Source organism: Balaenoptera borealis, assembly GCF_965194805.1.
Source record: "Balaenoptera borealis genome assembly, chromosome: 9".
NCBI classification, from domain to species: Eukaryota; Metazoa; Chordata; class Mammalia; order Artiodactyla; family Balaenopteridae; genus Balaenoptera; species Balaenoptera borealis.
This window is the reverse complement of record NC_138873.1, coordinates 4,155,266-4,299,444: the sequence shown is the minus strand read 5'-3', so window position 1 is coordinate 4,299,444 and position 144,179 is coordinate 4,155,266. Positions and strand designations below refer to the sequence as shown.

Below are 144,179 nucleotides of genomic sequence, written 5' to 3'. Positions count from 1 at the left end.
CTCAGCAGCAGCACAGAGAAGGTTGCAAAGAATGGGCTTATACGGCAGTGATAGAGTCAAGATTTAGAGTGAGATTTACAGGACAAAACAATTGCTAGAAACCAGAAGGGCTACATGGATGTCTTGAATATAGGTTGAAACATCAAATGATATAATCATAAAGATAGACCTATCTATAGTTCAAGGGAAACAGACATGGCTTAAGAATCTGTGAATGATACCTCTCACTGGATATGAGAAATACAAGTGATTTTATTTTCTATTTTATTCATTTCTTAGTTTTTCCCCAAGATTTTCTCCAAGGACAAAATATTTGGATTTTATATTCGGAAAAACTAACTAATCCTGTAAGAGCTCAATGCCAGCTGTAACATTATGCATGGAGGTGTTAAAAGACAATTGAAAGCTACACTACACAGGAAACTTTTTTTAAATCCAATACAGATACACAAATTGGGTGATTCTTGGCAGTGATGAGTTCCCAGATCACATTGTGTTAAGCAAACATGAGACACTGACCTACCATGGTTGTTTTACAGGAAATTCTTGCATTCATCCACCTAGCCCTCAGCTCAGACATTGATGGAGGTCCTGCAGTCCGCCATGTATTGTGCTGTCATGGTGATGTGAACACAATTACATAAAGTATCTAGTCTTTTATCTGCTCACACTCTATAGAAGAGACAAAAAACTATGCTCTGTAATCGTGTATAAAATGTGCTGTGATGGCTCAAGGGAGAGACATTTAAAATAAACTTGGGGATTCTTCAAACTTCTAGGTCCTATCATTCTTTCCTTGCAACTTTGGAAAGAACGGTATTGAGGCAGGTTCCAGGGGACATACATAGAGTCAGAGGTTGTCCACCTAATCATGCCAAAGGACTGCTTGTTCTTTGAGAAGAGGCCAGCCAGGATGCCAGAACTCCTCCAGGTAATAAACCATTTGTTATTTGATCTATAACTTATTGATGATTTCCCAAATTATGTGTTAAAATAATCTGAAATTGAATCACACAATCGAGTCTTTTGTGTCTGTCTTCTTTTGCTCAGCTTGATGTTTCTGAGGTTCATCCATGAGTGATGGTGGGTATAAATATTTGTTAGAATTGTCAACCTGTACCCTGACAGTGTGTGCATTTCATTCTTCAGGAATGAAGACTTCAGGAATGTCTTGTTTCCCTTAGAGGGGGAACACCCTTAGCTGGCCTGCTATTTTCAGTCTTCAGCACACTCACCCCATAAACTCAGTTTAGGTCCACAGGAAATAATCGACAGGAAGTGGCTGACCTAATCTGACTGTGGCTCCTCAGGATCCCAATATCCCATCAGCCATGAAACATTCATTGAAAATGTGAATGGTTTCTTCTTACCAACATTTATGGCGAGTCTGCCTCTTTCCACTGCTCTCTCAGAACATCTCTAGGTCAAAAAAGGAAATGCGACACATACTTCAAGTCTTGTTAAAAATTAATTCAAAATGAATCATAGTATTAAATGTAAAATGCAAAACTACACAACCGCTAGAAGAAAACATAAAACATACAAAAAATATTCATGACCTTGGGTTTGGAGAACATTTTTTAGATACTACAACAAAAGCAAAATCCATAAGTGGAAAAAATATATACTGGAGTTTATCAAAATTAAAAATGATTACTGTGTTCAAGACACTGTTAAGAGAATAAAAACACTGGAGAAAATATTTGCAAATCACATTTCTGATAAAGGACTTGTATGAAAAATATAAAAAGTAGTTTAAAACTCAACCATAATCAATCAAGCAACCCATTTAAAAACAAGATAACAGAAACAAAAAATAAAATATCAAACTGAGATCCAAAAAGTGATGACCTTTCATAAAAGAGAAGTTCTGTTTTTAGGTACACACACAGTGGTAATTAGAACAACTGCTTAGGGAACTGCCTCTTTTATCATTATGTAGTATCCCAATAATCCTCCTCGTCTTGAATTTTAGTTTGAAATATCCTCTGGTTAAAGATTTTATGATATGTCCTAATCTATTATTTTACTTTTTTCTTAAAGAAAATAGGTTTCTTTCTTTATACAGTAGACAAACTATGTGTAGGTATTACCTTTTTTATATAATCTGGCAATCTCTGTATTTTAAGTGGTGCGTTTAGACCATTCACATTTACAGTTATGATTGATATAGATGGATTAACTATCTATTTAGCTACTTCCTATTTATTCCATTTGTTCTTTATTTCTTTTCTATTTTGGGCTTTTTTTTGTTTTTAATTGAGCAGTTTTATGACTATATTTTATATATTCTATCAACTTATTATTTGTAAATCTTTTCAAAAAATTCAGCACTTGCCCTAGGGCTTAAAACATACATTTTTAAATAAATGGAGTCCACTATCAAATAATAATATACTGTTTCACATGTAATACAAGGACCTAATAATAAGATATTTCCTATATCTCCCTTTCATCCCTTATGTTACTGTCATTATATTTTTCAGTTTTACATATGGTGTAAATAAGCAACACGTTATATTAATATAGTTTTAAATAGATCTTACATTTTAGAGCAATTAAAATAAAAAAATTATTTTATCTTCATTTAGTTGGTTTATAGTGTTCTTCTTTGTGAAGATCCAAGTTTCTGACATATATTATATTTCCCCTACTTGGAAAACTTCTGCTAACATGTCTTATAGACAAAGTCTGCTGTCTTCAATTTTTGTTTGTCAAAATGTTTCTTGCACCATTTTTAAAGGACATCTTCTCTCGGCATAGAATTCTCAGTTGACAGTGTTTTTGTTGTTGTTGTTGTTAGCACTTTAAAGATGCCCTTCAAGTTGTCTTTCTTGTGTAGTTTCTCACCAAAAGTCTGCTTGTCTTGTGTAGATTGTGTGTCCCCTCCTGCTGCTCCAACCGTCTGGCTTCTTGAAGGTTGTCTCCTTTTCCTTGCTTTTCAGCAGTGTGAATATGATATGCCTATTTGTGAATCTTTTGCTATTTGCCCTGCTTTGTGTTCCCTTAATTTCTTGGATCTACGGTTTGTGGTTTGTCACTAACTTTAGAAAACTCTGGCCGTTACACCTTCACATATTTTCTCCCTTTTTCTTCTTCTGCTTGGATTCTTATTACAGTTGACCCTTGAAAAACGTGGGTTTAAACTGCATGGGTCCACATATCTGTGGATTTTTTTCAATATGCACATACTGCAGTATATGATCTGAGGTTGGTTAATCTGTGGATCCAGAACTGAGAATGTGGAGGGCCAACGGTAAAGTTATATGCAAATTTTCAACTGCGTGGGGGGTCAGTACCCTTAACCCCCTGTTGTCCAAGGGTCAACTGTACATGTGTATGAGTCTGTTTTTCCTTCACAGTCCTGAGAGGTTATGTCTTTTTCTTTTTCTTTTTTTTTTTCTTTGTGAATTTCAGTTTAGGTAATTTCTATTCGCCTGTGTTCAGGTTCACTCATTCTTTCCTAGGCTGTGTGGAATCTACTGAAGAGCCAACTGAAGACAGTCTTCATCTCTGCTCCTCTGTTTTTGATTTCCAGAATTTCAATTTAATTTTATTTTTAGTTTCTATCTCTGCTGAACTTACCCACCTGATGCTGCATTTTGCCTACTTTTTCCATTAGTCTTTAATGTAACAATCATAATTATTTTTTAAATTTCTATTTCTAATTTTGTGCCACTTTTGAGCACACTTCTGGTAACTTTTCTTTTCTGATTGTGATCTATTACTTTTTTGTATTCCACATAATAACTTATTAAAAATTAAGCATGTTGTATATGACAGATGATAATTAAATTAATTTTTTTTAATGCACAAGCATGCCTTTCTTTCTACCATTTTAAAGTCACCAAATATTAATCCTTTTAGCCTTATCTTTATGGTTGTATACTTCACATTCTCCATATTGTAATTCTTTTATTCAGCCTAAAGAATTCCCTTTGGTATTTATTGCAGTATAGTTCTGCTATCAATAAATTCTTCCAGCTTTTGTTTGTCTGATAGTGCCTTTTATTCTTTCAGTTTTGAAAAATACTTTCTCTGGATGTAAAATATTTAAATATACAGTTGATCCTCAGTATTTGTTGATTCAATATTTACAAACTCACTAACTTGCTAAAGTTTGTAACTCAAAATGAATACGTATGGTGCTTTCAAGGTCACCCACAAACACGTGTAGGCTGGCAAAAGCTTCGAGTCACTTGGCATACATAGCTGAAGATGTACAAGACAATGGTCTACTTTTTTGTTTTTAGCTCACATACTGTAAACAAGTGGCCTTTTTGTGGTCTATTTAGTCCCTTTTTTTTTTTTTGCATTTTGTGCACTTTTTTGATGATTTCATTGTTTAAAATAGTGCTGGAGTGCTGGCTAGTATTTCTAAGCACAATAAGACTGTGGTGTGCCTTATAGAGAAAATATATGTTAGAGAAGCTTCTTTCAGAAATGAGTTATAGTTATAGTTGTAATGCTGTTGACCATGAGCTCAGTGCTAATACATCAACAATACCTATTAGATAAGGTGTATTTAAGCAGAAATATACATACAACAAGGTTATGCATTGATCAGCTGACAAAAATATTATGATCAGAGGTTTGAAGGAAACAAACTCTGTGTTTCCCTTAGGAGAAATGGTTTAGTAGTCACTATTTCAGTGCTCATGATGACTTTCTAGAACCTGACTACCATGAATAATGAAAATCAACTGCATATATTAGTGTGTGTGTGTGTGTGTGTGTGTGTGCGTGTTCCAAGCTTTTTTTGTTATTCTCAGTAGCTGTATTGATCTACTTTTCTCTGTTCTTTTACAATCAGAAGCAGAAATTTCCTGTTTAATTTATTTTTGGTTTTTAATGGTTTTTAAGTGAAATAAAGCAGCATAGTATGTCTGTGAAGAGAAGGTGACCAGCATCTGTTACATATCAGTTACTAAGTATTAATTAAGAACATTAGCTTAAAAATAGTATTTTAAAAGATATTTCTGTCTACAGATAGTCTTTATCAATGACTAAATTATGGCTCAAAGATATTAAATAACTTGCTTAAGCCTAGATTTTAACTTAACTCTGTTGGCTTCACAGCCAATACTCTTACATGATTGTCACTTCACTCATTGATTCAATTTTCTTATCTAAAAAATAATTGCTAATAATCCTCCATGCACAAGAATGTCAGGAGCATGAATTAGAGAATGTCACTGTCACAGACACACAGTAATTGCAAAACAGTGCTTGTCACATCAGATCTGTCACAGCTCCTCTCTAAAATACATTTAGCCTAGGAAAATGCCATAGGATTTCAGAAAAAGCATCTACAATGTGTGTTAATGAAGATCCAGTGGTAGCTAAAAAAAAAAAAATCAACATATGACACACTTTTTCATTATGATGTGTTGTGATGGTTCTATTTGAAATGTTTCACAGAGGACAGTTATTTTAGTGTTTATCAGACTTGTTGGAAAGGCCCTTTGGGAGTGTTAATGCTTAAGATTCTTCATTAACTAGAAAGATGAAAATCTGCCACTGGGCAGTAAACATATTTTAACAAATCACTCAAGAGGATAAGGTCACTTCTCCAATATTATTCTCTAACACTTGGATGTTTCAGTGTGATGACAGAGGGAAACATCTACTCCACTCATCAAAACTAGGGACTTGCTGATACAAGTTAGCCCAACAGTCCATCAGAAAATAATAATAATAATAATAATAATAATAATAATAATAATAATAATAATAATAAAAGCCTTACCATTTATCCACAGCCAAAACATGCATGGATCATTGTGCATGGGCCTGAAATGCTTCAAGTCAACCTGTCAAAGTAGCTTGTTATATATTAAACTAATGATCTGCCCTCTAAACCAATGCCTTCTCCTGTTTTTCTGTCATAGCTAGGATTACTATCCCCTTAATCACCCACACTAGAATCTTGGGAGCGACTTTTTTTTTTTTTTAACATCTTTATTGAAGTATAATTGCTTTACAATGGTGTGTTAGTTTCTGCTTTATAACAAAGTGAATCAGTTATACATATACATATGTTCCCATATCTCTTCCTTCTTGCATCTCCCTCCCTCCCACCCTCCCTATCCCACCCCTCTAGGTGGTCACAAAGCACAGAGCTGATCTCCCTGTGCTATGCGGCTGCTTCCCACTAGCTATCTATTTTACATTTGGTAGTGTATATATGTCCATGACACGCTCTCACCCTGTCACATCTCACCCCTCCCCCTCCCCATATCCTCAAGTCCATTCTTTAGTAGGTCTGTGTCTTTATTCCCATCTTGCCACTAGGTTCTTCATGACCTTTTTTTTTTTTTTTTCCCTTAGATTCCATATATATGTGTTAGCATACTGTATTTGTTTTTCTCTTTCTGACTTACTTCACTCTGTATGACAGACTCTAACACCATCCACCTCATTACAAATACCTCCATTTCATTTCTTTTTATGGCTGAGTAATATTCCATTGTATATATGTGCCACAGCTTCTTTATCCATTCATCCGATGATGGACACTTAGGTTGCTTCCATGCCCTGGCTATTGTAAATAGAGCTGCAATGAACATTTTGGTACATGACTCTTTTTGAATTATGGTTTTCTCAGGGTATATGCCCAGTAGTGGGATTGCTGGGTCATATGGTAGTTTTATTTTTAGTTTTTTAAGGAACCTCCATACGGTTCTCCATAGTGGCTGTATCAATTTACATTCCCACCAACAGTGCAAGAGTGTTCCCTTTTCTCCACACCCTCTCCAGCATTTACTGTTTCTAGATTTTTTGATGATGGCCATTCTGACCGGTGTAAGATGATATCTCATTGTAGTTTTGATTTGCATTTCTCTAATGATTAAGGATGTTGAGCATTCTTTCATGTGTCTGTTGGCCATCTGTATATCTTCTTTGGAGAAATGTCTATTTAGGTCTTCTGCCCATTTTTGGATTGGGTTGTTTGTTTTTTTGTTATTGAGCTGCATGAGCTGCTTGTAAATCTTGGAGATTAATCCTTTGTCAGTTGCTTCACTTGCAAATATTTTCTCCCATTCTGAGGGTTGTCTTTTGGTCTTGTTTATGGTTTCCTTTGCTGTGCTAAAGCTTTTAAGTTTCATTAGGTCCCATTTGTTTATTTGTGTTTTTATTTCCATTTCTCTAGGAGCTGGGTCAAAAAGGATCTTGCTGCGATTTATGTCATAGAGTGTTCTGCCTATGTTTTCCTCTAAGAGTTTGATAGTGTCTGGCTTTACACTTAGGTCTTTAATCCATTTTGAGTTTATTTTTGTGTATGGTGTTAGGGAGTGTTCTAATTTCATACTTTTACATGTACCTGTCCAATTTTCCCAGCACCACTTATTGAAGAGGCTGTCTTTTCTCCACTGTATATGCTTGCCTCCTTTATCAAAGATAAGGTGACCATATGTGCGTGGGTTTATCTCTGGGCTTTCTATCCTGTTCCATTGATCTATATTTTTGTTTTTGTGCCAGTACCAAACTGTCTTGATTACTGTAGCTTTGTAATATAGTCTGAAGTCAGGGAGCCTGATTCCCCCAGCTCCATTTTTCTTTCTCAAGATTGCTTTGGCTGTTCGGGGTCTTTTGTGTTTCCATACAAATTGTGAAATTTTTTGTTCTAGTTCTGTGGAAAATGCCAGTGGTAGTTTGATAGGGATTGCATTGAATCTGTAGATTGCTTTGGGTAGTAGAGTCATTTTCACAATGTTGATTCTTCCAATCCAAGAACATGGTATATCTCTCCATCTATTTGTATCATCTTTAATTTCTTTCATCAGTGTCCAATAATTTTCGGCATACAGGTCTTTTGTCTCCTTAGGTAGGTTTATTCCTAGATATTTTACTCTTTTTGTTGCAATGGTAAACGGGAGTGTTTTCTTAATTTCACTTTCAGATTTTTCATCATTAGTATATAGGAATGCAAGAGATTTCTGTGCATTAATTTTGTATCCTGCTACTTTACCAAATTCATTGATTAGCTCTAGTAGTTTTCTAGTGGCAGTTTTAGGATTCTCTATGTATAGTATCATGTCATCTGCAAACAGTGACAGCTTTACTTCTTCCTTTCCGATTTGGATTCCTTTTATTTCTATTTCTTCTCTGATTGCTGTGGCTAACACTTCCAAACTATGTTGAATAATAGTGGTGAGAGTGGGCAACCTTGTCTTGTTCCTGAACTTAGTGGAAATGGTTTCAGTTTTTCACCATTGAGGACAATGTTGGCTGTGGGTTTGTCATATATGGCGTTTATTATGTTGAGGAAAGTTCCCTCTATGCCTACTTTCTGCAGGGCTTTGATCATAAATGGGTGTTGAATTTTGTCGAAAGCTTTCTCTGCATCTATTGAGATGATCATATGGTTTTTCTCCTGCAATTTGTTAATATGGTGTATCACGTTGATTGATTTGTGTATATTGAAGAATCCTTGCATTCCTGGAATAAACCCCACTTGATCATGGTGTATGATCCTTTTAATGTGCTGTTGGATTCTGTTTGCTAGTATTTTGTTGAGGATTTTTGCATCTATGTTCATCAGTGATATTGGCCTGTAGTTTTCTTTCTTTGTGACATCTTTGTCTGGTTTTGGTATCAGGGTGATGGTGGCCTCGTAGAATGAGTTTGGGAGTGTTCCTCCCTCTGCAATATTTTGGAAGAGTTTGAGAAGGATAGTTGTTAGCTCTTCTCTAAATGTTTGATAGAATTCACCTGTGAAGCCATCTGGTCCTGGGCTTTTGTTTGTTGGAAGATTTTTAATCACAGTTTCAATTTCAGTGCTTGTGATTGGTCTGTTCATATTTTCTATTTCTTCCTGGTTCAGTCTCGGTAGGTTGTGCATTTCTAAGAATCTGTCCATTTCTTCCAAGTTGTCCATTTTATTGGCATAGAGTTGCTTGTAGTAATCTATCATGATCGTTTGTATTTCTGCAGCGTCAGTGGTTACTTCTCCTTTTTCATTTCTAATTCTATTGATTTGAGTCTTCTCCCTTTTTCTCTTGATGAGTCTGGCTAATGGTTTATCAATTTTGTTTATCTTCTCGAAGAACTAGCTTTTAGTTTCATTGATTTTTGCTATTGTTTCCTTCATTTCTTTTTCATTTATTTCTGATCTGATCTTTATGATTTCTTTCCTTCTGCTAGCTTTGGGGTTTTTTTGCTCTTCTTTCTCTAATTGCTTTAGGTGCAAGGTTAGGTTGTTTATTCGAGATGTTTCCTGTTTCTTGATGTAGGCTTGTATTGCTATAAACTTCCCTCTTAGAACTGCTTTTGCTGCATCCCATAGGCTTTGGGTCGTCGTGTCTCCATTGTCATTTGTGTCTAGGTATTTTTTGATTTCCCCTTTGATTTCTTCAGTGATCACTTCGTTATTAAATAGTGTATTGTGTAGCCTCCATGTGTTTGTATTTTTTACTGATCTTTTCCTGTAACTGATATCTAGTCTCATAGCAGTGTGGCCAGAAAAGATACTTGATACGATTTCAATTTTCTTAAATTTACCAAGGCTTGATTTGTGACCCAAGATATGATCTATCCTGGAGAATGTTCCATGAGCACTTGAGAAAAATGTGTATTCTGTTGTTTTTGGGTGGAATGTCCTATAAATATCAATTAAGTCCATCTTGTTTAATGTATCATTTAAAGCTTGTGTTTCCTTATTTATTTTCATTTTGGATGATCTGTCCATTGGTGAAAGTGGGGTGTTAAAGTCCCCTACTATGATTGTGTTACTGTCGATTTCCCCTTTTATGGCTGTTAGTATTTGCCTTATATATTGAGGTGCTCCTATGTTGGGTGCATAAATATTTACAATTGTTATACCTTCCTCTTGGATCGATCCCTTGATCATTATATACTGTCCTTCTTTGTCTCTTGTAATAGTCTTTATTTTAAAGTCTATTTTGTCTGATATGAGAATTGCTACTCCAGCTTTCTTTTGATTTCCATTTGCATGGAATATCTTTTTCCATTCCCTCACTTTCAGTCTGTATGTGTCTCTAGGTCTGAAGTGGGTCTCTTGTAGACAGCATATATATGGGTCTTGTTTTTGTATCCATTCAGCCAATCTGTGTTTTTTGGTGGGAGCATTTAATCCATTTACATTTAAGGTAATTATTGATATGTATGTTCCTATTCCCATTTTCTTAAATATTTTGTGTTTGTTATTGTAGGTGTTTTCCTTCTCTTGTGTTTCCTGCCTAGAGAAGTTCCTTTAGCATTTGTTGTAAAGCTGGTTTGGTGGTGCTGAACTCTCTCAGCTTTTGCTTGTCTGTAAAGGTTTTAATTTCTCTGTCAATTCTGAATGAGATCCTTGCTGGGTAGAGTAACCTTGGTTGTAGGTTTTTTTCCTTCATGACTTTAAGTATATCCTGCCACTCCCTTCTGGCTTGCAGGGTTTCTGCTGAAAGATCAGCTGTTAACCTTATGGGGATTCCCTTGTGTGTTATTTGTTGTTTTTCCCTTGCTGCTTTTAATATGTTTTCTTTATATTTAATTTTTGATAGTTTGATTAATATGTGTCTTGGCGTGTTTCTCCTTGGATTTATCCTGTATGGGACCTCTGTGCTTCCAGGACTTGATTAACTATTTCCTTTCCTATAATAGGGAAGTTTTCAACTATAATCTCCTCAAATATTTTCTCAGTCCCTTTCTTTTTCTCTTCTTCTTCTGGGCCCCCTATAATTCAAATATTGGTGCATTTAATGTTGTCCCAGAGGTCTCTGCGACTGTCCTCAGTTCTTTTCATTCTTTTTTCTTTATCCTGCTCTGCAGTAGTTATTTCCACCATTTTATCTTCCAGGTCACTTATCCGTTCTTCTGCCTCAGTTATTCTGCTATTGATCCCGTCTAGAGTATTTTTAATTTCATTTATTGTGTTTTTCATCGTTGCTTGGTTCTTCTTTAGTTCTTCTATGTCCTTGTTAAATGTTTCTTGCATTTTGTCTATTCTATTTCCAAGATTTTGGATCATCTTTACTATCATTATTCTGAATTCTTTTTCAGGTAGACTGCCTATTTCCTCTTCATTTGTTAGGTCTGGTGTGTTTTGACCCTGCTCCTTCACCTGCTGTGTGGTTTTTTGTCTTCTCATTTTGCTTATCTTACTGTGTTTGAGGTCTCCTTTTCACAGGCTGCAGGTTCGTAGTTCCCGTTGTTTTCAGTATCTGTCCCCAGTGGCTAAGGTTGGTTCAGTGGGTTGTGTAGGCTTCCTGTTGGAGGGGGCTAGTGCCTGTGTTCTGGTGGATGAGGTTGGATCTTGTCTTTCTGGCGGGCACGTCCACATCTGGTGGTGTGTTTTGGGGTGTCTGTGGCCTTATTATGGTTTTAGGCAGCCTCTCTGCTAATGGATGGGGCTGTGTTCCTGTCTTGCTAGTTGTTTGGCATAGGGTGTCCAGCACTGTAGCTTGCTGGTCGTTGAGTGAAGCTGGGTCTTGATGTTGAGATGGAGATCTCTGAGAGATGTTCGCCCTTTGGTATTACATGGAGCTGGGAGGTCTCTTGTGGACCAGTGTCCTGAAGTTGGCTCTCCCACCTCAGAGGCAGAGCCCTGATGCCTGGCTGGAGCACCAAGAGCCTTTCATCCACATGGCTCAGAATATAAGGGAGAAAAAAATAGAAAGAAAGAAAGAAAGAGGATAAAATAAAATAAAATAAAGCTATTATAATAAAAAATAAGAAAAAAATTATTAAGAATAAATGTATTCAGAAAAAATTTTTTTTAACTTTGAAAAATAGATTTATTAATTTTTTAAAATAAAAAATAAGAAAAAGTTATTTAAAAATTTCTTTAATTTCTAAAAATAGAAAATAAGGAAAAAATTATTAAGAAAACATTTATTAGGAAAAAAAATTTTTTAAGTAAAAAAAAAAAAAAAAAAGACGGACCTAACCTTAGGACTAATCGTGAAAGCAAAGCTATACAGACAAAATCTCACCCAGAAGCATACACATATACACTCACAAAAAAAACAGGAAAAGGGGAAAAATTAATATATCCTGCTCCCAAAGTCCACCTCTTGAATTTGGGATGATTCGTTGTCTATTCAGGTATTCAGCAGATGCAGGCACATCAAGTTGTTTGTGGAGCTTTAATCCGCTGCTCCTGAGGCTGCTGGGAGAGATTTCCCTTTCTCTTCTCTGTTCGCACAGCTCCCGGGGTTCAGCTTTGGATTTGGACCCGCCTCTGCGTGTAGGTCGCCTGAGGGCGTCTGTTCCCCGCCCAGACAGGAAGGGGTTAAAGGAGCAGCTGCTTCGGGGGCTCTGGCTCACTCAGGCCGGGGGGAGGGAGGGGTACGGAGGAGGCGGGGCGAGCCTGCGGCGTCAGAGGCGTCGTGACGTTGCAGCAGCCCGAGGCGCGCCGTGCGTTCTCCCGGGGACGTTGTCCCCGGATCACGGGAGCCTGGCAGTGGCGGGCTGCACGGGCTCCCGGGAGGGGCGGTGTGGAGAGTGACCTGGGCTCGCACACAGGCTTCTTGGTGGCGGCAGCAGCAGCCTTAGCGTCTCCTGCCTGTCTCTGGGGTCCGTGGTGATCGCCGTGGCTCAAGCCCGTCTCTGGAGCTCGTTTAGGCGGCACTCTGAATCCCCTCTCCTCGCGCACCAGGAAACAAAGAGGTAAGAAAAAGTCTCTTGCCTCTTCGGCAGCTCCAGACTTTTTCCCGGACTCCCTCCCGGCTAGCTGTGGCGCACTAACCCCTTCGGGCTGTGTTCACGCCGCCACCCCCAGTCCTCTCCCTGCGATCCGACCGCAGCTGAGCCTCAGCTCCCAGCCCCGCCCGCCCCGGCGGGGGAGCAGACAAGCCTCTCGGGCTGGTGAGTGCTGGTCAGCGCCGAGCCTCCGTGCGGGAAGTGTGGGATTCTCTCCGCTTTGCCCTCCGCACCCCTGTGGCTGCGCTCTCCTCCGTGGCTCCGAAGCTCCCCCCTCCGCCACCCACAGTCTCCGCCCGCGAAGGGGCTCCTAGTGTGTGGACACCTTTCCTCCTTCACGGCTCCCTCCCACTGGTGCAGGGCCCGTCCCTATTCTTTGTCTCTGTTATTTCTTTTTTCTATTGCCCTACCCAAGTACGTGGGGATTTTCTTGCCTTTTGGGAGGTCTGACGTCTTCTGCCAGCGTTCACTGGGTGTTCTGTAGGAGCAGTTCCACGTGTAGATGTATTTCTACTGTATCTGTGGGAAGGAAGGTGATCTCCGCGTCTTACTCTTCCGCCATCTTCCTGACCATCCCGGAGAGACTTTTAATTTCTCCCTTTGCCTCACCTACATTACTGAACAATAAATCTGTATATTTTATTTTCTGTTTCCCAAATGCAGTTAACTCCACTAAATCCATATTAAGGATGCCATTACTTAGCTGGACCATCATGCCTTCCTTGTATAGCTATGTGTGCCATTTAATGGATGGTCACACCTTTGACTTGGCCCTTAAATTCAACCTCCACAAAGGTATTGAGTGATCTTTCATAGCACAAGTGGCCGTGGCACTCCATTGTTAGGACATTTTATTGCCCACAACAGATTACCTGACACACTGCAGTCACAGAGTAAAGATCTGTACAATAGTGTGTTGAACTGATTGATGTAAATAGATTTCAACCATGCCAACTTTCACAACTTCATTTAGTAATGAAAGTACATATCTATTCCTGAACTTAAGGGAAAACTCAGGGATGGAGATCTGGATTTGACTGTCATCAGTTTAAAGGTGGAAGGTAAGGCCATGGTAGTGAGTGTGTTTGGTTAAGGATCTAGAAGTATTTCGATTAAAAGGAGACATTCACCACCAGACACCAAATTACTTCCTACTTGATTTGGGGATATTATATTACAAGCTTATAATGTTATAATGTTTTATAATTCACAGAGAAATAGTAATATACATATATATATATATATTCACAATTATTACAATTGAGACTTGTAGTAACCTTGTGAGGTAGGGTTCATGTTATAGTTAAATGCAAGGTTGTTCCAGAAAGATTTAGTGAGTTGTCTAGGATATTATGACTAGGAATTTGTAGAACCTATAGTTGATTTCTAGGGTGAAGGACTCTTCCCAATAAACTGCATTGCCTCTTCTGTAAGAGTGCTAACAATCTTGACTTTTATACCAGTTAGCCACACCTGGAGACCCTACTGCGTACCTGGCATTCTGCTTGGCTGTGCACTAAAAGTGAGCATGGCCCTAATCTTCCAGAATTAATGTGAAAAGAGAATACAAAGCTAAATATAAAATGATGTGCCAAGGGCCATTATAAAGGTACAGATAGAAAGTTGCAGAGCCCAGACGGGTGCCAGTGGTGATAAAGAGAGGGAGCAGCATAGCAGGATGTCTCTCCACTTGATGAACTTATGGTCCACGATTTCTTTCTCCTTCCATATTCTTCATTCATACAATAAGCATGGCCTGAGCAAGTGTGAGTCTGGTACTGTCCTAGGTGCTGACAAAATAGCAATAACTAAATAGCATTTCTGCTCTCATGGATATACATAAATTTTAGTGGGATGAGGGAATAAGAGAATAAACAAAATGTCAGAGAGTGATAAGAGAAAAATAAGGCATGAGAATAAGGCGCAGAAGGTAGGAAGGAACACTTGTAATTTTAAATGGAATAGTCACAAAATCTGACTGAGGTTTATGTCTTTTCAACAAATAATTTGTGTTAGTTTCCTATTGCTGCTGGAAGAAGTTAAGACAAACTTTTAGCCTAAAAGGACACAAATTGATTATCTCACAATCCTAAAGTCAGCAGTCCAAAATCAGTTTCACTAGGATAAAATCTCAAGGCCTCAGCAGGCTGGGTCCCTTCTGGAAGCTCCAAGGAAGGAAGAATCCATTTCCTTGCATTTTCCAGAGTCCAGAGGCTGCCTGCATTCCTTGGCACTAGGCCTCTTCTTCCGTCTTCAAGGCCAATAACAGCATCTTCAAACCTCTCTCTGATATCTGCTTCCGTAGTCACACAGCCTCCTCGGATTCCAGCTGCCTCCCTCCTGAAGGGTCCTTGTGATTAAGTTAGGACCATCTAGGCCATCCGGGATAACCTCCCCATTTCTAAATGTTTAACTTAATCATATCTGCAAAGTCCGTTTGCCATGTACAGTAACATATTCACAAATTCCAGCAAGTAGGAAATAGGCATCTTTAGGGCAACTGATTTATCTTTATTTAATTCAAATAAAGTAAAATAAGATGGGACAACTGTAGTAGATTTTAAGTAGTCATCAAATGCCATGCTTAAATGTATGGTTTCTGTTTTTAATTAATTTTTTAGAGCAGTTTAAAGCTCACAGCAAAATTAAGAGAAAAGTGGAGAGATTTCCCATATATCCATAGACTCCTCCACGATCAACACCACCCACCAGAGTCATACATTTGTTACAACTGATGAATCTGCGTTGACATATCATCATTACTGAAAGTCTACAGTTTACATTAAGGTTCACTCTAGGTGTTTTACATTATATGGGTTTGGACAAATATATAATGATAGGCATCCATCATTATGATGTCATAAAAACTATTTTCAGTGTCCTAAAATCTTCTGTGACCAGTGATCTTTTTACCGTCTATATAGTTTTGTCTTTTCCAGAATGTCATATAGTTGGAATCACAGAGTATGTAACCTTTACAGATTGGCTTCTTTTACTTAAGAATATACATTTAAGTTTTCTCCATGTCTATTCATGGCTTGATGACCCATTTCTTTTTAATGCTGAATAATATTCCATTGTCTGGATGTACCACAGCTTGTTTATCCATTCACATGTGGAAGGACATCTTAGTTGCTTCAAGTTTGGGCAGTTATAAACATCTATGTGCAGATTTTTGTATGGACATGAGTATTCAACTCCTTTAAATAAATACCAAGGAGGATGATTGTCAGGTTGTACAATGAGGGTAGGTTTAGTTTTGTAAGAAGCCACCAAACTGTCTTCCAGGGAAGCTGTGCCATTTTGCATTCTCACCAGCAATGAATGAGAGTCCCCGTTACTACACATCCTCACCATCACTTGGTGGTGTCAATGTTCCAGATGTAATCCATCCTAATAGGTATTAGTGGTATCCCACTGTTGATTTATTTGCATTTCCCTGATGACATAGGATGTGAAGCATCTTTTCATATACTTATTTGCCATCTGTCTATATTCTTTGGTGAGGTGTCTGTTAAGGTCTTTGGCCCCTTTTTAAAGAAAGTTGTTTGTTTTTTTTCCTATTGCATTTTAAGTGTTCTTTGCACATTTTGAATGAGAGTAGTTATCAGATGTGTCTTTTAAAAATATTTTCTCCCAGTCTACGACTTTTCTTCTCATTCTCTTGACGTTGTCTTTCACAGAGCAAAAGCTTTTAATTTTAATGAAGTTCAACTTATCAATTATTTCTTTTACGGATCATGCCTTTGGCATTATATCTAAAGCGTCATTGCCTTACCCAAAGTCATATAGGTTTTGTCTTATGGTATATCCTAGGAGTTCCATAGTTTTGCCTTTTACATTTTAAATCTGTGATCCATTGTGAGTTAATTTTTGTAAAGGATGTAAGGTCTGTGTCCAGGTTTATTTTATTTTATTTTTTGCATGTAGATACCTGGCTGTTCCAGCACCATTTGTTGAAAAGACTCTTTGCTTTATTGTATTGTCTTTGCTCCTTAGTCAAAGATCAGCTGACTATATATATGTGGGTCTATTTATGGGGCTCTATTCTGTTCCATTGGCCTATTTGTCCATTCTTTCACCAACACCACACTGCCCTGTTTACTATTGCTTTACAGTAGTAAGTCTTGAAGTCAGAGAATGTCAGTCCTCCAACATTATTCTTCTCCTTCAATACTGTGTTGACTATTCTGGGCCATTGCCTTGCCATAAACTTTAAAATTAATTTGTCAATATCCAAAAAATAACTTGCTGGGATTTTTATTAGAACTGCAGTTAAGCTGTAGATCAGGTTGGGAAGAACTGACATCTTGACAATATTGAGTCTTCCTAGCTACGAAAATGGAAGCTCTCTCCATTTCTTTAGTTCTTTGATTTTGTTTGAGTTTTACAGTTTTCCTGTAAAAGATCTCATACATGGTTTTTAGGTTTATTCCTAAGTATTTCACTTTTGGGGGTGCTAATGTAAATGGTATTGGATTTTTCATTTCAATTCCACTTGTTCATTGCTTGTACTATAAGGAAACAATTGATTCTTGTAGATTAATCTTGCTTCATGCAACCTTGTTATAATCACTTATTAGATCTAGGAGGGTTTTTTTTTTGTCAGTTCTTACAGATTTTCTGCGTAGATGATCATGTCATCTCTATGTGAAGATAGTTTAATTTCTTCCTTCCCAAACTGCATACATTTTATTTCCTTAACTTTTCTTATCCTATTAGCTAGAAATTCCAGTACGATGTTGAAAAGGAATGGTGACAAGGGAATTTTTGCCTTGTACCTGATCTTAGTGGGAAAGCTTTGAGTTTCTCACCACTAAGAATGAGTTAGCTCTAGATATTTTGTGGATAGTCTTTATCAAATTGAGGAAATACTCCTCTCTTCCTAGTTTACTGAGAGTTTTTACCATAAATGAGTGTTGGATTTTTTCAAATGCTTTTTCTGCATCCATTGATATGGTCATTTTTTTTCTGTTGATGTGATGAATTACATTATTTGATGGTCAAATGTTGAACTAGGTTTGAATATCTGGGATAAATCTTACTTGTTTATTGTGTATAATTCTTTTTATCATTGTTGGATTCAATTTCTTCCTATTTTGGGGATTTTTGCATTTATGTTCATGAGAGATATTGGACTGTAGTCTTCTTTCTTGTAATGTCTTTGTCGGGTTTTGGTATTTGCCTAATGCTGGCCTCATAAGTGAGTTGGGGAGTATTTCCTCTCCTTCTATCCTCCGAAAGAGATTGAAGAAAATTGGCATAATTACTTCCTTAAGTATTTGGTAGAATTTACTAGTGAATCCATTTGGGTATGTTGCTTTTTTAAAAACTTATTAATTAAAAAAAAAAACCAAAAAAAACTTATTAATTATTGATTCAAATTCCTTAATAATTATAGGCATATTTAGATTATTTATTGCGTGTGTCTTTCAAAGAATTTGTCATTTGGTTCTCAAATTTGGGGGCATAAAATAGTTTATAGTATTCCTTTATTATCCCTTCAACATCCATAGGGTCTGTACAAACTTATGTTTTAAAATGATAATCTGGATGATGTCATGAAAATAAACTATAAAGGAGCAAGTGGGAAAGCCCGACAGCCAGCTAGGAGATTATTTCTGTAATCTAACTGAGAAATGATGGCAGTTCAGACCAGTGTGCTAATATTGGTGGTGGTAAGAGAAAGACATCAGTAAATTATTACTAAGGTGTATAGTACAAAAATACTAGCAGAATATGCAGAAGCCTGAGGGAGAAATATGTTTTGATATAGGGTATATTAATAGTTCAGTTTTTGATTTGCTAAATTTGAATATCATATTCATATTTCAAGTAGAAATTTTGAAAAGGTAGCTGGAGTTTGGATTTCAATAGAGAGATCCAGATTGGAAACAGAAATTTGGGTGGTATTCACAGATATAAGATTAGATTAAATCATCACATTTTGGTAGAGAAGAGATTGTTACACCAAGCAAGCCCTGGATAACTCCAATGACATAGTTAGAAAGATGAGGCAAAACCTGCAAAGTAGCTGAAAGAGAATAGCCATTGAGGTAAGGACAAAACCGGGAGAATTTGGTGTCATGAAAGTCAAATGCAGAAGGAGTTAAAGAAGATGAAGATTGAACACTAGATTCAAATAATGTCAAATACTATTTGGAACATTAAAATGTCAAATATTAAAATATTAAAAGATCAATATTATATATACATATATGTAAATGTGGCTTCTAAAGATAGATATTAAATATAGGTAGGGCTATGCTATTGCTGTAAAAAAAAAAAAAAGATTAACAAATATACAAGGCATCAATTGATGGAGTACTTTGGCAAAAATTGTATCAGAGTAGGTTCATGGATGAAGAGAGGTGTAGAATCAGAGGGTAACACATATATGCACCCCTTTAGAGGAGCTTAACTGTAAAGCAAAAGGAAGAAATGAAATAATTACTAAGGTAATGGAGTTAAGTAAGGACTCTGTTTATTTGTTTTTAACTTGAGGGAAATAATGTTTGAATGCTATGGGAAACATCCAATGAACCTAGGAAAACTGACCATGCAGGAGAAGATGAGAATATTAGCTGAAGTAATGGCCTTGAGTAAGTGAGAGGGAATGCCCTCAAGTGCACAATCCGAGAATTTGACTGTAGCTTGGAGCAGGGATAGTTCAATCACAGCAAGAGGAGAGAAGGCGGGATAGACGGGCAAAGGCTGTGGAAGTTATCTTCTTTCTTTTTTTTTTTTTTTTCAGTGAATCAGAAAGTAAAGTCATTAGCTGAGGATGAGAGGGTGACAATGTTGACTTTGAAGAGAAGATATGGAATATTGACTGGAGAGAAGGGAAGAGTGAATGAACTAAAATATGTGTAAGTAATAGTCTAGATTAAGGATGCTGTTAGGTCATTGTTTCTTTTTTTATTATTTTTCTACTTTTTTAACATCTTTATTGGAGTATAATTGCTTTACAATTGTGTAATGGTGTGTTAGTTTCTGCTGTATAACAAAGTGAATCAGCTACATGTATACATATATCCCCATATCTCCTCTCTCTTGCATCTCCCTCCAACCCTCCCTATCCCACCCCTCTAGGTGGTCACAAAGCACTGAGCTGATCTCCCTGTGCTATGCGGCTGCTTCCCACTAGCTATCTATTTTACGTTTGGTAGTGTATATATGTCCATGCCACTCTCTTACTTCATCCCAGCTTACCTTTCCCCCTCCCTGTGTCCTCAAGTCCATTCTCTACGTCTGCATCTTTATTCCTGTCCTGCCCCTAGGTTCTTCAGAACCTTTTTTTTTTTTTTTTTTAGATTCCATATATGTGTTAGTATATGGTATTTGTTTTTCTCTTTCAGACTTACTTCACTCTGTATGACAGTCTCTAGGTCCATCTACCTCACTACAAATAACTCAATTTCGTTTCTTTTTATGGCTGAGTAATATTCCATTGTATATATGTGCCACATCTTCTTTATCTATTCATCTGTCAATGGACACTTAGGTTGCTTCATGTCCTGTCTATTGTAAATAGAGCTGCAATGAACATTGTGGTACATGAATCTTTTTGAATTATGGTTTTCTCAGGGTATATGCCCAGTAGTGGGATTGCTGGGTCGTATGGTAGTTCTATTTTCAGTTTTTTAAGGAACCTCCATACTGTTCTCCACAGTGGCTGTATCAGTTTACATTCCCACCAACAGTGCAAGAGGGTTCCCATTTCTCCGCACTCTCTCCAGCATTTATTGTTTGTAGATTTTTTTGATGATTGCCATTCTGACCAGTGTGAGGTGATACCTCATTGTAGTTTTGATGTGCATTTCTCTAATGATTAGTGATGTTGAGCATCCTTTCATGTGTTTGTTGGCAATCTGTATATCTTCTTTGGATAAATGTTTATTTAGGTCTTCTGTCCATTTTTGGATTGGGTTGTTTGGTTTTTTAATATTGAGCTGCATGAGCTGCTTGTATATTTTGGAGATTAATCCTTTTTCAGTTGCTTCATTTGCAAATATTTTCTCCCATTCTAAGGGTTGTCTTTTCGTCTTGTTTATGGTTTCCTTTGCTGTGCAAAGGCTTTGAAGTTTCATTAGGTCCCATTTGTTTATTTTTGTTTCTATTTCCATTTCTCTATGAAGTGGGTCAAAAAGGATCTTGCTGTGATTTATGTCATAGAGTGTTATGCCTATGTTTTCCTCTAAGAGTTTTATAGTGTCTGGCCTTACATGTAGGTCTTTAATACATTTTGAGTTTATTTTTGTGTATGGTGCTCGGGAGTGTTCTAATTTCATTCCTCCCCATGTAGCTGTCCAGATTTCCCAGCACCACTTATTGAAGAGGTTGTCCTTTCTCCACTGTTTCTTAACTTAAAATGGCGCAAGTTCTCAGGGTTGTAAGGTGTTCCCCAAACCAATCATCTCCACATGTACAGGCACAGGAGGGCAGTTGCATTTAAGTGGGTTTGGGTTTGTCGAGCAAGTACAATGTACACTTTCACTCTGGGTCTTTGCACATTTCCTTCTGCCTAATAAAGTATACAATCCCCCAACTTACATTTGTCACAATCTAGAGGTAGTTTAGGGCAAAAAAAAGTCAAGACCATTCAAAATATAGAAAAGCTGATTCTAGAATACCTTGAAACATTTTCATAAAACCCTTGTTAATTTTTAGAACTCAATATCATAGGAAGGGTCTGCACAGATATGATGGGCTATACCTGGGGTGATGGACCAATGATAGGAGAAAATACTGAATAGCAGGCAGAGTGAAGAACCGGATTCATTTTCTAGATTTCTATAATATACTGATTTAAAATTATAGAAAAAGCATATAAGCGACTTACCAGTAATAAGGTATATAAACAATGATATGCTAAGGCACATTTTACCAAAACAAGGTGAACGATAATTAGAAATGATGTCTTTAAAAGGAGAGAGAGAGAGAGTACTTGTTGATACACTTGTAGGCAATAGAAGTGCATAAATATATCTCCTGTTACCCACACCTGCATCTTCCTTGACAATTATGCTGAAAACAATAAGACATTGATTCATGTCTTGTTATTCTATCACCTTACACAATGATCATCTCAATATTTAAATTTATGCTGCGTTTTAATTATCAATAGGGTTTTTAAATAACAACATCCACTTTCTTAAAATAAATATTTTATGAAGCATTGTTTTTAAGCATTTTGACTTTTATGGAGACAAAATAATTATGGTAAGACTATTTCTAATATTGTGTGAGTCTAAAAAATGAAGTATTCACTGTAAAATTTAGAGACACATAACATTTTTAAGCTTAAATCAGTCCCGTATAGAGAAGCAGGCACATATTAGACATTATTGTGGTTTAGTCAATTATATGCAACCAATTAAACATCTGTGATTCCTCTTTGTCAACAGCTTGATTCTATTAAGATTTCTTGCATTATTGCTCCAGACACTGTCATTTTAAGAGTCTAAGTACCTGAGTTGGATTTTAAATATAGGTAGAATTTACGAGTATAGGGCCCCCCATATGACATACTGATCAAACCAGATATAAGTGAGAAGCAAATAAAAGGCGAAGTCACAAAAAATATCAAGAAACTTTAGAATCAAATAAGAAAAAAAAGAAACTATATCTACTTTTTAATATGTAAAATTTGGTTATATCGCTTTGTATTAGAGTTAATACATTTAGGTACCTGCAGCTCCACATCTGGGTAAATTCTAATTTAAATTCTGAAAACGTTGGTTCTCTGGCTAAAGCACTCATATAAAATTGAGTGGTCTTTACACAGTGAATTGTTGCTGGAATCAAGCTGCAGCAGAGCATTTGGTCATACAAATAACTCCATATTGTCCCTTCTAGAATATATGTGTGTCAATTACAGATGCTGCTTTCATATAGTTTCAATGAGCTCCAACACTAATTTCACTGATTTATAAACTGTGATAATTTTACAGCCTGCTTTAAACACTCTGTGCTCGTTGGGGAAAGCAGCGTGTCTTTAAGACTGTGCAACATGCACGAGCATCTTTGTAGATATTCCACAAACCACGTGCATCCGTGTGGTATCCTGAACCTGCCAATGACTCATACATGGAACTAACTCAGATTAATGTCGAGGAATGAGAGGTCGCTGTAAACAGTAACTAAATAAGGCAGTTTCCAATTGGAAATACTTCTCATTGAGAAGCTGAAGTGCCCAGCTATTTCATTTTCTGGCTACCTGCACAGGAGACGATAATCTTTAATTGTGATTTAGGTTTTTGTTTTGCTTTGTTTTGTTTGTTAATGAAAGACTTATTATAAATTGACACAGTGGAAAAGGTGCTGCTGAAAAGACACACAGCTCTTCGTTGAATATCCCGAGTGACCCCTTTCCCTACTGCAGTTCCCACTCACCCCTTTTGGTACCTTACTATCTGATGCCTCCCTTGGAGGACCACTGTTTACGGGCACAAGCCAGGTGAGGCTGAGACTTCTGCCCTTACCTGCGATTATTCTTGCAGGGAATAAATAGCCCTGGAATGGAAGGTTAAAGGGGTGTGGGCCCATCTATCATGCAGCCACAGCACTGGCCAAGGAGGGTTTCCACCTTCATATGACTGGTTTATAACTAAGGAAGACCTTCTCCTGGGTAATGGCATTTATACCAGAATTGTCTCAGCTCCCACAGAAACCAGGGATCTTGTCACAAAGCTCAGGAGCAAAGGAGAAGGTCTGAACAAGGTGCCACGGGAGAGCTCTGCCCTCCTAGTGCTCAGGCAAGCAGAAAGCATTTTCCTAAGGAGCTCTCGTATAAATTTAAAATACGACCTGTCCGACAATTTCAATTTTTTTTTTTTTTTCAATTTCAATTTTTAACAACTAAGTCCTTAAAGAGAAGCAGGGCTAGACTCAAGAAAGAGAAAGGAAGGTAAATTTGGGATGCAAATGAAGGCCAGCTGCAGCAGTGGGAGAAGGAAAACATTAAGATAAATGCGCCGCAGAATTTGTAGTAGGTCATCTCGGGTTATTCACTGATATGGAAGAACCCCCCACAGCAGCGCCTGGGAGTGATGGAGACTCAGTCTGATTGTCAGAGAAGCGTAGGCTAGTGGTTTTCTTTTCAGAATTCATGTCGTTAAGCCCAGGTTTCTTGTTATCACAAAAACCGCAGCTGTCAATTCAGGACAACAGAATACTTGGATTCAGAGCTAATCAGCCTGATTATGGACCCAGGGGATGCTCCGTGGCCAGGGTGTAGGAGGTGGAAAGCATAGTCAGACGGCTGCCCTGTAACTGCAGCTGTGCCTCACGCAGAACTGTGGGTGGCCCGGCTCACACTTCCTCCTAGTATGCTTCCCTTTTGGATCACTGGGTGGTCGGAGCTGTCAGGTACGATTCAGGAAAACAAGAACCATCATGCCTATCCCCAACAAGTCAGACTAGTAGAAGCCTTGAAAAATTGATTTGCTGCCCTCTGAGGCTCAATACAGTACACTACTCAGTAATCTTCAAGGTAAGGCCAGGGTATTCTAAGCAAAGATGCTTTGAACAAAGTGGAAAGCACTTTTCTCTCCAACTTCCTTAGAAACAAAGTTGATCAAGAAAGACAGAAGTTGGCCTGTGCTGTTCTTGAAGTAAGTGGCTATAAATAAACTACGATTCAAGAAATATTCAGTACAATCTACAGAGACCAAAGCTAAAGGAAACCCTATGACATCATAATGCATAAAAAGTATAACTGCTTAGGCAATGCAATGACCATCTCACATCTTTTAGGTGAAAAATGAACATTTGAAATAATTAGAACCATTCTATTTCTAGCGAGACAGACATTTCAGCAGGGCCTGTGATTGGAGTATCTGTGCCTTAGGAACAGCACAGAGAGCATTTCCTCCAAGGTGAGAGGCTGGCTCATTGCAGGACGTCGAGGTCGGTCAGCAAGAGCCTAAGCCACTCCGCAACACTATCTATAACAATTAGACAAGGCAGGCGCTCTCAAACTTGATCAAAGCGGATGGACTTGAGAGGCATTTAGGAGGTAGAATCAACAGGACCCTGGTGACTGATTGGATGTAGAGGGTGAAGGATGGAGAAAAGTTGGGGATGATGCCACACTTTCCAGCTTGGGGAGGCCAGTAGATGGTGGTGCCCTTCACTGAGAAGTGAAACCCAGGAAGAGACTGATTTGGACGAAGGTCACTGGTCCTCATAATGATTGTAATTTTCAGCATCCTGCATTTAAAGTGCTTCTGAGATATGAAAATGGATATAATTGGAAATAAATTATATATACATTCATACTTGTTCATGAAACAGATAAGATAGAACAAAGAATGTAGTATGAAAAAAGAGAAGGGTGTCTTTCCCTAATGATAATTCTATTCCATGTGACTAATTTGTCTCAGACCACCTCTCTACCTGGGGAACTATATCCTCCACTTTTAAAAATTATTTATTTATTTATTTATTTATTTATTTATTTATTTATTTTTGGCTGCATTGGGTCTTTGTTGCTGCTCGTGGGCTTTCTCTAGTTGCGGCGAGTGGGGGCTACTCTTCTTTGCGGTGCACAGGCTTTCATTGTGGTGGCTTCTCTTGTCGCGGAGCATGAGCTCTAGGCACGTGGGCTTCAGTAGTTGTGGCACACGGGCTTAGTTGCTCCGTGGCATGTGGGATCTTCTCAGACCAGGGATCGAACCCATGTCCCCTGCATTGGCAGGCGGATTCTTAACAACTGGACCACCAGGGAAACCGATATCCTCCACTTTTGATTCTCAAGTGAAGGATGATTTCTTGGTGAAACCTTTCCTAAATGCCTTTCCCCTGTAGGGTGGATTACTGTGTACTTTATGTCACAGAAACAAGGATTCTTCCTTGGTGTGTGACTGTGGACACATCACCTATCTTTCTTATTTTCTCATTCTCATTTTCTTCATCGGTAAAATCGGGTTAAATAATAGTAATTACATCACAGAATTGTTATGAGCATTAATTGAGGTAATGTTTAGAGATTTTTTTCAAACAATGTCTGGACCTAATGAGTATTAGGCATCACTCAAGTTCAGAAGAAAGTAAAAGAAAATTATGACATTATTTTGGCCACCATAGTGTTAAGAAGAAATTTACAAGTCATGGTTTAGTTACACGTGGAAAAACAACACCCTTTTCTTTTTTTTTCATGTTACTATTTGTTTTATATTCATCTCATCTTAAAATTTGAGGCAGACTCTTCTAGTATCTTTGTATAACACATATAATATATACACTATTTTTCAGAAAATGGATTTGTTTTTTGCCGACAAACAACTTATAACCTATTAAATCTTTCCCAATTTTGTTATATATCCCTCAAATACATTTTTTAATGACTATTTTCTAGTCCACCATAGAGATAAAATTGAGTAACTAAACATTATTGGAATGTTTGTTTCCACTTTATAAAAATTTTGAATAAAATTATGGTTAACTTATGAGTAGCAAAATATTTGCACAGATCCTTAATATTCCCGTAGGGTAAATTTCAAGATATAGAAATTTATATTAATAATTTTAAAGTTTTCAGTAAATATTAATTGTTCCAAAGGAATTGTACCAATTTATACTGCACACCATCTGCCCCAGAAACTATAAAAATATGTCTTTTCTATATGCCTTCCATATGCTTGGTATTATCACTGAAAACATTCTGATAAATGCTAAAGTGGAATTTTATTCTCTGCTTTTGAAAATTATCCATCTGGTTAAATGTTTTTACATATTTTCAACCATTGTGATATTTCTTTTATATTATGTGTTTGTGCCCTGAAATTTCCCTGTTAAAAATTGTATATATGCACACACATACATATTACATATTATAATAATTTTTGACAATTTATGTTTGCTTTACATTTCTATTCTTTTTAAATGTATAGAACATTAATGTTCATGAAGTTTATTTTTTCAATTTCTCCTTTACATATTTATGTAACAAAATGCATTTTCACTCTTTTATATTTTCACCTTTTACATTTAACTCTTCAATTTAAAAACTTTATTTTTATGTAAAATATATGGTAGAGTTCTTATTTTATCCATCATGAAATAATCAGGCAATTGTCTCAGAAATACTTATCAGATCATACACCTCTTTCTAGTCACTTGACAGTGTAGTTACAGGTTTTTAGAACCCTTTTCTCTGACACCAAACAAAAGGAACAAAAATAAAAATAAAATAGCAAACTATACACCATTAATGCCGATGTTTCTTCCGTGGCACCATCGTCTACCAACCATCTACCCAAGGGGTTCTCCCTTCCTTATCTTCAACATCTATTCCATCATGAAATCCTGGAGTTTCTACCTTAAAGAAATCTCTCAATTCTTTTTACTGTTTTCTATCTCTTACTAACAACAACTTCCTTTACCATTATCTTTCTCTGGACCAATTTCAATTGCCTTCACTAGTCTCCCCTCCTGCCAAGTTTGACCTTATTAAATTTTTAGCAATTATGGCTTCTGCCAATGTGTTTTCGAAAACTATTACTTCATCAAATCAAGCTTTTCCTACATCAAAGTTTGCAGATATAAATTTGTCCAAAAATATCTGACTACCATTAAGTTTTTAAAATGTTTTTACCAAGTCCCATTTGTCTTAGATTAGCTTTTGCTATCTTCAATGTCACAAGTTCCTTTGGCAAAGAACAGTGCCAGTTTAGCTAGCCTTTTTAAAGGGTGAAGGCCCCCCTACTTCTTTCTTTTCAAATGCAACGACCTGGTGACAATACATCAATTTTGTCATATTGACACTCCTCCCAAGCCTTCTCTCCTCCTTCTCTTTTTCTTTCTCCTTCCTCTTCACCCTTCTCTTCCTTCTTCTAAGTCTGAGCCAGCTTCTATTATTGGCTCTAGAGACTAATTAATATTTCCTTTTTATAAAATATATTTAATGCATTATCAAGTATGGATGATATTGATATCAGCCTTTTAGTTTACACATGTTTTCAGGATAGTCATGTTGAATAACTGACAGTAAATTACTGCAGTTTTGGTCACCTGTTTCTATATCAACTTGCATGCAGTGTTACCGTACAAGTTTGAGTGATACAATGTAAATGAATACATTGCATTTTGGGACATGTTGGGGAGAGGAACAGCAAAGGACCAAGTAATACTAGAGGAAATAGAGCAATATGGGCAGACTTGGAATAGAGATTGTAGTGGAAAATGGTAACTTGAAAATATTTTAAGAAAAAAAAATAGACATGACAACAGATGATAATTCAATGGAGATGTTTGGTAACTTAATAAATTAATTTTGCAGTGTATATTTAAACAGTAAAATAAGGGAATTGTAAAAAAAAAAAAAAAGAGAAGTATGGAAAAACTTTCCCTACAATTATTAAAGTGTATTTTAATGCTATAATAGCTCTGTTTTAGTTAATATCAGTCTAGACTACCTCTACACTTCTTGATATCAGAGGATATAAAGTTTACATTTTTTAAACCTTTATCTTCTAATATTTTTTTCTTGTCTCTGTCAGCTAGTTTTTAAGATTCGCTTTTTCTATGTTTCTCATCTTCAAATATTTATGGATTTCTGGCTGTGTGTTCATCTTGGCTACAGGACCCTCTCTTCAATTCTTGGTGAGTGTTTCTATATCCTATAGTATAGGCTGGCTCCCATGATTATGATCTGGGAATAGGTGGCCAGATGGGGCATTAGTGGCTGGTTTTCTGGACATGGGGATGAGCCCCCCATCTTCTGTGGATTTCCTGCTCAAATGCCCACACTCACTACTCAGACCCACAACCCGTCGCCTCATTTGCTTTTGTTTCTATTGCTTGGCCCAACCTGGGTGAAGGGGTTAAGAGAAAGGGGCAGGGGTTGAGTATCTCAGTTTCTCAGCCTGCCTGTGCATGTAGTTTTCTGAACTAGAGCATCGCAGCCCTGCTCACTGTCTGAGTATGGGGCTCTTGTTTTTCTATCAATACATACACTTAGGCACCTGCATCAGAGGAATTTTTGTTTCTATTTCCCTGCTGTGTTAGCTTCCTGGGAATGCAGTAAGAAATTATCATGAACTTGGTAGCTTAAAACAACAGAAATTAATAGTCTCACACTTCTGGAGACCAGAATTCTGAAACCAGCTTCACCAAGTCAAAACTGAGGTTTCCCCAGGGCCACACTCCCTCGGTCAGGAGGTTCCAGGGGAGAAGCCTCCTTTACCTCCTGTAGCATCTGGGGATGAGGGGTTCCTTGGGTCCCGGCCACATGCCTCCCATCTCCACATCCCCTCCATCTTCATGTGTCCTTCTCCTCTTTTGTGTCTGTCTAATCTACCTTCACTCATCACTTATAAGGTCACTGGGATATTATTCATCCATAAAACAAATCTGCCATTTGTGACAACATGGATAAATATGTTAAGATATGTTAAGTAAAATAAGCCAGATACAGAAAGACAAACACTGTGCTATCTAGTCTATATGTAGAGCCTTTAAAAAGCTGAACTAATAGAACCAGAGAGTAGAATGGTGGTTGCCAGGGGTGGGGTTGGGTTGGGAGGTGAGGAATAAGGCAGAGCTGTTGGTCAAAAGATATAATAAGATGAAGAAATTCTGGAGATCTAATGTACAGCATGGTGAATATAGTTAATTATACTGTACTGTGTACTTGAAATTTTCTCAAGGAAGACATTTAAATGTTCTCACTATACACACAAAAAAGAAGTTAACTATGTGAGGTGATGGATGTGTCAGTTAACTTGATTGTGATAATTATTTCATGATATATACATATACATCTTTAAAAACACACCTCATGTTGTGCAATTGAAATATATACAATTTTTACTTGTCAATCATATTTCAATATAGCTGGGAGAAAAAAGGACAATTAAGATTGTAGTTAGGGCCCACCCTGGTAACCCATAATAATATCATCTCAAAATCCTTAATTTAATTACATATACATGGTTTTTACCATATAAGGGAACTGTCACAGGGTGCAGGGATTAGGATCTGACATCTTTGGGAGACACCATTCAGCCCACTATATCTGATGACTCCTTTTTTTGTGTGGTTTTTCAATTTTTTTATGAACTTATTTATTCTCCCCTACCCCTTACTTTTTTATTTTTCATAAGGATTAATTTAAAATTTTATAAAAATATATATGTATGTATGTGATTATATATAATAATATATATTATAATTATACCCATATATCATATAACATATGTTACTATATATTAAATATATGTTTAAAATAATCATAGAACAATATATATCTACTAGTCCTTTATATATATATTCTATCTGCCAACATATCAAATCTTAGTATAAAACACAATAATTAAAACTATATATTAAAGGTACTTGAGTGGAAAGATAGATTTGTAAATCAGAGTAGAAAAACATAAATTCACCCACACATATATAGAAATCTTGGAAGGTGATAAGAAAGATATTCCAAATAATTTTGGAAATCATGGATATTAGATAAGTGTTGTCGTGGCACTTAGCAAGCTATCCGGAGACATTAGAGAACTAGGAATGTATCTTATTCATTTATTTTTACCAAACTCAATTCCTGCTGGATTAAAGATTTAAATGTAAAAATAGAAGATGATAAAGAAAGAAACAAGCAAGAAGGAGAAAAGAAATAATTTGGGTATTTACTGAAGTAATTATATGTTTAAATATATTTAAATAAATTTGGACATATATAATAAATATAATCCATTTATATTTACACATGTATATAATGTACTCCATTAATAATATATATAAGTACTCCACTAGTAATTTAAAAATTACAAATAAAAGCAAAAACTAGGTAAATTTGTTTGATTATCAGATTGCCAAGGATGAAACACACAGACACTACGCAGACTGATCTCGGTTAAGATACTTCAGCTATCAAATGACAGGTACCTGACTAAGAGGAGTTTAGACAATAACGGCCTTTTATTATTTCAACCAGTACAAAGCCCTGAGATCAGTAGATTCAAAGTTGGTACAAATGTTCCATTATGGTATCAAAGACTCAGTCTCTTGGTGTATTTCTGCAATGTTGTCCTTAATTTACTATTTTCATGCTTGTGCTTGTTCTTTAAGTTCCAGGCATCAGTGGGAACAAAATATCCAGCCAAAGTAATACACTTTTTTTTTTTTTTTTTGCGGGGTGGGGGCAACTTTCCTAGAGGCCCCCAGAAAACTCTCTTAAAGGTCTAAATGATCAGAATAGATCACACGCTGATGTCTTGGCTTCTAGAGAGTCCAGAAGTCTAGTACTGCACATATTCAGCCTCTGTAGTAGGAGCCAGAGCCTTCCAGGAGGCCAAAGTGTCCTGAGAACCTTCTGGAAGTGGATGTCGATCACGTGTACTCAGTAGATTATGATCGCCCCCAACAGGCACGATCTTCTCGTGCATTAACAATGTTTCTCGAATTTAGATATCTAAAATCGAAAATAATGATGGAAAACAATATCTTAGTACCTATGGTATAATAAATAATATGAAACTTTCGGAATGGGAAAAAAATAAATTTATAAGCATTTATGTTTTAGAACACAATTTTCTATTACAGACATATTGTTTAATTAAAGAATGGATTAAAATTTGTAACAGTAAAATATACATATAGACCTACCAGTGAGAACAACAGTAAATATTACATATTTAATGATGTAAACATAATGGATACATTTCCATAATATTTGTCCCAATCTTAGAACATAAACTTTATGCATTTACTTAAAAAGATATCATATAATAGTAATAAATACAGATATTTTTATTTACATGAAAGTCTTTAATTATATTCAGGTAATAGTGTGGCAAAAATTATTTCCCAGCAAGATTTCCTTTAAGAATACCTGCAGACAGAGAAAGAAATGGTGGTGATTCCTGAAAAGACCTCTTGGTGTCATCCACTTGCTGTTGAGATGCCATTTGTTCACATTTTTTGTTTCAGTCAATACCTCTGGAGTATCTCCCCATCAATAGTAAATGATCTTTGTTCCATGTAATTTAGGTGATTTTCTCAACATGAAATAACCCTCAAGTGAGCCATTTTCCACCCATCCATTGGTACCTGTAGCCCTCTGTCTGTTTCATGAAATTACCAACAAGAGCAGTCTTAGCTTGTTAGATTACATCATCGCCACATATCAGATGCTGGAAAAAAAGTTCCTTCATTTCTAAAATAACACTTTTAAGAATGAGTCATTTTTTTAAAATCTCTTTTCCTGGGGACTTCCCCGTATTGACGCCTATATATAAATAACATTTTATCATGCATACATTTAAAGAGATAATTTGATAACATGCATCAAAATATAAAAGGAATATAGCCTCTGATCCAGGATTCAATTCCAAGCGTTTACTCTAAAGAGATATTTGTCCCAGTGAACAAATATACGGATTGATGTTTGTATGAGTTGGAACGGACCTGGTTGAAGAAACTGTGGTGCAGTAACAGACAGCAAACATCTTAGTGTCTTAAAAATGACAAAGTTTACACTTTGCCCATTTTGTATGAGCATTGCTGGTAGATGGGGACTCTGCTTCATATGTTCACACTCCAACACCCTAATCTCAAATGTCCTTGTCTCCACAGCAGGAGAAAAGGCTACTCTTGAGGAATGCAAACTGGCTGTAAGTGTAAAAGCCTAAAACGCTGTAGCCTAAAAGTGACAGCATTTCCACTAATGGCTCACCCGCCGACCCTACCATTGGAGCCAGGCAATGACATTCTACTCTGTGCTTAGAATGAGGAAGATCTCAGAGAATTTTGGTGAACAATATCACTGATTACCATCATCGCATCCCTGAGTTGTCTTGTTCGGTTAAAATCTGACAACTTTCAAAACAACTATCAACGAGGGTTGGTTAAATAAGTTATTGTATATCCACACATTGGAATCCTCCTCACCATTTGTGAGGTGATCAAAATTTACTGCCATAAAGGTAAATACTGTTGGAGGAATGAAGCACTGTTAGTTTGTATATGAGCTTTGTTCTCATTTAATTGAACTTATAAGTAGAAATACATGAGGGTTTGGAAATATCCACAGAAGGAGGCTGCAAAAAAGAAGGTGACTGACTCAAATATTGATTTCTTTATTCAATTTTCTCAACTATTTTCCTATTTTCTCTAAAAAAGCTTATATTATTTTTGTAAACAAATACTCCACAGTGGCTGGGATTGGATGGTATTTAATTTAGACTTCCCATTGTGACTGTGAATGGCTCATCTTAATTAACACTATATTTCCAGATGTTCTTTGCTTGCATATGGGAAGCCTATTAATTTTGTATACTTATTTTGTAATCAGTCAATTAAAAATATTCTATTAGCATTTTAGTAGACTTTTTTGATTTATGGACAAAACAATCTTACTATTCCAAATTAATAGTAATTGTATTAATTTCTTCTTATAATCATTCTTTTTACTTCTACTTACTATCCTGTTGAAATAATGGGTTTATGGGATACAAAAATAATAATGAGGATGGGACAGAGATTGGTCTAGCCCTCCCACCAAAAATTAGACTGTAGCTGTACAAAACGCATGAGGCAACAATTTCCATCACTGGACATAGGCAATATATGAGTAAGATTCCATGAAATAAAGGGAAACTCTTGTGGCGAGCCTCCCCATTAGCCCGTCTCTCTGCCTGAGGACACTTTCCCATACATAATGCAATGAGCTGGAGTCCAGGCAAAGCCACAGGGCTTGCGGAGGCAGATCAGAGTCTGAGAAGAGGGAAGTGGAAAGACTGGGGACCCACAAGTTCTTGCTGTGTGTGAGTCCTTCTGAAATCTTTTCTTACACGTGTACAGGGCAAAATAACAGAGGCTTACCAGAGCGTGGCTGCTGCAGGCAGATATAGAACAGAAACACCAGAGTTCAGACAGCACTAAAGAATGTTGGTCTTCTGGGGCTTCCCTGGCGGCGCAGTGGCTAAGAATCCGCCTGCCAATGCAGGGGACACGGGTTCGAGCCCTGGTCCGGGAAGATCCCACATGCCATGGAGCAACTAAGCCCGTGCGCCACAACTACTGAGCTTGCACTCTAGAGCCCACGAGCCACAACTACTAAAGCCCGTGCGCCTAGAGCCCGTGCTCCACAACAAGAGAAGCCACTGCAATGAGAAGCCCGCGGCACCGCAACGAAGAGTAGCCCCCACTCACCGCAGCTAGAGAAAGCCCATGCGCAGCAACAGAGACCCAACGCAGCCATAAATAAATAAATAAATAAATAAAAGAATGTTGGCCTTCAGGCCTCATCAGAGTGGACAGAAGTCACTAACCCCTCAATAGTACCAGAGTGAAATGCCAGCTGAAATACCACTCAGGCCATGTCTTCGGAGCAAGAACCTCACCTGAAGTAAGACCTATTCTAGACCCACCTCAAAAATGTAAAGATCTAGAGGGAAGAGGGAAGTAGGGGGTGATATTTTACCACACTAAATGGGTTAGCAGTACTCTGGGTCTTCCATGGACGCTCCCTCACAAAGTATAAAAGAGATCCCACACAAGTTCAAGGAGAGCAGTTAGTAACTGAACTACCCACTAAGGCAAAAAAGCAACACTCTTCAGAGGAAGATAACAAACTCCAGGGTCTTTAAAATACCATCCACAATGTCCAGCAAACAACAAGATACTACTAGACATCATATACGTGTGTTTGTTTATAATATAGATATATTCCAAGTGAAGAATGAAAGCAGAGGACAAAAGCAAAAGCAACCACGAGATGAGTTAGGCAAAGATTATAAAGCAACTACTATAAATATACTCAGAGAATTAAAGAAAGATATAGTCTTAAGGAGTAAATGAGAAATGTCATCAGATACATGAAAAATTTTCAAAGAATCAAATGCCAAATCTAAAAATTAAGAGGTCAATAAGTATAGTGAAAAATCACTGAATGAGCTTAATACTAGGCTGGAGATGGCTGAAGAATTAGTCATGTACTTTGAAGACTGATCTATAGACATTTTCTAAGCTAAAGAAATGAGAGAAAAAGATCGAGAAAAAATGAAGAGAGCCTCAGAGGCTTGTGGGGTAATCTCAAACATTCTAGTGTAGATGCCATTCAAGGTCCAGAAGAAGATGGTGAGAGTGGAGCAGAAAAAGTATTTAAAGGTATAATGGATGAACATTTCCAAAAACTGATTAAAAAAAAAAAAAATTCTCCTAGAGTTCCAAAACCTCACAACCCCAAGCAGGGAGAGAAAGAGAAAACCACCTGGGTCCTTCCTACTCCAACTGCTGAAAACCAAAACAAAGTGGAAATTTGAAACTAGCAAGAGAGAAAAGAAGCCCTGCATCTAGAGAAACAGCGATATCATTTTAAAGTGCTAGAAACAACGACAAAAACTACCATCCCAGAATTCTATGTCCAAATATACCCTTCAAAAGGAGGGTGAGAAAACAGTTTCAGATAAGTGAAAGCTGAGTGGTTTCTTTGCTAGCAGGTACACACACAAACAAATGCTGGAGCCTGCCCTTCTGCTGAAGGGACAGGACACCAGGTGGAAACGTGGACCCATGGGAAGAACAAAGAACAAGATCTAGAATTGCTGGACAGCATGCCCTAGGGACCAGTCACAGGTGAAAAGGATGCATGCAGAGGCGGAAAGGAAGCCCAGGGCTCCCCATCCCTGGCCAAGTTCCTGCCATACAGAGCGTCCTGAGGAGGAAACCTACCGAACTGTTTGCATGCCCTAAATTCCTGGGCCCAGAGAGTTCCTGCTCTTTGCCAATAGACCCAGAATTACACACAGGAGGAAATGTCTCCGCTGGCTGTGAGCTCTGGGAATACTGGTCCCAAATCTGGTCCCCTGGTTCAGACATTTAAACCACCATCTATTCTTTAAAAATAAGAGCAAACAAGCTTGTAGTGAGAGCCCTGACAATTGGCTTTTCTTTCTGTAATGCAAGTGCCTGACTTAAGCTTTGATTGATGAGGAATCCACTTCAAAGAGGCATTCTCTTCGAAGAAAACAATCTCAAATAAATACCTTACCAGCCACACCACCATACTACTGAGAATTCTTTGTTTTAGAGATCTAGGTTGATTTTGATAGCTGACTATTTGGGCCACTTGTTTTTTCTGTTCTTGGGCTTCAAAGTCTCACTTTTTTGTTTTAAAGTCACCAATAAAGAGTGAGCCCATGAAACCCTAGACCCTCACCCTTGACCCCCAATAAAAGCAGAACCCCGGGTCTGTGTTTCCTCTCTCTCTCTCTCCTCTCTCTCTCTCTCTCTCTCTCTCTCTCTCTCTCTCTCTCTCTCTCTCTCTCTCTCTCTCTCTCTCTCTCTCTCTCTCTCTCTCTCTCTCCCTACAACCTCTTTGTGTGGCCCCTGGTGTGCTGTGTAATTTCCAGGTCCTATAAGTAATAAAACTACTTTTTCAAAGTGTCCTGATGGTGATTGCTGAAAGACGGCTTGCAGTCATAATAAGAACCACGAGGGTTGCCCCGTGGTAACACTAGTTTGGAGATGTCTGTGGAAATCTCAGGGGGCCCGGGTGAGTGCCCACAGGCATTTCAAGCCATGGAATTAATTACCTTGATAGTCTGAGAGTAGCACAAACTACCGCTCCTCTCTCCTGACCCCACAAATTTTTACTGTAACTACTTAAATTTATAATTCCTCCAAAAGCTACAAAAAGTACCTAAACTAGGAGCTTGGGAAATTGCAGAACAAATAGTAGAGCACCTAGCAACCCGTAATCTCTGTCCTTCAAGTTTGGGGACTTCTTTAAAACACAGTAAGTCAACTGTAATTACCTTCGAAGAGTTAAAGAAATGCAGCAAAACCAATAATAGTAGTGAGTAGGCACATTTCTCTTTTTTTTTTTTATCTTTTTTTTTTTTTTTGGCCGCTCTGCGTGGCTTGGAGGATCTTAGCTTCCCAATCAGGGACTGAACCCAGGCCCTTGGCAGTGAGAGAGTGGAGTCCTAACCACTGGACCACCAAGGAATTCCCTATCTTGTTTTTTACTTTAATGGTAAAGCTACTATTATAAATAATGAGGGCAGTTGATTTCAGAAGAATATTCGTCAAATTTTGAAAATGTGCTTCTCTCTCCAGGTTATTATGTACTTTATTGAGAGTTTCAGAAACATGTCCAATTTAAGCTAATGTTAACTAATGTCTCACCTCCAACCTCTGCCAGCACAAACATGAAAATGCAGAAGATATTGTACAAATGTTACATATGTGTAAATATACATATCTGATGTTTGACAAAGATCACATTTACACATCAGGTGTCAGTGAAGAAAGGAGAAACTATTTAATAAGAGGTGCTTGAATCAGTGGTTATCTGTATTGGGAGAAAAGTTAAATTAGATCCCTACCATATCATGCACAAATATTTCTAGGTAAGTTAAAATTTAAATATAGAAAGCAAACAATCCTGTTAAAAATAATAATGAATATCTCTTTTACTTCTGGGTGAGGGGAAAATTGCTGAATAATACAGAACAAGCAGAAACCAAAACAGAGAAGATTAATAACTTGATTGCCTTGAAATTTAGAACTTTTCTTTATTAAAAGACAACTTAAAAAGGCGAAGAAACGTTCAAAAACAGGGAGAATGTATTTGCCACAGACAAAATTAATAACGATTGATTTGTATCCAGAATACATAAAAACATATTATTAATTTAATAAACAGACAATAACAAAGTAGCCATAGAAAAATGGGCCAAAAAAATGAAGAAGCATGTCACAAAGAAATATATAACATTGGCAAATATACATGTGAAAACAAGGCCAACTTCATTGGTTAAAAAAAAAAAATTCAATTTCAATTATGGAGACAGTATTTTCTGTCTACATAGTAGATAAAAATTTAAAAATTGGAAATCTCAAATGTTGATGAGGTCTCAAAGCAAGAGGCACATTTATAAACTGATACTGGGGATAGAAATTGGTATAAACACTTTGGGAAAAAATGGTATTATGTAATAAATTCAAAAACTAAAATACCCTATTATTATATTTTTAGCAAGAAATATATTTAAGCATAATTTGGTTATTTTTTAAAAAGACCAAATGATTTAAAAATTTGAAAGTATGTAAATGAAAAAAAATCTAGAAAAGTAGTAACCAAAACAAAGTTAGTGCAGTAGTATTAAAATCTGAATAGTTTTAAGCCAAAAACGTTGTTAAGTATAATCATCCCTTAATAAAAGGAGCAATTCATTGGGAAGATATAAAAATTTTACACTTGTTTCAGACTAGCAAAACAAAAGTAGAAATTAAAATTTTAAGTAAAATTGACAAATTTGGATCATAATTAAAGAAGGTATCATATTAATGTTAAAGTGATCCATCAAGCTGGCAAAACATAAAAATTTTAAAAGAGTGAAATAAGATGATAGGCAAGCCTTTTGTAATTGATATTTTCCATCCTTTACCCAATGATTAGAGAGTTTGCACTTTTTTTCAAAAATAGATAGGGAATTTGCCAACTGGTAGGCTCAAAGGACTCTACTATGAATATATTAATGACAAGCAGAATCCGTTCTCTTATTACTAGGTAATTGAGTTAAAATTCAATAAGAAAAAGATAGCCCAAAAATCCTAGTATACTTAGGAAATAAGAGTTTTAACAGTATGTCAATTTTTTCTTCTAACTTTTGACATCTATCTTTTGACAAACAGTCATTGATCTTTTGACTTATGGAAGTAGATTTTCTAGCATTTTAGCATTATAGTGTTCATAAGATAAAGCCTGCCTGACCACAGTGCATATTTCTCTTTATAATACAGGATTCAGTTTGCTTCTATCTTATTTAGGATTTTACTTTTATTATCTTCATGTGCTTAGTTTGCAAAAAATAAATAAACTAACAAATATTTGGTGGCTTTTGCATCAGGTTTAAACTAACATCATACAAGAAATTTAAATTACTTCCCCTTGAACTGTTTATGTAGCATGTGGGTTACTTGATTCTTGAATTCTTTGAGAAGCTAACATTTTTAGCTTAGTCAAGTCTACTAATCTTCCAGTCACTCCCCCACTTTTCTAGTTGACTACTTCATACCTTTCTCTTCTCCTCAGTCCTTCAACACAACCTCATTCTCTTCTCAGTTTATGACCTTTTTCTTTTTCACTGAGAGATTAGGAGAGAATGTCCATGAACTCACATCACCTTATCTCCAACCAATCAGCATCCTGCCCATGTCCATGGTTCTGACTCCTGTTACTGTGATGAACTGAAGCCACAGCAAACCTTCCTCCTGTGATTCTTGTGCTTTGTGAGGGATTCCTCAACATGGTAATCACTCCCTCCCTGTCCTTCACCATCGATGGTTATGCAGTTCTGCTCATCTTATAGAAACAAACAGAAACAATCCCTTGCTTCATCTCAGGTTCTTTCCCACCTACTGCCTCATTTATCAGTAGGTGGAGTGCTCCTGCTGTAAGTCACCATTATCTTTTCTGTCATTCTCTCCAATCAGACTTTCTCCCCACTGCTCCACTGAAACAGGTCTTGTTGAGAAGAGCCCTGTCTTCCTTGTGGCCAAAATGTACCAGATCTTGAAGGGAGGACTTCCTAATCCATCTCTTTACCCTCAGCTCTTGATGATCTCATCTTATCCCATGGTTTCAATATTATCTGTAAACTGACAACCCTAAAATTTATATTTTTATTCTCAGTATCTCCCCAGGGCTCCAGGCCTGCATATCCAATTATGAATATTTCATTTCCATTAGATCTAGAGAAGATGGCACTACTTTGCATGTTCAAAATCAAACTCCAGAAGTTCTTCCCACTTCAGACCTTATCCTCTTAAAAACTATCAGTACGTAGAAATTCCTTATTTGAGGTACTCAGATCCCAAACTCAGAGTCTTCCTTGACTCCTCTCTTGCCTCATATCCCACATCCAACCCATCAGCAAATCTTCTCAGCTTCTTCTTTGAATCAGATTACTGTCACCACCTTGAGTCAGTCATCTTCCTCCTGAACTGTTACAATAGTTGCCTGTGGAAACTAAGCTTCCTTCATTTTACACACAGTTTATGCTTTACACAGAAAAACCAGAGTGGTCCATAATGCTGTTATCAGTTTGTGTTTATCCTCTGCTCAGAACCCTTCAGTGACTTCCTATCTCCCTAGGATTAAAAGTCATGGGACATGCATTATTTGGTCCCACTATATGTCTGCTTGATATGGACTGAATTGTGTTCCCCCAAAATTCATCTGTCGAAGCCCTAATACCTCATGTGACCATACTTGGAGATACGGCCTAAAAGAAGGTAATAAATAAGTGAGGTCCCAAGGGTGGGGTCTTAATCCTATATGAGTGGTGTCCTTATAAAAAGAGGACGATACACCAGGACTTTCACTTTCTCGCTGCACAGAGGAGAGGTCCTGTGAGGACACAGAGAAAACGTGGTCATCTGTACCAGGAAGAAAGCTCTCCTCGGAAACCAACCCTGAAGGTACCCAGTTGGATTTCCAGCCTCCAGGACTGGGAGAAAATGAATTTCTGTTGTTTAAGTCCCCCAGTTTAATATTGTCACGAAAGCCCAAGACGATTAGTATTCTGACTTAATTCTTATTTTGTTCTCCTGCCCTCATGCAGCTCCATCCACACCTCTATGGGCCTCAGCTTACCAGGCACACTCCTGTCTCTTGACTTCTACTTGCCGTCCTCCCTTTCTGAAAACTTTCCCTCCAGATACGTACCTGTCCTGGAAGAGTGCCTGACCAATCACCTGTGATCCATCGATATTTTTTAAGGGAAAGATCTTTTCACATCCTTTTTTAAAAAAAGTCTGTCACAACAAGTGAGGTCTTCATTCCACAATTATCCCACCAGCTTTGTGGTAGTGAGAATGCCTGCCACCACATTCACACCCCCTGCCCACTAGGGAGACGAGAGAGGCTACTTCCTCTTGTAGGAGCTTAATCAAGGATTTACAGTTATTTTCACTTTAGCTCTTGTTTGGGTAGAGGAGGAACCATTTGTTGTTTAGGTATAATTAATGGACTCAATTTTTAGGGAACTCAATTTGCAAGTTTAAGGAGAGGTAAGGTTGAGAATTTAAAAAGGAAATGAAAGTGTTCCATCTTAATAATGAACGAGAATTTGATGGTGGGTCCAGAAAAAGAGGAGAGGGAGAAGCCAAAGGGGAGGAGACAAGGACTCAAAACTCTTGACAGAGGGCTGCAAAGCGTTAGCACAAAAAAGCAAAAAAAGCAAAAAACAAAAAAAAGCTAAAACCAAAAATTTTATATGCAATTTTAAGTTGTTGACCAGATGTTTCTCTAGCAAAGATGGGTTTATTTGGGACCACCAGAGAACTGATGTTCAGGGTCTGCAACCATGGTGTGAGCCACATGCAGTCCCTGCACAGCAAGGGATGATGAATGCTTTTATAGAGGGAAAAGGAAGTGGGAGGGGGGAGCTACAGTAAACAAAGAGTCCATGGCTTTTCACTGGCTGAGTCCTTGCGGGAAGAAGATGCCTCTTTCTCTTCCTGTGGGGCTCTGCCATCAACCATCACAGGGAGTGAGAGCTCCTCCTTCTGGTCTCCCAACCCTAGTTAATTGAAGTTTTTATTTATTCATTTGTTTGTAGACTGTGGTATAAGATCTCTGACCCCTCTCCCCCCCCCCCCCCGCCCAATTTTTAGATAAATCTGCTCTCTTCACATACACAGGAAAGTTTTGTTTGTTTATTTGTGTTTAGTTATATGGGAATGAAAGAAAGTGGTGATTTCTATCTGTTTTAACATAAGAACAGGGCCAATGCCCAAAGCGCTTGAGGAAATCCACAAACTGCACTCTGGAAACTAGAGCCAGGAGCCAGAGGTGACCAGGAGAGGTCAAGCACCTGGAAGTGTAAACAGTTATAGGAATACCATTGGTTTGCTCCCAGGTGTAGAGTATGGGCATATATGAATTTCATCTTTACCTCTAGGGGCAGAATTGACATTCAGATTACAGAGTGAATAGGCAACACAGACAAACTTTAATTAAATAAAGAGTGAAAAGGGAGATACAGATCTATTCTTTTCCTTTGACTTTATCAAAATACAAAATTCACTGTATATTACTTATACAGTGTAGGGAATGTCCACACATGTTTTCCCAAAACAAGCACTGTGCATATGTAATACACAGCTATTAACTCCAAAAAGCAGCCACGCCCTGAATAGAGGCAGTTCACAATACAAAAGCAATCAAATTTGGAAATGTTGAGTAATTCCTGACAGTATTTTTTTCCTAAACAGTGAAGAAAGAAAGTTATTTGAATTGTAAATGAAATCCAAAGGCACCTTTTTATAATCGTTTGAATGTTAATAGTGATAATGGTATTACTATTTTAGAGAACAGAACATTCAAATTTCTGAAAGTCAAGAAGGAAAAGCACATTTTAATTATTCATAAGCTGCACGTATTTATATTGTTAGGCTGCACATATTTTCTTCCACAAATCTGTTATTTTAAACGGTTTTTTGTTATATCAATATTTTCAGTTAAAAATTAAGAAACATTTTTTCAAAAAATGTGAGCTATCTTATCCAAAAATATTACCCACATCTGCCTTTCTAAATGACTTCATGTATTCTAATCTCTTATCTGGCATAAGGAAGAAAAACATGCTAACAGAGGATGCATTTTGACTGTTGTAGGTTTATAGTTTCATGTTAAGCAGTTAAGCACCTTCTTTTTCACCTAGTCAGTGGTCAAGTGGAAAGGACGCTGGCTGAGGATCTTTGCTGCTCTCACTGCCCTAGATTTGTAATGAGGTAGAGACTGCTAGTTGCCCATAAAATCCATGTTTTTCTCTCTTTTTTATAGTAATACATGCTGATAAGAATGAATGTTTGGCGCTCCATGAAATGAGCCTTTAGGAGTATGAAATCTTAATGGTTTCTATTAAGACTGCAGTGAATTTTGTTTTGCTTTTTCTTTGTTCATTAGATTTGTTTTTTTTGCATTCCATATATAAGTGAATTCATACACTATTTGTCTTTGTCTGGCTTATTTCACTTAGCATAAAGGAAGGGGAACTAGGAGGTGGGCAAAATGGGTGAAGGGGATCAAAAGTACAAACTTCTAGTTATTAAATGAATATCATGGGGATGTAATGTACAGCGTGATGACTACAGTCAAAAATACTGTATTGCATGCTTGAAAGTTGCTGAAAGAGCAGGTCTGTAAGGTCCTCATCATAGGCAAAAATAAAAGCTTTGTAACTTTGTAATGTGATGAATAGTAACAACTTATTGTGGTGATCCTTTTGCAAAGCATGCAAGTATCAAGTCATTATGTGTACACCTGAAACTAATATGCCAATTATGTTTCAATTAAAAAAAGAAGACTGCAGTGACCTGGATAAACAGAGGTATTTATACTACTTATTTATAGTAATAATAATTGTGGTAATCTCTATTATCTAAGAATACACCAGGCAAATTTAAATGATTTATCTCCTCTTAGTTTCTAAACAACTTCGTAAGATGTACATAGCTGTTTTTACTATCCCCATTTTAAGATAAATGATTCCTTGAAGCAGATTTATGATTAAAGTAAGGAGACAAAGAACATTTTAGACCATAATATTTGAAAGATTAGAATTACAAATGTAAATTGACTAGGGAGGAAAACGATGATAGTGTTGATGATAATGGAAAAATAATAATAGTAATAGTCATGAAGATAGTAATGATATTCATTATGTCATAGTCATATTGGAAAGTAAGAAACATGATACTCATTTCCCATTTTAGGGATGAGTAAAGTGAGACTCCAGCATTTAAATAGCTTGTCAAGCTCCTGCAGTTATAGGTGAGTGTTGAGGCTTTCAGTAGCATCAAATACGAGAGAGGGCATAGAGTGGATGGAGAGATAAGGTATGGATGAAGGTGAATGAGTGCTCTGGTCGAAATTTGGTGATTGAAGCAAGAAAGAATTTCACAAGCATAGAGATTGTTGAATGATGTTTATAAATTAAATCCTAGAGTGGCAGTGGGTGGGATAAAGCATGCCTGTCCATTCCTGCCCAAGGAAGTCAAGGGAAGTCAGGTAAGTAGAAAGCAGAAGAAGAAGAAGTTAGTGAAGTTTAAGCAGGGGAAGTCATCAGTAGATTTTATTTTACTGTCATTTATTTGCATAATGTTATATTAAAAATGTTATATTATTGAATCTTTGCCATTCTTCTGATGCCCTCTCCTAACCTGTCTCATGCAAAGGAAGGCAAAATGAACTAGTCAAATCAAGTCCACAGTACTAGAGAAGATAATAAAGCACTATGATAAAAATGAGTAATTAGGAAGTCTTTTCCTCAATGTTTTTTTCCTTTTTCTATGCTTAGGTAAGAAAGAACGCTAAGAGCATACCAGAGGAGACTGAGTTCCTTCCAGACCAATCTGGAAAACACCAATGTTTTAGATAATACGTGTATTCTAATTCCAATGCCTCAGGACATATCGCAAATAGCAGCCAATGCTCTATCATTAAGGGTCTAATTAATTTTCTACTCTTTACACCATTAGGTCCCTTCATTTTCTTCTGGGAGCCTGGATCTTGACATCACTCTGATAGCACCTTCCATAGTGGGAGAGAGAGATGATAAGTGGTATATTTTGCATTTTGTGGAAACTTCCTGTAAGTAGCCTGGTGGATGTTTGGGGTTGGAAAGCACCTAGGGTTCCACTGCGTGGAACGTGGTAGCCCTGCGTCCGTCCTCACAGTCTTGCACTGTGGATGCTGGATCACCCACCAGATGGGAGCAGGAGGCAAGGCCGTCCTCTCCCAGCCTGCTTGCAGCCCCAGGCCCCCAGGTCTGAGGCCCTTTAGCCCTTCTAGTCACACCAGGAAGGCACTCGTGACAAAAGAGCACAGAAATAGACACAAAGCGTCAGAGCCCTATCCCGATGAGGTGGAAGAGACAGCTGGACCCTAAGGGCCCTTTCAAACATCTCTTCCTCCAGAATGGTGACGAAAATTGCCATTTCCTTTGTGATGGCAGAAGGGGCTTTCTGGGAGTGAGTGCCGCAGCTGCTGCTTCTTGCGGGGAGGACTGAGGCCTCAGCGCTCGGTACAAGCAGCCTGCCTCTCCGGGTACCCGGCGCCTGGTTACTGCCGTCTCTCTCCGCCACGGAGGATCTCCCTCCCGCCTCCCGCAGAACTGATCTTCAGAGCAGGGCGAGCACAGAGGTTCCTTCCGTGTGGCCAGGCTCCTCTGAACAGACCCCTGCTCTGCTCCCCGCCACGGTTACCACCCTCACGTATTCGCTATTGGCTCCAGCAGCTCTGTTCTCTGAGTTCTCCACTTCAACTCTGCACAGTTAAGTGTCAGATGCAGCTTGTTCGTCCTCAAAGCTCCTGACATTGTCAGGTCATGAAGCCTGAGATTTCCTTTCTATTTGGGGCCCCCAGCACAGAATTAATCATATTTGTCATATTTATCTTATAACTATTAAAAGAGGTGCACAACATCACGAAACCATCTCTCCCTTAAGGATTTCCATGCCTTTTAAAATAATAAGGATCCTGCTTTAATATTTTAATATTTGAAATTTTAACAGTGTTTGTGTAATTCTTTACAAAAAGAAGTTTCTTAGGTAATCCCATTTAACTATCAAAACAACTCTTTGGCATAAGGAGGCAATGTATTATAATTTCCATTTTACCCCTAATCAATCAATTAATCAATATCAGCAACAAGCTGCAATTTACTAAGTCCGTAAATTAGAAAAAATGCTTTTACATCACCCTAGTCTACTCCTCATGTGACTACGACTTCTTTATAGGCTGTCATTCTCATTCCAATCCCCATAAACCAGTCTTGATAACTCAGCACTGGTTATAACTCTTCCATTTCCTTTACAGTCAACATCCAGGTGTCAAGCCAAGCAACGCTACCTGAACCATAGCCTCCCTTTCATCCCCACTCATTCTCTGTCATTTCTCACTTACGCTATCAAACTGGTTTCCCAGGTGCAAGACTTTTTATAATATAACTCTTAGATATTACTAATTTTTCTGAAGTACAACTCTGATTACATCATTTTCCTGGCTCATGGGTCTTCAATGATTCTGTATTTACCCCTAAATATAATATAAATTCAAAGGTGATACTCAAGGTCTTCGATAACCTGATCAAGCCTATATTCCTAAACTTCGGTATCAGTAGCTAACCCAATAATACTGATCCTACTAATATTAGGTAATAAATTATAGCACTTACTGGGTTTCAGGCCTTACAGATAGAACCAGAATACTCAGAATACCGTTGCAGAGGTAACGTATTAGTCTGCTAGGGTTACCATAATAAAATACCCACAGAATGGGTGGCTGAATCAACAGAAATTCATTTATCACAGTTCTGGAGGCTGGGGTCCAAGATCAAGGTGTTGGCAGGGTTGGTTTCTCCTGAAGCCTCTCTCTCTGACCTGTAGATAACTCCCTTGTCAGCATGTTGTCACCTTTTTTTTTTTTTTTCTGTGCACATGCATTGTTTGGGTTCTTCCTTTTCTAAGAATACCAATCCTGTCAAATTAGAGCCTACCCTTGTGACTTCATTTAACCTTAGTTACTGCTTTACACGCCCTGTCTCTAAATACAGTCCCAGTGGAGGTCAAGGCTTCAACCTATGGGTTTTAGAGGGAGATAATTCCGTTCATAACAGATACTATTTTTGCAGCCATTTTATATGAGAAAATTAGAGTTTCTGAAGACTATATAACGAGTTCCATGCAGGACCAGGATTTTAACATAGATCTTCCTATCTCACTTAATGTACCATTAATTTCAAATAGTAATTGTTCTGTGAGCAAAGCTGCAATTTTTTGAGGCGGTTCCTTTGATTATGCTGATGCCCTGGCCCCTAGTTTTCCAACCCTCCTCTTCCAATGACAACTGTCCAAATCTCACATTCCCTTCATGGGCCATGGCAAAGGCCACAGGAGAGCTTGCTTGTACCCCTTAGGCCAGAAATGCTATGTCTACTCCCTGAACTCTGGGCTTGTCTTTTATTTTCTCTAAGAAGACACAGGAGCCTTACTCCTTTTTAAAGTCAGGTTTATTGAGGCAAATTTTGCAAACAGTAAAATTTTATCTTTTTCAGTGTATAGTTCTTTTTTTTATATAAATTTATTTATTTTTGGCTGCGTTGGGTCTTCATCATTGGGTCTTTGTTGTTGCGTGCGGGCTTTCTCCAGTTGCAGCGAGCGGGGGCCACTCTGTTGCAGTGCACGGGCTCCTCATTGCAGTGGCTTCTCTTGTTGCAGAGCTCGGGCTCTAGGTGCGTGGGCTTCAGTAGTTGTGGCATGTGGGCTCAGTAGTTGTGGCACACGGGCTTAGCTGCTCCATGGCATGTGGGATCTTCTCGGACCAGGGCTCAAACCCGTGTCCCCTGCATTGGCAGGTGGATTCTCAACCGCTGCACCACCAGGAAAGTCCCTCAGTGTATAGTTCTATGAATTTTGGAAAACATACATAACCATGTAACCACCACCACCATCAAGATACATTTATCACCGTTATCGGTGATAAATGATCGGTGCGGATCGGTGCGGATGATTGGTTCCAGGACTCTCCTCGGGTGCCAAAACCTGTGGATGCTCAAGTCTCATAGTATGCCCTCTTTTATCCATGGATTTAACCAATATAGTACATGATCGGTGGATGGTTGAATTCCTGGATACAGAACCTGAGACTATGAAGGGCCAGCTGTATAGAGCTTTCCATCACCTAAAATGTTCCATTGTGCTCCTTTGGAGTCAATACCTCCTCCACCCCAAGTCCCAAACAACCACTACTTTGTTGTCTGACACATCTTTCTCTATAGTTTTGCCTCTTTCAGGTATGTCATATACATAGATTCGTACAGTATAAAATATTTTGAGTCTGACTTTGCATAACATAATACATTTGATATCCAGCTGTGTTGTGTGCATCAATAGTTTGCTTCTTTTTATTGTTGAGCGATGTTTCTCTGCCTGGGTGATTATCCTCTCATCCTTTGTGTATGAATATATAGTCTTATGTCTCTTGTGTAACTATCTAGAAGTGGGGAATTGCTGGTGGTGTGGAAAGACTACATTTATCTTTATAAGAAACTACCAAACTCTTTTCCAAACTGTCTGTAATATTTGGCATTCCCACCAGCAGTGTATATGAATTGTTCCACATTATTATTGCCAACACTCAATTTTACCATTCTTTGTGATCTGAATTCTAAAGGCGTGTAGTATAGTGGTATTTCATTAATGTTAAAAAAAAACAAAATTCAATTAGGTAAATCTGAAGACATTATTGGCTTTATTCAATGATTCATGAATCGAGCAGCATCCCATGAACTAGAAGGGTACTTCAAGGAGCTCTACAAAATGGAAGATTTTATAGGAAGGCTGGTGAGGCAAAGGAGCCATTAATAAAAGACGAGAAATGGTTACTTGGGGCCAAGGCCTCTTCTTTTTGGAGAAATGGAAAATGGCAGGAATGGAAAATCAGGGGTCTTTATCATGAAGATGATCTCATCAGTGTTGACCAGAAAATACCAAACTGGTTGATTAAGGTGACATTCCTGGGTAAGGTCAAAACCACAATTAGGTTCCGTGTTAAATCTAGGTCTGGTAGCATGGTCTTTAGCACAGGTGACATCATTTTAGGCCGGCGGTTTTTCTCTTTAACAATCCCCCCTTTTGATCAGACTCTCACCCTAACTGAGAGATGTGATCAAATTTAAGGCGTTAGCACCACTCTCAGCTGCCGCCCTTCAGCTTTGTTGGTCTTTGGCGTGGTATCCGTGGGTCATGATGTTTTTGCTTAATTACTGTGACAGTCGCAGTTCCAGGGTCATCATCCTTAACTTGGTTACTTTCTTCTCTTCTTTTCTGAAGTTCCAGTCTTAGGAAGATAATTTCCCTGCTGGTCAGCATTTGTGAACATGCATTTAAAGCTTTTGAGAGGATGCTATGTCAGGGAGGTTATTATCACCACGATAAGCAGGATAATTTCCAGTGTTTAGAGTACACTTTGGAACCATAATCCTCAAGACCCAAATCAGTCAAAGAAAGATCCTGTTGGAGTCACCCTTTTAAGTCAAGTGTTTTCTCAGTGATCTTATGTAACTGAGTTTCAACTTCCCCAGAAATGTCAATCCAGGTACGCGAGGTGGTGTTGGCCAATGCACAGATACCTCCTTGCTCAGCAGAAAGAAAATCAAGGTCTGTGTCATTTTCAAGAAGAATCTTGGCCAGAGAGTTTAAATATTTTTGCTGGGCAAAAAACTGTTGGGCAAAATAGTGTTGCTAATGTCTTAGCAACAAAATCTGCAATATCTTCATGAGTTGTGGAGAGGTTTCTGATCATAGCCTCAGTTACATTTACTCCTAACTGGGGAAGTAGGGCCCTGCCAAAAGAATCACACCTGAATCATAAAAGGACACCTGATAGGTCCTTGCTAGAACAGTTAAGGGCAGAGTTAGTTAACTTAAGAGGTGTGTGTCAGCCGTCTCGGCATTCATAGGCCCAAGGAGAATGACAACCGCTACAAACAAAGACAAGACCTGTCAGGGTACCATTCATTCCTGTTAAGGAGGTACTGTGAATGGATTCATTAGTTCAAGCCAGGGGCCAGGCAGGGTTTTAGCACATGTGGGAAGAGAATCCCCTAGCCTGAAATAAAGTCACTCCAAATTCCAAAGACTATTCCCCTTTGCAATGGCCTGGGAGATACAGACAAATGTGTTATCTCTCCAGGCTAATGCCAGAATAAAGAAAGAAGAAAAAGAAGAAAGGGTTTTATGTTTAGCTGAAGATGGAAGTCTCAATCTAGTGCCTGGGGTGGAAGCAGTCTACACCCATGTTAGATACTCTCTTCCTCATCAGTTTGATTTGGAGGACTCCAGCATTTGTACAGGACCAGGTTCAGGTGTGGCCTTTCCCTGCTGTGAGATGCGCATCCAAGGTTTAAGCCCCTGAAGTGTGACTGCCATCTGGATAGTGAGGAGGACCTGGTACAGTCTCTTCTAAGGAGACTTAAGGGCAGTCTTTGTTCTCAGTGATTCCAAATCAGAAGGGTGGGAGAAAACGGGAAATGTTTGATTGCATAGTCATAGACAGATGTTTGAGGAAACTAGAAGAATTCAGGCTCCAGTCCAGTTTACAGGTAAATAACAAAACCTCAAAGACAATTAATAGGACTAGAATCTTAATATTTACACAAGTGCAAACATCATATTTCTCTCTACTATTACCCCCAATTTTTAACAAAGATAATCACAGTAAAACTAATTTGTTTGTATTAAACTTGGCCTAATTATGTATATAAATGTGGCAAGAACAGTAAATGACCATATAAGTTCTTTTTAAGATTGCTTTGTTGAAACTTTTCATAAGTACTCTCAGACCTTATCCTCAATACCATTTCAATCAAAGCCTTGGTACTATAGCCACTGTTTCCAATTGTGTCCTGTTACAAAGAACATGAAAATAATACTCACTGAGAATATTTGAATTCTGGAAGAACCAGGTAGGGAGACAAAGTAAATGTTTCATATTTGTTCACGAGATTATAGCTTACCAAACTGTTGATAGCCTAAGAGAAAAGATGTCTTTAAATTTGGAAAAAACATTAAAGAACCAGAAATATTTTAAACACAAAGTCATAACAATTATAATCATCCTCATCAGTTTATTCAGTCCCATGTTATTAAGTCTTGTTCTCCTTGAATCCAGTTTATCCATTAGTTCTCTCAACTTTGCCTGATGATTGAGGGTGATAGGAGCAGTGGTAATTCCAAGAAATTTGCGAGGTTTTTGTTAAGGCTCGTATGATTTTCCCAGTGAAGTGCGTGCCTTGTTCACTGGAGATTTTGGAAAGTATGCCCCAAATGGGAAGCATATTTTCTAAGTTTCTTTTCCACTGCGAGGATGTTGGCTTTGCAGCAGGGGAAGTCTTCAACCTGTCTGGAAAACATACATACAATAACAAGAATATATTGGTAATTTATACCAAGTGGCAGTTGAATGAAGTCCAGCTGCAGGTGTTCGAAGGGTCCAGAGGAAGGAGGTCTGAGGCATCTGGGAACAAAAATAGTTTATTTGTTAAATGCACTATGGTGGGTAAAGGAATATAAGGTCTGATAAAGGGAATTTGACGGGGAGTAGGGAAGAACCAGAGGCCATCTTGGATTTTCCATACATTCCCTGACTATTTGGTACATTTACAGCCATTGTTTACCCATCTTAATTTCTCTGATTCAGGAACAGAGTGTTGCCATGTTACAAGGACATCAGAATGGTAAAAAATTGGCAATGAAGGGTAATTATTTTTGCAGAAGCAGAATAGACTTCACCCACATGTACCAACCAGCCTTATACACTCTGCTGCTGCTGCCCTTGCCTGAAGGTCGGCTAAGGCAGTTCCCTGATACTCAAGTTCATTCCTTTTAGTGTAAGCCTCAGTTTTGATAACAGCAGTTTCAAAAGGTAAGAGTAATAAGAAGATCATTTTCTTTTTGTCCATTTTTTCACTGGTGTCGCAGAAGACATCACCCAACATTTTAAGATAGTAACTAAAATTACAAGTGAGAACATTATACCAGGTCATATTAGATTTCTAGAAATTTTGCACAATTTCTAGAATATTTGTATTAGTAACACATATCTACATAAATATAATCAAAGAAGATTTGGCATCACATATTTGACAATGCTTCCCATGTAATTCAACACACCAAATAAGCCTAATTAGTTTAATAGTTTTCTTTTTATAAGTACAGAGAACAAATCTTTTGAAATATTTTAGGGACCTCTGAAAAATTTCAACATTAGCTGGTGGTCAAAAAGACTTCATTTAGAATTTTGGGAAGTTTGTCAAAAATGTTTTTTTTTTTAAAGTTTTAAAACACTTGCCTAAATAAGATCACAGATCATTATAAAACTTAATACTTGACTACCTATTAACAAAACTCAACTCCTTTAACATTAAAAGGACTCAGTTTTCCTAAGTAATCAAAGACTTGATGAAGACAGCAAACAGAGAAAATTATTTTCATAAAACATAGAACCTTTGTTTTCTAGGCAAACCACTGAAAGGGTAAAGAAAAACTTTGTTTACAATTTCTTATTAAGAGCAGACCAACAATCCAAGAAAACCGTCCATTTAGCAGACAAAAGAAAATCAAGTTTTAGTTTTACATAAGTACATTCTGGATATTAAAAGTTATTTTTAACATTCCTATAATATATATTCACTTTTAGCCATCCTGATTACACAAGATAAAATTCTCTCTTTTCCTCTCTCTCTTTCTTTCTATATACATTTAGTTTGTCCTTAATTTTCTTCCTTCTCATTTTGAAATAACCAGAAGTTCTAGTTTAGACAAAATGACTCTCATTTACCTTAACAAAAAATGCATCTTTATTGCTCATATCTTTTCATAAGCAAGAACACATCCTACCTTTCCTGCATGCAGAGTTGTTTGTCTTATTATTCTAGTAGCTTTAAGTACCTATATTAGAATTTTTAACCTAAAATCCTTAATTTCCAGTCAAAAATAAAGAAGTAAACAGTTATAAACTCTCTTTTCTGTTAGCATTCTGAGGTTTGCCAAGTTTATAAATACTTGTTATAATTTTTAGAAATATGTGCTCTTTCACAGAAAATTTCTCAGCATGGCACCAAATATGTGTACTCACAGGCCCAAATATCCAGTTCCTCTGTAATAAGAAGTCAAAAGTAGAGAATCTCTATGCTCAGTAGTTAATGTTTCTGTATTTTATCTTTATTTGGAAATGATCTAGATATTTAACAAATTTCTATCATTTAATTTAGCTTAGCAAAACTCTGACATTTCAAGTTACCAAAAAGATTTTGGAGGCTATCTTTAAGTCTACATAAGATAGAATATAATTTAGCTAAAACATTCACCTAAAAATGCTTATTCTCTTTACATCTATCACTTGCTTGTAACAATTATGTTCAAATTGCCCCTCCCCCAAACTTCAAGAGACATTTGATAATATCAGCTGTCATTCTGAGTTATTTTTGCTGACAAATTTTGTGACAGATAGCATAAACTTATTTGACTAATAAACTCAGAATAAAATTCTTTTAACTGCATTACATTCAACGTTGATAATTATAAGACATATCTGTTTTAGTTAAACCAATCAACTTATACTGGCTTTTATTTACCAAAGATTACCCCAGATCGCAGGAACTTGAGAAGCATTTGGGTTAGTTTCTGTTAAGGCCCATTCCTTACAAAGCTCTTGCCTTCAAATCAACTAAATAGAGCTCTTTTATAAATTAAGTTTAGCAATCCTCTCCAGAAGTATCTAGAAAAACATCATGGATCTACACCATACATGTATAGACACACACACATACATATAGACGGACACAGACAGAGACCTTATAGTTATTAATATTTGTGGAGAAGATTTGTAATATGTACCATTAGTCCAAATTTTTTAAAAACCTCTTCTCTCTCTTTTTTTCCCTCTTCTGATGAGAAACTTCTCCCTAAAGTTTGCATTTCAAAGAATGCCACTTAGGTCCCAGAGAATATGGGGGTAGGAAATCCACATCACAAAGGCACTGATTAAGTGGAAGACAATTCTGTTTCCAATTCTGAATTTTTCAAGCATTTTGAGAGAACTAGGTGAGGTTTGGAGGATTGGGAAAAATACAAAAGCAGTTGAAGTTTAAAATTCTAGATCCACACCTTTGCCCCTGCAGAGATTTGCAAGACAAAAACAGTTGTTTCCAATTCTCCAAAGAACTGGGTTCTTGCTTTTGTTTTAGGGACCTTTTACCTCTGTAATTTTCATTAGCCTTTTGCAACACATCTTTCAATGAGGCTATTGTGGAATTTTGAAAACTTTTGGAGGCTTCTGTAAACTAATTAAAATAGATATTCCATTCCCTTGACTTGGCAGTCCATGCTTTTAAGTACACTTTTTAAATGAGCTTAAATATTTGGAATGTTCCTCATAATGGCCATTATAATTCTAAGTTATTTTTAGGAAAATCTTGCCATCTTCTTAGATATGCGCAATTGCTGGGACTAAGGGAGAAGTTAAAACTGCTAGAAAAAAAAAATAGTGATGACGATAGAAAGATTCATATTTTCAAACTCTGGGTCTATTATAAGTTCAATAACACAAAATGCCAACACCTTATTTCCACCCACTTTTCACTATTACAAAAACAAAGCAGCCAATGGTACATGTTTGCATTAAGTAACAACTCTGGAGAGTTTCCAGAAAATGATTTATCTGCAAAGAGGTGACAATGGCTCCAATTTTATGATGTCCCTTATATCTTAATTTTTTAAACACCTTTTAATAGTTTCATTCATTGGGATGCATCTTTTATCTCAATTCAGTTCCTTCCCACGTATGACTCATTTTTGGAAATGTGTGTTTCTTTTTAATAGTGGTTGTGTTATTTAAATAGGCAGGATTGACACAGAAATTCTCCTTTGGTCAGCGTTTTCCCTGCCTTGATTGAGAAGTGAAGGAAGGAAAGGGAGGGCCTAGGGTGGTTATAAAAGGGTATTCAAGCACTCTATTGTTGGAGTCTAAAATTTCGATGCACTGGAAACACCCCATGGATACTCACTGTCTGGAAATAGAGACAGGCAGTGCCCAGGCAACAGAGGGATTCATTGTAATTGCTGACTTCTTTTGAGCGCATTTAACCAAGTAGCAGAAGCACATTGCCTTCTTCCATGAATCCAGAAGCCTGCTAGCAGGCAGTGTTATATTACTCCTGAGCGGGAGTGAAATCATGTGGGAGCAGCAAAAACAGCTCCTGGAGAAAAATTACCATTTTATATTTATTACTTTGGCTAGTTTAAGTGCCATAGGAATAGACTCTCTAATGCATTAAAGAGCAATTCCCCAGCAATTTGACTCTGTTGCTTTGTAAACTATTTTTAGGGACCGTCTCAGTCAGCTTTTAAAGGCACATGCCATCCCATTGTCAAAGGATATTTTAATGGTTCGTCAAAATGATATAAATAACACAACCTCCCTCTTCAGATTAAAGAAATATGGCACATTCTCTGGTGAAATTTGTATTCTTGAAAAAAAAAAATACCGGGTTTCTCTTACTCGGTATTTTTCAGGGCTAAGCTCTGGCACAGTTCTGTTTCATATTTCTGATATGATGCTTATCTTGTAGTTTAGCTTTGCTTAGTTGCATAATCAGATAATAAGATTTTCTTGAAGCCTCAGCTTGGAAGATAGCACGTACTTCTCTTTGCAGGGTACTGGATACTGGGTAAATTTTGTTCTGTAGTTGCCCTGCCGGGTCAGCTCACTGGAAAGCAGCACAGCTGCCATTAAATATGAAATGCACTCAGAGTTCTTTCATCCTGACATACCTCGAGATTTATTTAATGTGAAATGGGATATAGAATCTACATTTTGATGTTTCCTCTGTTCCACCGGATGAAATAGTAAGGTTGAGCCATTTGGGGAAATATTTACCAGAATGACACATTTCTAAGAAGATTAACTAATACCACAAGGCAATTTGAATCTTATATCAGCTGAGCGTTTCTGGTTGTTGAGGGTTTTTGTTTACTGATCAGCTGAGGACCTATTCCCCCAAGAAAATTTACCTTTTGCAATTATTATTTTTATCAATTAAATCCCTTTTCTCCAGTGAGGTAACTGTGTTAAGTACATCATAATGGAGAAATCAAGCAAAGCAGGAGGTTTTCTTGTAATTTTCCTCTAACCCTTGGAAGATGTGTGGCCTTTTAAAAAATATATTCAAGTAAATATATTCACTGGGGAACAGAATTAATGTGATTCTGGAGAACTGTGTTAGAGATTAATTCTTATTTCTTCCTTAGAATAAATGGTCTGAATTTTTAATATTGTTCATTACTCTATAACTATTGCATAGTAGTACTGTGTTGTATATTATCGTATATTCATTGCTGGGCCTTAAATATGCTAGATAAAGAAAACCAAGTATAAATTCAAGTAATAGGCAAGTAATAGTTGGCATATTGAATTCGCTGGCATGCGGCTCCTTATTTGGATATTGTTACAATGAGCAGAGTTTTTTCTGCCAATTAGGAAGTTCAACATGTTTTAACTATCCTGCTGTAAACTTCTTGAAAGTTGGGGCTTTATTTACCATATTTTAAGTGCTTAACATTATAACTAGCACCTACTTAATGTTCAAGAAATGTTTACTAAATAAATGAATTAATGTATGAATGGCAAATGGTTGAGGCAAAAATCTTTGATTTCTATGAGCACCCTATGAAGTCTTAAAGTGAAGACATTTTCTTTAATTATTAATATCATTGGGGACATTAATCTGGAAGGTAAGGATACTTGCTAAGGACAGGGTTTATTACCTTCTCTTCCTGAATGGATATTTACTTGATAATCTACTTTATTTTGCAGAAACTGTACATATTAAAATATATGTTATATGAGATAAGATTCTCTTCTCCAAACATCAACTTCTTAAATTTAAAACCAAAGATATTATTACCAGGTGAAATGTCTCACATGAGGTGCATGGACCTTCCTATCCCTCGTATATGACGAGATGAAGAGAGTCTTTGAACACAGGGTACCTGCTGTGTATCTTCTTGCATTATCTATTTTCCTGTAAAAGTTGGAAAAATCCACATTATCCTTCACATTAAAGATGAAAACAGCTGTATAATATAGTAAAATGCACATTCTAAAAGTTGTTTGTTTGAAAGACATGACTTCAAATAAACACAAAAATCAGGGTAGGCCAATTCTGGCCATAAGGCTACAGGCATCTAGGACGTGCTTGTTCTTTTTCCCTCTGCTAAGAGTTACTTCTCTAGATTTGTGAAAAAACACTATATGACACAAAAACTGGGTCTCTGAAGACTTGGATTCAAATGTTAGGTTTTCTTCTTGTCAAGTGTGAATATGAGTGGTCTTCCTAACCTATCTGAGGTACGGTTGACTCACATATAAAACTTGAACAAGAATACCTTATCCACAGTTTTCTTGTAAGTATTAAAATAAATACCTGTGAAATTATTCCCCAGGTGGATGTCACATATTAGGAGTCAAAATAGTTGAACATCCAATTGAATGTCAAGTCAACTTTTAGGTTACTTTCCTCTTAGGATCGTGGCATTCACATTAGAAAGTAGCATTAATCCTGCACCCTGGTTGACAAGAACGCAATAATGAAGAGACCCTCTCACAGTTCCTTGCCCGTGGTAAACAAAGCAATGCCCCGATGTTTTCCTGATGCACATTGTTTAAATAAATATACTAATAAATTGGTAAATGTAGGCTGTCTCAACAGCATTGTATTGTGGAGTCTCTGAACTGTTGAAGAACTGATGAAGTCTTGGCTAACTGAGGAGAATAGTTGATGGATACCTATGTTGCTTTAGTATTCTGGAATGTTCAAAAACATGTGCAAGTCCATGGTAAATCGGCCATTTCCAATGTATTCGGTGGGTTTTTAAATTTTAGTGGCACAGTAATAAGAGAAATTTAATTTGAATGTGTTTTGACATTCAATTGGAAATCTAATCAGCCATTCTTATGCTGATAGCAATGTCACTTGTTGGGCAACTTTGACATTCTGCTTGGTCATTTTTAAGCTCTCAATTCTAAATATGTAAAAGTCCCTTAGCTCACTGGCTTATCACATTCCTTAACCCAATTGCCACTAATTCAGGTATGTTTCCATCATTGTATCTACTTTCTTTACTTTTTGTTCTGGTTTTACTCTTCTCCTCCCTTACCTTGTGTACAATGTAGTTTAACAAGTGTGAAGTGTCCTGCTTCAGTGAAGTGTGGCCCTGGGAACACTGTCAAGGATAGTTAGGGTGGGTGCAGAGACACCAAGCCTTCTCATATTCCTTTTCCCATTTTTCCTACTTCTAGGAAATTCTTTCTTAAATTATTAACTACCTCTTACCTAATTCTTCCTAATTTATTTCTCTCTCCCTCTCTTCCCCCTGCCTCATTTCCACTTCTAACTCACTTTCGTAGCATATTTTTAATCTTCTTTTACGCTATTTTATTTTTCTCTTACTGATATGCTTTAAATTCATTAACTGGTACATAATCTTTGTACCCATCTTCTTAAGTCACACACACACACACACACACACACATACACACACACAACCCTCACAAGTATGACAGGTACAGAGAGTTATGTTTTAAAAGTTCACAGAAAGGTTTAAATTCATAAGGAAGCCTTTCTGAAACTTAGTTTTGAACCTTAAATGAAAGCTTTGCTACTACCCACATGAAGAGTTGGCCAAAATATACTATTTTTTAAGGGGAAATGAATTTGACTTGTTGAATGTTCTGGTGCAATCTTCCTGACAGAATTAAATATAGCTTTGTTAGCAGGATCTTCCTTTCATTTTGTGTTACAATGTTAGTATTACATAGGTTAAGTGCTTTAAAAAAGAGAGAGAAATGGACAGAAAATATAAATATTATTTTGTTTAAATATTAGTCTCAGCTATATGAGTGTGGAAATGTTTATGTGTGGGTTTGTGGTCTTTGTAATGGCAGCTGCCTTTTAGCAATTAAGAGTAATATGGCATTCTTAGCCAAGCCTTCATAAATACTTTATTCATTGAGCCTTCACTCAGGCTGTAAAAAAACCAAAGAGACACAAAGAAAACAGCTTCCCTGGTGCACAGGGATCCCTATTTCATACGTTGCCATGTTCTCCTCTTTTTTCCAACCACCTGGACAATCTTGTCTTCAACAGCACCCCTCAGGGTTCATTACCCCCTCTCCTGAGCCAGGTGCCCAGGCGCCCCTGATGCAATGGCTCTGCTTAGAGTCTACGCAGATGTAACACCCAGTAAGGCTGGACCACGAGGTGGAGGTTTCAACCAGTCAGGAGTCTCTCTCCTCTCCGTTCCCATTTCTCCTTTCCTTGCCATCATCTGCCTCCTTTTCTGTTACTTAATCATACCATTTACGTGGAGTTCACAGTCATGAAAATCACTAAGTAGACTACGCAGAGAGAGAGAACTAGAAAACACATTTAGTTATAGTCAGGCCACCACCTTACACAATCATGAATCAAGTCCTTCACAAGTCACAACAATTTCTTTTCCTCTTGTTCATAAGAAACTGCCCATTAAAACTTCGATTATGATTTAATGGGAGACGGAGGTAAGCGATGGGGGACAGACAGTTGAAATCTACGTCTTTCTCTAAAGACATGATTTTCATCTAAGTAAATGAACTCTTTCCTTTCTGAGTGTTCTCAGAGCACGTTTTATCTTGACTAAGATGCCTTGAAGTTCCCCTCAGCTTGACTATAGGCCCCCTTGCCTCCCTTTTCTTCAAGCATTTACTTTAGAAAACTTGCAATTGTAAGTTACTTCTCTGCCACCTGGAGATGTAAAACTTCTCCTGGCATTCAATCTCCCCTAATGTCCTCCAGTGTTTAATTTTCCACTAGCTTACCCCAGATTAGGAACCCTCCTGCTTTTTATTTCAGCAGAGTTGAGTTTACTCTCCCTCCTTATTGCAGCAGTATTGAATAAATTCTTCCTTGTGTGTGTAAAGTTTTTATAAGGCAGTCTTAGTGATGAAGGTAATTATTGGCCTGTGGGTCTCTCTGCCCAAGTACAGTCTAAGCCCTGATGCCTGAGAGTGGTGGGTGGATGGATCTTCTAAAACTAAGTAAAAGAAAAAAAAAAAAAAACTAAGTAAAAGAGAAAAATGCAGCAAGCATCTCAAAGAGATTGAAAAAAAAAAATACAAACATGCATGTACTACATTCTAGGCCTGGAATCTCTCCCCTTCTTCTATGTACCAGTAAACTCAGGGCGTTATAGATGTATCTGTTGAAGATCAAGTACAGTGACAGAACCCGAACTTCTGCACCGACCAGACATCAGAAATGAAATACTGAAAAAAGTTTCAAAGTCACAAATGGTCTTTTGCTAAATGGTATCTTTAGTTCTAAACACGACTTAGTCTTTATTATTTCCCAAATCAGAAAATGTTACTTGTCTCCTCTGACTAGTTTTATAACACTAATCTGGAATCAGAGACTACTAGGACTGAAGGCAGCCTGAAACGTGTGGATCCAAAGTCCTAGTTTCATGAGGGAGAAACTGGAGCCCTGAGGGCCTGTGTCCTTCCTCAAGGTCACAGACTCAGATCTCATGCCCTTTATTTAGAGCCCTTTCACCAAACTGTACTAATTCATGTGTAGCCCAGGGAAGAGAATCATGGAACTAATTTTAAATATTATTAGTCCTGACCCTATGGTTGAATGTTAGCAAAGTTTTGTTAAGCCATCATTGCCCAATTCAAGTGCATTAAATGTCTCCAAGTTTATCTGAATTCAAGACAGTTTCAAGAAATACATTTTATTGTATTCAGAAGTCTACAAAACTTTTTTCCCACTAGGTATATAGCAATTCTGTTTTTAACTTTATGTTGCTTTATAAAGTTTTAAGTATCAAAATAAAATGGTAACAAATGGGAAATATAACACCAACACAGTTGATCAAAATCTCTTTAGGCTTGATGTGGGCACTATGAAACTTGTGAATTTTACTCCTGCAAGTTTTTTTTCCAAAGAAAGCCAACGACTTTTCATAGCCCACCCAGCAATTATCTCTGGTGCCTGAGCCCTTTTGGAAATGCAGTCATCACTGAAGCACAGAGGCACCAGCACCATAAAGACATTGCCACAATTTTTAATTAACTGCCAGGATTTTTCTTTCAGAGACTGCATTGTTTCAGGAGTAGCAATTACAGGCTATTTTGGCTCCTTCATTTGTGGCTGTGTTTCTGACTGTCTCTCGTGGATTTAAGAGAGGGAACAATTAAGTTTGGAAAAGGGCAATGATAGGGTTCTTGCTTGACAGTTCTGACCCAGCCCTGGTCTGAGTCACCCTGGTCCTAGAAACAAAGGAAAGGGAGTGGGAACATGATTTCCACGCTGCTCTTTCCATCGCAATTCAGGACATTTATCTCTGACCCACGACTGCTTCTTTCTTAGTTCAAAATACCATCCTAGAGGCACAGCTATGAAAACTTTCTTCTCTATAGCTAAAGAGTTTTGGTGAAAAAAATCTGAAAACTCTTCAGAAAGAGTGACAGCGCAGTGTCCTTTTCATGCTGAACATTGAGATAAGACCCTGCAGGAGACTTTCAGTCAGACTTTTCTGATGTTTTTCCTTGTTTCCACTGGAATTTTCCTTCTTTCTTTCTTTCTTTTTCTTTCTTTCTTTCTTTCTTTCTTTCTTTCTTTCTTTCTTTCTTTCTTTCTTTCTTTCTTTCTTTCTTTCTTCTCTTTCTTTCTTTCTTTCTTTCTTTCTCTCTCTCTCTCTCTCTCTCTGCTTTTTTTAAAAATTGAAGTCTAGTTGATTTACAGTCTTGTGTTAATTTCTGCTGTACGGCAGCAAAGTGACTCAGTTATACACATATATACATTCTTTTTGTCTATTCTTTTCCATTATGGTTTATCACAGGGTATTGAATATTGTTCCCCATGCTGTATATTAGGACCTTGCTGTTTATCCATTCTAAATGTAATAGTTTGCATCTGCTGACCTCAAAACCCCAGTCCATCCCTCCCCCACCCCCCTCCCCCTTGGCAACCACAAGTCCTTTCTCTATGTCTGTGAGTCTGTTTCTGTTTTGTAGATAGGCTCATTTATGCCATATTTTAGATTCCACATATAAGTGATATCATATGATACTTGTCTTTCTCTTTCTGACTTACTTCACTTAGTATGATAATCTCTAGTCGCAGCCATCTTGCTGCAAATGGCATTATTTTGCTCATTTTTTATGGCTGAGTAGTATTCCATTGTATATATGTACCACATCTTCTTTATCCATTCATCTGTCAATGGACATTTAGGTTGTTTCCATGTCTTGGCTGTTGTAAATAGTGCTGCTATGAACATATGGATGCATGTATCTTTTCTAATTATAGTTTTGTCCGGGTATATTCCCAGGAGTGGGATTGCTGGATCATATGGTAATTCTATTTTTAGTTTTCTGAGGAACCTCCATACTGTTTTCCATAGTGGCTGCACCAACTTACATTCCCACCAACAGTGTAAGAGGGTTTCCTATTCTCCACACCCTCTCTAGCATTTGTTATTTGTAGACTTTTTAATGATGGCCTTTCTGACCACTGTGAGGTGGTACCTCATTGCAGTTTTGATTTGCATTTCTCTAATAATTAGTGATGTTGAGCATCTTCCCATGTGCCTACTGGCCATCTGTATGTCTTCTTTGGAGAAATGTCTATTAAGGTCTTCTGCCCATTTTTCAATTGGGTTGTTTGTTTTTTTTGTTGTTGAGTTTCCTTCCTTCCTTCCTTTCTTCCTTCCTTTCTCTCTTTCTCTTTCATTTTCTTCTTTTTTACCTAATGCCCTCCATCCAGTACTCATATATAATACACAACTAAAAGATGCTTTCTTCTTTGGTTACCTTTATATCTTCACATTTATAATGTCATCATAACGTTTCTAAGTCACCCATTTGAAGTGTGCAATTCAGTGTGTATTTTTTTTTTTAGTAAATTCACAGATTTGTGCACCCATCTCCTCCACAAATTTTAGAATACCTTCATCACCCCAAAATGAAACCCCATACCTATTAGCAGTCATTCTTCATTTCCCTCCAACCCACCCAATCCTACAAAACCACTAATCTACTTTCTGTCTCTATAAGTTGGCTTATTCTGGATGTTCCATATTAACAGGAACGTACAGTATGTGGTAGTTTATGACTGGCTTATTTCTCTTAACATGTTTTCAAGGTTCATGTATATTGTATCATGTACCAGTGATCCATTCCTTCTTGTTGCCCCACATTCAGTTGAGGAGATAGACCATATTTTATCTATCCATTTATGAACTGATGGACAAAAAAATTGTATAAGTGTTCCAATTTTCCACATCCTGGCCAACACCTCTTACTGTCTTTTAGATTATAGTTATCCTAATGGTTGTGAAGTCGTATCTCATTGTGGTTTGGATTTACATTTCCCTGAGAACTCAGTGGTGTTGAGCATCTTTTCATGTGCTTATTGCCCATTTGTATATCATTGAGGCATTCTTTTAATCAACTACTTTTGTGATTCTATCAGAAGGTAGATTTATTTTGCTCTATACAATGATTTCTCTCTTAAATTTGTCATTCCAGTTAACACACAACATCTCTGGGTCCCTTTAAAACATTACACCCTTTATTATAAGGGAGTAATTATAAGGGTATAAGATGTATTCTTCATTAATAGCTAAGAATCCATCTTCAAGTCTTTTTCAAATTGAGCTGTCTACAATTTTTACTGATTTCATACCTTGCAATTCTATATGCACCAAGATTTTGGTTAGAATTTATTAATTATTTGTGTTGCAAATAAATGAGTCATTCCAGACTTTGCATATTCCAGTCACCTGTATGAATCACAGAACTCTGTGGATCCGAGCCATCAGGTTTGTGATCACAGCTGTGTCCTAGAACCCTCATCTGGAAAAATCTACTGGAAGAAGGTAAACTCATGTATCAATTTATCCCACAAATATTCATTATTGTCAAGGTTTGAAACTCAATATTTTAAAATCATTGAACTTAATCTCTGTTTTCAGATTAGGAACTGAATGCTCAGAGTAATTCAACTTGCAGAAAGGCTGCTTTACACACACTATGAAGAACAAGCACTTGTGGAACCTGTACGGTGCTTCACTGTAAGGTGGACAGATTTATTATTCCCACTTGGCAGATTAGATAAACAAAGGAGAAAGGTTATCCAACTGGTCAAGGGCTGTACAATCGTTAGGGGCTTAGGCAGGATGTGGATCCAGGGAACCACTACGATATAGTGTCTCTTCTATATTTCACTGTTTCTTTAGGCTTGAAAAATAATCAAATTAGAAATTAACCAAGACAGAGGGTCTTTGAATATAACCTTCAAGGCTCAGCTCAAATGTTGCTTCCCTTAGAAAACCTTCCCTTCTTTTAGTAAGACTATAGCACCTCTTTCTCTTTGCCTATAAAGTGTTTTATTTGTCTCTCTTTTATACCACTCTTGACTCTCAGATCATAGTGAACAGAACCATATTTCCTCGAGGTTGGAAACTGTCTTACTGACTTTGTTGTTTAATCTCTGGCGGCCTGCCCCTTGAACACAGCAGGTGTCCAATACAGGTTTGCTTAACTAAATTAAACTGTGGACATGCAAATATTTGTTCACTGAATACAAATTCTGATATATTGCAGTTGGAGAAACATTACAGTGCAGCCATCTTAAGAATCATTTCTGTTTTTAAATAGTTCCTGTATGTTCTTATTTACCTTGGTTCTCTGTTCTGATGTGAAAAGTTTGCAAGTGCTTAAAAGCACAGATATTTCAGTTCCATTCAAACTGAATTCAATCCTAACCTTGATGCTAAGTAATTATGAGACTTTGGGCAATTTTTAGTATCTTCAAATCTCATCTCTAAAATGTGAGTACGAATATTCATCTCATAGTGTTGAAGCATCTGAGAATGGTTTAATATCATATAACAACTTTTCTATCACAGTTTCTGTCACTGAGAAGACACTATAAGTAAGGATCATTATCATTATTTCTCTGTTTTATAAGATAATAAGAGCAAAAGTGTTTAATTGTTTTAAATTGGTCAAATATAATATAAATAGAGTTTCTAGGCTCTGTAGCTCTCAATTCCCAGCTGTCATACCCACAAAAGGAAAAAAAGCAACTCAAACAGCATTACCCATTGCGTTTTCTAACGGAAACGAGCAGCTTTCAATTCTGGACATAATAACTCTGCTTTGGAATTCTCAGAATCCAAGGGCTGTATAGAATGACTCCATCTCTCCACGGAAGTAGAGATAAGATTGGGAAAGATCAGCTATAATTTAATGTTACAACCAGGAAAAAATGAGAATGAATGGGGTTGAACATGTCACAGTGGTAAAATGTAGTAATATTATAGAATGCAGCCAAATGCCAGGAAATACATAAATTTTATGCTAGAGATTAATGATAACCTCACTCATATTAACTTTTTTTGCCCTGCGCTGATGATATTTCAGATTTGGTAGCATGTTTTGCCATAAAATTTTGTATGGATTCGAGTATACTTTTTCTCTCTTTTATATTTGCTATTAATTAATACCAAAAATGAAACTCCTTTAATATGGAAACATCTGGAGATGTGTCTGTTTCTCCACCACTCATGCCAGGAGACATGTATTAGTCCAAGAAGGGAAAATGCAGGCTGAAAAAAATTGACCATACACTGTTATAACTCCTGCCCACTTTCGATAACTTTAATACGTCTACACAGCACTTTAAATGATTTGAAACTATGCTTGAACTGTATATAATCTTCTGTTTTCCTCTCTCAAGGAAGAGGAAAATCTAATGATATGTTGGGTAAAATTTAGAGGTTATGAGATAAACACAACAGCTTTTCTTTTCTCCTCTTAAACTAAAAGTAGTTTGTGTAGTATCAGTACTGAAAAGGACATGGGGGATTATCAAATTCTAACACTTTGCTTTTCAGATGAGTAAACAATAGTCCAGAAAAGCTAAGTCATAGCACAAGTTATCACAAGGCTACAGCAGAACCAAGAGTGGAGGCACCTCCTGATCCAGGCTCTTCCATCACTTACCCTGGTCTTGCACTGTGTTTGGTGAGAGCAGGACCGGCGAAGTGGACACAGCATACCTGGGAGCTCCTGTAAAAGACCCACTGGAACAAGTCAGGTTTAAATGCGAAGAATTTATGGGCACAAAATCCTTTGTGGGCATATTCCAAAATGTGAAGTGATAGTCTATTTGTTTTAGTATACATACATAGACACACACACACACACACACACAAACACACTCATACTCACATTATGTTTGCAGCCACTTCTTCTTTTGCATTCATATTTATGATTTTACTGTCACTTCCTTATTTGATATTTGAAATTCCAAAAATTAAAAGAGAATATTTTATCCCCTAAAAAAAGGAAACCTTACTTCTTAGGTTAATGATGTGGCATAAATAGAGTATAATAAATACTATAGAATCTGCAAGAGGCCAGTTGGCCAGATTTCATAGGAATAATTCTATTGAAGTTTCACTAATAAAAGCTTTGCACTACTTATCAAGCACTAACATCTACACTAGACTACCCCCATGTCCTACCTGTAAATTGAGGTACATTTTTGACAACTTTACAAGACTTTATTTGAAATATCTAATAGCAACAACCTTTAGAAGAATAACCTATCTCTAGAAAAGCTATGTTAAAAAAGGAAGTAAAACACAATGGAGAACGGGGTACGGTTTGAGGTTGGTTTTATTTCCAAACCTCCCCAAGTCCTCTCATCACTGGCCTGTGGCCCTAGACCTCAAATAACTATTAATTCAAGAACCTGAAAACTCATACATCAGCAACAAACTACAAGTATTTCAGTTTAGTGGATATTCTTTCAGTGAGTCTTCCTCACACATCGAATGCTTTCTCTCCCTTACATCATATGGTTATCCTTTATCATAATTAATCTTCTTACATTAAACCCCTACTGATTAGCCTACTGTGTGGTTTCTATCTCCTGAGACCTGGACTGCCACAGAGACAATAAATGAAAGATGAAGTAACCTGTCAAGAGTAGAGAGGAGATACTTGTCAGAAGCATCCCTACCCCCTGGGAGAAAGGGTGCAGACCATTTAGAGGACAGAACAGGAAGGGAGGAGATCTTCAGGATGCCAGGTGCTAAGTGGATTATACTCGAAGAGTCATAACCAAGGTCACTTACTTCACTGTCAAGCCCCCCACATATGTCTCCATGGCTTACAGTTTACTGCTGTGCAAAGCTCTTAGCTTTCAAGTTAATTCTCAAGATATTTCTGTAGGGTAGTACTACTTTACCCCATTTTACGGATGGGGAAACTGAGAAGTTGCTAACATGCCAAGGCCATGCTGCTTGTGAGAAATGAAGTTTATATCATTTGGATGGGGGAGGAATAGATACCACATAGGTGACTTTTCTAGCTTGATACTCCCAATCGTGAGTGCAACCTTTGACAACTTCCATCTTCCTCTCTTACCAGAATTTAACTCAGGTTGCACCAAGAAGCAACAGGAATACCTGTGCCACCCTCACTGTTTATTCCTGTGTTCATTCCTGTTGAGAGAATAAATATAAATAAGACCAAGGCCCTCCCCTCAAAGTGTTTACGGTCTGGTTGAGAAGGCCTGTAGAAACAGTTTTTGGGCCATTCTTTATAGAAAACATGCAAATTAAAATTTCTGTGGCCTATTACCAGTTTATTCTCAGTCTAGTCAAATTATGTCTAAGAGATTTACTTATCCAAGGAAATTGTGTGACCATTCTTTACCTTGAACTGTGGTCTGAATGTTTGTGTCTCCCCCAAAATTCACATGTTGAAACTTTAATCCCAGTGTGATGGTATTAGGAGGTGGGGCCTTTAGGAGGTACTTAAATCATGAGGGTGTGGCTCTCATGAATGGGATTAGTGCCTTAAAAAAAGAACCCAAGGAGCTCCCAGCCCCTTCCACCATGTGAAATACAATGAGAAGCTCGTGATCCAAAAAAGGCCCTCGGTGAAGACAGCCTAAAGGGGGCTAGTGTGCCTCAGCTAGCCGGGACATAGTCTGGGAAAAAGTCTGGACCTGCCAGACTGGCAAGAGACCTTTGTTTCAGAGTGCATGAGGAGAGGGCATTCCCGCTCTGTGTGCCCACAGAAGGCAGAGCACCACCTAAGTGAGCCCCAGAGACAGGTGCGAGATACGGCTATCAGCTAGGACCCCAGAGACAGGTATGAGCCGCTAAAGCTGCCGCGGCTGCTACCAAGAATCCTGTGTGCAAGTGCAGGTCACTACCCACACCCCCCATGGGAGCCTATGCAGCCCGCCAGTGCCAGGGTCCTGAGATCCAGGGACAACTTCCCCGGGAGAACACACATCTTGCCTCAGGCTGGTGCAATGTCATGCTGATCTCTGCCACCTCAGGCTTGCCCCACGTTCCAGTTATGACTACAGTACCCCTCCCTCCACCCAGGTCTGAGTGAGCAAAAGAGCCCTAATCGGCTGCTACTTTAACCCCTTCCTGTCTGGGCAGGGAACAGATGCCCGAGGGCGACCTACACACAGAGGTGGGATCAAAACCAAAGCTGAACCCCAGGAGCTGTGTGAACAAAGAAGAGAAAAGGAAATCTCTCTGCACACTTCAGGAGCAGCAAATTAAAGCCCCATAATCAACTTGATAAACCCTGCCTCTGAAGAATACCTGAGTAGACAACGAATGTCCCCAAAATTGAGGTGGTGGGCTTTGAGAGCAACTGTAGACTTGGGGTTTGCTTTCTGTGTCTAATTTGTTTCTGGTTTTATGTTTATCTCAGTATAGTATTTAGTGCTTATTATCATTGGAGGATTTGTTTATTGGCTTGGTTGCTCTCTTCCTTTTTCTTTTTATATATATGTATATATATATATTTTTTCCTTTCTCTTATTGTGAGTGTGTATGTGTATGCTTCTTTGTGTGATTTGTCTGTATAGGTTTGCTTTACCATTTGTCCTAGGGTTCTGTCTGATCGTTTTTTTGTTTTTTGTTTTTTTTTCTCCCTTCCTTTTCTTTTGAGCTGTGTGGCTGGCAGGGTCTTGGTGCTCCAGCCAGGTGTCAGGCCTGAGATTCCTGGGTGGGAGGGCCAAGTCCAGGACATTGGACCACCAGAAACCTCCCAGCCCCACATGATATCATTCGGTGAGCACTCTCCCAGAGATCTTAATCTCAACACTAAGACCCAGCTCCACCCAACCACCAGCAAGCTCCAGTGCTGGATGCCGCATGCCAAACTACTAGCAAGACAGGAACACAACCCAGCCAATTAGCAGAGAGGCTGCCTAAAATCATACTAACCTCACAGACACTCCAAAACACACCACCAGATGTGGCCCTGCCCACCAGAAGGACAAGATACAGCCCCACCCACCAGAACACAGGCACCAGTCCCCTCCACCAAGAAGCCTACACAACCCAGTGAACCAACCTCACCCACTGGGGGCAAACACCAAAAATAACGGGAAATGCCAACTTGCAGCCTGCGAAAAGGAGACCCCAAACACAGCAAGTTAAACAAAATGAGAAAACAGAGAAATCTGCAGCAGATGAAGTGGCAAGGTAAGAAACCACAAGACCAAAACAAATGAAGAGGAAATAAGCAGTCTACCTGAAAAAGAATTCAGAGTAATGTTAGTAAAGATGATCCAAAATCTCAGAAATAGAATGTAGAAAATACAAGAAACTTTTAAAAAGACCTAGAAGAACTAAAGAGCAAACAAACAATGACGAACAACACAATGATGAAATTAAAAATATTCTATAAGGAATCAATAGCAGAATAACTGAGACAGAAGAACGGATAAGTGACTTGGAAGATAAAATAGTGGAAATAACTGCCACAGACCAGAATAAGGAAAAAAGAAAGAAAAGGATTGAAGACAGTCTCAGAGACCTCTGGGACAACATTAAATGCACCAACATTCGAATTATAGGGGTCCCAGAATAAGAAGAGAAAAAAAACAGTCTGGGAATATATTGGAAGAGATTATAGTTGAAAACTTCCCTAACATGTGAAAGGAAATAGTCAATCAAGTCCAGGAAATGCAGAGATTCCCATACAGGATAAATCCAAGGAGAAACATGCCAAGATTCATATTAATCAAACTATCAAAAATTAAATTCAAAGAAAAAATATTAAAAGGAGCAAGGGGAAAGCAACAAATAACATAAAAGGAAAACCCCATAAGATTAACAGCTGACCTTTCAGCAGAAACTCTGTAAGCCAGAAGGGAGTGGCAGGACATATTTAAAGTGATGAAAAGGAAAAAGCTACAACCAAGATTACTCTACACAGCAAGGATCTCATTCAGATTCAACAGAGAAATTAAAAACTTTACAGATAGGCAAAAGTTAACAGAATTCAGCACCACCAAACCAGCTTTACAACAAATGCTAAAGGAACTTCTCTAGGCAGGAGACACAAGAGAAGGAAAAGACCTACAATAACAAACCTAAAACAATTAAGAAAATGGTAATAAGAACATATATATCGAAAATTACCTTAAATGTAAATGGATTAAATGCTCCAACCAAAAGACATAGACTGGTTGAATGGATACAAAAACAAGACGTAAATATATGCTGTTTACAAGAGACCCACTTCAGACCTAGGGACTCATACAGACTGAAAGTGAGGGGATGGAAAAATATATTCCATGCAAATGGAAATCAAAAGAAAACTGGAATAGCAATACACATATCAGGCAAAATAGACTTTAAAGTAAAGACTATTATGAGAGACAAAGAAGGACAGTAGATAATGATCAAGGGATCAATCCAAAAAGAAGATAAAACAATTGTAAATATTTATGCACCCAACACAGGAGCACCTCAATACATAAGGCAAATGCTAACAGCCATAAAAGGGGAAATCAGCAGTAACACAGTAGGGGACTTTAACACCCCACTTTCACCAATGGACAGATTATCCAAAATGAAAATAAATAAGGAAACACAAACTTTAAATTACACATTAGACCAGATAGACTTAATTGATATTTATAGGACATTCCATCAAAAAAAAAACAGAATACACTTTCTTCTCAAGTGCTCATGGAATATTCTCCAGGATAGATCATATCTTGGGTCACAAATTAAGCCTTGGTAAATTTAAGAAAATTGAAATCGTATCAAGTATCTTTTCTGACCACAATGCTATGAGACTAGATATCAACTACAGGAAAAAAACTGTAAAATATACAAACACATGGTGGCTAAAAAATATGCTACTGAATAACCAAAAGATCACTGAAGAAATCAAAGAGGAAATTAAAAAATACCTAGAAACAAATGAAAATGAAAACACAATGACCCAAAACCTATGGGGTTCAGCAAAAGCAGTTCTAAGAGGGGTGTTTATAACAATACAATTCTACCTCAAGAAACAAGAAACATCTCAAATAAACAACCTAACCTTACACCTAAAGCAATTAGAGAAAGAACAAAAAAAACCCCAAAAGTTAGCAGAAGGAAAGAAATCATAAAGGTCAGATCAGAAATAAATGAAAAAGAAATGAGGGAAACAATGGCAAAGATCAGTAAAACTAAAAGCTGGTTTTTTGAGAAGATAAACAAAGTTGATAAACCATTAGCCAGACTCATCGAGAAAAAAATGGAGAAGACTCAAATCAACAGAATTAGAAATGAAAAAGGAGAAGTAACAACTGACACTGCAGACATACAAAGGATCATGAGAGATTGCTACAAGCAACTATATGCCAATAAAATGGACAACCTGGAAGAAGTGGACAAATTCTTAGAAAAATACAACCTTCCAAGACTGAACCAGGAAGAAATAGAAAATATGAACAGACCAATTACAAGCACTAAAATTGAAACTGTGATTAAAAATGTTCCAGCAAACAAAAGCCCAGGACCAAATGGCTTCATGGCTTCACAGGTGAATCCTATCAAACATTAGAGAAGAGCTAACACCTATCCTTCTCACACTCTTCCAAAATATAGCAGAGGGAAGAACACTCCTAAACTCATTCTACGAGGTCACCATCACCCTGATACAAAACCAGACAAAGATGTCACAAAAAAAGAAAATTACAGGTCAATATCACTGATGAACATAGATGCAAAAATCCTCAACAAAATACTAGCAAACAGAATCCAACAGCACATTAAAAGGATCATACACCATGATCAAGTGGGGTTTATCCCTGGAATGCAAGGATTCTTCCATATACACAAATCAATCAATGTGATACACCATATTAGCAAACTGAAGGACAAAAATCATATGATAATTTCAATAGATGCAGAAAAAGCTCTCGACAAAATTCAACACCCGTTTATGAAAAAATCCTCCCAAAAGTGGGCATAGATGGAACCCACCTCAACATAATAAAGGCCATATATGAAAAACCCACAGCCAATATCATTATCAATGGTGAAAAACTGAAACCATTTCCTCTAAGATCAGGAACAAGACAAGGTTGCCCATTCTCACTGTTATTATTCAACACAGTTTTGGAAGTTTTACCCACAGCAATCAGAGAAGAAAAAGAAATAAAAGGACTCCAGATCATTAAAGAAGAAGTGAAACTGTCACTGTTTGCAGATGACATGATACTATACATAGAGAATCCTAAAGACACTACCAAAAAACTACTAGAGCTAAACAATGATTTTGGTAAAGTAGCAGGATACAAAATTAAAGGACAGAAATCTCTTGCATTCCTATACACTAATGACGAAAAATCTGAAAGAAAAATTAAGGAAACACTCCCATTTACCATTGCAACAAAAAGCATAAAATACCTAGGAATAAATCTACCTAAGGAGACAAAAGACCTGTATGCAGAAAACTATAAGACACTGATGAAAGAAATTGAAGATGATACAAACAGATGGAGAGATATACCATGTTGTTGGATTGGAAGAATCAACATTGTAAAAATGACTATACTACCCAAAGCAATATACAGATTCAATGCAATCCCTTTCAAGCTACCAATGACATTTTTCACAGAAATAGAACAAAAAGTTTTACAATTTGTATGGAAACACAAAAGACCCCGAATAGCCAAAACAATCTTGAGAAAGAAAAACAGAGCTAGAGGAATAAGGCTCCCTGACTTCAGACTATACCACAAAGCTACAGTAATCAAGACAGTATGGTACTGGCACAGAAACAGAAATATAGATCAATGGAACAGGATAGAAATCCCAGAGATAAACTCACGCACATATGGTGTGTTTTGACAAAAGGAGGCAAGAATATACAATGGAGAAAAGACAGCCTCTTCAATAAGTGGTGCTCAGAAAACTGGACAGCTACATGTAAAAGAATGAAATTAGAACACTTCCTAACACCGTACACAAAAATAAACTCAAAATGGATTAAAGACCTAAATGTAAGGCCAGATACTATAAAACTCTTAGAGGAAAACATAGGAAAAACACTCTATGACATCAATCGCAGCAGGATCCTTTTTGACCCTCCTCCTAGAGAAATAGAAACAAAAATAAACAAATGGGAACTAATGAAACTTAAAATCTTTTGCACAGCAAAGGAAACCATAAACAAGAGGAAAAGACAACCCTCAGAATGGGAGAAAATATTTGCAAACAAAGCAACTGACAAAAGATGAATCTCCAAAATATACTAGCAGCTCATTCAGCTCAATATCAAAAAAAACAAACAACCCAATCCAAAAATGGGCAGAAGACCTAAACAGACATTTCTCCAAAGAAGATATACAGATTGCCAACAAACACATGAAAGGATGCTCAACATCACTAATCATTAGAGAAATGAAAATCAAAACTGCAGTGAGGTATCACCTCACATTGGTCAGAATGGCCATCATTAAGAAATCTACAAACAATAAATGCTGGAGAGGGTTGGAGAAATGGGAACCCTCTTGCACTTTTGGTGGGAATGTAAATGGATACAACCACTATGGAGAACATTTTAGAGGTTCCTTAAAAAACTAAAAATAGAACTACCATATGACCCAGCAATCTGGTCATATACCCTGAGAAAACCATAATTCGTAAAGTATCATGTACCCCAATGTTCATTGCAGCACTATTTACAATAGGCAGGACATGGAAACAACCTAAGTGTCCATCGACAGATGAATGGATAAAGAAGCTGTGGCACATATATACAATTGAATGTTACTTGGCCATAAAAAGAAATGAAATTGAGTTATTTGTAATGAGGCGGTTGGACCTAGAGTCTGTCATACAGAGTGAAGTAAGTCAGAAAGAGAAAAACAAATACCGTATGCTAGCACATATATATGGAATCTAAAAATAAAAAAGGCTCTGAAGAACCTAGTGGCCAGACAGGAATAAAGATGCAGACATAGAGAATGGACTTGAGGACACAGGGAGGGGGAAAGGTAAGCTGGGACAAAGTGAAAGAGTAGCATTGACATATATACACTACCAAACGTAAAATAGATAGCTAGTGGAAGCAGCTGCATAGCACAGGGAGATCAGTTTGGTGCTTTTTGACCACCTAGAGGGGTGAGATAGGGAGGGTTGAAGGGAGACACAAGAGGGAGGGGATACGGGGATATATATATACATATAACTGATACATTTTGTTATACAGCAGAAAGTAACATAACATTGTAAAGCAATTAGACTCTAATAAAGATGTTAAAAAAAAAAAAAAGAAAGCCCTCACCCCACCATGCTGGCACCCTGATCTTGGTCTTCCAGCCTCCTTAATTGTGAGAAATAAATTTCTGTTATTTATAAGCAACCCTGTCCATAGCATTCTGTTACAGCAGCCCGAATGGATTAAGACAACTTGTATTTTCCTGGGCAGTGAAAATAATCAAACATACCCACAGATCCTTAAGCGGTGCCTTTTGTGATCTTTCTGGATAATGTTCTCCAAGTCATTTATACTTACCTCTGTAATAACACAATTCCAGTGCAATTCCATTTCTCAAACTCTGAATGTTTAAATAACTTGCATGTTGGAAGGAAAATAGCCCCCTTGGGTAACGTAATACTATCCCTCTCCTCTGCTTATTCATATGGCAGATTCCTTTTCTGGGCACAGATTTATTGAAATATTATTTCACTGCAAATACCTGTATTGGGCTAGTATATTATTATACACTCAACTATACTCTGTCCTTAAAATTTTTAAACAATGTTAAGTGTATTTAAGTTTATAGGGAAATACCAGATTATAAATAATTCCTCTGGAAACTAGTGTTCAGTTATATTTCAGTGACATATTTCCATGCATGAACAATATTTCTGATTTTAAACAAATATATTTTGACATCTGATTTTTTGAACATTAGATGAGTAGGTAGTAAATCTGTGAATATCAATCTTTATTTCCTAAGGAAATTTTAAAAGTTGTAGAACTTTTATTTCAGAACCAAAGTCATCTGATCTTAATTGATAACTGATCTGCAAAAATCTGTCAAGTTCTCAAGTAACAATGACAAGCAAGGTAAGTACAAGTACACACAGTTAGGTAGTGTAGAATTCAGTGCTGTATCTGGGCAGGATGCTGGGTTCCATAGGGGAGACGAGGAACAGCCGTTCTTGCCCCCATACACACCTCTCAAAATGAAAACCTCACAAAGCTGTTGTGTTTCCCAGACCAGAGCTGACATGGCCAATTCAGATCATGGCCGGTTCCTTGAGAAATGTTCTCATCCACTGTGGTAGATTCTGTTTCTAAAACAATGTAATACATCTTGGAAAATCCCTATTTTATTGCTTTTGATGCTGTTGAAAGTTTCTCTGATGCTCATCCAAATTTTCTTCTGGAAAATAAGAAATAACCTTCAAGTCCCAATGACTACAAGAGACAGTTAATACTAACATTAAAATTATTTCCACCAAATCTCCACTTGGAAACTAGAAGCTAGAGAATCTTACTGTTCTTCTTCCTCTGTCATCTTGGGGATCAGTTCAAAACAATCCCTTGTCAACTCTCATCCTCCCTGTTCCATTTCTTTCCATTTCTAAATTTCTCTGGGCTTTTCCTTCATGTTTCAACTTCTCACCTCTTACTTCCTCCAGGCCTTTGAACTCTGCCCACTGGACACCATTCTATACTTAAACAAACAAAAGAACACCCATCTTTCTAAACTGTCAAACATGATTAGACTTCAGTCACCTGATGGTGTGATCATATTCTTGACCATCTCTTAACCCAGAATTACTGCTTCCCTGAAGTCTTAAACTGCAGGAGTTAATGTCTCAGGTCAGGTGTGTGCTACCCCCTGCTAACAGTCATCTCGCTCCACTTCTGCTGGGATCCCTATTCTTCTCCATCATGAAGATTCACAACATCTTCCTTTCTCTATTTCAACTCAGCCCCTTAGTTCCATTCTGGCTTCACCATGATCCTAATCAATTTAGACCTCAGGGTCAAGCACTTCAACCATATTATCAATATTTTTATTTCTGATATCCTCTTATCATGTGTTACCAACACCTCTCAACATCCCAGCCCTGAATCTTTAAAAAAAAACAAAACCAAAAACCCATCTTTCCTCTCCTATAACAAGGCTGCTTAACAGCGAAAAATCACAGAATGGAACCATTATGAACTCATAGTCTTCAGTCTCTGATGATTTCTTAAAACTGAATGGTCTTCTTTTATATGTTCCTGGTCGCTTACTCCTCTCTCTCCTAAAGCTCTCAGGAGGGAATGTCTCCTACTGGAAACAGAACAGAGGCCAGAGCTGGAGGAAGTGGAAAAATCGCACTCCATTTTTCTCCCCAGTCACTTCAAAAACCAGAGTCTCTCCAGATCCTATAGAAATCGATCTTTATTCTCTTTCTTCTAGTTTCAGTAGAAGATGCAATTTCTTCTACTCATGCACCGATCTTTCCATGTGTTTAAAATAAGTCCCTCAACATTCCTCTGGGGGCTTATTAAAACATTAGATACTATAATAGTTCCTTCCCAGGACCTACAGTCTACCTCTTTTGGCTCTTACCCTATTCCCCACAGTAATAAACAGTCTTATCTCTCCTGTCATAAAATAAAAATCTTCCACTGACTCTCCTCCTCTTCCTCTAGCTATTGTCCTTTTAATCTCTCTCCTCAGCGAAGCTTTGTAAATAAAAGTCAATACTTATTTCTTGCATTTCCCCTTTATCACATTGCAATCTGGTGTCTGGTCTGCCCGCTCTGTGGCAACTGTTGTTATCCAGATTGTAAGTGGCCACATCACTTAATTCAGTGAACATTTTTTTGGTTCTTATATTACTCATTCTGTTTATAGGGCTTGAAATGAATTGCTTCTTATAATTTTTAAGAATCTCTCTTCTCTCTTGTCTTCCTTGGCCTTTCTGGCCTTAATTCCTCTTCCTCCATCTCTAAGTTAATTGTTACTCAAGTTCAGGATTCTCTCCTTGGCTATTTTAGTGGGTTTTCACCACACATTGCCAGGTGAGCATCCGAATCGTCTTCTGAGGTTGCAGGAATTCTGTATTATATGGGTCTTGTTCGTAGGCAGAGACTGCCTTTCACTGTAGAGCCTAAAACTTTCAGAAACTTGTTTTCTAGCCTTCTTCACAACTAGCATGTGCCCCGCTAGCCTTTGATTCAGAGCCAGTGACTGAAAGAAGCGGGAGTGGTGAGGACCATTCTGCTGATGCTAATGGAGCCATAAAAACTTCTTCAGAAGGCAGTGTTGGCAGGGATGAAAGTAGCAGTTCCAGTGCTAAGAGGATTGTCAAGATAAGCCTTAGGGTCCAGTCCTCGGGGCTAGTGGCAGCAGATTCTAAACAGCAGTCAAGAAAACCATGTTCTTTTCCTCACGGAATGGAAACAGTAAAAAACTAAACAAATAAATATACAGTATAACTTCATGTAGTGAGAAATGCCAAGAAAATATAAAACAGAGCACCGTGAGAGGGGATGGCAAGTGTGGACATGGGAATGTTTTAACTACGTGATCAGAAATCACCAAGCTGGGGTATCACGTTGTGGCAGATTGCTAAAGGAGCAAAGCAGAAGCCATGAAAATATCTTGGACAGGACCTTCCAGGCAGGGGGAAGGGCCAATGCTAAAACCCTAATGCAGGGACAGGCTTGGCAACTTCCAAACAAGGTTGATGCTGCAGGTTGGAGAAACTCACTGTGACAAATGTGATGAGAGATGAAATCGGAGCATAGACAAGGGCCAGGACTCAGAGGAGTTTGGATTTAATTTTATGTGTGATAGATGTATTTTGAGTGTTTTCAGCTGTGATGAAACATGGCTTGGTTTAATTTTTGGAAAGATGACAGTGTGTCCTGCATGGAGAAGAGATTTTTTAGAAAATCTGAACTGGAAGCAAAGAGAGAAATGACCGAGTTGAGAGTCTTGGTCACGTGCAGGAAAGTTACAGTAATGAGGATGACTGAACATGAGCAGATCCAGGAAATATTCTGAAGGAAGAGCTGATAACACTGGATTGACAGCAAATGAGGTATGACTTCTAGGATTTAGGCCTCGGCAATTAGACAGATGTTAGTGACATTTCCGAGATGGAGGAAAGGATGGTACAATGAAGAATTCTTCTGTGGACAGGTTAACTTGGATAGGCCTACAAGACTCAGAGAGGAGAGCCTTGGGTTGGAGAACTTGATACGTAGATTTTGAGCTGGAAATGTAAACTTGACAGTTATCCCAGGTAGTAAATGTGTATACAGAATAGAGAAATGCCAAGGAACTTAACATTTAGAGGCCAGGAAAAGGATGATCCAGTGAAGAAGATCGAGAATAGAGAAAAGAAAAGAAAAACCATGATTGTGGCGCTCTGGAACCGTGTCTGTGGATAAAGTGTTTCAAGGAACAGTGAATAGTGAAGAAATGGTACAAATTGCTGGCTGGGAGTGGAAGGTTGCAGGGTATTGGTGCCTTTGACATGAGCAGTTTATGGAGTGGGACAGCTGGAAGCTTGAGAGGTAGGTAAAGAGGGCTGAGGAAGGGGAAGCAGGCATTAGAGGAAACCCTACTAACGAGTTGTGCTGTGAAGAAGAAGAGGTATACGAGTTAAAGCACATTATGAGACCAAAAAAGGTCTGCGTATTGATACATTTGTTTTTTTAAGAAGGACATGTTTGTTTGCTAAATGAGATCTAGTAGAGAGGGACAAAATAATGATGCAAAAGGGAGAAGGGAGAATTGCAGGAATACAGGGCGAGGGAAAGCAAGAAGGGACGGGATCCAGAGCGAAAATAAGATAGTTTGAAATGCACCTGAGTAGTTCATCCATTTTAACAAGAAGGAAAGCAGAGCACGTTGGCACCAAGGGAGACGGACTATTTTCCTGTGGCTCATAATTTCTAAGTAAAATTAGATGAGATGTCATGAGCTAACGGTGAAGTGGAAGCAGGAGCGGTGGAATTTTGAGGGGGAAAGAGAAGATGTAAAACAGATGTGTCAGAGAGTAGGAGTGTAATTTATATAAATTTATAGAATTGCCAGGCAATAAGAAGGACCCACTTGGGAATCACGGTGATAAATTTAAAGAGGAACTAGGTAACATGCTGTGAGTTGTCACCCCCTTCCAGAGTAGGAACTGTGTTTGATTTTCTCTTTCTCTCCTGAGCCTACCATAGTAAGTACAAAATGAACAATGGCAAATAAATCAGTTCACTGGACAATACTCCAGATTAGAAAATGCTTCTTTCTATGTAAATGTATCTCAGACTGTATAATAAATATGAGTGCATAATCCATTAAAAAGCCTCTTTCACAAGTCATCATTATCCTTGAGAGCATTACCATTCTTTATATTTCCATAATACTTTTCAGTTTGCAAAGTTTTCATTGTGAAATTATATTTTTTGGAACTTTGTCTTTTAAGCCATTTGCATAAGTCACTACTCCATTTTAGGTTATTATATCACAGACATTAAGAACAAGCTTATTTTGGAGTTAGACTCTCACACATTTGAATCCTGGATCAAAGGCTTTTTAGCTGTATGACCTGAGACATATTAGCCAAACTATTTTTGCCTCAGTTCTTTATCAATAAAATCAAACTACTAATACCTATTTTCTATGCAAAGTGCATCAAGTCAGGAGTAAATGCTCAGTAAATGTTAACTACAATTGCAAAGCCCATAGGAAAGGAAAAGTATCAATGTAGGTATCTCAAATTTGGATATGTTATGACAGGATCACTGGTGCCTGAATCGTCATCAACAGCTAGAAAACTGGACAAAATATATGAAACAACTCTTTCAGATATTGGACCACAGATGGGAAAGGATTCAACCCTGAGAAAAGGGAAACCAGTGAGGTGTGCCCTACCATCACCCCAGTTTTCTGCTAGACATGCTTTAAGACAGAGCGTCAGGGAGCGGTTACCAAAGCACAGGCTGGAGCTTTCGCTGACTTGAGGACACAGAGAATGGTGTTCAGGGAGGTTTCAATGGCTGGAATTTGTGGGGCAGAGATCTAGAGAGGAGGATGCAGTGCTAAAGGAAGAACCCGGAGAGCTGCACAATGGCCCCGTGAATCCTTGGCTGAATACTAAGATGTGCACTCGTAGAGTGGAACTCATGAGAACAGCAAGGAACAACTACCATGAGCATAGGCTGAAAGAGATCAGGCAATCATATGGGGATCCGAGATGTCTGAGTTCCCCTCAACCAGGGTGGGAGACCTCCTGGACCACCTCAACATTCTGTGGAGACCCCAGGAGGGTCATGCCTTAGCATCAGACTCAACCAGCTCTAACATAATGGCCAGTCCAGAACTGCCTTATCAGAACACGAAAAGATGCTTGAAAACTTTTAACTTTCAACTTCTGCTTCCTACAATAAAGAGTATCTGGTCCCGGGGCTCCCCTGGTGGCGCAGTGGTTAAGAATCCACCTGCCAATGCAGGGGACACGGGTTCGAGCCCTGGTCCGGGAAGATCCCACGTGCTGCGGAGCAACTAAGTCCATGCGCCACAACTACTGAGCCTGCACCCTAGAGCCCGCGAGCCACAACTACTGAGCCCGCGTGCCTAGAGCCCGTGCTCTGTGAGAAGAGAAGCCACCGTGATGAGAAGCCCACGCACCGCAATGAAGAGTAGCCCCCGCTCGCCACAACTAGAGAAGGCCTGTGTGCAGCAACAAAGACCCGACTCAGCCAAAAATAAATAAAATAAAGTAAATACATTTATAAAAAAAAAAAAAAAAGAGTATCTGGTCCTGGGCTTGTCTCTCCCATTACTGTAGCTTCACACGGGATGAAAAACTGAAATGAGCAGATTCTCTGAACCGACTGCGGACAGCAGGCAGCACCGAACTGAGTCATGAGACGAAGAAGAGAACCGAGGTGGATTCCCACCTGCAGGGAGACAGGAGCTGGGGGACCAAAGCAGCTGGAAGGCACGGTCTGACCGGGTGAAAGGAGGTTGTTGCACTGAGAAAGGGCTCCAGGAGTCTGCAACAAGCATCTTTGCAGATCCAAGACAGATTATTAAATTGAGCACGTCTAGGGCAAAACTCTAAAAACCTGCAGGCAAAGAATGACTGTCAGGAATTTATAAGCTGAGTAAATCCTAGAACTCACCTAGGGTTCAGAGATGTTCGAGGTCCTACCAACCAGAGCAGAGGGTTTTGCTCACAAGACAGAGCATTCAGCAGACCCCCCAAAGTTCAGGATTCAGTCGCAGAGCTAAACATCGCTAGAATAAAACCTACACAAGACTCAATCTAACAAACTTTAAAAATAAGCCTTCAATAAATGAATCAAGCTAACCTACAAGTAACTCAATTGCTTGCCAACTCAAACTGCAGCACAATTTGAAGAAAGACAACAAAAATGCAAACATTCAAAATGGTAACATTCATAATATGTTTAACATTCATAATATGAATTGTAACATTCATAATATCCAGAATCTATAAAAATGTGAACCATAAACAGAAAATATCAGGTGAGAAGAGACCCAGAAATTTCAGAGATAATATAATGAGAGACAAGTACTTTAAAAGAGCAATTATAGCTATATTCAAGTATTTAAAGGAGAGAAATAAATGATATAAAAAGAAACAAGTGGAACTCTTAGGGAGGAAAAATATAATCGCTGAAATGAAAATTTCAGTGAATTGACAATAGAATATTAGAATCTGCAGAGGAAACAAAAATAGTAGATTTGAAAACATAGCAATCAAAGTTATCCAAAATAAAGGACACTGGGAAAAAAGACTGAAATAACCAGATCCTTAGAGACGAGCAGTACAATATCAAGGAACATAATGTGTTCTTTAGAGGAGAGGAGAAAGGAAGGAGCAGAAAAAGTATTTGAAGGAACAATGACTGAAAAATTTCCAATTTGATGAAAACTATAGAACCATAGATGCAAAAAGGCTGACAAATCCAAGCAAGATAAACAAAAATAACACAAGTCACATCATAGTCAAATTGCTCCAAAGGGGCTGAGATTTTCATCTGGGTTTTTTTCTAGAAGTTGTATAATTTTAGCTATTTTTTTTTTTTTAGGTCTGTGATCCATTTCAAGGCAAACATATGGCATGAGGTAAGGGTTAAAGTCCATTTCTTTTTTCCTCATATGAATATCTAATTGCTCCAACAGCATTTGTTTAAAAACAAATAAACAAAACCTTAAAAACCCACTATCTTTCCTTATTGAATTGGCTTAATACATTTCGGCAAAAATTTATTATCCAGAACATGTGTGGGACTATTTCTGTATTTAACAAGCTATTCTGTGAATTGGTATGTGTATCTTTTTTTTTTTTTTTTTTTTTATTGCTGTGTTGGGTCTTCGTTTCTGTGCGAGGGCTTTCTCTAGTTGCGGCAAGCGGGGGCCACTCTTCATCGCTGTGCGTGGGCCTCTCACTATCGCGGCCTCTCTTGTTGCGGAGCACAGGCTCCAGACGCGCAGGCTCAGTAGTTGTGGCTCACGGGCCCAGTTGCTCCGCGGCATGTGGGATCTTCCCAGACCAGGGCTCGAACCCGTGTCCCCTGCATTAGCAGGCAGATTCTCAACCACTGCGCCACCAGGGAAGCCCGGTATGTGTATCTTTATACCAAGACCACACTGTCTTAATGATTATGGCCTTATATTATGTCTTGAAACAAAGTAGTGTAAGCCTAACTCATTTGTTTAGCTAAAAATAATTTTGCATGTGACACAGTCAGCCCCCAAGTGGACATCTTTGTGCACGAGAGCAAGCTGCTTATGAGGGGCTCCCATGGCCTAAAGGAGGGTGAGAAGGTGGGTTTGACTTTTACAAAGTCTCCCAGGGCAGGAAAGCCTAATAGGGTGTTTGGTACAGTTTGGTGTTTGGTGAGAGGTACCAAAAGGAACACGCAGATCCACACATCAAAAAGCAGACAGGAGCCCTGGCTGCGGCGCTCTAGTTCATCATGCAGAGGAACGCAAGCTCCATCCCAGCCCGAGAAGTGTCACTTCTGCCAGGGCATCTTCCCGCAGTGGCCCCATGTCCCCTGAAGGTCCAGAAGGCCCCTGGCTATTGGAAGGGTCAGCATACTTCAGGGAGGAAGAAGAGGTCCACAGTCATGTCGTGATCCCAGAGGCCGAGAATTAGGCCAGCATAGGTGGGGTTATTTTTTGTGGTCAGAGAGTTTTAAGACTCAGGCATCATCTATCATCAAAGAAAGAAGAAAGTGGGATAGGCCCGGTCAGGGAAGTGGGCACAGCAGACACCTCAAGCAGAGGTTCCCACAGCATCACGCCCTCTTCTCTCTCGATGGAGAAGCATGAGCAAAGATGATCGACCACCCCTTGTCCAAACCACACGAGCGCTTCCACAGAGAATCCCCGCAGAGCTGCACCTGCTCTGTCTGAGTGTACAGCCTCTGAATCACCGGTGTTGTGGCTTTCAGGATGCGAAAGTGGCCTGAATAGGAACATTGCTTTCATTTTCAAGAGGGTTATATAATATTTCTTGATGGAAGAAATGTTCACATATTGACGTATGGGGAAGTCATCTTGGCTTCTACCTGACTTGGCTTGAACTTTGTACTAACTAGAACAGCCTATAATGGCCTGTCAAACATGCATTGTACATCTACTTTAACCATTAAAGAAAAGAATGCATTCAAGAATCAAAATGTGGTTTGACTGTGGTTCAGACAATCAAAATGGAGCTGGGTGGCCTTTGTGGATGTGGTTTCAGACATGTCCCTGCATCACTGAGGACCTGAATTTTTGGAACTCAGATTCCAGGACGCCACCAGCCGTTTTCAAAATAATATCTACTGGCAGCTGCCAGCTGCAACCCTAAGGTCTCAAAATCTCTCCTTGTAACTACGCAATCATTCAGACCCCAACCAATACTTTCTTAAAGAACACCCTTACTTCTTGCTACCTCCAATCCTAATTCTTGACAAAATCTTTTATAGCTTTATGGTCTTTGCCCATATAAACCTCCCCCATTTTGTAGTCCAGTGAAACACAATTCAAGTGCTTCTCAAATCTGTGCCGCTGGGCTGTAGTCCTCAGCTGGCTTGAATGAAACTCTTTTCTATTCCTATTATAGATGGTTTATTATTTGTGTCACCATTCCCATGCAAGAGTGAAAAATAAAGCCTGATGCAAGACTGACGGACTCATACCAGGAGCTGTGGGAGGGAACCTCTCAGAGGTAGGACATGGCTTTTTCCATCTTGTCTTCTTCCAAGCCATGGGGTGTGATGCAGATAAGGGGGGCGCTAGGGGAGCAGTTAGCCATGCGTAGGTGGCCTTGTTTGTGAAAATATAATGTATTGGTCTTTCTCTAGGTTCTATTAACGATTTTTATTGATTACAGACTTATTTCTGTATTGAAAGAAAAATAACCAGAGCCTCTTTGACAAAAGATTTTGCACCAGCCTTCAGGATCTGAAACATAAGATTGGAGGCTCCTCTTCTCAAAGTGGAGCCAATGGGCTTCCCTGGTGGCGCAGTGGTTGAGAATCTGCCTGCCAATGCAGGGGGCACGGGTTCGAGCCCTGGTCTGGGAGGATCCCACATGCCGCGGAGTAACTAGGCCCGTGAGCCACAACTACTGAGCCTGCGCGTCTGGAGCCTGTGCTCCGCAACAAGAGAGGCCGCGACAGAGAGAGGCCCGCGCACCGCGATGAAGAGTGGCCCCCGCTAGCTGCAACTGGAGAAAGCCCTCGCACAGAAACGAAGACCCAACACAGCCATAAATAAATAACTAAATAAATAAATAAATAAACCCAAAGTTTAAAAAAAAAAAAAGTGGAGCTGGTGAAACATCTCGTTTTGGTCCCCCTTCTATCCTATTTTGATTTGAACCATATCTTCTGTTCTATAGTCCTTTCCTTCTCTGCCCCTCCACAAAATATCCTACACACAGTCACATTTTATTCTGGGGATGATGCCACCACTCCTAAAATATCTGTGCAGAAATCTGAAGAAAGTAGAAACACTCCATACTTCATCCTCAACTCTCTTGGTTAAGACCATTCCCTGCTGTCATTCATGCCAAACCCCTGTATTACTGGTTTGGATGGCAAAATTCCAGCCCAGTTCTAGAGGAAATAGAAATAGTGGATGGCCTTCTACATGGAAAGTGAGGATGAAAGTGTACTCAGATTACTCAGTAACTTCTGTGTAACTGCAAGGCACCTGGTTCAAGTAGCTACGTGATTTTCCAGTTGGAAGCAGATGAATGGAACTCCATGTTTACTGCTAGAAATCAAACTGTGTGTGAAATCTCAAATTAGTGGCAGGAAAGAGGGGGGGAAACATTTACTTATTTCTGTTTCTTTTTAACTAAATAATTTTTGATGGCTTTCCCATCTTATAAGCCCTTCAATGCTTTATATCTCCATACTTTTCATGATCCCGTTAGCTTACCTAACACTAGCCATTAGAGCTGGATTTTAAAAAATCCTCTCTTTAGCACTCCATGTCATCTACAACAGCTTTCTTCCCTTGATTCAACTACTTTCCATCCATTTTGAGATTACCAATATAAAAGAACCACCTGTTCTTTGCAACTTCATAATTACCTTTTCTTTTCCCTACTTGGAACCCTATTAATTTGTATTGCCCTTGGGTTAGATATTGAATTTAAAAGCTACATAAAATAAAGTGTCATTTTAATGTGACATCTTCTGTTCTTGATTTCTGTGTGACTTATGTAAACTAGTGTCAAAGCTTTATTGTCAGAAGTCAGAAAAGCTACACATTTCCTCCTATGAAATACATTGTTCTCTACCTATTCAAGTATGTAGAAGGTATTTTTGTTTGTTCTCTTGTTTACAAAATAAAACCAACCCTGATAGAAGTAGTCACTATTAGGAAAGACAAAATAGAATAAAAATAGATGAACAATGATAGCTTTTAGCTCATGATTCTGCATTTGCAATAAACACTAGTGCCAGGCTACTGAAAATTGTGATTTTAATTTCTGAGTGGTTGAAAAGTAGATAATAAATATACACACATTTAGCCTTGTATAAAACTGCAGAGTATACTACCAACAGAGAAGATGTATTGGAAGACCGAATGTAGTTTACAGGGAATTAATAACATTTTATAATAAGCTATTACAGCAAGCAACATACATTCTTTCCCACTTGATTTATGAAATCATGAATAAAATAATTTGTCACCTGACTTTACTTCTGCCCAGATTATATGGCTGATCTATCACCCAGGCATACCCTCCCCCAATAAAAAGGAGGACTCTTAGAATGTTTGTATTTAGGGTTTTTTTGGTGTAGACAATCTTTATTGGCAGCTATTAAGAGTGCTCCAAGATAGTAACAAATCCAGAGGGATATTAAGGGAAGCAGGGCATGGCTTTCCTCCCCAACATGAGGACCCTGTAACCAGGCCAGTGTGGGGAATTACTGGACTGTGGATACTTTGGACCCAACACTTTCCTGAGAACAAGCTTTCAGGCAGAGGTATCTTCCATGATTAAAGATTACATAAGAATACTTCACTCTGAGAAACACAGTGAGAAACTAGCCTCAACCACTTAAGAATGCACTTTATGTTAAGCAGTTTTGTACAGTAGAATTTGACTCTAGAAAATTTTCTAATTTTAAATTTGATAAATGATGTGACTAGCTATGACATTTTTTTCTTTTTTTTAAATATGAAGAAAAACCCTCTTGGTAAAAATTTCTAATAGCATATGGAAGAACATTCTAGTAAAGGGTTACTCAAAGATATAACAGATCTTTTGTAAATAATGATAATCAATCAGAAGTCAGTCAGGAGAATGTTTCAGAGACAATATAAACACTGGGTATAAATGATTAAATAAGTGATACTTAAACCATCACTTATTAAAAAAAAAAACAACAGATAGGAAATTTGACTTCTGGGAAGATAGAGTAACTGTACTTTTCTCTATTCTTCCTTCTAAGTCTATACACAAGATAAACATCAGTTTCTGAAAGGCAGAGAGAAGGTAGACTTGCCAGAGACCTTTGAACTCCTGACAGAGTGGTTAGTTCCCTGGATTTTCTTTTTGCCTCATACATCATGGACCTGGAGCTGAAGAAGTTAGAAACAGAATCATCAATGCACACAGACAAAAACCAGCTTCCCTCAAAACCTGCTGTCTTTAGCCAAAGGGTTAGGAGAGAGACAGCTGAGCAAGGCAAAAAACTTAGACAATAACCTCTCTACCTCAGCCAGACACCACAGAAAATAATGTGACCACACCCTCACCCATGCCAGTAAAGGCCAAGTGACTTCTACTGGCCACTTGCAAGACTGTTACGCTTGCAAGGCTGTGATCAGGATTGAAAGAGTGGTGACCACTACAGACCCTGTAGACATCAAAAAGATAATAAGGGAATACTATGAAAAACTCTATACACACAACTTAGACAAAGTGGACCAAGTACTTGAAAAGCAGAAACTAATACAAATCACTCAATATAAAAAAGATGCCTTTAATATCCCTATAGCTATCAAGGGAATTGAATTTGTAATCTTAAAACTCCCCCCAAAAAAGAGATCTTCAGGATCAGACGGATTCACTGAAGAATTCTACCAAATGTTTAAAGAATTAACACAGTTCTACACAATCTCTTCCAGAAATTAGAAGAAGAAAGAACACTTCACAATTCATTTTACAAAGCTAATATTATCCTACTACCAAAACCAGACAAAGAAAGTACAAAAAGAAAACTACCTCAACAAACCTTGCGAATATAGATTAAAAATTTCTTAACAAAATATTAGCAAACTAAATTCCACAACATCTGAAATAAATTATACAACATGATCCAGTGGGATTTATTTCAGGAATTCAAGGCTGGTTCAATATTCAAAAATCAATTAATATATTTCACCATATTAAGAGACTACACAAGAAAAATAAAGCAATCATAACAATTGATGCAGAAGAAGCATTTGACAGAATTCAGCATTCATTCATGGTAAAAAAAAAAAAAAAAGTCAGAAAGATAGGAATGAAAGGAAACTTTTTTACCTAAAAACTATCTACAAAAATCCAACAGTTAAGTTCATACTTAAAGGTGAAAGTCTGAATGTTTTTATCCTAAAATAGTGAACAAGTCAAGGATGTTTATTGCAAATTACTCTTAATTCAACATAGTGCTGGGAGAGCTAATCAATGCAATATAGCTAATGAAGGAAATTAAAAGCATACAGATTGGAAAGAAAAAATATAACTGTCTTACTTGTACATAGCATGATTGACTATGTAAAAAATATCAAGGAATCTACAAAGAGCAAGTTCCAGAATGATGAAGTAAGTTCAGCAAGGTTGCAAGATACAAGAAAAACACTTAAAAGTCGTTTCATTTTTCTATAAAGTAGCAAATAAAACATGGACACTGAAATTAAAAATAAAATACCATTTACTATCACTCAAGAATGTAAAACTTATATGTAAATCTAACAAAACATATGCAGAACTTGTATGCTGAAAGCTACACGATGCTGAGGAAAGAAATAAAAGAAGATCTAAATACAGAGAGAAACATACCATGCTCATGGATGGAAAGACTCAACAACATAAAGATGTAAATTATACCAAAAATGATATATCAGTTTAAAACAATTCTTATCAAAGTACCAACAAATCTTTTATAGGTATAGGCAATATTTTTATAATTTATATGGAAAGTCAAAGAAATATGATAGTAAAAATAATTTTGAAAAGGAAGAAAAACTGTGAGAAATTAGTCTACCAAACTTCAAGGCTTCTTATATAGCTATATTAATCAAGACTCTGGTACTGGAGAAGGCATAGACACATAGGCCAGTGAAACAGATCAGAGGACTTAGAAATGCCCAGCTGATTCTGACAAGGGTGAAAGCAACTCAATGGAAGGAAAATAGCTTTCTCAACAAATGATTGTGGAGCAATTGTACAACAATAGTCAAAATAAATGAAACTTTACCTGAAAAATCTGGTCACACATTATACAAAAAATAACACAAAATGGATCATAGACTTAAAACATAACATAAAACTTTTAGAAAAAAATCATAGGAGAAATTTTCCAGATATAGAGCTAAGAAGATTTCTAGACTTTTCACCAAAAGCACAATCCATAAAAGGAAAAAATGATAAATTTGACTTCATCAAAATTTAAAACTTTTGCTCCATGAAATAACCTGTTAAGAGGATGAAAAAACAAATTATAGACTGAGAGCAAATATTTGCAAAACACAAATCTAACAAAGGACTAGTACCTAGAATATATAAAGAACTCTCAAAACACAAAATTAAAAAAAAAAAGATCCAGTAGGCAAAATACATGAAGAGACATTTTACCGAAGAGAATATAAGATGGCAGAAATACTTAACTACTCACTACTTAACTATCAGGGTAGCTTAAATTTTAAAAAAATAGTGACAACATCAGATACTAGTGAAAATGAAGAGGACCTGGATCACTGATACATTCCTGGTAGAAATGTAATATTCTGCAACCATCTAGAGAACAGTATGGCAACTTCTTTAAAAATTAACATGCAACTACCATACAACCCAGCAATTGGATTCCTGGGTATTTATCTCAGAGAAATGAAGATTTAGGGTTACTCAAAAACCTAAGTGTGGACGTTTATAGCAGCTTTACTTGGAAATAGTCAAAAGCTGGAAATAACCCAGCTATCCTTCAATGGATAAAGGGTTAAAAAGAACTGTGGTTCATTCATATTTTTAAAAATTCTCAGCAATGAAAAGAAAAAAAGAATCTATTGACACACATACAATATGGATGAATCTCCTGAGACTTATGCTGATTGAAAAAGCAAATTCCCAAAGCTGACATATTGTATGATTCCATTTATTATAACATTCCTTAAAAATGACAGCATTTTCCAAACAGAAAAGATTAGTGGTTGCCAAATGTTAAGGAAGGGATGGAAGTGAAGGGAGGAAAGTGGATGTAGCTACAAAGTGGCGACATGAAGGATCCTTGTAGTGATGGAATGTTCTGTACCTTTATCACACCAATGTCAGTATCCTAGATGTGATATTGTAAATAGTTTTGTAAGATGTTACCAGCAGAAGAAATGGGGTGAAGGATACTCAGGATATCACCGCATTATTTCTTATGATTGTACTCAAATTTACAATGACCTCAAAATAAAAAGTTTAATTAAAAATATAGATTACTGACTGGGTGTGGGCAGGCTTTCAAAAGGAAGACTATTAAGTCAACTGATTACAGATAAAATTAAACAATGAGTATAAATTGAGAATATTTTCTAAATTGAGATGCAGTATTGATTGCATTGTCGATAAAAGTGTGGGCTTTGGAGAAAAACAAGTTGAGTATAGGATCTGCTGGCTATTAGCTTGTCAACTTGCACCAGAACTCATATTTGCTGACTTCACATCTAGTGATTTTTCAACAATACCACAATACTGTTAAATCACAATGCTTCCATATATCAATTGACAATAAAATATTGGAGCATGAATTATCTGTCTAAGATTGGACACCATGTTACCAGAAAATTAAGAATGGTAATATAGTAAATCTAATACCATTAAAATTCATCCAGATTTCCAGTTTAAACTATTTAATTCAAATTTTTATGTTAGATAACAATATAACATACTGAATAAAAATACTAAAGAAATCTGATTCTGTCAATAATTGTTTGATAACCAGTACTGATGGGCATGATCTAATTAAATTAACTGGCTGAAAACTTAGCGTTATGTCCCAAGACCAGGAAGAAGAATAAAAATCTAATAAGAATTCAGACTAAAATTTAACCTTTTAGAAAAGAATGATCTGGAGACAACATACATTAATGATTAATGAACACTGATGTAAATATGTAATGAACACATGTTTGTAAAAAGTACCTAGCTTTACTGCCATGTCAGTTTTAATATTATAGCTTGTTCTAACTGATATCTAGGGTATTGGTTCAAAATTAACTCAAAGAAGGATGCCATCTACTCAATCAATACTGTGTTAACCCCAAACAGCATTAGGGTGGTAACCTTAAATGGGCAGAAATAAATTGGTCAAAATTAATAAACAGTTCTAGAAGAGAAATGTCCCTCTTTTTTTCCCAAACTTTCTTTCAAGTTAACACCAAGATTCTCAGATGTATTCTGACTGACATTACTGGTCATGCTGTAGTATATTTCCACTGATTTTCTACACAATATCTATACCCAAAAGTGATTAACTGATAATTTATGTTGCTATTTATATATTGAAATATCATTCCCCGAAGTAATTAAATTGCATATAATTTCTTAGACAGCAGGCTCACTAACCTCACAGAACATTTTTACCTTTTGAAAAGGAAATAATTCGAACAGCAAGAGATGCAAAACATACTCTTTCCTCTCATGATTATTTTATTATTTTATTTTTAATTTGATTTTTACCTTTTCTTGTTGATGAATTCTTTATTCTTATCAATAAATAGCTCTTCTTGTTATTGACTCAGATCATATATGATTTTGTTCTTTGTTCATTTGCTTGATTTTGTAATCTTTTTTTTTTACATACTATTTTTAGGGTACTTAAAATGCTAATTTAAAAATAGTTAGAAAATATTACAAAACACAAAGTAGAAAATAGAACCAAATTATAATTCTACCATCATGAAGTAAATATATAAAATGTTGATGGATGTCACCCCTACTTTTATTACATATACAGGTAAAAAAATAAAGTTAAATAGATTTACATATACAAATATCAATTGGGATCAAACTACACATTCTCTTTTCCATTTAACAATATTCTGTGAATATTTTCCCACTGTATTAAATAACCTGTAACATACTAGGTCTGGGCCAAATCAGTCTGACTGGCTGTTTTATAAATGGGCATCATTGTTCATTCATCTTTGTGATCATTTTTGGTTAGTTCTTTAAATTAAATATCTAAACGTGAGAGCAGAATTGCTGATTTAAATAGGTTATTTAATTGTTTTAATAATGCTTTATTTGGTTAATGGTGGGGATGAAAATTATTTTACACAATTATTTTCAGTTCCTTCACGGACTTTGGCTAGCTTACTTTGCTGTGTTCTAGTTTTTTCCCCTCAGTGATATTTTACACTGCGTTTTCCTTATTATGAATACAATCCCCCAAACAAAATCAACACAAAAAAGAAAACAAATTTCACAATAGTACTCACATGGAGACATCTACTATGAGTGCTTTGTTTTATGTTTCTAAACCTATACATGTGGACACACATTTTTTTCCAAAATAAATTATTAAACACTAAAATATGTTAACATTTTCATACAAAAACATAATATTCTATAAAATTAATATCAATAATTGCATAACATTGATGACCTAGGTCTTACAAAATTACTATTTCCTATTGTGGGATATTTTTATTCCTTTGCTCTTTTGAAGAAACACTAATAATGAACACTTTTTAAACTCAATATATGAATATCCATACCTTAGTGTTTTGTCTATTATAAACTGCAAGAGGTAGAATTATGGCATCAAAAATATATACAACTATCTGCATGTTTATGTACAACTACCTACTGATTTTTCCAACTATCTCTTCTATCATCTACCTATCAATTTATTTATTTAGTAAATTAGGTTAATATGTCAAATTGTCCTCAAGATTAGTTGTACAAATTAATTTATATGCTTACTAGCAGTTTATGAGAATGATCTTTTGGCTTGGGTATTATTGTTCTCAATTTGACTTTTTTTGCCCCTTAAAAACACTGCTCTGTTATTTTATAATGTTTTAATTGTTCTTGATTCTTTTACAACATTTTATATGTTTTTGTTTTATTTTATTTTTCCTAATTTGATAGAAAATAAACTAATTTTAATTTGCATTCCTTTGATAATAGTGAAGTACCCTTTTTTCTCATATTTTTATGGAGTTTGTTAATGGATTTTTCATATCCACTTGTATTTACTCTTATATTGTAGTTTTTGTTTTTTGTATATATGCACTATTTTCATAATTGAGATAGTAAAATCTATGAGTCATATATGCAAACATTTGTTTTTCTTTATGTAGTTTAATAGATCTGGCTCCAAATTTCTAAATCTCTTATTTCTTTAACTAAAACTTCTAAAATGTAATAGTGTGTGAAATCAAGTATTTTTGCATTTTTGAACAATATTAATGTGTAGGTTTCAGATATTCATTGTTTCCCTTTCAATAGAACATTTGCCGAGTGTTGGTTTTCAGCAGGAATCTCATCCTTCACCGGTTGGGTTCCCTGAGAAGCAGAGTCTGAGGTTGAAATGAGGGTTCCCAGGGCCAATCAGGGAACACATTCGGGATCACTCCTGTGCAAAACTGGGAGCAGCAGGGTTGAACACAGAAAGCAGTTGGCTGTGGCGCAAATTTCCAGATTTTACTGCCCTTTTTGGATTCTCTTTGGAGTGAAGTGACTATTCAATTATTTTTCCCATTTCCCTTAGCTCATTTCTAATATATAGGTGTTATTTTTATATTCTGGATATAATTCTAGTCAATAATGTGTATTGAAAATATTTTATTCTATTCTGTGATTTATATTGCTCTCCCTAAAATGTGTACCTAATAAATAGAAGTCCTTGATATGAAGGCAATGTGTAGCAGTATTTTTTTGTCAATTTAAGAAATCATTTTAGTACATAAATTTATCCTGTTTTATTATATCCTAACAGTTGTATATTAATGGCTAGCACATGCCCTTCTTTAATTCACCTGAAGTTGATTTTCATGTATGGTGTGAAGAAGGGGACCCGTTTCTTACAGATGACTGTTTATCTCACTTCATTTAGTGAAAAGTCTTTCCCCCCTATATTTATTAGCCAGGGTACTCACTGGTAACAAGGGAGATAGGGATGGTAGACTGAGAATGGCACTATATAACTTCATGAGATGCTAGATGTACCTTTATCTGGTTTGTTATTACATGAATATTCACTTATAAAACAAGTTATTGTATACACTTAAAATTTATTCACTACACACAATTTACTGCATGTATGTTATACATTGGGATGGAACATAAATAAAGTTAATTTCAGTGACTACTTATAAATGTTTGTCAAGTTAAGAGATAGCAAAGGAGGGATGGAGAAACACCTGGAACAAGCGATAGGGAGACATTATTATTACCTAAAACTCTGAAGGGATGAGGGGGGAGGGATACCCAACAGCAGCTGTGGTGAGGAACACAGCTGCTCTTGACTGGGGCCTGGCAGAGAGTCAACTTGGGATATGAATACCCGAGCCTCTAGCTTCTCTATCTTCCTGCATTCTAATTTCCTGCCTCTGCTTCTCACTGGGAAAAAAAAATGAAGCTGGAGGTAAGAGAGTCTGCTTGATATAGTTCATATAGAACTCAGAATCTCAGGGCACAGGACAGAGAGGAGGAGAAAGCCGGGCATACCCACCTACGGGACACACCCTGTCACAGGTCAAGGGTCAATATGCATTCATGGAATTTTAATTTTTTTCAAATAAAAATTAAGGATATTAATTATTTTCACTATGACATTTACCATACTTCATATTGACAAAATATTTCAAATTCATATTTGAGATTCCAGTTAAAGATCATAAAGTTCTTTCTCCTATTCTCTTCTAAAACCAACAGAAAATGGGAAGGATGAAAAAGAATTTTAGCTGCAATTAAATTAGAATACAGCTATAATCCCAAACCATGATATATAAGGGAGTAAACAAACATCAGAGTCATTTCTATGAAGTTATCTTGAATGTGACTGTTCTTCCAAAAAAAAAAAAAAAAAAAAAATAACCTGTAGGGTGCATCAGACAATTCCTTACTTGGGAAGGAGTGGTCCAGTTGTATTGGAGAATGCTTAACTCCTTGTAGGAGGAAGGGGCATGAAGATGTAAGGGTCCAACAATACACTATCTTTGCTGTTAGTATGACAGGGTGACTGAGAAGAAAGAAATTGTGCAAAATCACATTAGGCAGCCACTGATCCTTACCACCTTAAATAAGGTTTCCATTTAATCACCCCTAAAAGTGAGGTATAGAGCTCAGGGTAAGTCAGGAGGACTCTCTATGGACTGAACAGAGGCAGAGCCCTGGGCAGATAAATAACTGGAAAATGTTCAGAGAAAACTGACCAAAACCCACACTGACTGTCTGACAGCTTCACCAGTATGTGCTCCAACTCTGCCCTCCCCCCACACTATTCTTTAATGGATGTTGGCTAAGAGGAACACAGCACATGTTAAGAGATGAGCCGTACTTTGAAAACAACCCTTGAATGATAATATAAACAACCAAAATCAAGCAGCAGAAATGAGGAAAAATAGTTGGATGATTTTCTTCATTTTTCAAAGTAGGAATTTAATGCATATTTTTGAAGAAATATAAGTACAATGATATATAATATATAAAGATTAACATAAAACAAAAATTCAACTATGATATTCTAATATTTCATGGGAGTAACACAACACAAAAAGTGTAGAGCATATTAAAAAGATGAAAATACAAAAACCTACAAGAAAATAATCAATAAATTCCAAAAGCTAAATATAGATATATTTATTTCTGTAAAAAAAAATCAAAAACAAAAAAAATAAACAGTATAACAATGCCTTTTAAAAGGAAAATTGATCATGTTGGAAAGAATTTTTATTCAAAACCCATGTTCCAAAATACTTTTTAAAATCAGTACTGTAAAACTCATAGAAAGTTTCATAACCATAAATATTTAAATACTTAAAATATTATAGATATTTCAAAAGGAATTAGACATTCAATTGAAAAAGTTGGAAAAACTTTAAGAAATAAATGAAATGATAAAGAATAATGATAAGAGCAGAGCAGAGGCAAATTAATTAGAAAGTGGATGTAATAACTGAAAAGAAATAAATGCAATTTCTGCTTCTCTGTGGAAAAATAATACTGAGATAGAGCAGGCACCAGCTATCTTAATCAAAAATAATTTCATAAATTTGTAACTGAGAATGGACTAATAATCACAGAATTAGAGGAGATTCAAATATAGATATTAAGTAGTTTCATCAGCTTTCTCCAAATGTATTTAAAAAGCTGGGTGAAATGGACAATTTTCTAGAGATACATAGCCTAATAAATGTGACTGCTTAAAATAGTCTAAAGTAACAACTACCATTTAAGACATTTACCAGGTGTCAAACAACAGCCAGGTATATTCAGTTTCTCAAGGGGATGCTATCAAAACTTCAAGGTACACTTAAATATTCATCTAACTGGAATAACAGAAAGCTTGGAGATAGAAAATGAGCCAAGGAAGAGTTTGAAATGCTAATAGCTCAGAATATTCCAGAACTGATGAAATATTCCAGTTTAGACTTAAAATGCCAAAATAATTCCAATTAGGATGTATACAATGCAACACACAGCAAAATATACTACATTGAAAATACAGGACAGGCAACAAACTTTAGAGTAGCTGGAGGACAAAGACAAATCACAGATCAAGTGTGAAGAAAATTTATAATATATCCTACGGAAATACAAAAAGCTTCTGTAAGAAAATATTTCATGATGCTAAAAATTAAATAATGTTTTAAAATACATGAAAACATAACACATGATCCAGGAGGGCATGCCTGGGACAATACGTCCCAATTTGGTACTTGGTGGAAAAAGGATGTTGACACTGACTAGTACTAGACCTTGTGGAGTGACCAGCACAGGAATAGGAATGCAAAGCGTAGTTTGAAAATTAGTAGATTAAAAAAATGGCAGTAACTAAAATTCTAAATTCAAAAGGAAGAAAGATGGTTCAAACAATTAGACAATAGAAATATTTATAGGAAAAATAACACAAAGAAGATGGTAGTTATGACATATGGAAATGGACTTAACAATGCAGTTAAAAGGCAAAATTTGATATAAAGAACTGAAAAAATATCATCTATGTTGTTTACAAAACACATCTAAAATATAATGGTACCAAAATGTTGAAAGAAAATGGCTAGGAAAAAATTTACCAAGAAAATAACAAGCAAAAGAAAGCTGGTGTCACTCTTTATTACTGGACAAAAACAGAGTTTAAGGGTAAAAATTGTTACATATTTCATCATGACAAATTTTAATATAGCTGGAAGATGTCATTGTAATTAAGATAATTATAATATATGAATACAATTAATGCACAATTATAGTTGTAGTGTGCATTTACTAACACAGCCTAGAGATATAGAAGACAAACTGACAGATTGAGACCTCTTTCAGTAACTAATAGGTCAAGAAAACAAAAATCAGTAATGGTATAAAATGTTTAAATATTGTAGGAAATAATCATATGTACATATATAACTGAACCCTAAAACTATATTATGAACATTTTTATCAACCATAAATGGTGCATTATATACAATTTGCCGCATTTTGGATTATTTAGTAAATTTAGTAAATCTCAACTAATTTCATAGGATAAGTATCATGTAGATCTGATCTTTTATCTCAATTTCCATATCCAAAATTCATATATGTTGTAAAACTAAGGAAAATACTTCTAAATAGCTCACAAATTAAAGGAGAAATAATAATGAAAATCAGAAATATCAAAAACAGGACATTAGCAAAAACACTACACAGAAAAACTTCCAGCACGTACTTATAGTGTTATCTACTGGCAAAATTACACTCTTAAGCCTTCAATGAGAAAATGGTAAAATGTAATAAGCTAAGCATCAGACATAGGGAGATAGTTATAGAAAGGCAAACTAAATCCAAAGAATGAAGGAAGGAGGCAATTTGGCACTTTTATAGGAACATTTGGAATGATATCCATTAAAAACTTATAAAAGAACATTTTCTTTAAGTCTGTGACAACACTGAGTGCCTGTACCACCACTTCTGTTTTTATTAACCTGTATGTTCTAGTTAGTACAGTAAGTCAAGGGGAAGGAAAACTGTAAGATTAGAAAGGAAACATCAGTACTGATACAACCCTTTCCTTTTAAAGACAGTATGCTTGTCTGTACAAAACATCCTGAAGAATCTGCAAATAAGTTAATAGAAATAGTAAGGGAAATTAACACAATTTCTGGATGTAAGATCAAGATTCAAAAGAATATTTCTAAGTATCAATAAACAAGAAAATATTTAAGTAACATATTTTAGTAGCCACTTTATTAATTACCTGAAATAAATCTTCAACAGAAGAGGAAACACAATGGTTAATCAACATTGGAAAATATGTTCAAATTCATTAATACTCAGAAGAGTGCAAATCTACAACATAATGGATTTCCATTCCACATCCTCCAGATTGGAAAAACGTTTAAGCTGTATTAAACATATCAAATGTTAGTGAGACTTGTGGAACAATAAGAACCCACAGACATTGCTAATTGGAGGGTCAATGGTACAAGAGAAGTGGAAACTATTTGGCATTAACTTGTAAATATGAACTTGTGTATATGCTACAACTCGGCAGTAAACTAGAGAGAGATGATCTCACATATGTACCAACAAGGCATGTAGTAATGTTCATAGCTGCATTATCTATAAGAACAAAACCTGGGGCATCCTACATTGTCTATCAAATGAATAAATGATTGCAAAGTATCCATTCAGTAGAATTCTCTCATCAGTGAAAATAAAATTAGATTGAGTACCTAAAACATGTACTAATCTCAAACATGCAGTGCTGAGTGAAAAGTCAAAACAGTACATATAGTGCAGTTCCATTTATATGTAGTTCAAAATCAAAACTAAACAACGTGTCTTTTACTCACGTACACACATGCACACACACACACTCAGCTATTAAAGCTGTAGAGAACTGCAAGGGGATAATTAACACAAGAATCAGAATAGCACTTACTTCTGGGGAGAACTTTATCAGTTGGGATTTGCAAGTGGCAAGCAGGAGCTAGTAAGTTACTGATAATATTCTAATTTTATTATTTCATTACTTTTCTACTATTTAAACCATTCTTAAACATTTTTACCCTGTTCTAGTTCAATCATATGTTTCATAATAAAAAATGGAAAGAAAATTCAGGAAGAATGAGATTTATTAGAAAATAATTTATGTGAAAATAAAATAGTGTGATCATTTAAATGAGTAAGTGTGAAATTCTGTGAACTACATTTGAGTGACATAAAAAATCTAGTTTTGATCTAAGAGAAAGAATTCAATCAAATGGAATATATTTAAATGTATAAAATGGATATAAACATGCTTGTACATATATGCATATCAAATGATTATTAACATATTTTTAAAATAATTAGTTACAAGCAAATGTTTATTAAATATCTTCCATGTAACATGCAATGGTGCTGTGCAGTTACATGAAACCTCTTAGTTAATGTAAAATCTCCATAAAGTCGGTAGTATTTTGTTGTTATTGTTATAGGTTATACCATGTGTATATTACTATTTTTAGGAACTTGAGTAGACATTTAAGAGTAAGTAATGGTTTTTTCAGTATTGTTTACTTTATTTTCTTTAATGTATATTTTAGAGCTTTATTGAGGGGTCAATTACATAGTATAAAATTCACCCATTTTATATGTAGAATTAAATGATTTTAGTAAAACTATAAAGGGTGCAAACATTACCACAATAGTTTCAGAACATTTCAAAAGCTCCCTTGAATCTGTTTTCAGTTATCTGCTATCAATCTAAGCCCAAGGAAACCATTCATCAGCTTTCTGTCTCTATAAATTTATATTTTCCATATACTTCATATAAATTGATTCATATAATCCATTCCCATATATATGTTTTACTTCTGGTTTCTATCACTTTCATTTATCATAATAGTTTTGAGGTTGATCCATGTTGTAGCATTTATTGATAGTTCTTTCCTTTCTGAGGTTGAACAACATGCCATTTTATGAACTTACTGCATTCTGTTTGTCTATTCACTAGTTGATGGACATTTAGATTATTCCAGTTTGGGGTTATTATGAATAACGCTACTACATTTCTGTGTGTAGACATATATTTTCATTTCTCTTGGGTAGATTCCTAGGAATAGAATGGCTTGGTCTTTTGGTGATTTATATTTAACTTTTTAAGAAACTGCCACACCGTTTCCAATGTTGCTGTAACATTTTATATTTCTACCTGAAATATGTAAGGGTTTCCACTTTTCATCCTCAGCAGCAGTAGGCATTTTCTGTCTTTTTTATTGCAGTCCTTCTAGTGGACAGACATGAAGTGGTATTTCGTTTGATTTGCATTTCCCTGCAAACACATTTGAACACATTCTCATGCATTATTAGCCGATACTATATCTTCTCTAGTGAAATATCCATTCAAATCTGTTTCCCATTTTAATTGAATTATTTTTCTTGTTTTATTGTGGACTTGTTTAAGTGCATTATATAGTGTGGATACAAGTTATTTATCAGAGAAATGTCTTGTAAATGTTTTCTTCCTGTATGTGACTTGTCTTTTCATTTTCTCAATAGTGTCTTTTGAAGTGCTAAAGTTTTAAATATTCATGAAATCCAGTTTGCCTTTGTTTTTCTTTTATGGATCATGCTTTTGGTGTTATACCTAATTCTTGACCAATGCACAATCTTGAAATTTTTTGTATAGAAATTTTTGCTCTAAGGTATAATGTGACAGCCCCAAATCACACAGTGAGTCGTTGGAGCCAGGATTTGAAACTCGCCTGCTGGCACGAGCTTCTACACTGTTAAACACTGCACAATGCTGCTTAATGCTTATTATAGATCTGCTCTATGCATGCTTATGACATCTTTGAGACTCAAAAGTGACAGTAATCATGAAGATGTGCAGTTTAGGGATCGGCAGAATGAACAACCATGCTTTTCATGAATTTGGAAATAAAGCTAATTTAAAATTTTTTAATGAAATAATCCTGAGCCTGTGTTGAAGATTTACAGCTGCTTTTATGCGAAGTGAACGCTCCTTCTCTGATTGCCAGTTCTCTCATTTCTATGCTGCCTCACCTGTGTGTCCATAGACTCTTTCCTCCTGCTTCAATAGCCTCTTTACCCATTTCAGAACCCGAAATGTTGCTCACAATTGTGTAGTTCTCTGTTCTTTCCCTGATCTGCTTTTCTTGCCTGGACCATCTTATTCACTAATATTCTGTGATGTGAAGTGCAGGTTACAGACATAGTTGGGAGGACAAGGTTTAATGCCCAGTAGCTATATTCTACTGGGGGAGACAGATGTTCTAAAAAAGGTCCCTGTCCCTCTAATGAGCTTTGTGTCATTAGCCATCACTTAAGTCTAAGAGCCTTCACAGGGCTAATATTCTCTGATTATAATCTATGACCTATAATAGAGGCACAGTATGTAGGAAGGAGAATTCGATGATAAGTGGGAAGATCCCAGAAAACTTTACAGTGGTGATATTTGAGCTGTGACAGATACTTGCAGCTCCTTTATTGCTTTTAAGGTCCATTTTCTTATAAAGACCTTGAAAAATGTTTGTAGTTTATTGCTGAGCAGATCCTCTGAAACTTCATCACGGTCTGTCCTCCGGATTTACAGGTCTCTAATGAGATTAATGGCTTGATGGATCACTGTGCTTTAATGATAAATAAGAATAAAGTCCAGGGATGTGACAAGTCCTATGTTATACTTCACTCATGGAGACACCTTTATTTTATTCTTCATTTTCCTCCCACTCAAGGTAAAGGTCAAATCAGTAAAAGGTCAAGCTGACTGGTATGGATTATTATAATATTGTTCTCAAGCTATCCAGAGATCAATACGGACTGTCATCATCCATTTCCCAGAGACATAGACACTAACCTCGTTATCCTAATACATTAAAGAAAGCAGAGACTGAAGCTATATCAAATTCATACTTCTATTTTCACAACTAACATTAAAAAAAATCTGGATGTTAGATGTTTTACAGTAATTTTTCATTGGAACTGCTTTAGGATAGAATCTGAATCAAGTCCCCCAATTTACTTTGATCCAATGTACTTTGATGGATATGTGAATTTCAGATTTATGTCTTTAAAAAAAAGGCCTAATTTTGATGATGCCCTCAACAGAAACTCCAGAGAATGAGGAATGCCCATTCCTCGTGCCTTCTCTAAGCTTCTTAGCTATAATTACAGATGCTGATATCATAATCACTGTGATAGAGAAGCACCTGTAAATGGTCCCTTCTCTGATCACATATCCTACAATTCCCTAGTAATTTTGGCAAAATGAGCAATTCTGGTAAGCATGAAAATGAAAATACTATCTGAAAAATGTAAAACATTTAACCCATGTCCGTATGAAGTCACATCAGAAAAGGACCTGAAATTTACTAGCTGTATGTCAATGTCAATGATTCAACACATCTAAAATTTGACTACTTTTTCTGTAATATTGGAACTAATAACATCTACTTTGCAAGTTTTTTGAGAAGAATAAATGTAAATCTACCTATCTTGATGCCTGGATACACAGATAACTCCTCGATACAATTTGGTTTTGTTTGCTTGGATTGTAGAACATAAATTTCAAGGGTTTGTTAGGACCAGTACAAATACCAGCATTGATAACATCTCATTAATGATGAAGTGAAAGTATTATACAGAGTATAATTTAATATTTCGTTTCATAAATTTTCTATATTTAGATTTTTATATATTTGGAGATCATGATTATAAAAATGCCAATACACAGTACACTACAATACACTTTAAAATATGTTTTCCCCTTTACAACAAAATTTCTAGCTTTAGTAATTTACTACCAAAGCAAAGACAGCTAAATACTTAAAAAAACATATATAGCCACATACATACATATATATAATGGTTCAAATATTAAATTGGACAACAATCTTAACATAAAATAATAAAATTGACTCCCACCTAAAAATTATCTCCCAATATCTGAATCATCATGACACTCAACCTTAAGGGAATAAGGTTACACAAATTACATTCTATACCATATTTCTTATTTCCATAATGCATTTTATGTTTTTTAATGATGTGATCTCTTGGTACCAGGATCGATGACTGATTCTTTCTTATATATCTTATAAACCTAGCATATAGTCCTGTACATTTATGATGAATGAATACATTGATGAGTAAATAAACTTATAAATGAGTGAAGGAGTCACAAGAATGTTACATACACCAAAGGAATGCAATGTCTTATTCTGTAAAATAAAATCTTTATCTCAGTTCTGTTTTTTCTATACAGGAATGCAGCTTAGGAGATGAACCACCAATTATCAGATCATTGAGGAGATTTAAAACAGAACTTGTGAATATTTTCCTAGAAATTCTGGCATCCCCAATGACTGTTGTTACAGACACACTTGAAGATGAAGATAGGAAAATTGGAACATATTTTAAATACCAATACCAGAATGATGAAGCAACACATTCGTCCTACAGGAAGCTGTTGAAATAAGTTTTGTTTGTAAAAAAGATCACTTTGGGGGAATATGAAATATGAAAGACTGTCACATAAAAGGGAATTAGCCTTTTGCATTGTCCTAATAGGTAGGGCCGTTAACTGCAGGTTAGGATTTACATATAGGAAGATGCACTCTGACTGAATTTCATGAGAAAATGTGTTGTTTCCAGTACTCCTGGTATTAAATGTAGATGAGACACTCATGGTGGAAGAAATCCAAGCTGAACAAGTGTAGTTTTAGGATTATTTCCAACCTAATAATTCTGTGGATCTATGATTCATGATAAAAAGATGTGTTTTTTTAATATTCCAGCACTCACTCCATGGAATTATCAATGAAACACATCTATTAAAGAAAAAGTCAGTAAGGAAAAGAGGTGAAAAGACCACTCCCTGCAGCTAAATTCTCAAGGCTATGTGCTTCTCTACCAGGCCCTGGTTAGTAGATGCGTCTGGGTGTGTGTGTGTGTGTGTGTGTGTGTGTGTGTGTGTGTGTGTGTGTGTGTGTGTGTGTTTGATGCTTCTTTTTGTTTTGTTTTTGAAGGGAGGGGTATTATGAGAGAGCTTTCTTGTATTTTTCCTAAGTGGTGAAAAGGATGCAACTCTGAGACCTTCACTCAATTGGAAAAACCTAATGAAATGAGGCAGCGTTGATTATTCCACCTGGTGGCTTCTATGTTCCATATTCTAGAAGTGGTTACCCACCATAAATGGTGTTAGTTAAAAAGATCTCAGAGGAAATAGTGCCATCCACGGTTCCACCAACAGTTGTTCTTCTGATTTTCTTTAGAGACAAACACCCTGTGTCACGGATGAGACTGACAGCAGTTAAGCTCAGTGCTGTGGCTTCCTGCTGAGCAGCGTCGCCTCTGGTCTAAGTATCTCCACTGGCTAGCCAGGCCATAAGTATCTATTATAAAACTCTATTTCAGTTGTGCATCTTGCAGAGATATCAGATCTGCCTTGTCTAGGCATTTGTAGTAACCAGCTAAGATGCTGAGGGCCAAAGACCATTTAAGATGGATTTTTAAATTTTTGTGGGATTGTCAGTGACTCACGTAAATAAAACAAATACAAACACAAACCCAATAAAGATTCAGTTAACAATTATACTGTAGACAGAAAGCAAAGTCAATATACGGTACTTCTTCTCCTACAATATGTAATATAGTTGCTCATTTACTGTTGAACAAAAATTAAGTGCCAATCTAATTTTCTCCAATGAGATATTCTATAAAATATCCATTAGAGCATTTCAATATTTTAATCAATTGAGCACAGAACAGTTACAAAGACACTATTTGAGAAGGATAATATTTTTTTTTCCATTTAACGATGTAAAGCATTGATTGGTTTTAATAGATTTTTGTGTTTAAAAAATTTACTAAAAATGATCTGGCCTGAATGGCAAAGTCTGACAACATCCCTCCAGCTGGTCAAGGTCATTAGTGTGGACACTCACCTCCTCCACATATGGTTTTGGATTTTAAAACCTAGGTTTATATATTATATTGTGGGAAGATGATCTGAGAAAAAAAATTGGATACTGGGAAAAAATAAATTCTGAGATAAGATTAAAGAATAAACAGAAATGATTAAGGTAACTTTTAGTGTGTGTTAAGTGTAAATGCCATCAAGATATTAGGAAACTATTTTGGTGGCGTTTTTGTTTATATGGATTCCTCACTTCCATCTTTACCATTGATAAAAGGACAAAATAAGGAGTATTTAAAAATATCTCTTGGTACTTCCCTGGTGGCACAGGGGTTAAGAATCCGCCTGCCAGTGCAGGGGACACGGGTTCAATCCCTGGTCCAGGAAGATCCTGCATGCCGCGGAGCAACTAAGCCCGTGCGCCACAACTACTGAGCCCCCATGCCACAACTACTGAAGCCCGCACACCTAGAGCCCGTGCTCCCCAACAAGAGAAGCCACAACGATGAGAAGCCTGTGCACCGCAGTATCACAACCATGAAAATAAAGTATTTAAGGTATGATGCATTCATAACTATCCTTCTAGAAAGAAAATATCTTTCCAAAATTATGCAAACACTTTGACTATATCTTTATTGGTTTTTTTAAAATATTAGGTAAAATGGGGAATTTCCTGGTGGTCCAGTTGTTAGGACTCCACGCTTCCGCTGCAGGGAGCCTGGGTTCCATCCCTGTTGGGGGAAGTAATATCCCTCAAGCTGTGTGGCGCTTCCAAAAAATAAATAAATAACGTAAGTAAGTAAGTAAAAACTTTCAGAATTGGAAGGAGAAGTGGATATGCCTACAAAGCTGGAACTTTAAAACACCTCTGTCAAAACTGAAAAATCAAGCAGACACAAAATTTAAAATGACATCAAAGAATTGAACCACAGGATTAACAAATTTCATAAACTGGGAAATATATAGAACATTGTGCCTAACTGAATAAAGTACAACCTTGTACATTTTCTAAAAATTAGGTAAAATTAAAATTATGGTACAAATTATGCTAAGCCATGCACATCCTGTTGTCTAGTATGTTAATTTGCAAAGGGATCATTTTGCAATCAAGTAAACAAGGAAACTTTATACTGGGATATGATTTTGCACTGTAAAAGCTTTGCTCCATTAATGGATAAAAAGAAACATCCTGTAGCCTAATTTAGAAGGAAGCACTATATATAAACTTTCCTTGGAGTATTACTATAGAGCAAGGGCTGAATCGTAATCACTAACCAGCTTAGTGACATTCTTCGCCAATTCCAAATTCAACTCTTACTAAACATATCACATAGCTTCCAAAAGTTCAGGTACTAAAAAAATAAATCCTGCATCTATTATATCATGTAATGAGAATAGATTCATGCCCAAAATTTCACAAGAATTTTGTGAATGAAATCTTGGAAATTCAGATCCTGTCGACGTTGAGAAAGCGTATATAAATCATGATCAGATGGTTCAAATTCCCTGAGCCTTTGTCTGGCTGAGCCTAGAAGTCTTCCCTCACAGACTATATTTCATTAAAAGGTTTAATCTAAATAGGGCCCATGAAGAAGATTTTCAACCTCCAAAAATGTCAAGGTATTTTCCAAATCATGGGCTACAGTTTATGACAATTATCTTTTAATTTTCTTGAACTCCGTAGATATGGTCCAATCTGGTTTGTACCAGGGTGTAGCCCAATCTCTTGTTATCTGAGTAGTCCTTGGACCAGCATCATGTGTATCACCAAGGGACTTGTTAGAAATGTGACTCTCAGGCCACATCCCAGAACTACTGCTTCAGAATCTGCATTTCTGATAAGAACCTTGGAGATTTGTATGCACATTTGAGAAACACTGACTTAGTGTGTGTGTGTATTTACATTAGGTTCATTGAGGCACATTTCACACACAATAAAATTTACTCTTATTAGGTTTACAGTTCTGTGAGATGACAAACGTGACACAGTCAAGTAACCACCAATATATTAGAGAAACAGAATATTTCCATTACCTTGCAAAGTTTTCCCATGCTCCTCTGTAGTTAATCTCCTCTCATCCCCAGGCCCTGGCAACCAGCAAATCTGGTTTTGTTCCTTTTGCTTTTCCTAAATGTCATACATAAATGACATTTTTCTATAGGGCTTTGTGTACAGCTTTGTATAAGGCTTTTTCACTTAGCCCTATACAAATGAATCTGATTCATTTATATGGTCATATGTATGAGCAATTTCTTCTGTTTTATTGCTGAGTAGTGTTCCATTGTATGAATCCTTTGCAGTTGGCTTACCTAGTCACTGATTCACCATGAAAATTTGGGTTGTTTATGGTTTCTGGAGACCATGAATAAAGACTTTATAAAGATTTGCACACAGATCTTTGTGTGGATATATGCTTATATTTATCTTGGATAAACACCTAGGAGTGAGTCGTGGGTTAACGTCATGCTTAACTTTATAAAAACCTGCCAGACTGTTTTCCAATAAGACTGTATCGTTTTGCATCCCATACAAAATGTAGACCAGTCCTAGTTGTTCCACATCCTCTCCAGTAACTGGTATTGTCAGATTTTTTAAATATTATGATAAATGTAATTTTAAATTTGTATTTCTTTAATCACTAATGATATATACTTCATGCACTACTTTGCCATTTGTTTCTTTCCTTCATGAAGTGTTTGTTCAAATTCTTTGACAATTTTAATGTCTTTCTTTTCCCTTTTTTCCCCTTAATATTTACTCATGAAAGTTCTTTATACCTAATTGTTTCATAGGTATGCTCTTAATCACAGGTGTTTACGTAAAGATTGTAAAATCTGCTTCCTGATGTTCCAAGTTTAGAAGACAAAGCACCTCCTGCCTCATTGTTGCTGTAACCTGATCTCGGTGAATATCCCCTCTGAGTGTAGACCTGCGCACTTTCCAACACCTAACCAGGGTATTCATCTTTCTTCCTGATTGACTTGTGTTTTAAACGCAATCAATGGACAGAAGCAAACATGCGTAGATACCACAAAACATATTTCGTCCCTTCGAATTCACTTTGTGTTAACTCGGTGAGATATGCTGACTTGGCGGAATCATGGCAGCAATTTGTAAATGATGCATGAGAATGAAATGAAAGATCCCAGCTCAGTGTGCAAGGCAATCAAAGCTGCGTGTGTGTGTGAGTGTGTGTGTGTGTGTGCACCAAACTGGCACAAACATGGCCTCCCAATGTTTCCCCTTGAGTTAAGAGAATCCCCAGCTATAAATTAAAAAGAAGTCCCCCAGATTTTCACTTCCTCCTCAGCAGTACTTTAGAAGCCAATGAAATTCTAGAACATCGACAGTAACCGTGCAGCTGAAATGAGTCATCCAGTACGTTAAGTGTATTTCCACATTTTAAATGACATTTACTAATCTGGAAGGAAGGATTAGTAAAAGTAGTTCAATTTTCTGATCATCTGGCACCTAAAAATGTCCTTACAAACAAGTCCTGATATGGTTCATGATTAAGGTGATCCTGTGTAACCTGCTTCCTCAGATATATAGGCTAATGTCCCTGTTTATAATAAAAGGCTCACAGGCCAGTTCAGGTAAGGAGAGACATTCTCATGTTTCTTGAAAATATGGAAATTAAAAGAGTAGACCTCATATAGCAATGTTACAGGAAAAGTTTCTCAAAATGACTGTTTGCTTTTACATTTTAAAAAAGAATCCATTACTTTTTTTCATATGATAGAGCATAGAATTTAGAACTAGAAACTTAAATTAACAAAATTATTGAACAAATGTAAACCTTTAAATATACTATGTGTGCATTTTCTCGTGGTCTATAATAAAAATAAAAAGCAGTCTTTTATAAATGGAAGTACTTCAACTTTTCCAAGCTGGTCAATCTTGGTCTCTTACAGAAGAAATGATTATGATTGCTCTCTACTGAAAAATTGAACACATTTCCCTCTGGACAGAGATGGATTGTCCCGCTGGACTCTGCTTTTGTTCCTGGATTATAGGCATTTTCAGATTAAACACATTTTCCATCTTCACTAGGCTGTCCAGAGGTTTAATTGACTAACAGACTGTGTCCTGCAGGCCACTTCACACACCACACACAATATGCATTTTGCCTTATTTTCAGTCTATTAGTTCTCTATCTACATAATCAGTAGCAAAATCAGGAAACATTTTTGCGATTTTTATACCTGTGATATTGAGGAAAATCACTGGGCAGATGACTTAACCAAGACAAAGCTAGAAAAAAGTGGTTTTGTGGTTCATATTTAAATATATTGGTGAAATGAGAAAAAATAATTGTGATATTTTTACCATAGTGGAGAAAAGAAAGGGAGAAAACTCTATTTTCATTAAGTCTCTTTCTCAAAAGACTCAGAGCATGAGAGAGAGTATTTTAATCTATTGAGGTCCTGCTCTGTGTCATTATTGGGTTTTCACAGCCCTTTACCAGCAGAGATTATTATAGTCACTGGAGTCAGAAAATCAGGATGTGACGGATCAGATGAGGACTGAATTAAATGGCGACCAAAAACTCAACTATACACTACATTTTCCTTCAAAAGTGCTAGAAAAATGTTTTAAATGTTTGTCTATGTATTATTTCTCATAAACAATCTTTTATCGCTTACAAAATCTTAAGAATTTTTAAAATATCTTTGAATTCTGTATCCTTTCATGAAATTATTTTGAGAAAAATCTATTTTGTTCTGAAAAGTAGTTTTCCAATTTTCCACCTCATCTAACATCTTGATTACTGATAGGAAGCCCTCATATAAATTTAGTTTTCTTATAAATATACTTTTAACAATCATGTTTAGCTTCTGACAACTTTATTTTTATTACATTATAAGTAATATATTCATGTCTTGAAAATGGTTTGGTTCAGAACTACAGTAGACAGAAATCCAGGTTTCTCCTTCAGTCTCTGTGCCATCCTTATAGATAAAGATACCTCTTCGTAATTTCTATCTGAAAAACCCAACTAAAGAATATCTACTTAAATATATTGTTTATTGTAGTACAGCTTCCCAGTTTAGTAAATATGTTCTCCTGAGAAACTAGTTCCCTTTTAGTTATAGAATTTTTGATAGAAACTTACTTGCCTGTGTCAGGAACACAGTTTCAGAACTCATGTTACTTCCTTAAGGGATAAATTTTCCACAGAAACATTTTACATAATTAGAAAGCTTCTCTCCAGTGAGGTATTAAGTCTTTCTTGCTCCCATCTCCTCCTCCTGGATTTAATGTATTCCAGATCAATTCCCATATAGTTCCAATTATTTCTACTCCACTTCCTTAGGAAATTTAGCAAACACAACTCTCTCAGCCAACACTCTGGATTATAGCTCTGTATTTTTCCCTCACCTGAAACGGATATTTCATGGTTAATATATTAGACATGTGCTGATCTGCTAAAAAGACCCTTATCATTCCCTAATGTTATTTTTCAGACATTTCCAGAAAACAAAACTAACATTTAGTCTAAATTTCAGTGTTTTGTGTAGCTTCTCTTAAAAAATATTCTGTTCCTATTTTCCAAATCAAAAAAATATTGCTGTCTTTAATAACAAAATGACTTAAAGCAATTTTTATAAATCAAAAAGATACAAATACAAAATTGAAAGATTAAAAAAACCAGTTTTAGGGGCTTCCCTGGTGGCGCAGTGGTTGAGAGTCTGCCTGCTAGTATAGGGGACACGGGTTCGAGCCCTGGTCTGGGAAGATCCCACATGCCGCGGAGTGACTAGGCCCGTGCGCCGCAACTACTGAGCCTGCGCGTCTGGCGTCTGTGCTCCGCAACAAGAGAGGCCGCGATAGTGAGAGGCCCGCGCACCGCGATGAAGAGTGGCCCCCGCTTGCCGCAACTAGAGAAAACCCTCGCACAGAAACGAACACCCAACACAGCCATAAATTAATTAATTAATTAATTAATTAATTAATTAAATTTTTTTAAAAATCAGTTTTAGAAAGATCATTTGGTTCTCCTTAGAAATGTGAGCTTACAGCTCTGAGAGGATTTATGACACTGTTTTAAAATTCTTAGTTAACTTACTTGTTTCTTACTCTGTGCTGTGTGTTCCTGCAGTATCTACTTAATCATAGTATTCCCATATGGCTGCTTAATAGTGGAATGAAAGATGAATGAATAATGCTAAAATGTATCCGATTTTTAGAACATATTTTTATTATAATAGAAAATTTGAGGGGAAAAAACAAAGAATGTCCTCAAAGAATGTAAGAAATACTTTCGAAGTTAAATTTTGAACAAGCTTCCTCCCTGTCTTCTGTCAAATTTGAACTGTATACTTATCCTGATTCTGAGGAATGTTAGGGTCTACAGAACTTGGATAACGCCAAAGGCAGACTTGAGATGTGGTGTGCAAAACCAGTGACTCTGAAATGTGAAAATCCCTGTGCAGAGTCTATATTGGTACCACCTGAATCTGACCACACATTGCCCTTGGAAAGCCAAGAAGTTCCAGATCAACTGGACTGGACATTGTAAGACCAAGAGAAGAAAAGAAGAGGGGAATGAGTGAAACTTTCTCCAAATGCCTTGGCAGTGTTTGTCATCCTGCCCGTTTCACCCTTTCAAGCTAAAAGGGTCTTTCTCTTTGTCTTTCACCACTTGTGAGACTTCCACTCTTAAGGTGAGTCGATTAGTCCAGCAAACAGATGTGAGCCCCAGTGAACCATCCAGGAAAAATGACAATACATCCAAGAGGATCCAATAGCAGCAAGAGAGAAAAAGATTGGAACAAACACAACAGTCAGCAAAGTATGGCTGTTAGAGGAAAGTGTATATATAAGTTAGGGTTCTCCAGAGAAACAGAATCCATAGCTGGAGACACAGGGGAGAGCTGATATTGTGGTTCTAGTCTGGAGGCCATTAGGCTGGCAGAATTCCCTCTTGCTTGGGGGACATCAGTCTTTTTTTGTAGCCAAGGCTTCAAGTTATTGGATGAGACCACACACGTTATAAAGAACAATCTGTGGGGGCTTCCCTGGTGGCGCAGCGGTTGAGAATCTGCCTGCCAATGCAGGGGACCCGGGTTCGAGCCCTGGTCTGGGAAGATCCCACATGCCACGGAGCAACTGGGCCCGTGAGCCACAATTACTGAGCCTGCGCGTGTGGAGCGTGTGCTCCACAGCAAGAGAGGCCGCGATAGTGAGAGGCCCGCGCACCGCGATGAAGAGTGGCCCCCACTTGCCGCAACTAGAGAGAGCCCTCGCACAGAAACGAAGACCCAACACAGCAAAAATAAATAAATAAATAAAATTAAGAAGTGTTGTAAGAAAGGTTTAATTTAAAAAAAAAAAAAAAAAAAAAGAACAATCTGCCTTACTAAAAGTCCACCAATTAAAATGTTAATCTCATCCAAAATACCCTCACAGAAACATTCAGAATAATGTTTGACTACATATCTGGGCACCATGGTTCAGCTGAGTTGACATATAAAATAAACGAAAACAGAAAAAATGCATTCAGCAGATGAAAAAAGAAAAAGGAGATTCAGGAGGTTCATAAAAAAGATATAATGGAGATAAAAACAAACATGACTTATCAGTTAAAATTCAACAGAAGAAATATAGACAGGGATGGTCATTGTTTATACCTGTGTTAGTAGCCTCTAGAATAATCACATGAAATTAATATTTCATTGTACAGAGTGAAAATATAAAGTGATGAAAATCGTAAGATTCTTAGAAGATGTAAAGGATTGTAAGTAGTTGAGGTTCCAGGAAGATAAAAATACATATGTGGAAGATAAACAAGAATTATACAAAGAACAGAGGAAAATGCCCATGAGTTGAGGAAATATCTACATCTGTAAATTTAAAGGACCCACCTAAATCTAAACTGAATTGATAAGAAAAATGCACACTTAGGCTCATCTTGGTTAAAAAATATGCCAATTTTCCAGATAAATTTCATGTTTCCTGTGAAAGATACAACATCAGACTCTGCATGAGGAATCAGTCTATGAAGAATGAGCATCAGAAAATTAAAGTGGCTGAAGAGTCACCTACATAAGGACTTGTGGATAGCATTAAATAGGGAATTGCTTACAGAACTAAGATTAAATGGAGGAAAAAGTGGGAGATTATAGTATGTAAAACTCTCTGATCTGAAAGAATAGAGTACAAATATAAAACTGGGGAGAGAATAAAGATAGAGTATAAAAAATAACCTACTTCAGTTATTAGTATTGGTATCATTATTCTGAGACATTTGTATGTGCAATGATGAGATATTCCAGTTCTATCATCTGTGACACTGACAACTAGAAATCTCTGTGTAAATGAAAGGAGACACAGATGTAGAAGGAATAAAATAGAAACTGTGTTGTCCTGGGAATTAGATGTATAAGCATAAACAGACAAGATATGGAGTAAGTATTAGGCAAATAAATTTTTGTGTGTATAAATGAATTAAAATATGTGATGATCAGACTCTAGAATACTCCTGATGATCCTCACCTTCTGGAGTTCACATCCTAGTATAATTTCCACTATTTGATTTTGGGTTGAAGCTATGTTATGCTCTTGACCATCAGAGTATGACAAATGAGATTGGATGTCACATCCAGAATTCAAATTGCACTGTGTAAGACTCCTTCTTGCCAGTAGATTTGCTCTAAGAACTGTCCTTGGTGTCTTCAAGTAAGCAGCCAAGATAAGGAAGCTCAAGGGCAGGGGACTTTGAGCATATCTTGTACCTGAGGGCAGTCTTCATCCAAGAGCCAGCAAGAGGTCAAGGATGTCAGTCCTACAACTCAAGGAACTGAATGGTGCTGACAACCTGGTGCTCTTGGAAGCAGATGCTCTCACATTTGAGCCTCCAGATGAGAATGCAGCCCAGGTGACCCTCAACTGCACCTTGTAAGACCCTATATAGAAGACCCAGCTAAGCTTTGCCCTGAAGCTCAGTCCAAGAGCCTAAAACTAATGAAAGTCCAAAGACACAGGCATATCTCATGCCCAGAGATTTTAGATTTGAGTCTTTAAATACAATTTTCTGTTTAAAGAAACCAGAGCTACTTGAAGAAACAGATTAACTTAAATCTTGAGAAAGAAATGTGCAAGAACATGAAACAAGGAAATTATCAAAGATTATTGGGTTTATGTCAAAAGGAGAAAGGAGCCAGCTTGAAAAAAGCACTTACTGCCAAAAATATGGGACTATCATAAATGTAATAATGATAATATGTGTAAAGGATTTTATCTCATTAAATATATTTAAATAAATTATATAGTAAAATGAATTCATTACCTTCTGAAGATGCTAGAGGAACAGTTCATTTGCATTAAACTTGGGCATTTATCTTGACTTTCCTATATGAACTGTACCAATGGGCAACCAAAAAGATGAAGGAAAGAGTCTCATTAGAAAATTACCTAACAAAAAGTATAATAAATTTATAAATAATAATTATTTTGCAATCCCCAATAAATTGAGGATATAGAAATTAAGGAGCAACACTACTAAGATCAAAAAAACATTAAAACCAGACATCTTGCAACGATAAACTGGAACTCATTATAGTATATTTACTTCATAAGGCCGTGGTGTGCTTTAGTTAATGCATAGAAGAGTTCCCGGCACAAAGAAATCACTAATGTAGATGCTAACTGTCATTACATCGATAGACTCAGAGAGGCACACACATGCAAAGAAATATATTTACCTTTATATAAATATAAAATGTATTATTTAAAACACACAAACATACATCCTTAATTTCTCCTCCACTCTCCAAGCAAAGCTGACAACATTATTTAATTTGTGATAGTTGGATGTCTACCAAGGATCTAGCGTGGTATAAGTGTGTCTATTTGGTGGGGGGTTGTATGTGTTCACGCATGATCTTTTGAAAAAGGAAGATCTTACTTTAATCTTCAGAAATAGCTGCTGTAATCAAACTTTTACAAACCATATGGCATCCCTCAAAGGACTCTCCTTTAATGTGGCATTGGGGTTTCGAACACAAGGTAATGTACTGTTTATGTTGGCTTGTGCCAGGGAATATTAGAAGCAAGCCTTTACTTTCAGGGACTTTTTCCAGCTGTGTCAAAATAGTAATTATAATTTCCAACTCATTTTATGCAGCCTTTTGTTTAAAGTTAAGGCAAGGCAAAGAAAAATAATGGATCTCATCGGGACATGTTTACATGTGCTGTTAAACCTAAAGGTCCTTGCATATCTGGCTCTGCCTGTCCGCCCCGCATCCTCATCCTCTCCTCTTCCCCTTACTCATCATGGCCCACTCACCCCAGTGTTCTCTGATGTTCTGGATATGGCCTTTGCCAGTCCCTTGAGTTTTTGACTTGCTGTTTCTGATAGCTGAAATGCTCAGGCCTCAACATTTTGTTATCACTGTAATGTTAAATTGCAGAAATGGAGAACACATTAGATAAACCAATAACTACCAGAGATATAAAGACAGAAAAATAAATATTAAGTAAACAGTAATTCTGGACTTTTTCAATTTTTTTTAATTGAGGTAAAGTTTATAAATAGTGCAATGCACACACCTTAAGTGTACAATTTAATTAATTTTGACAAATACACATTAGCATCACCAAAACAAGATAGAGAATATGTCCATCCCCTTAGAAGTTTTCTTTGTGCTCCTCTTCAGTACTTTTCTACTCACTGTTCAGATTTTTATTACTATAAATTAATCTTGTTTGTTCTACAACTTTATGTAAATATTTAACTTTTTTATTTAACATTTTTTTAGATTCCTCCATGTTATTGCATATGCCAATAGCTCATTTAAAATAAAATTACTGAGTAGGCATTCCATTGTATGTTTGACTTTTTAAAAATCATTTTCTTGTTGATGAAAATTTGTTTTTTTTTTCCAGTTTGGGGTTGTTAAAATAGCGTTGTTATGAAAAATTTTACATGAGTCTTTAGGTAAGCATTTTTCATTTCTCTTGGACAGATAGTACTTAAAATTAAAATTGTTGGGTCATAACCTCAGTGTATATTTAGCTTGGTAAGAATTTTTCAGATTGCTGCATCATTTTGCACTCCCATCGGTAATGTATACAGGTTGTAGTTGCTCCACATTGTTGCCAACATTTTGTTTAGTCATTAATTTTAACTTTGACATTCTTTTGGATTGGAAAATTTCATCTCATGATAGTTTTATTTTCTCTTTCCCGATGACCAGTGATATTGAGCACCTTTTGATATGCTCATTGGTTATTCCTATATCATCTTTGTGAAGTTTCTATTTGTTGCCATTTTTGATTAAATTTTTATTTCTGTTATTGAGCAGTGAGGGTTGTTAATGTATTCTAAATGTAAGTTCTTTAAAAGATATGTGTATTGTAAACATTTTTTCCCCAACCTCTGCAGCAAGCTTTGCTTTAAAAAATTCTCTGATAAGCTAAAAATGGAGAATAACCTCTCATTTAATTTAGTAATGACCTTTCATTAAATTCATTGGAATGAATATTTTAATGAATTTAAAATATCATCAAATTGAAATTTATTCTACATTTCAGGGAATGTTTATCTGAAGTTAAATAAAGATTTCCAAAATTTTAGTATGCTTGTGTAATCTATGGTTCTTACAGTATTTTGAAACATATCAATTATGTTACTATAGTTAAAAGAAATGAACTATTACCTAAAGTAGTGCATACTGCTGCTTATTATTATTACATTGCCATTCTTATTATGTCTTTAAATGACTAGAGCAATATTTCCCAATATTGCATGCACGTAAAAATGGGGACAAATTGCCTTGCTAAACTATAACTATTTCTCTAGTTATAGAAATAGTTTATATAACTCTTTCTCTAGTTATAGAAATGGGTTCTATAACTATTTCTCTCCATCACATTAGCAGTCAGCATGTTATTAAAAGATTCTTTGCTACTGAATATTTTATAATATTCAGATGAGAGAAAATGTCTCTTAATTCTAACCTAATCCAAAACAGTTATACAAATTTTAGTCTATTAAGAATCAAATTAGTCATTATTTTAATTTTAGTGATTAATATTATATTAATATAATAACTTATAGGGAAAAACAATATGAAAAAGAATATATATATGTATATATAACTGAATTGCCATGCTGTACACCTAAAACTAACATGATATTATAAATCAATTATACTTCAATAAAAAAATTTTAAATATTATGCTAATATATCAAGTCTATACTAAATTAAATTTGACATTTAATTTCTTAATTTTCAGACCTTTAGCTCTATAACAAATTTCTGAGGGTCTTTGTAAAATCTTATTTTTTGGAGGAAAATTTAGTTGTTCTTGGCATAGCATAATCCATTTCATCAGATTAAAATAATTGCTGACTAAGCATCAAGATATTGTATTTTGTTTTTCATGTATGTGTTTTGGTGGTAGATGTTAAGGTTGCTCAACAGCATTTCCTGTTCCTCTCCTTTCAAGCACAAGGTTGTGGAAATTCACCACCATTTCAAGATTAGGCGTGGCCAAGTGACTTCACTGGTCAAGGAAAAGTGGGTAGAACTGACATGTCACTGAACTGCTAGTTCTGGACTCTCCGGAACATTCTTACCTTTGCATGTGGGAGCAGGTATGGGTCCTGAGGTACCATAACATCAAAGCAGTCTGCAAGGCTGAGCTAACAAATGGATGGAGAGTAGCCAACTTGCACAGACTGTGGTGGTGAGAAGTACATTTTCTCTTAGTTAACTGAGATTATATAGGTGTTGTTACTGTAGCTTAACCTGGCCTATCCTTACAGAGTCTGAAAACACAATTAGGAATCTCATTATTTTTATTTACAATCCATAATGACGAAATAATTATGTGTTTGAAAAGTCATGCTGTAATTACCTGTGACAAAATAGCAGGTTTTGAAAAGCATGAGGGTATTACCAGAAGTGTTCTAGTGATAGACTGAGATGCCCACAATGTCCATAAATGCATCTTTTATTTTTTAACTGAAAAAAACATTATTTTATGGGTTTTATTTCCTGCCTTCAAATAGAAAATTTGAGAAAAATACACAAATGTAAAAAAAAGCCATACTAATCCTATTGATGTCTACATATTTTGGTATGTTTTCTTATAGAATTTGCTTTTTATTTTCATTTTTCACATATAAGTTAAAATAGCTATTAACTACTACATAATGATAACTGACTACTCTGGAAATAGCTACATATTTCTAAAGTGCATTTCATTGTTCCCCGATTTATTAAACAATAACTATTATTTTATCTTTTCATTTGATATTGTAAGGAACATCGTTACGAATAACAATTATTGTGCTGTAATATTCAGGACCCCAACAGAGTTGGAGGGAGCTATTATGTCACAACAAATGACCTTAAGTTGCTGTTCTATTATTGAAGGCACTTTGCTTTGTGCCCATGATCACAGTTCCTTCTTTTACTGTCAGGATCATAGAGCTATCATTATGTATCCTTGGGCAAGTTATTTCTCATCTAGGTTTCAGTTTTGCATTTTCAAATATTCCTACTTCATAAACTCCAGGAGAGAATTAGATGATAGTAATACAAGTAGTGAGCTTAGCACACAGTAGGTGCACAATAATTAGTAGTTCTTATTACAATTCTTGCTATGGGCATTATCTACATTTAAATTACAACTTCAGTTGTACTCTGAGCTTTCAAACAGATGTGCAAACCCAGTAGAATTTTGTGAAAAACCCTGAAGAAAAATACAAGCAAATCTTCCAGGGAATGGACACTGTGAAATTTCTTTTGTGGGTCAGTGGTCAGGGTTCCAATGAACGCTGCATTTTGAATAGGCAAGATTGATGACTGTATCCTTTTAATAAATGTGGGAGCTTTTATGGAATACAACATTTAGCAAAATTTAGAATCCTGGCTAAGTCATCCTTCAAATAATCCATGTCTGAAATCCACTTTTTCTCTTTTCCGCTTTATTATGTATTGTTTTATGCCAAAACAATATATGCAATTATTAAAAACAGTAATTAAACAAAACAATAGCATTCATATTATATTAACAATAATAGTATTTGATGGCTGGATGAGTGGAACGACAGATTCAAATCTAGAGAACCCCCAAAGCCATCATCATTTATCTCAAAAGAACTTTATCTGAAGGATGGGGCTATAAAGAATCTGGAAGCTGGACCAGAAACTCAGAGCAACATATCCTACTTCCTACTGAAACTGAGGAGTCAGAGACAAACTAGAAGACTCCCATATTATAGACATAAAAATTCTCTCTTTTAACACAATCCCAAGATTTTGAACTTGTGTGGTGCAGGAAGAAAAAGCAAACTTCAAAAACTCTGAAGGAAAGAACTTTCAGGATAGAAAAGTCAGAGCCCTTCTAGGCTCTTTGCTAAAAACCAGAGCGTCCTATGCCTGTGAATAAGGCAGAGCTGAAAAGCAAGCTAATCTCTCATACACTTTGGGTGCTTAGAAGACAAAAACTCCATTATGTGAAGTGGTTTGCCATAAACATTCTACAGTTCTTTCCTGTAGGACACTTGAAATTAGAGGTAGACCATGCTTAAGCAAAGCTTCACCTTAATTGCAGACAAGATGTATTACTAATTGTTCACAGATTCAGCTCCTCATCCTATCTGCCTAACAGAAAATAAATACACACTATCTGGGGAAGAATAATGACAATGTCATTTACTATATATTATGAGACAAAGGAAGAACTTTTGAGACAAAGAAAACAGCAAGAAAATAAAACCTATAGTCAAGAGGAAAAGAGTAAAATAAAAGTAGATACACAGACAGTCTAACTGCTGAAATTAATAGATGATATCTTTACTTCAAATACATATTTTTTAATAAGAAGAGGACAGTGAAGTCATGGATCTTAAAAAGTGCAGAATGTTAGCAGATAATTGCAATCTCTTAAACAAAAAGCAGATATTCTATAATTAATACAATATCAGAAAGTAAATGATCATGAAATAGATTTAATTAATGCAACGGAAGATAGGATTAGTAAATCTGAAGACAGGTAAATGGAAATTATCAAAATTGAAACCCATAGGTAACATTTAAAAAACATGATCAGAGTACAGAAGTATATAAAAATGTCAGATTATTGAAAATACATCTAATTAAAGGACCAGAAAAAGAAAAATTAGGGTGGAATTATTCTTAGAAGTGTAAAGGAAGATATATTTCCCAATGTTTATTGTTAATATACTAAAATACATTGATTTTTATATAATGAACTTGTAACATCTGATTCTGCTAGATACACATTTTTAGTTCTGGTAGCTGTTTTCTGGATTTGTTAGGATATTCTACACATATGTATGTATCACCAGTGAATAAAGAAAACTGATTTCTTTGTTTGTATTTGGTAATGTTTCAGGTATTTTTCTTCTCATATTGCACTGAGAACTCAAGTACAATATGAATAGAAGTAGTGAAGAGAGACATTTTGTCTTGTCTTAATATAGAAGAAAACATTCTTTCACTCATAAGTATAATATTGTTATAGGATTTTGGTAGATAGCTTTTATCAGGTTAAGGGTGTTGCTTTATATTATTACCTTTTTGAGAATTTTTATGATGAATTCATTTAAAATTTTGTCAGATGTGATTTTTTTATCTATTCACTCATTATATTTTTCTCCGATATGCTCTTAATTTGGTGCATTGCCTTTATTGAGTTTTTAAAAAATATATTGAACAAACCTTGCATTCCTATGATGAAGTTCCTTAATTATAACATATTGTCCATTTTATATATCACCGGTTTTTATTTTCTAACATTTTGTTAAGGAGTTTTGCTTTTATATAATTAGTGATGTTGGTTTAAATTTTTTTTGCAATACCTTTATCTGGTTTTGGAAGCAAGGTTATACTTGTCTTATAAAATGTATTGAGAAGTGTCCCTTCTGCTTCCATTTTCTGAAAAAATGATTGTATAGACTGACATTTTTTTCTCCCTAAATGTTTGATATAATTCACCAGCACTGACATCTTAGGCTGAAATTTGTTTTGTAGGAAAAAACATTACTTATACAATTTTAATAGAAATAGGGCTACATATTAATAGATATCAGACTTTAATAGGCTATTGGATAGCTTATGTTTTTATATCAATAGTGATATAAAAGAGACAGTAGTTGCATGGAGCACAGGAGTGGATGGAGATTAACTGGCAAAATAAACTTTTTAGGAAAATGGAAATGTTTTGTATCTTGATTATGGTGGCAGTTACATAGGTACACGTATTTTTCAAAATTCAGTGAACTATATAATCACTATACATATATAGGTTTTATATAAAGTTGATTAAAAATAAAAATGAAAAATATAATTTAACTTTGCTGTTGAATAGCTATTATTCTGCTTCCTTATCCTAGAAATTAAGAAGCTCAGACCCTTCCTTTTATTACAAACTTTCTGGTCCTTTTAGTCCAAGCTACTTGTGGAGTTTTCTTTCATACCAGCTTCTTAAATCCTTTCTGGGTTTCCTATGAATGTAATAGGGACTTATACCATGCTCCAAAAGGACCATCCATAAATCTTTTTGAGTCACGTCCTTTTATATGTTGGTCCTTGTGTGAGACAGTTGTAGCACAGAGCACTGATGATTCTTGGAAGCACTTTGTCAATTTTAGCTGATCCTATTATCCACTTCCTTAAATGTCTCTGAATCCTTGAAAGTGGATCTTATAGCCACATCTTGATGTCATCTATCCTCTGATGTCTTTTATTGCTTAAAGACTCTCTTAAAGATGAAACCCCATTAAAAAAATAATAATTCTTCAACCATATACCCTGTCTTTTATATTGCCACTAAATTCTGCTTACAAACTGAACACAAGTGAATAAAGGAATTTTTAAAACAAACACAGTTAGGAATTTCAAAGAGGTCATGGGAATTGAAGTGTGAATCCCCAAGGAAAAAATAAGCAGAAACTTGTCTGTACATCTGCCCTGCTTTTATCATCCCATCGTTGCCTTCGCTGTAACTCTTTAAACGAGAGGGATAGCTCTTAAACTCTTAAACAGAAGGTACAATTCTTCTCCATGAAAAATCTGCTTTCATAAAGGAGAATGACTTACAACAGTTCAGATGAAGAAGATTAAGAGAACAAAAACACTTTGAAATAAATACATTCTAGACCGCATTCTAGAGGTTCCATGAACCTCTTTGGGACATTTTGGTTTCTTAATTCTATCTCCTTTTTTGACGTTCTCACTCTACGTCTCTCCTCTCTCCTGTAACCTCTCATCCACCAAAATGTTTCAATGCAGGAACAAGGGATTGTTTCACCAAAGCCAGGGACTCCTGCCGAAATGGAAAATAACATAACACTGGAGCTTCTTTGTGAAAGAGTACTAACAATATTTTATATTTTCTGCCTACATGGTTTAGAGTTTATATCATACCAGAACAACTCTACATTATCTCTATGCTTCAATTAGTAAATTCTAAAGAATATGACACAAATATCAATTAAGCAACACTAAACCAAATCACATCATTAGAATAGAGGAGAAATAAAAGCTAGTTATTAATCTGGTTCTGGTATGAGTAAAGTATGTGGTGAAGGGAAATGCCATGATGATGAAAGTAATTAGGAGTAGCAGGGACAAGTAGATAAAGAAACATTTTAATTTTATTTTTTCTTTGTACCTCTCTTTCTCTCTTCCTTTCCTTCCTTCCAAGGAGAGGTCACAGAGATGAGATGGATAAGCAGAAATCAATGACGCTGGCTCCTTGGTGGTCTGAGTCAATCCATCAGACAGACTGGTGGCAGTCACTCAGCCTCCACAGTCACCACCGCCCATGCTGGCACTTGTCACATTTGGAATTCATTTGCATAGCTGGGTAGCACTCCCTGTGGAGTTACATTGAGCGATTTTGCAGCTGCGACAGCTTGAAATAGAAAAGCAAATGCAACCAACTATTGGCTTCCTCAGCTCCTTCTCTTCCTAAACCCTAACTGGGAATTCTTGACATAGAAAGGGTGAGGATCATTTAAAATAGAAGGAGAAAAACATGTGTCAATTTCTTAGGTATTTTGTGTAAAATATTATCAGGTATCCTCCATTTCTAATTTATCATTCCTTGGCTCTAGTTTCTGCATTCATCTCTGACTATACTTGCCTACTTTGCTTTATTGACTGAAAAGAAGAATAGTACTGTTGGATTCATTAATATGTATCTTTCTTTTGCCTTGTGGAAAAAGAAAGACTTAAGTAACTTTCCTGAAGTTTGAAACTATAGAAAAAACGTTTTCTTTTCACTTCTATTTTTATGTTTCCTTCTATTTGTATCTGTCTGTCTGTCTCTCTCTCTCTCTCTCTCTCTATCCCTCTCTCTCTCTCTAGCCCTCTCTCTAGCCCTATTTCTCTACACATACACAAACATGTACATACACATGCATATGGCACAATGCATTGTAAAACAGAGGGCTTTGATTGATTCTCCTGAATTAATTGAATTTTAATGTGTTTTAAGAATATTATATGGAGAAAGTAAAATAACTTTTTCACACAGACCTCTGTACATTTGTCTATTAAATTTAACATTACATTACAATTTAAGCGATTATTCTTTTGAAATATTAAAAAATATTACACACTGAATTATCTCTCAGTGGAATTTCTCCTCACATAGACAAAATAATGGATTACATGTTAAACATATTCCTTTTAAAATAAGTAGGCTATGGCCATATATTCTTACTATTTTAGAATATATTCTCACGATAAAGGAACTCGGGGGCAGTGGAAAATCAACTTTTCTCATTAAAAAGGAATCAGGACAAAAAGTGTATTGATTGGAGAAAGCTGGGCTGGTGACAGATTAAAAATTTTGTTGAGTTTATTCCCTTCCTATTTGTATCCAGAAAGATCTTCATTAAAATTTATTGATTCAACTAAATGAGTTTTATATGAGATTCACTGACTTTTCCGAAAGCTAATATGATGCCTTAAATTAACAATGCAAAATCCTGTAACTCTATTTTACTTCATGCCAAATGTCAGTTAAAACATCAGTATCTGAGAGGTTTCCATGAATCAGAGTTCATTAAACTTTCTAGACTATTCTGGAGGATACACTGCTTATTGATAAATTTGTACCTTCATTGAGGCTGTCGGGAGTGTGTGGTGAGTAGAGCAGCAGAAGTGGTGGTTGAATAAAGCTGCTGTAAGAAAAGAAAAAATCAGAGGGTTTCATAATGTTATACATGCATGTAGATAGAGAACCTGACTGGGTAAGAAAGACGATTCAGGACTCATGTAAGGAGAATATTTTACTCTGTTGATGATTCCTGCTAACTTTCAAAATCCCACCATGACTCCTGTTTTATCAGGATCTAGACAGTTTTCAGATTACATGCACGTAGAGTTTCTTCCCCAATTACATCTCCAGGCCAACTTCTCTGAAAGATGCCATCTGCTGATGCTGGCCAAGGGGAAAGCAGAACATCTGAAGACTGGCACCAACAGAAATCTCCGTGACACATATTATTGGAGATTATGTGATAAGTCTTTGGTGTGTTTCCCAAATTGGGTTTGTATATTATCAGGTTTGGCTAAAACTAAAGCAAGAATTAGTTTCTAGGTCAACTAACAGAAAAAAATTCGTATGAAAACGTATCAAGATGGTCCTACCAGAAACTCCCACATAGTTATGTATTCCACTTATGTTTTCCCAAGTGGAGATTTTCTTCTTCAATTCAGTGCCTTATCTATAGACAATCACGTATGCCACTTATGGACCTCTTATTTTTTCATTGACACATATTATGTGATGTATTCATGATGTCAATCCTGAGAATTAAGCACTAATATTAGCCTTATTATATAAATGAGTAATCTGGGAGAAATTAAAGCAACAATGAAAGGAGGAAGAGAGAAAGATAACTCACTCATTATTCCATGTATTAGGCAATGTAGAATATTTTTTCTTTAATTTTGATTTTCTTTAACTCTCATAATCCAATGAGGTATTACCTCCATTCTCCACCTGAGGATAACAATACTTGCCAAACGTCACACAAGTAATTGGTGGAAACAGTACTGTCCTTGGAGACACAGAGGAACCAGTGCCTCAGAAGGCTCCACTGTGGTCCTTCTCTGACCACATCTCTGTGCACAGGCAGGGAGTCCTGAACAGCAAAGGGACATGCCCACGAGAGCTATTACGCCCCTCTGTAGACCATGCTCAAGGAACCTGGACTCCTGAATCCCTACCCAAATGGCCCCAGCTTACTTCCATCGCCAGTATGGATGTTTTCTCCTCCCAAGGGTAAGCCATACCACTCAGGATTTTTACCCCAGGTACAAAAGGACTCAGCTTGGTTGTGCAGGTGGTGTGTCCGTGTCCATGTAGATCAGACTCCTCATGATGCTTCACAGAGTTGGAAGCAAGAGGAGGGAGTATTAGGTCAGCAACTTGGGGAGAACTCTGAGTCTCAATGTGGTTCTAGCCTTCCAGATTGTTATAAAAATATATTTGTCAAGGTAGGAGGAGAGAATATATTTTATTTAACATCCTGATAGCTTTATTTGCAATACTTAGATATATTACACATGGACTTTTGGGGCCTCAGAAATGGTAAGGGTGGGACTTTGTGGAAGAAGCAGGCTTCAAACCAAAATCTCTTAAATTCCAAGTTCTAAGCCCTTCACCAGTAAACCAGATCTTCTCTCTCCTTTCCCTTTGTGGGAGAAGTAATGTAAAATCCTTATAGATTCAATCAACATTTTTCTTATTTTTATTTTTTACCTACTTTAAAGACAGGAATTCTCTCGAACTTGCTATAGACTGAATATCTGTGTCCCTTCAAAACTCATATTTTGAAATTCTAACCCCCAATGTGGTGGGTTTTGGACGTGTGGCCTTTGAGAGGTGTTTAAGTCATGCTGGTAGAGCCTTCATGAGTGGGATTAGTGCCCTTATAAAAGAGACCCCAGGGAGATCCCTCACTCTTCTGCTTTGTGAAGACACAGCAAGAAGACAGCTGTCTCGACCAGGAAGCCGGCTCTCACCAGACACTGAATCTGCCAGCATATTCATCTCAGACTTCCTCTGACCCTAGAACTGTGAGAAACAAATTTCTATTGTTTATAAGCCACTCAGTCTATGGTAGTTTATTATAATGTCCTGGATGGACCAAGACAGCATCCTTCTCTGATTTCTGGTCATAGAAGAAAAGCTTTCAGAGTTTCATCCTTAAGTATAATGCTAATTAATTTTTGTTTTGCTTTGTTTTGGTAGATCCTTTCATTGAGTTGAGGAAGTTTGCTTCTACTCCTAGTTTTCTTAGCATTTTTTTTCATAAAAGTGTTGGATTTTGTCAAATGATTTTTCTGTGTCTGTTATGATTGTGTGTTTATGTTTCTTTTTATTAATACGGTATATTATATTGATTAAGTTTTGCATATTAACCATCCTTAGAATCCTGTGGTAAATTCCATTTGGTCATGATATATAATCCTTTTCATATGCTAGATTCACTTCTCTAGAAATTTGTTGAGGTATTTTGCATCAATATTCTTGTAATATTTTGCTGTCTGATAAAACTGGTCTCATAAAATGAGTTAGAAAGTGTTTTTTTCCTCTTGGATTAGGGTTAATTCCTTAAATAATCATTATACTTCACCAGCAAAGTCATGTGGATTTGGATTTTTCTTTGTGGGAAAATTGTTTTGAATGCTCAATCTGTATACTTGTTATGGATCTATTCAGTTTTTCTATGCCTTCTGAGTCAGTTTTGGTATCTTTTTAGGAATTTACTCACTTCATCTGTGTTATATAATTTGTTGATATACATTTGTTCAGAGTAGCTCCTTATGATCTTTATATCTGTAAAGCCAGTTGTAATTTTCCCTTTTTCATTCCTGATTTTAATAATTTGAATCTTCCATCTTTTTCTCTTGGTCACTCTTGCTAAAGACATCAATTTTTTTGGTATTTTAAAATTTTAGTTTTCTTAATTTTCTTTATTGTTTTTACTATTTTTTAGATATGGTTTATATCTACAATGAGTTGGCCTTAAATAAAGGAGATTATCCTCAATAAGGTGGGTAAGCCTCATCCAATCAGTTGGAGGCCCTAAGAGCAACAGCTGAGGTTTCCCTGAGAAGAAATTCTGCCTTAAGACTGAAGCACCAACTTCTGCCTAAATTTCCAGCCCGTGGGCTGCCCTGCAGGTTATAGACTTGCCAGCCCTCATAATCATGTGAGCCAAGTTTGTTTTTTAATTATGTGTGTGTATATATATATATATATATATATATATATATATATATATATATATAAATAAAATGCATAGTGTATAATATGTATGTATATATATAATGCATAATTTGTGTGTATATATATATATGTATGTGTGTGTATATAATATATGTATATATATACAGTTATTCTGGCTGGGTCTCACTGAATTTCCTAAATATGTAAATTGGTATATTTAAACAAATCTGGAAAGGTGGGAATCACAACTTCCTATTTGTCCTCCTCCCTTCTTCTCTTTATTATTCTAACTGGAGTTCTGATATGGTGCTAGTAGGTCTCACACTATCCTATGCATCTTTTTAACTCTTTAAAAGGTAGGGAATTCCCTGTCCGTCCAGTGGTTAGGGCTCAGAGCTTTCATTGCCATGGGCCCGGGTTTGATCCCTGGTGGGAGAACTAAGATCTTGCAAACCTCGTGGCATGGTCAAAAGGAAAAAAATGTAGCCCCTCTCTTCTACAGAGCATTTCCTGTATAATTTCTTCAAACTATCTGTATAATTTTTTCAAATCTATCTCTAATTCTGTCTTAAGTTATGTTTATTTTGGTGCGTAGCCACTTAATTTCTATTATAATTTCCATTCTAGAGTTTCTGTTTATTTCATATTTAAATTTACTGTTGTGTATTATATTCTCTTTTCCTTCATTATATTTTTAGTCAATTTAGTTTCTTTAAGTACATCAAATAGGTTTATTTTATATATTAAATATGCTAGTTCTAATATTGATAGTCATTATGTCTATATCTGTGATTTTTCCTGATAAATCAAAATAATTGTGGCTTCTTTCATTTTGTATTTAAAAGATTTGGTTTGAGAGCATTTTATTCTTATCAGTAAGAAACTTTGAGCCCTGGATGTAAAAATGTGTTTCTTCTGAATGTGTGTGTGTTTCTCTCTCCTTGCACTGTATGTGCACACAATCTCTTTCACATTTTTTTTTTTCCTTCTTCCGGGAGCTAGGAGGCACTACTACATCCAAAATTGGCATATACTAAATGTGTAGTTCTCATGAGAATTCTAGATTTTTCCTGTTTTATCTTCTGAATGAGCTACCTATCAGAGGCCCTTACGTGGACAAGCTTTCCTTCAATGCAATTTCTCTCTCTACTCAGGGATTTGGATCTGCTTCCTGCAATGGCTCCTTAAATTTGTGTTTTAAGCCATCAGAAATTGCCATATACTCTTGGAGAAATGTTGACTCCAGGGATTTTTGCTCTGTAGATTCATGACATTTTTTTTTTTCTGACCAGAATATTATATGCAAGAATCTTTAAATCTTTGCTTCAAATTTTAACTCATTAGAAATGAATTTAATCTACCATTCACTGACAGCTAATATGTTCTTGATATTTATGGAATAGAAAGCAGTTTTATCTCATATAAGAATATATTTAATTTATTTAACAAGATATTTTTTATATTATATATGTATGTACCCACACACGACTATTGCAAGAGAAAGTTATATTAACATTACTAGTTAACATATATTTCATAATGACTTAGAATGTTTTAAACATTGAAATGTGGAATGTGTATTTTAAATTATGTTACTCTCCCCCTGGGCTTAGTGACATAGGGTGTAACTAATAATCTGTATAATATGAATATTTATATACACACATAATCATACATATTTAAATGTGGTGCTTCCTCTGATTATTCTGACTCTGAGTGAATTAGAATACCTTACCATAATAAGGAACTTGACTCTTTATGGAGACTATAGTGAGAATTCATTATATTACTTGCAAAACACTCATGAGAAAACCTTTTTGTCAAGAATTTGACATCCATTCTAGTTACACATTCACCATGTTCAACCCAGAAACATTATTTCTTTGGAACAACATTCGAAAAGATGCCCCTGGGAAATACAACAGGCAAGTGATAAATTTTAAAGAATTGCTTTAAAAAGTTGTACAAGTGAGGGCTTTGTTCGATTGCCGAGAGTTTCTGGAGGCTCCATGCATTTTCTGTAGGAGGCTCAGGTAGGATTTGGTTCCGTTCTGAGTGAAATCTGCGGATAATTTGAGTATAGAACAAAGGAGAGAATACAATAACCACAATCCAAATGCAGAATTGGTTTTACGATTTCCTCCTGGGATTTTAGAATCTGTCTGAGTTGAAGTGCGTGTCTAAGCCACTCACCCACCACAGCAGCGTGGCAGTCACCAAACACTTGTCTCAGCCATCACTCACAATGCCACATCACACGTCCATCCCATGAGCAGGGGAAAACAGGACTCTAAACATTTGGAACATGGAGAAAGGGGGGAAAAACCACTTTGGTTTTTCAGGAAGGTGAGGGCTAGTCTACTGATGAAAAGATCTTGAAAGGTATTATATCTGATATATGACTAAACTCACGATAGTATATTTTTAAATGTAATTGTCCTTTCTTTGAAATACCATGAATTCTACAGGTTAACACATGCTAAGAGATAGAGGACTTTTACATTTACTTTTGCTGTTCAGCTTAGGATATGCCTTTCAATGACTGGGGAATTACATTGTAGGAAACAGAACTCCATCTCCCCCCATAAAAACCACAAATGCCAGGTTTCATTTCTCAGGCTCTCTTGCAGGCAAGCAGGGCACATGACCTGGAATTCCTCAACTGGACATGCTGACCCCATACTTTCAATCATAAGCAACATAAACTAAGCAGAACCCATTCTTGCTATGGGTGGTAACGGCAGCAGCAGTTTCCTCCAGATACTAGAAGTAACGAGAGGATATATCTATATTGTGTTGTCCACTGTTGGTGGGGTGCATTTAGAAGAAAGTTATGTCTGCAGCCAGTATTTCACTCACTTGGTTTTGAGTATTATTTCTCCCTTTGTAGCCTCCAAATTCTGTTCATTAGATTTCCAAGAGGATTTGTGAATCACTTAATATCCTTTTAATACATTCCTCTTCAGGTTAAATTATTCATGCTTCATTTGTTGCCTTCAATCAAATATCTCATATAAAAAGTGATAGGTAATACCGCTTACTTTGTTCTTTAGTATTTCATTTGAGAAAATCATGTAGAACAATATCAACATTCATTAGCTATTAGATTATGATTTTTCAGGATGATTATGATTTTGGCTAACTTTTTCTGAAGGCAAACTATGTTAGGCACTGTGCTAAGAGTTTTATATGCAATGTTTTCTATAATATTCAAAATGACCACACAAGGTAGGTACTACTATTACCTTCCTCTTATAGGTATAAAAACCGAGTCAAAGATAGACAATAACTTGACCAAAGCTACACAAATGTTGCCAATATGACAGCTTTCATGTGTTTTCCATTGTCATAACTTCAGAGATTCTATTCAGATCAAGTTACAGCTCAAATGTGCAAACACTGCCTTATATTCAGTTTGATATTCTATTATGTGCCTATTTTATATCAGTAATTGTGCTTAGAGCTAGAATTACAAAAATTAATTATGCAATATTCCTATCTTTGCTTCATCTTCTAGGTAATAAACAATGTAAATTAATAACTACTGTACATTATGAAAATTTTATAATAGTGAGATTTATAAAGTATATGGAAGCTCAAATAAGGGCACAATTATTTCTCCATACTAGTGTCAGGAAAAGCTGTAGACCAGAGAAGACAAGGACTTCTCCCTTGTGCATATACGGCATTTGCTGTTAGGGACAGTTTTGTTGGTGTTATCTGTAGGCTGAAAGGGTAAGGTATGATGACTCAACAAAAACACCATAATAAATACGACTAGCCTCCTATTGAGTAGCTCCAATTTTCTATTTTTTCTATTATAACAGCATTTTGATAAACATGTAATATGCAGCAATAAATATTTCATCAGTGAGTAATATCATGGAAGGATATTGAGTTCATTCCAAAAGAAAAATCATAGATATTCTATTATTAATATTATTTTGATCCTAAGACTATTCCATAAGCAGAGTTCAGTAGTTCAGTAACTTACTTCCCTATGTATTAAAGGACCTGAAGTCATAAAAAGGGAGTGAGTCGTTACTGAATCACTTGGAAAGCAGTCAGTTTTTAACTATGTTCTCTTCTTTTGAAGAGGAGGTATTTCCTCCTTCTTTGGAGCTTTCCCATAAGAATGCCCCTTCAAAAAAAGTGGTAATATTCCAATAATATACATGTGTATAGGGGAAAATTCCTTCTATGTGTTTTGTTAAACTGGTATAGGAACAATGACAATTTCTTTCGATCAACAATTTGGGCTAAAACTCAGAATTTTCCATTCTCACATCTCTGATGATATCTGCTTTTCTTATGGAAAGCAGTTGATATAAAGCATAGCAGTGGCTTTGCTAAAGGTAACATCCTCTGCCCTATGACTTAGGTAAACCTCAGGGACGCCACCCTGTTTACCTTTGACAAGGTCAGAAACACACTCCAAATTCCCATTCTTTTCCTTATAAATGATTAGCTGAACTGTCTGTCCCCACTGATCAATGGGCACAAAAAGCTTTGAACAAACTTTCATTAAGATTTCCTTGAACTTTGGCTGACTCAGCCCAAGCCAGCATAATACCCCTCCTGAGGTGTCCTCTGGGAAAATAGGCTGACCTCAGTAAAACATCCATCTTCCTAGAACACAAAAGTTGAGGGAATTTCTTAACCTTTTCTCTTTTCCAGGATCACAAGGCTCAGGTAAAATTCAACATTGTCAAGAGTTAGAAATAGTTGAGCACAATACACCCAAGTGATTTTTAAACCAAGTGGCAGAAGCAATTTAATGGAGAACTATAGTCTCTTAAACAAATCATACTGGGGAAAATGGACATCCGTAGGCAAAATAAACAACAATCTTTATTAAATATTACACTTTATTTAAAACATTGACCCATAGATCCAAATGTAAAAGGCATTAATTATAATTTTGGAAAACATTGGAGAAGACCATTGTGACCTAAGATTCGGCAGGGTTCTTAGATATGAACACCAAAGAGCACAGTCCATTAAAAACATAATCAATAGGGCTTCCCTGGTGGCGCAGTGGTTGAGAATCTGCCTGCCAATGCAGGGGACACGGGTTCGAGCCCTGGTCTGGGAAGATCCCACATGCCGCGGAGCAGCTGGGCCCGTGAGCCACAACTACTGAGCCTGCACGTCTGGAGCCTGTGCTCCGCACCAAGAGAGGCCGTGATGGTGAGAGGCCCACGCACCGCAATGAAGAGTGGCCCCCGCTTGCCGCAACTAGAGAGGGCCTAGCAAAGAAACGAAGACCCAACATAGCAATCAATCAATCAATAAATAAATCTTAAAAAAAAAAAACATAATCAATAAGTTGTACTTTCACCAAAATTAAAATCATTTTCTTTGTGAAAGACCTTGTTAAGAGGATGTAAAGGCAAGCCACAGACTGGGAGAAAAAATATCAGCAAATCACATAACTGACAAAAGACTTGTTTCCATAATTATAAAGTATTTTCTAAATGATACGGTAAGAAAACAATTCAGTTAGAACATGAGCAAAACACCTGAAAGACATCAGGGAAGAGGATACGGATAGCAAATATTCACATGAAAGTTGCTGACATCATTGTGCATCAGGGAAATGCAAATTAAAACCATGACGAGGTACCACACAAGACAAAGTTCTGATGAGGATGTGGAGCAACCAGATCTCAATGCGTTGCTTGGGAGAATGTGAAATCATTGCACCTCCTCTGGAAACAGTTTGGCAACTTCCTACTGAGTTGAATAGGTACTATATGATCCAGCAATTACATTCCTGGGAATTTATAATAGAAAAATGAAAATATCTCTACTTTACACTTGCAGCACAAAGCTGAGCAAGATGTGATCTGCCCGTATAATATACAGTTACAATCTGACTCAACAAGTAGGTAATGGACACACAAATGTGAAAACAATTGTTCAAGGTAGTATTATTCATAACAGTCAAAAACTAAACCCGAATTTCCACTGAATGATGAACAAATAAATAAAATATGGTGTACAAATATAACAGAATATTATTCAGAAATAAAAAAGGAATGAAATTCTGTGGGATGCTAAAATATGAACTTTGATGCCATTATTTTTTAAGTGAAATAAACCAGCACCAGAAGATCACATATTGTGTGATGCCATTTATATGAAATATCTAGAAGAGAAAAATCTAGAGAGACAGAATGTAGGAAGTAGATTCTTGATTGTCTGATTCTGTGTGAGTTTTTTGGGTGGGGAAATGGGGAATAACTATGATGGGTATGGGATTTCTTTTTGGGGTGAAAATGTTTTAAAATTAGTTTGTGGTGATGGTTATACAATTCTGTGAATATTCTAAAATACACTGAATGATATACTCCAGACGAACTTGAAGACATGTCAATTCTATCTCTGTAAAGCCATTTAAAATACTTTATATACTTTATCATTTAATTTTTATAACATTCTGTAAATGAAAAAATCATAATGATGGAGAAAATTCCATAGTTGCCAGGGTGTAGGATTGGGAGGAGAGACAATATATTAGTGTTGTACCAATGTCAAATTGCTGTTTTTGATAATGGACAGTGGTTTTGTACAATGTTATCATTCAAGGAAGCTTGGTCAAAGGTATATGGGAATGCTACTCTTTTTACAACTTCTCTTGAATGTAAACTATTTCAAATTTTAAAGTTTCTAAAAAGCAAAGTCTTTAAGAAAGAGAATCTTATTTTTGAGAAAGAAACTTTCAGACGTATTCTGTGCCAAAATTGTTTTAAATCAAAATCCAGTTGAACAATTATATTACTGATATTTCAGTCTGTTCTTTTCTTTCACAACTTAAGTCTTGTGGTTGGTTCAGTTCTGTCCACACATTGATCTGTTTGAGCTTTAAAGTTTTCAGCTTCAGAGAACATTGCTTTCAACATTTAGAGAAATATTCAGTCAGAAATCCTTCAGGTTTAAGGAAAGAATGCAACATATTTAGTCACACAATCTTTAGTTTAAAGTAAATTAATAAAAAGGAAAATATGTAACTCCTACTCTTAACCCCATAAAAAAAGGAGAGATTAAGTGGCCTGAGCAACAGGGTTTTAGCAATAGAGCATTTCTTGTGTATTGTCCCCCCAGGATATATTTTAAAACAAAGAAATTGGTCAGCTCACACATGCATTTTCCTCATTGGAACTTTATGCTGATTTATTGATTAGTCCTTCACTGCATCTGTGTGATCATGTGAATTTGAAGGAAAAAAAAAAAAAAGGAAAGAGACTCAAAAGAGATACCTGCTGAGCCTGCCAATGCAAAAGCATCTTTGACAGCTACAAGACAAAACAGCCCCGCTGTCAGAAAGACTTTGACGGAATTAAGTGAACCACATTGACAGGATATCATGGAAGCATCTGGTGCGTGGTTTCAGATGAGTGCTCTCATTTCCTTGTCAATGTTCCTATGTGTGATGCATTTCGTGGACTGTCCACGTAGCAAAGCCACGGCTCTGGTTTATATCAGCTGCCTTCCATAGGAAATGTGATCATCAGAGATGTGACAATGGAAAATTCTGGGTTTTAGCCTAAACTGATGGTCAAAAGAAATTTCCAGTTTAGCAAAACAGGCAGAAGGACTTTTTCCCTACACACATACTTCTTGGAATATTGTCTCTTTTTTTACAGGTGCATTGTTACAGAAAAGGTCTTATGTCTGCTCCAAAAAAAGGAGAACATAAGTAAAAACTGACTACTTTCCAAGTGTGATTTTGTGAATACTTACCTCACTCCCTGTTTTGACTGACTTTCTGGTCCTTCAATACAGAGAGAAGTAATATTTACTGAACTACTAGACTCTGCTTCATGGTATCACAGGATCAGAATGATATTTAATATTAAAATTTTTGGAATAAATTAAATATTCTATGACATTTTTCACTGACCAGTTATTTATTACAGCATATTACATAGTAATCAAAATGCTTTTTATAATAGAAAAAATTAAAAAATTGGAACTACTCAATAGGAGACCCGTTATACTAATTATATTGTATCCATAATATTGCATCGCCCTAAAAATGAGGTAAATATCCATGTGCTAATATGGAAAATTTCCATGCCATGATTTCAGAAAAAGCAGAGATAAATAACTATCATCCCTTTTCCCTAAGTAAGCATGAAAATATAAGGGCTCCTTTCTTTTTCATTTTTTTCCGGGAAAAGTCATAAGAAAATGAAAACAGTGATCATTTTTAGGGAAATAAACTGGGAGTTGGGGTAAGGTTATTTCTTTCACATTGAATTTCATTCCTTTGTAAGTGGTTTAAATATTTTAACGGTATATGAGTAGTACTCTTTTATGTTAACTAGTGTTATCTATGGACTTCTATTCATTCATTGTATTCTCTTTCTTAAAACAAACAATAAGACCAACAAGCCTGTTTGCTTCATAGATTTGGAAGGTTCTGTCTGTCTTATTCACTGTCCTTTGTGCCTGGTATATATTAGGAACTCAATAAGTGTTCACTTCACAAATAAACAACAAAAATGAATAAGTATATTTAATATGACATTGAAGTTAAAATAACAGGTCTATTTAAATGTGAAATAAACAGATTAAATTATACTTACTTTTAGCATGTATTTTCTTCCAAATGTTTACTCTGCTGATAAGAAGTGACACTATACCCGTTAATGAAATGTTTTTAATGCTGAAATCATTATGAAGTGAGTCTTTCACTCAGTCGATAAATATTTACTAACACCTAGCATGAGTTAGAGGAACGAAATAAAATGGTAGGCACACACAAATGTGTATATGAACTTTAAATTATATGAATACAATCCTAAATGTAATTTGGGATAAAAATTTGTAACAGAGTGAGAATTCATTTAAATTGGCCTTTCCAGGAAAGTCTTCCTGATTAAACTATACACAGACTTAAATCTAGAGTCTACCTTTATACATAGGGAAGACCTTTCAAAGCCAAGACAATTTTGGTTGAGAACAAAAGAGCTAAGCATACTGCATGTACCTGAGATGGTGAGCAGGGCTGGTAAAATGCGCTGGGGAGGGTAGCACCAGAGAGATCACAGGGGCCACTTCAGACGCAGAGTTGCAGGACACTTGGGAGAATTCATTCTTTAGTCTAAGAGCAATCAGAAGCCATGGAAAAGTTTTAAGAATGGGCATAATTTGTCAAATGTTTTCTCTGTATTTCTTGATACAATCATGTGGGTTTTTATTCCTTCGACTGGTAATATAATGGGTTATATAATTGATTTTTGAATGTTGAAAAGTTTAGCATTTTGGAAAGAAACCTGACTTTTTAGTGGCATATTATTCTCTAGGTATCTATCTATCTACCCATCTATCTATCTATCTAAATTTATACCAATATAAATCTGTATCAGTTGTTGCCTATTCTTGCTAGAGTTATTCCTAGGTACTTTATAACTGTGATAATATTATAAATGGTATCTCATTGCCTTTTCTAAATAGTTGTAGCAGAGTACAGAAATGCAATTGATTTTGTATATTGATTTTGTTTGCAGTATACTTGCTAACCACTTTTATTCATTCGAATACTTCATCTGTAGATTCTTTTGGTTTTTCTACAGGGACAAGATATCCTCAATGACTAGTGATAGCAGTTTCTTCTTCTCCAATGCTAAGAATTCTTCTTTATCTTCCTGTGTAAGACTTCCTATATAATGCTGCAAAGAAGGATTATCTTATCTTGTTGGTGAAAGGTGTCTTATCTTGTTTCCAATATTAAAAAAGAATGTTTTCAATGTTTTACCATTAAATATCACATCTGCTGAATATTTATACCTTCAAATAAATAAATAAATAAATAAATCTGTATCAGTCTATCTATACATATATAACTGGATTTGATTTGCTAATGTTTTGCTGAGGATTTTTATGTCTAAGCTCTTGCAGGATAATATTCTGTAGTTTTCTTTTTTGTACTTTCTTTGTCTATTTTTAAATCAGGGCAAAGCCGGTGTCATAAAATTAGTTGAGAAATGTTCATTCCTATTCTATCTCTGGAACAGACTGTGTAAAAGAATTGTTATATCCTCTTTTATGTTTGGTAGGATTAAACCTTCTTGAGGGAGTTTGGTGATGTGTAGTTGTCAAGGAATTGATCCATTTTATCCAAGTTGTCAAATTCATGTGCTGATGGGTATTTGCAGTATTCCTCTGTGATTCTTCTAAAGTCTCTGGGGTCTCTTGTGATAACCCTTCTACATGACTCCTGATATTAGCCATTTGTGTCTCCTCTTTTTTTCTTGTCAGTTTTGATACAAGTTTACCATTTTATTGATATTTGCAAAAATGCAGCTTTTGGTATGATTGATTTTTCTATTATTTTTGTTTTTAAGTTCATTGATTTCTGCTCTATCTTAATTATTTCCTTTCTTCTATTTGTTTTAGGTTTATTTTGTTATCCACTTTCTGGTTTCTTGAAGTGAAACCTGAGATTATTAATTTGAAGCATTTCCATTGTCTTTTAAATGAATTTTAAAATAAGAAGATATGTCTTTTTTATTGCCCACACTTACCAATTCTAGTGCTCTTCAATGCTTTGTATAGATCCACATTTCTATCTGGTGTAACTTTCTTTTTACTGAATGACTTCCTTTAATATTTCTTTGATGGCTGGTGATGAATTTGTTCATCTTTTGTATATCAAAAAAATAATTTCACCCTGATTAAAAAAATTAATTGAGTATAGAATTCTGGTTTTCTTCTTATTTTACTATGAACGTGCTCATCCACAGTTTTCTAACAAAGATTGTTTTTGATGAGAATTCTCCTGTAGTACTCTCCTTTTTCTTCTGTACATAGGTCATTTTGGACGATTTTTTAAAAATAATTTTTCCCAGGCTTTAAACAATTTTATTATGATCAGCCTTGTATTTTTCTTCATATTTCAGCTGCTTATGGTTCATTGAACTTTTTGGATCTGTGTATTTATAGCTTTTATTAAATTTTGGGGAAAATTGGCTTTATTCTCCATGTATTTCTCTGCATCGCCCTTTACTAAGCTTCCAATTATACATGTATTTGGCCTCTTGATGCCTCATATCTTACTGATTCTCTATACATTTTTTTCTCACTGTATTTTTTTTTTGATTTTTTTTTTTCTGCTATGTCCTAAGTTCATTTGTCTTTTTTGTCTTCAATGTTTAATATGCTGTTAATCTCACTCAATATATATTTTATATGATACATTATGTATTTAATCTCCAGAATTTTGATTTGAGTATTTTTGGCATGCGTATCTATCTTCACCATGCTCATAATTTCCTCTACTTTCTTCAATATGTAGAATATATTCAAAATAACTTCTTCAATGTCTTTGCCTACAAATTGCATTTTCTGTGCCATTTCACAGTCTGCTTCTATTGATTGATTATTCTCCTCATTATGGCTCATTTTTCTTGCTTCATTGCATGCCCGATTTTTGATTAGATGCCCAACGTACATTGTGAATTTTACTTTGTTGGGTAGTACATTCCCCCCAAATATATTTTGCTATATTTGAGCTGTGTTCTAGGATTCAGTTAACTTTCTTGAAATAGGCTGACCCTTTCTAGGCTTGTTTTTAAACATTCTTAGTTGTGAGCAAAGCAGTGTCTAATCTAGAGCTAATTTGGCCAGAGTACTAAAGCAATACCCTATGAGCACTCTATTCAATGTACCATGCATTAGCATACATCTTCTTACTCTGCCTGATGAGAAAACACACTATTCTTACCCCAGTGTGAGATCTGGGGATAGTTCTTCCTGCTCATTTCTAGTTGTGTTTTCCCAACCCTGAGTACTCTTCAGTACCTAGGTAGTCTCAAGAAAACACGTCCTCAAACCTCCAGATCTCTCTATATGGCTACCCCTTTTGTAGTACTTTGCTTCATGATTTGTAGCTGCCTGACCTCTCTGAATTATAAATTCTGGTTCCTCAACTCACAGAGACAACTAGGTCATGCATGGGTTCCCTTTCCCTGTATTACAGCCTGGAAGTTCTCTGCAGAGAGTGAGCTGAATCAACTCTAGGGCTGACCCCATTCATTTCCCTTCATTTAGCGATCACTGTCTTATGAGGTCTATTTCCAATATCTGAAAACAATTTTAATATATATACTTTTTGATATCTTACTTGTTTAAGACAGGAGTCTAAATCCAATCCCTGATACTCTGTCATGACCTGAAGTAAAATTTATGGCATTCTTCTCTTAATCATTTTAACTTTGTCATATTTTCTCTATCTGGTAGAATCAGAGCATTATTTTCCATTCATCTTTATTTTTTTAAAAAAATTCTCTATTGTCTACACATCTTTCCTGAGGATTCAGAATCATCCTGTCAAGAATTCATTTCTGACCTCATACCCTTTTTAACCCAACAAAAACACACACTCTCCATAGGATGCTAATCGATAGTACTGAATTTGGAAATTTAGTTGGATTTACAGTGCTTTCAGGTATGTCTTAATCATCATAAAAAGACCATTATTCAGGCAATCCTTGTCGCCTTAAAGATTCCTACTTCTCCCCCATATTTCCCATCATATTATGCAAGATCTTACCATAGGAAACAACCTCAAAGTATTGGGCTTCCAAATTAATTATATACTCTTATCACATTATCAAGAGAAGGAATATGTATTCTAATATTCACCAACTTTAAAAAGGGAAGAATAAAAAGGAAATCCAAAACAAACTGGAGTTAACAATTATCATAAATAAAAATTGAGATGGGGTGGGATAACTTTCACAGCTATTTGATAGCTGACTCATATCTGCAACACAGATGAGTAATGTGATTATTCCCAATTCCAGGCAATAAAAACGATATTGCACCCCACAGGATCACAGGTAGTTTTATTTTCTTTCTCTGAGTGAATTAATATACACTCCTTTTTCATAGAAAAATGTCCAAAGCTGTGCCCTTAACAGTTACAAAACCAAGTATAGTGACTGTGACAGAGAGTAAACATGCAGGTGGGTCTCAGCATAAATCAAAATGACATAGAAGAGGAAGAGAAAAGTGAACAAAATGGATAGATTTTTCCCTCTTAAAGGAACCAAATAGTCCTGAGTGGTATTCAGAAAAGCACACAGGGATGGAGAGGCACAGCTCACATTGAGTATGATGAGATCCCTCTTCCTCAATCCCTCCACATTGTGCAGTAATCTGATGCTCTTTTATGCACGTTAATGTGTTGGATAAATAAAGTGAAAACACTGCATCTGCCACATGATTGTCTTCTTAAAATGGCATTTTAAATTATCTTTTTGACCCAAATTTAACTGTTCAAAATGTCTTGAGGAAAACTGTCAAAACAAACAGCTATTCTTTAAAACTTTTAACTGCTTACACCACAAATATACTTGGAAATATGTATTTTTAAAATAAATTGAAATATATTATTGTAGCAGGAAAGTAAGATTAAAGGAAAACAGATTCCATCTTATTATTTTTAACAAAAAGAAAGAAAAAATGGATTTTTTATGCATGGAGAAAAATATCAGAGGACTTCAGCAAATGATAAAAACAAATTATGGGGCGTGATGCAATCAAGATAATGACAGAGGTCATTCCTAACTTCAGTCCTCTCAACGTAATAAAGGCCATATACTACAAGCCCACAGCTGACATCATACTTAATGATAAAAGTCTGAAAACCTTTCCTCACATCAGGAACAAGACAGAGATGCTTACTGTCATCACTCCTATTCCACATTGCACTGTAGGTTCTAGCCAGAAAAAGCAGACAAGAAAATAAATAAAAGGCATCCAGAAGAAAGCAGATGGTCAGCAAATATTTTTGACTGAAAGGATGGAGAAAGATGTTGTTAAGAGCTTAATCTATTTCCCTTATTAATGGAGTCAAAAGGCAGTGCTGGCAAAGGCAGTGTTCTAAAAGCATGGAGCATCATAGCAAAAGTGCAATTACTAGAAAGATGGAAGATTAACATTAGGATACACCAGGTCTCAGTCACCTAGATAGAGAAAAAAAATAGATAATAAATGCACCTAGGTGAAAAAGGCCAAATATAATTGTGGAAGACTGGAAAAATAATAGTTTCAAATTAGTCTAAAGGAATTTCTGAGCCTCTGGGCTCATGCATTTATGGGTGCTTTGCACATGGCATATGGTGAGCTTTAAAAAGATTCCAAAGTTCGAGCATTAATCTGCTTTATCCTTCAATATTCCAAATTACAAAAAAGTTATTGACTTTATATTTAGTTTCACACGAGAAAATTTACTTAAATGCAAGTATATATAGCTTCAATTCAATTTATGTGCTTCTCTGTTTAAGAATGAAGTAAAATCCTAGTCAAGGGAATATTTACCTTGAATTTTTTTTCCTAATAGTAATGATGAATTGCACTGTGTCATCTACATTCCTGTGATATATCACTTTTATAACCCTTAATGTGCAACTACAAGCCAGCAAGGTGAGAAGTGCAGGTGGTAGCTGTGTACAGAGGTTTTTTTCTAACTGAGAACCTAACAGGGATTAAAAACACAACCCTGGCCTCATAATCACCACTCTAACCTCCAGAGCTAACTGACCCAGACAATAAAGTCTACAGAAGATACTTGTTGAGCTATTAGGTTGATGAATGGGAAGTATTTCAGAATATGGCATCTTGTGAAAAATAATACAATAATACAAGTAGTTGTCCATCCCAGTGGTACCAATTTATAGCCAAAGCTAACTCAATAGTCTCTTTTTACCCAGAGGCCAAGCACTGCCGAGCTACTTCATTGCCAGAGAGACACAAAACAAACACACCTTATATATAACAATGTTGTAATAAGGCTAAAACAAAAGCAGATTTCAGGCAGAATTTCAAAGCTATCCTTTTACCTCCAGCATCAAAAGTAAAAGAGAAAGAAACAAGTGCATTAGAATGATCTCCTAAATTATCATTTTTATAAATTATTTATTTAATCGATATAAATAAATATCTGAAAGGAGATGACATGTCATGTTATGTTGTCATAAGAACATTAAATTTATTTTCTAGCATGTGTTAATAATAAAATATAACATTTTAAACTGCATAGCAACTATCAGCTCACATAAAGTATATCCAGAGTGTTCTGACTTGAGTTGTTAAAACCAATTTTAAAAAGTTCCTGAGTAATACACATATTGACAATTACATTTGAGCCACAATGGAGACCTTCAGTATGGGATAGTTGTCTGTTAAAAAGCATGTAAACTTATCTATTTGAGAGAAAATTTAATAAAGAATGTCTTTTGTTAGCATTGCTTGGATTTGGTTTTGCTCTGTTGATCTTACATAAGTTGATCAGTTCTTAGTAGAGAGAGGCTGGAACTTAGGAGATTACCACCTAGTTAGCTGGGATCCCTGGTCACATGACTAACCAGCTATATTTTCCAGAAGAATATGTAACTGAGAAAGAAAAAAATAAGCACAAGTATTTTTAATAATTCTGTCATTAACATTACCTAAATTACATATACTAAATAAATATATAAAGTGTGTGTTATATATATTGTTTTATATATTTTATATATATATATAGTCTCTTAAATATATACATATGTGTATATATGTATATATATATTTAGAGAGAGAGATAAAATATGTAATAAGATGTAAGTATAGTTACATAGTCACAGATTGCAGACGTTCTTCAGTGAAAAGTTAATCTTTTCCTTCTCTCAGATATTAATAGAAAACTAGACAAAATAAAAAGAAAGGCATATATTATTGTAACAATACTGTCAAACACATGACCTAATTGTTAGAACACCAATGCCCAACAACTACAGAACACATATTATTTTCAAATGCATGTGGTATTTTCACCAAGACAGATCATATCCTTGGCCATAAAGTATGTCTTAATAAATTTTATAGATGTCTGTCATACAGAGTATGTTCTCCCACTACAATGTAATTAATATATATATATATAATTTTCCATAAAAATTCCTGAGGAATCAATAAAATAGTAACAAAAATCAGTAACTAAATTTAATTGCATTACAAAGCATAAGATTAAAACTCAGAAATCAATTGCACTCTGTATAAGAATAGCACACAACTAAAAATAATATTTTCAAAATATTTTATTACAATAGTATCAAAAACATTCAATACTTATGAATAAAATTTTTAAAGACATTCAAGTCTTGAAAATTATAAAATATAAACTAAGAAAAATTAATGACCAGAAGAACCATGTTCATGGATTGGAAAACTCAATATTTTTAAGATACCGTTTTACTTCAGATTGACCTATAGATTCAACATAAACCCAACAATAATCCCACCAGGCTTTTTCTTTAAATATACAGGCTGATTCTAAAATTTCTACTGAAATTCCAGAGACTTAGAACATCCAAAACAATCTTAAAAAAGAATAAACTCGGAAGACTTGCATACCTGTCCTTAAGACTTCCTCTAAAACTAAATTAATCAAAACAATCTGGTGAAAGGAATAGGATAGTGAGTCCAAAAACAGACCCACATTTATACAGTCCTTTGATATTGAGAAGGCATCAAATCGATCTTAAATAGAAAAGGTAGTTTTTCAAGAAATGATTCTGAAACAACTGGATATCTATATGAAAAAAATAAAAATTCAAGCCTTACTTTCACCATTCACAAAAATTTATTAGAAATCTAAGTATAAAGGTTAAAAGCATGAAATTGATTCTTGATTAATCTTATTGTGGTATTTTACCATGTCCATAAATAAAACGTTCTAAAACTTGGTCTGTAGTTTGTTTGTTTGTTTTCTTTCTTATAGTGTCCTTCATTTGCTCTTGCTGTAATATTGGCCTAAAAGATGAGTTGCAATGTGTTTCTTCCTCTTATATTTTCTTAAAGATTTTGTTTATAATTTTTGTTATTTCTTTCTTAAATGTTTAGCAAAATTTACCAGTCAGTCATCTGGGCCTTGAGTTTGCCCTATTGAAGGTTTTTAATTACAGTTTTAATTTGTAATAGGTATGGGGTGTTCTGGTTATCTCTCCATATATAAATTATTTAAAGTTTAGAAGTGTGTGTCTTTCAAAGAATTTGTCCCTTTAAAGTATGTGTTCAATTAATTTACATAAGGTTGTTTACAATTTCCCCATGTCATCCTTTTAATTTCTGTAATATCTGCCATCTTATACCCTCTTTCCTAATATTTTTGATAGGTGATGTTTTCACTTTCATTCAAAATATTTAAAATTTGTTCTTTGTAATGTTTCATTTGACCTCTAAGCTACTTAGAATTGAGTAGTACAGTTTCCAAGTATTTAGAGATTATCTAGCTGTCTTTTTATTATTGATTTTTCATGTAATTTCATCTTGGGCAGAAAAAACATACTTTATACGTTCTTAGAATATTAAGTTGGTTGATAATATTCCTGCAGGCAATTAGCTCGCTGGGGAAGTGTTTGGTTTTTATCCTAGTGGAAAAGGAAAGGAATAAGGCAACGATGTCTCTTGAGAGTGGCCTTTCAGCCACTGTATGTCTGGTCTACC

The 144,179-nt window shown here is 36.2% G+C and overlaps 1 long non-coding RNA gene across 1 annotated transcript; it reads right to left on the bottom strand.

Moving 5' to 3' along the window:
• Window positions 1–64,944: 64,944 nt before the first annotated feature.
• LOC309634534 lies at window positions 64,945–126,722 on the bottom strand. Its single transcript, XR_014248189.1, has 2 exons — window positions 122,103–126,722; window positions 64,945–65,356 (listed from the first exon to the last, which is right to left on the bottom strand). It is a non-coding gene; the product is annotated as an uncharacterized lncRNA (long non-coding RNA).
• Between the last annotated feature and the right edge of the window lie 17,457 nt (window positions 126,723–144,179).